The 144,179-nt window shown below is 38.8% G+C and overlaps 1 protein-coding gene across 1 annotated transcript; it reads right to left on the bottom strand.

Annotated features, from left to right (window-relative positions):
* Window positions 1–25,850: 25,850 nt before the first annotated feature.
* LOC127652262 (xylosyltransferase 1-like) lies at window positions 25,851–143,068 on the bottom strand. Its single transcript, XM_052138401.1, has 11 exons — window positions 142,746–143,068; window positions 91,188–91,710; window positions 83,201–83,373; window positions 81,342–81,544; window positions 64,024–64,104; window positions 61,052–61,268; window positions 60,313–60,489; window positions 53,559–53,824; window positions 41,975–42,170; window positions 34,941–35,274; window positions 25,851–29,790 (listed from the first exon to the last, which is right to left on the bottom strand). Exons 1-11 carry the CDS (start codon window positions 143,010–143,012, stop codon window positions 29,468–29,470), a joined length of 2,760 nt encoding a protein of 919 aa, XP_051994361.1. The 5' UTR covers window positions 143,013–143,068; the 3' UTR covers window positions 25,851–29,467.
* Window positions 143,069–144,179: the final 1,111 nt, after the last annotated feature.

Genomic DNA, 144,179 nt, shown 5'->3' with positions numbered 1-144,179 from the left:
TAAAAGTTGTCAATCACAAACACCTAAAAAATACCTATATTGTTATTCTTTCTGCCAAAAAAGGGAATGTAAATTACAATATGTGTACTACATTTTTCAATTGCAGCATCGAGTTTTTAATTCTAAATGGGCATAGCTTTCACAACTCAGTACTCAATACTCACTACTCATGAGTACTTTTAAATGAGCTACTCTTTTACTCTTACTTGATTATATTTTAGGACAGCTACTTTTACACATACTATTTTTTTTAAGATGTAACAGTACTTTTACTTGAGTATTATTTTCAGTACTCTTTCCACCCCTGCCTAGGACAACTGTCAATTATCAGTGTTGGGTGTAATCCAATTACAAAGTAATACGCTACTGTAATCAAATTACTTTAAAAAAATTGTATGCATTTAATTTTAAAAATGTTTAATCAGGTTACAGGTACTGACTTTCATTTAATTTAATTACTTTTAAGTACATTAAAGGGTTATGCTTATTTCTGATACATTATTAATGTATACATTAAATATTGCCCTGTAACGAGTCATTGTGAAGGAGAAATGTGAGTGTATGACTTGTGTGAAACAATGAACAAGAATGAAATATAGACACTCTTTTGTATTTGTTGAGCTTAAAAGTGTTTTAAAAAGTAACCTAAAATGAAAGTAATTAGTAATGTGATTACTTTCCCAATATAGTAATTAGTAGAGTAATCTGATTGCAATTTTAGAGAAATAATTAGTCATTTGTAGTGGATACCCAACACTGTCAATTATAGCTATATCGAATATATATAGTTATCGACCAATTATAGTATCAATAATTATATTTATAGGTCATGTGATTTTTTCATATCCTTGTTTATTGTTTGAAGAGCCCTTTCGAAATATTGTACTGACTGTACATTATATATTGTTTTCCAGTTTTGTTAGTGTGAGTGATGTCATAAAAGCTTTACGATTGAAGGGAATATCGTGTGTTTAGTCTCAGATGGATGTCCTGGGGACTGTTTGTGTTTTGATGTTTGCTCTCTCGGCAGCTGCTCTGACTTCCCTTATCTGCCCCCCTGTGTTCTAGACAGTTGACCGACCCTAAGCCCTTTAAGCATCCTATAGTTTTCTACTTACAAGTCAACAATTCTGTACAGCCGATACACTGGGGATCGCATTTCACTAATGCTGTCTAAGGCCTAAGTAATTAATGTAATTTAAACCCAAGCTGCCAAAGGAGAGCAGTCAGTAAATATTATCGCTGGGACAGAAAGACGTCGGGAATAAGACAAGACAAGCTTGCTTGTGTAGACCAGCAGGCTTCCCATTGATGGGTACCATATTGACTTGATTAGTTACTAATTAAAAAGCTGACTGGATGGCTGGGCCGAGGGAGATGACTTCATTAGCGTGGTCTCAGAGAGTGTTATTTTTCCCTGTTCATTCACATGTCTCCTTGGCAGCAGGCAAACTGGAGAGAGATGGATCCCTCTGACAGAATCAGCCAAGGTCACAATGACATACAAGCCTGAATGTTCAGTCAAGGAAGATTCATATATGATGAATTGATAAGCAACAAGATTTTTACATTTATTAAGAAAATGTGAGTGGTGCTTTCCCATAGAAACGTCACTGCAATGATGCTAGGGTGTTGCTTTGCGGTAGTTATTAGTAATAAGTTGTAGATTAACTAATAAGTTGTAGATTGTGATTTATGGATGATAGGGCATTATGAATGGTGGTTAGGTGGTCAAAAGATCCCATATTCTGACCCCTGCTTCAATGGGAATTTTTGGTGGTTTTATTATCTGCCATGTGAAAATCACAAGTTTGATTATTTTTTTAAAAGTACACCTTTCAATAGCAAGCCACATTATTTGAGGTACTCTTCATATCTGATGCACAAATGGTTATGCTTAATACTTAAGAGTTAGGGTTTGTTTAAATCCTTAAAGGAATATTTTACACAACAATGAAAATACTGCCTTCATTTACTCACATTAATGCCATGATTTTTAATTAATTACACCTTAAATTAAGATATTTTCAGAAGACTACTGTATAGAACACTAGGCTAGACTACATATGTAAGAATATAGCACGCATTTTGGTATTTTTGCATCCTATTTCAAGCTTGAAAGCTTTCAGGGATGTGTCCTCTTTCCACTACTCTTCTCCCTCTACACCAATGACTGCATCGCCAAGGACCCCTCTGTCAAGCTCCTGAAGTTTGCAGACGTTTACTGTCATCGGCGTCACCCGAGATGACGATGAGTCTGCATACAGAAGGGAGGTTGAACGGCTGGCTCACTGGTGCAATCATAACAACCTGAACATGCTCAAAACGGTGGAGGTGATAGTGGACTTAAGGAGGAACACCCCAACATTGCCCCCCTCACCATTCTAAACAGCACTGTGGCAGCAGTTGAGTCATTCAGGTTCCTGGGCACTATCATCTCACAGGACCTGAAGTGGGAGACTCACATTGACTCCATTGTGAAAAAGGCCCAGCAGAGGTTGTACTTCATTCACCAGCTGAGGAAGTTCAACCTGCTACAAGTGCTGCTGATACATTTCTTTTCAGATTATTGGTTCCCCCTGCCTCCCCTTCAAGAACTGTACACTTCCAAAGTGAGGAAAAAGGCTGGAAAATCACTCTGGACCCCACTCACCCTGCCCATTACCTTTTTGAACTGTTGCCTTCTAGCCGACGCTTCAGAGCACTAAGCACCAGAACTGTCAAACACAGGAACATTTATTTTCCCTCAGGCTATCCATCTCATGAACAGTTTAAATTGCCCCATTGAGCAATAATTATGTGCAATACACAGTTTAGTCTTTTTTATATTTATCTCACACATCCACCTCTTCTGCCATTTTATTGCTCTGGAAAAAAGAAAAGAAAGGAATTGCACTGTACATAACAGATTTGCATGTTGCACTGTACATAACAGATAACAGATTTGTATTAGAATTGCACTATGTATGTGTGTGTCTATGTGTGTATGTACGTGTGTATATAATTATTTTAATTATTATCTATGTCTTGCTGCTGTTTTTGTATTGTTTTTTTTGTTTTTTTTATTGTTGTGCACTAGAAGCTCCTGTCACCTAGACAAATTCCTTTTATGTGTAAGCATACTTGGCAATAAAGCTCATTCTGATTCAGTGCCCATTCCTTGTTATTGCAGCGATAATGACCAGAGCATTCTTTAGAATGTGTCCTTTCATATTCCACAGAAGAAAGAAAGTTGGACAGTATTGAAACAACATGAGGGTGAGTAAATAATGACAGAATTTTCAGTTTTGTGTGAACTGTTTGCTTAGGTCACTGATTTTGCAAAGAAGGACGTGTTCCTAGATCAACATCTTTTGTTGGTCCTAGAACAACATTTCTGTCGAAGAAACATTTGCTGTTTCCCAATCTCTCCAGAGATGTACATTCGCTGTTTCCCAAATTGGCTTGTTAACCAAACTAAGTTCATGACTTATATCTCAAATAATGTACATACGGTACTCACACAGCATGGGGGGATGGTAAATCATTCAACTCACATGAGTAAGGTCCTGTATTCAGAGATGATTCACTAGCTGCCACATTTACCATTAATTAAAACATTTTTAGGCCAGCATCGCAGATTAGCAGCTGGTCCCTGGAACTGTTAGTTTGTAATTTTACATGTATATTTTTGATAAATCTGTATACTAATTCTCAATAATGTCTCTGTACACAGTGATTGTGTTTCCTACCTTGTTTATTGGCTTTTAAAAATGACATTTAGTGATATTACAAAAAGACACATTGCTTTGACTTCAGATTTCCCAGTGGCCCCGCCGTATGCTGTAATGACTGTGTGTGTAGTTCTGTTAACATCTCTGTGCAGAGTCCATAGGCTTTCTGGCTGCACAGATCTGGCTTTTCTGAGAGAGATGAGCCCAACGTATACTATGTTTCAGCAGCTAGTTCTGTTATCTCTCCCTCAGTGCTGCCCCTGGCATCTCTACATCTCTGCAAAGGACACTGCTGGGAATTGCTATCAAACCTCCCAGATGCCAGCATGTTTATCATTAGCTTGAGTTTGGAAAGTGAGGCCTTTGTCGTGGAACTGTTCCACATGAGGAGGTAGAGAGCAGCTGCTGAAGGCACTGCCAGATGCACCAGCACACTCCAGTACCGCCCACACTTGCCTCCAGTCCATTTGTATCTATTCCACGGACTGAGTTTGCAGTTGTAACCAATGGCTTTAAAGTTTGTGTGTGTGTATTTGGAGGAAATATAGGCCTCCCTCAACAAACATGTGGAAGTGCTTTTGTGCTTGACTAAGCATCCTCACATATTTGACTTTGATGTTGAATTTCATTTAAACTGATGAAAATACAATGCATAGTGTTAGTAAAAGTTGAATTATAATATTTGGGTGAACTATCCCTTTAAGACATTCTGACAAACAGAAAGAACTACCACAAGCATGCTATTTATCAACGTACAGGTCATACTGGGTTCAGCAATAAGTTAGCCATTATGTGCAACATGTTGCCACCTTTATGATCAATATTTTAATGGTTTGCCCTTAATCATAAAAAAATATGACATCTAATCTTTTTAAATAGAATCCTGTTGACCCCAAAAGCGAGATCCCAATAAGCAGGGCTTCTGTTCCTGTTGTGTTATGCTGATGCGGTGTCTTCCCTGGACTGCTGTTCCCATATTTAATGCAGCTTTGTGATTGAGTCAGAGTGACAGTGGATTCATGGTTATCTCAACCACCTGTCTCATAACGACACTGAGGGGAATCTCATATGAGGCCCTGGCACAGCAGCAAGTAATTATGGTGCCATAACTGGTGACTTGTAGCAGATTGCCGCGGTGAAGTGCTGTGTGTGTGCATGCATGTGCAAATCAGATTTTGCAGGGCAGGGCAGGTGTTATAGTGGATCCTGACTATGCTTAGCAAGGGCTTTTCCTTATAAACTGAAATACAAAATAACAGGACAGTAAAATATTCCTTTTTGTAGCCCAGCTACATAGAGGAGACTGGCCTTTTACGCCAGTGAATATTTTTCAGGGTAAGTTTATTTTTGAAAGTTAAATTCTGTATAGGCACATACATTAGTCCATGTCCACACAAATACATTCTTGTTTGAAAACACATTTGCAATGTTACACATCTCATCCTCACTAGAACAAAGTTTTATTTAGCTGAAAGTGGAGTGTTTCGGAAACGCTCTCCATCAACGCATACTTTGAAAAACAATGAAGTTAGGAAACTGAAAATGTATGTCTAAGACTAATACGTATTTGTCATTTTAATCTAGATGTTTGAAAACAACATACAAACATAAGCATTTGCACAACAGAACATCTTACAAAAACATTTTAGTTTCTGTTATAGAGCCCTTCCCTGTGTAACATTTTGCCTTGTTGTACTCTGGAAACGTACCTGTGCTAGAAAAAAAACATGGTTACTACAGCTGTGGTTACAGGAGTGGCGGTGGCGTAGTGGGCTAAAGCACTAAACTGTTAAGCAGAAAGTTGTTGGTTCGATCCCCACAGGCCCCCATTGTGTCCTTGAGCAAGGCACTTAACTCCAGGTTGCTCTGGGAGGATTGTCCCTGTAATAAGGGCTCTGTAAGTCGCTTTGGATGAAAGCGTCTGCCAAATGCATAAATGTAAATGGTTACCAGTCATGGTAAATACAACATCACTACAGTAAATCCATGGGTAGTTTTCATTAGGGTATCATTTATTAATGAGAATTACAGATCATTATCAATGTTATAACAACTCTGAAATTAAATAAGCTTGTAAAAATGGTCACACAAGCCCATGATTATACATGCCACATCTAGGTTTGTCATTACTTCATGTGAATAACTCCAGATACTGTTTTTCTGTCACTACCTCAGGAAAGCACTGCTCCCTCTTTGAACGAGCACTGTGACTGAAAGGGTGAGCTCTGTCTGTGAATGCTGGTGTATTTTAGCATTTCTGCATGTCAAGATGAGCGGAATAAATCATTGTCCCGGTGTTTGCAACTATTTGCTAATATCATACTTTTTTCCACTTCGAAGCTTATGAGATGCATTAATATTCATGTTATCTAAATAATAAGATCACTAGTTAAAAAAAACTTCAGAAACTATATGTTTATGTGAGGATCGATTTTAAGTCTAGACTAGAAATTTGAATTGAAATTTAAAAAATACGTCCACGCACAAAAGCCAGAACCAAGGAGGTCTAATACCAAGAAAAAGCTCTCTAATAATATTTTCTATTTAAATTTAGCTTGCAATAAAAACAGATTTGTCAGGGTACACGGTTACTTTTCAAAACTTGATCCGACACTGAATACTGAAGCAGCCTACACTAAGTTTACACTTAGAAAACTCCTGATGTTGCTATAACAATGCAAAAAGCACTTACCAATTTACTTGATGTGAAAATCAGTCCTCCTTTCAATTGCATGATCATGCAGAATATCTTTTTCTCAATGGCAATACCAGCACTGATGACAACCGTTTCATCAGCAAGATCTCGCGCTCTTCGCTTTCAAATTACGTACATCACTTAAAGCGTGATTGTGTCACTCAAGGCCAGCTAGAATGCATGGACTGGAACATATGATAAAAACCACACCCACAAGAACAAATAAATCAATCTGATTGGCTGATGAATCTGACAGTCTGATTTTAGATGCCTATTCACTTACACTGTTTAGGGATTTTGTAGAAATTCTGAAGGCCTGACGGGATGGATCTCAGACTCACGTGCTGCTTTGGATATGGAGCATGGCTTCGGGCATGCGATTTGTGAAACAGTTGTCACACTTTGCTTGTAAGCATTGAGGAATAAATTCTGTGTAGATACATTTCTATTGTTTTTTTGCTATTCGTTTGTAGATTAATTAGGAGTGGAAAGCAATTGAAAATACAAAGGCGAAAAGGTCAATGAAAATGAAAGGATGAAAAAATATTTATTTATTAGGCATGTTATGCCAGCAGACAAGGTATCTTCTGCTGGCATAAGGTATCGCCACTGAAAGTATCGATTCTTTAATATTGATTCGACCCATCCCTACTCTCCGGCAGTATGGGAATACAGGGAAGCAAATCCCTTGACAGATTCCAGGCATGGGATCAGCTGCTGTGGCCTGTGTTGCATATTGATCATGGCTGTAATGGTTCTACATCTGCCAAGTGCTGATAGAGTTCCAGGACACAGCCAGCCACAATATGGTGCTATTCCGCTGGATCTCGGCCTGCTGAAATCCCTCTCTAACTACAAAGCAGCCATGTCTCAACATGCCCCCTTCCAAACACACTATGTGCTTTACAAGACCGATGGCCCTTGTTCTTAAATGGATAGTTCACCCAAAAATGAAAGTTCTGTTGTCATTCACTCACTCACATGCTGTTCTAAACCCATGTTGGCAGAATGACAGGCTCAGTCACCATCCACTTTTATTGTATGGAAAAAAAAGATGGATGCAACGGATAAAGAGGTCCAATAAGAGCGTGTTTACATAGGAAAACAATTGAAAAACAACACAGACGGACACAAAAACGCATTCGGTGTGAACTGACCCTAATATGCTTAAAATGAAAACTGCTTTAATACAATAACCAGGAAGAACCAAAAGTCTATTAATCTTCACTTTTAATAAACTTCACTTTTTAACTAATAAACACTACCTTTTGCCAAAAGAACAAAGCTGCAATTAATGGAGAAAGATAATATTTTTCTATCAAGCATTTTCTTCCCTCTTTCTGTCTTTAGAGCTCAACAAACTGGCTTTCCGTTTCAAATTGGGCTCATCAGTTTGTAGACAGTATGATTTATGTGTTAAAAATAGCAGGCTATATATCATTAAAAATAATCTGGCCTTCCAGGCTAAAGTCTAAAGTACAAATCTTAGTTCTGTTTTAAGTAACCATGCATTATAATGGATATTTATGGGAGAAAAAAACGCTTAACATGAAATATAATTTTTTTCTTCTTTGATTACGGTGTTGTTGTTTTGGCAGTAAATAATGTTTATTACAAAGGAAATATAGGAAAATTAAATTAAGTGTTTCATTAAACCTGTACTTTTTGTACCTTTTTTGTTATTTGTTATTTGTAATTTGTAATTTATAATTTTGTAATTTGTACAAATTGTACCTTTGTATTTAAAGTGCTTCCGTGAATCTCTTCGAAAGACTTATGCAATGCAATGTAATATCATGTCATGAATTAGTGTGTGTTTTTGGAATCACAATGTGGAGAAATAGTTATCATACACTTGAATGCTATATGATTATATACACCGCCCCATTTGCTGCATTGGGCAAACCATGCTCGATGTGTGCATTAAGTGTCCAACAAAGCTCACGCTGTATTTTTGGTTGAAGAATCGTCATCTGGTAAAAGCTTCTTTTTGTTGCTTTTTTAGAGTGAACATTGCACTATTTACAATACAAAATGCTGTAGAATGGTTCACAAATGTTTGATATGTAGAGTAAGCTGGAATCTTTTTTCTCCCAAGAACAATTGAGCCCATTAAAAAATAGATATACATTTTAATTAGCTGTAAATGTTCCAATAATAACAAATTATTTATTATTGTTCATGATCCAAGTTGTTTATACCATAGACTACACATCTATCAAATGACATAACCATGGTTGATAATTCACTGTGAACTACAAAGTGTTGCAGACTACAAATTTCATAATGTATCAATTATAAAAAATCAAGGATATAACAAAAGTTGTTTTCTCATGATCATGACTTAATTTTCTTGTGATCTTGGCATAACAAAAAGTTGTTTTCTCGTGATCATGATCACGATCGTGATCATGACATACTTTGTGATTCTACATTTTGGGATTTGCATTTAAATTATTTAGCATTTCATTTTCTCAAAAACTGTACAGTAAAATTACTTGAAATTGATACAGTAACAGTCAGGGTCACTCTAATCTATAATCCTATTACAAGGTATGAAGGTCAATGAGAGATCCTTGGCAGAAAAGTAAAATGTATTATATGTAATTTGTAAATGTAATTTTATGTTAATTCATTACACTTTGGTTATAAATGATTCGCCTGCCCTATCCAAGGGTCTTCTAAACCAGTCACCTTTCACATAAGCTAAATCAAATATATGAATAAACATCCGCATGTCACAAACACTTAATAAATGCTTTTTCATCAATATAGAAAGCCTCGCTTTCTTCTGCACTCAACAGGAGTCAAGAAGCACGTCTTTCTGTTCTTTCCACAAAGTACCGTCACTACTGCAATATGAGCGCACTTGGATCTAAATCGCGGCTGGCTTGACCGCAGTCATGCAGACATCCCCTCAAGTTGGCTGGCAATGAAATTGACCAAACATTCAGGGTCACTGTATTGTCTACGACAAAGCTGTAGATGTGATTGTCTTCTTATAAGGTGTCTGACACTAATCTGGAAGTTGTCAATGACTGAGAGACATACAGCTATTTCAGCTTGAGTGAGTCCTTGATCAAAGTAATGACTTATTCGGTCATCCATAATGCAACAGTGCGTTTGGCTGTTGCCTCCAGATAGCCTTATTGAAAACAACTTTTTGTTATGTTGAGATCACGGAAAAAATTAAATCATGATCACGAGAAAACAACTTTTTGTTATGTCGAGATCACGAGAAAACGAGACAATAACGCAAGGCCTCTTTGAGCTTTGATATTAGCTAGTGAAGTGGATTTACAGGTTGTAGAGTTGCTAAAAGTTGTCATGAGTATTTTAAAGTGTTCAGCAACTGGGAGATTTTAATTTAATTTAATTCATAAATCTACAAGATCTTATCTTCACGCTGTGGACATGCTAATATCCCTCTGTGCTCATGGAAAAACAAGAGACAACACAAAATCATTAAAAATATCTAAAAGCATCTAAACATCTACAATTAGACATAACAATTCAATTCTTGTATCATGAAAAAGTGCATTGTGTCATTGCTGTCTGAATGTGATCTGCCAGGTCCAATTTACTGTACCTCGGTAAGTGTTGGAAACACGAACATTTACAGACACAGCAAAATACCTCATTTGCATTTTTGAAGTAAAGGGATGGTGTAGATTTACACTATCAACTCTTGGTGAAAATTACGTTCAGTTCTCTCGCACATAATCCATTTTGATCAACTCTTCCCAAACCAGAGGTTAAGAGACAAAATACAGAAACACAGAGCTGAATGAGGTAAACAGTGCATTCCCAACTGTGCTTCAAACATTTTACATTGTTTTTCCTGCAGAAGTGCTTCATATGGGGTGAAAAGCTTGTGGGAAGACTTAGTTTGTGTTTGATTGTCTTGAAAAAATTAATGCTCTCCAATGTGACTGGTTGGACAGTTTCTTCATTTGATAAGAGCTCCATAATTTGGGTCTCATAATTTGATAAATTGCATTCAGTTGATAACATATGGTCAGTGCTAATGCTGTTAAACCTATAAATAAACACATTGCGGATGGGTGCATAAACAAAACTTGCCATGCGTAGCTTGCAAAAGCGTTCTGTCAAAGAACAGAACCAGAGAAGGATTTTTACACTATAGCTTCATGTCAAACCATTTTTATTGACCTCTTGGACTGTTTGATTCACAAAAGAGCCATAGATGACAGCAAAAACATGCGATGACAGTAAGTTCCTTACTTACTTTGAGACACTATTATGTTTGCTAAGTCAACACTTTACGATATAAATGCACTTCATTCATAAATGATTTCTTTACTTAGATGTTAAAAGTATTTACTAGCGAGTCTGGTGCCTTCCTTATATGAAGTTTTCATGGGCATGGATTATGATAATTGTGAATATGCTCTCGCACAATATTTTTGCATGTATAAAATTAACATACACGTTTTATTAACAAATCTGGGGTGTGCGTAGTGTTTGTGAATCTGGAGGAATTATTTAAAGAAGGGACACTTTTCGTGTAAATGACTCCCGATTTGCTCATATATTTACGAAAGTTTGTGAGCACTATTGTGATTCATTGGCTGTCTTTTGGACTCAATCAATTTGACCTGTACTTCCAGCCTAGGTGGTGTTGACCACAATGCCAATCTGGATCCAGGCACTTTTATTCTGTACACACAGGCTGAAATGCTGTCCTATACCAAAATGAATTTAAGCACCATCCTAATTGTGCCGGTGGATGCCCTTGTTTGCATCTCCCCGCCGTTTGGAGTAGCTGTGGAGCAGGCAGATGTCTGTACGTAAAGACGGTGTCCCCTCTGTCTCAGAGGCTGATGATGGAGTGAATCCAGGTTCTGTACGAGCCCCAGGGGCACCACAATAACCCTCTGAATAATGACTGCGGGCACACAGGGTTGACTGAGAGGAATTGGAACATTTGCTAGGACTAGTTATACAGAATTGGGGCTGCAAACTGCTACAAGGAGGGTTAATTACAAGCACACAGATAAAGGCTAATAAATCCTGCTACATAATCGTAGGAGCAGGGAACCAATCCCACCCCTCATTCATCTCCTGCCATTTAAAGAGAATTGGCTCAAAGCTGCCGCTTCTTACAGTGAGAGTGAGAGAATATATTGAAGCTTTATGAGTTCAAAGACTGGTCGGAAATAAACAGGACAGCATGCAAAACTTCAAAGAAATTTTCTGTCAACCAGCTGCAGCTTGAAAGGCAATATATATATATATATATATATATATATATATATATATATATATATATATATATATATACAAACAATGGACCAAAACTTGCATCAGCTTGAATTGATGAATCAAGTGTTTTCTAGTAAATACTTACGTGGCTGAATTAAGGGCCATAAGTTATGAATGCTTCTCATTGACCCAACTGATGGATCTGTACTTACAAGATGAGCATTGCCACAGTTTAGTAAAAATCTAATGTCATTACTTTTCACATTGCAAGAGACTGAGGTGCAGCTCACATTTGGGTCATGATTTATGACTCTGTTCTCCCAGCCACTGGTGTTTGCTATAAAAATGACTATGCTGCTGACTGCATTTGACAAAATATATCACACCAGAGAGAGGCATGTGGCAAGAAAGTCCCGCTGTCTTCATGTCTGAGTATCGTAGCTAGAGATAAATTGATTATCCATTTGACCCATATGTAAATATATTAGTTCAATTGATATAAGGTTACAAAGTAAAGTATGAAAATCATCAATATTGAAAAGTATGGATATCAACAGTATTTTCGATATATTACTTTTCTATGTGATCAGATCTTTAATATTGGGTCTAGCTAGAAATTAAACCGTTTGTTGGGTCTCTAAACAATAGTGTCAAACAAGGGCATTACAATGCTGTCCATTCTACAGGAACAATGGCATTCAAATAAAGTTATATATTAAATATAACTCTAATGTGTACATAAAATACTCAGATTTTCTTGTAATATCAATTCCTTCTTAAGTGAGCAAAATGTAACATTTTCAGCTTAACAGCCAAAAACAACGATGAAATAAAATTTTAAACTTTAAAGATTGCAAAACAGCTTAAATACAATGTCATAAATAATATAACAGCTAATATTATTAAAATATGTATACTGCATGAATTGTTATATTGTTGTATTCTTAAAATTATTTATTTATAGTTTTTTTTAAAAAGAAAATAAATAAAACTTCTAAAAAATGTAAAACCAGTTCCACATTATTTTACAACATATAATATTTAAATAATCATAAAACCCCTAAATCTTTAATCTTTTACAATAAAATTAATTATGCTGCTTCATAAGATACCTCTTGTTGGACAGATTATAAGGTAGCACTGTATGTATCCTTCCCCTGGGTAGGCGATCCCAGAATGCACCGTGATGAGCTCGGTGGAACATAAATCCAAGATGGCGGACAAAGTGAGAGAAATTTGGATTATAAATATACTTATAATACATTCTTTACTGAAAAGTATTGATGAATCTTTTTTTATATAAGTTTTGGAAGTTTATATATTATAACCACATCACATTTATTTTCAAATTTAAGATTGCAGTATTCTTAGTATTCAATTAAAGTATTCTTGCATCTCAACTAGAGCATGACACTGGCAACGTCAAGTTCTTGGGTTCAAGTACAAGGGAACACATTGGTAAAAAGTATAGCTTGAGTGCACTATGGATAAAAAGTTCTGCTAAATGCAATTTATCACAAAATTTAAGGATTTCAATAATAACTAATTGTTTTATTGTTTACACTATATATGTTATATATGGGTGTTTCGGACCCACTTTATATTATGTGGCAAAATTGTTTGGTGTGGTTGAAATAACGTCACAACTTTGGGTCATACTTTTTAAAAATCAATAGGAATAATTTTCCCACAATAAATATTGAAATTGTTTGTTTATAAACCATTAGTTTTAAACAATAATTTGTATAATGGATTTTTTTTTTTCATATTGAAAGTCTAGGTCTGGGACAAAGATGTGAAAGCTTTACTCTTACTGTGAAAGAGTAAAATCTACCAAAATAAAATTACTCCAATTGGTGCTGCCGTGTGAGGTCACATTTGCTATGTTGATAAATTGTTAAATAAGCAGGGCTATCCCTCACACCCACCCCCCTCATCTCATGCTTTGTTTGTGAGCCAAGTGAGCGCTCCACTCTGACAGGTATTCTGCTGGGGGATTTGAGTTTGTGCATGGCTGGACAACCTTATTTGCATTGTTTGTCACGTAGATACTGTTGTTCCAAGGCTCTGCTGGGAGTTTGCTCAGCCTATATCTCCTCGATGTGTTTTATCTCTCTATTCACACACTTCTACAGAGCACACAGCCAGAGCAGAGATACACTGGCAGTCTATGATGATATTCTTTGGGATTGTGGAATCACATCATAGAGCTGAGACTTTCAAATTCATCCAAAACCCTGAAATGGGACCAAGCCATGGAGACACTGAACATAGAGTGCTCTGTCTCTACTGGGGCAGATAAACTCTCTGTATCTTCTGTGGATTTTTGGTTGAGATGGAAAGAGCCTCACTGTCCTTCCCTTAAGCGTTGACTCAGTAAAGGGAATTATAGGGTTGCCCTGACATCCTGTTGGCCCCGGAATCCTCTTCCAGCTATTTCAGCGCTTGTACACTCCTACACCTGCATTGGAGTAACTGAAGCTAAACGTTCAGATGTGTTTGAAAAGAGATTAACCAAAATCCTGCTCTCCTTAATAGTCTCTCATTTAGAAGCAGCTCTTGCATCTTGATTGCAGATTTCACTGTGGTAGAGCCTCTGAACTTCACTTCAAAGTCAGCAGGCTACTCAGTGATCAGAGATGTCAGTACTTCAAAGCAACAGAATGTCTATGTAATAACATTGTCTTGATTGGAATGTCTTTTTTCAAATTTGAAATACTGCTTATAGTGACAAGGTCCTAAACTGCCTTTCCGTGTTACTTTTATTTGGCAGGTTTTGAAGTTTGCAAGGTAAATATATCAGTGAACAAGACAAGCTGATAACACACAAAAATATATAAATCCATTGAATTTCTTTTACTTTAAATAGACAATAATATATTTATATATACAGTACTATGCAAAACTATTATGCACATAAGATGTTTCACTAATTTATTTTTCTTAAGCTGATTACTTATATCTTTAGTGTGTAGATTGGAAAAATTACATTTGAGACTTTCAAAAATTCCTTTTGTGAATAAAATAGAAGAACAGATAGCCCTGCAACAGATGGCATGGTCCCCACAGAGCCCCCCACTGAACATCCGAGTCAGTCTGTGATTACATGAAGAGACAGAAGCAATTGAGACATCCTAAATATATAAAACTGTGGCAAATTCTCCAAGATGCTTGGAGAATCCAATCTGCAAACAACCAAGAAAAACTGTGTTCAGGTTAACCTAGGACAATTTTAGCTGTTTTGAATGCGCTAATTAAAAAATGAAACAAATTTATTTCATTATTTTTGAAGATATCCTCACTATGCAACATTTTTCACAAGTGCCTAAAACTTTTGCACAGCACTGTACAGGTATATACAGTATATACACACATACCATTAATAAATATCAATATTGTATAATTTTACAAAACACAAAATAACAATACACTGGTTCACAAGTTTTACTCATTTTAATTGTGACAAATTTCCATCAAACTAAATCTAGTTTTCTTTTATTAAACCACATATTATGAATTCATAATAACTGTGAAGTATTTAATAACATTTAGTGATGATTATAAACCTTGCGTTTCGCAGTTAACTGCTCAAATTTAAAAAATGGCATATCGTATGAAACTAGAGACTCTATTCTTTTGTCTCAAACAGGTTTCAATGTAAAAACTTAATTAGGTTGTCCAAAGACAAACGCTGACTTCAGAATTGCATATGACCATACGACCATGGAAGATCCAAGATGGCAGCGCAGTAGCACGCAGCGGCCACTGCAGATCCAAAATGGTGCTATTTGTGACTGTTTGTGTCCATGTGACTTTTACGGCACACAGACATCGGGGCAACCGGTGTTCGTGTCTACCATCGCCAGACACTGTTAAAATGTAAGATTCATGCAACAACCAAGCTGCATGATGATCTGCAGGAGTTGGTACGCGAACTCGGCTTGCTGCGGAGACCAGTCCTCCAGTCCTCGGCGTCGCCTGATGCCGGTGCCCGGGGGAGGGGGACGTCGTAAGCGGTGTGCGAGGAAGCGAAAGCACGGCAAGAGGGCAGGGGTCCATGCTAGGCTAAAAACAACCCTAGCCGGCTGGCTCTCCCGTCTATCCTGCTCTCAAATGTTTGCTCCCTGGACAATAAACTGGACTACATCCGACTCCAGCAGACTACGCAGCGTTAGCTTAGAGACTGCTGCGACTTAGTTTTCATAGAGACGTGGCTCAGCGACAGAGTTCCGGATGCCGCCATTCAGCTAGATGAGCTTGCCTCGTTTCGTGCCGACAGAAATGCAGCCCTGGCTTGTGTGTTTACATCAACACAGAATGGTGCAATAACTCTATGCTAGTCTCTAGTTACTGCTCATCGCTGGTGGAGCTTGTGACTGTTAGATGCAGACCTTTTTATTTACCATGGGAATTCACCACTGTTATTATAACCGGAGTTTACATTCCCCCCAGCAGTAACGCTAAGGAAGCACTGTGAACTGTATGGGGCTATGAGCGAACTGCAGAATGCTCACCCTGACAGACTGTTTATTGTCACCGGAGATTTCAACCTTGCGAATCTCAAAACAGTGCTCCCTAAATTCCATTAGTATGTGAACTTTGCAACGAGAGTGGCGAACACGCTTGATCTTCTTTACACAAACATGACCGCTCATCAGATGCAAAAAACTGCTCCAGAAGCATGTGAAAACCTGGCCAGCAGGAGCCATCTCTGCTCTTCAGGACTATTTTGAGTGTACTGACTGGCACATGTTCAGGGAGGCTGCAACATATGGCGACTCTACCAACTTGGAGGAATACACAGCATCAGTGACCAGCTACATCAGCAAGTGCATTGATGATGTCACCTTCTCCAAGACCATAACCACACGCTCCAACCAGAAGCCATGGTTGACTGTGGAGGTGCGTGCGCTGCTGAGGACCCGAGACTCCGCCTTCAGAGCAGGCGACAAGGCTGCCCTAAAAACAGCGAGGGCCAAACTGTCCCGGGCCATCAGAGAGGCAAAGCGTGCACACACCCCGAGAATCCACAGTTACTTCCAGGACAGCAGCGACATGCGGGGCATGTGGCAGGGCATCCAGGCCATCGCCAACTACAGGACAACATCAGTTGCCTGTGACAAAGATGCCTCCCTTCCAGATGCGCTGAACGACTTCTATGCTAGGCTTGAAGCACAGAACGACATGGTGGCGAGGTAGACCACCCCTCCTCCCAACGACCAGGTGCTCTGTCGTACCACGGCTGATGTGAGGAAAACTCTACGTAGAGTCAACCCACGGAAGGCTGCTGGACCAGACAACATTCCTGTCAGAGTGCTCAGAGGATGTGCTGACCAGCTGGTAGATGTTCTTACCGACATCTTCAACATCTCTCTGAGCAGCGCTGTCATTCTAACGTGCTTCAAGGCCACCACCATCGTCCCCATGCCAAAGAAGTCTTCAGTGTCCTGCCTCAACGACTACCGTCCCGTCGCACTCACACCCATCATCATGAAGTGCTTCGAGAGGCTCTTCATGAGGCACATTAAGACCCAGCTGCCCCCTCACTAGACCCACTGCAGTTTGCGTAATGCCACCACCCTCCATCTGGCCTTCACCCACCTAGATAAAAAGGACTCATAGGTTCGAATGCTGTTCATAGACTTCAGCTCAGCATTCAACACAATAATTCCTCAGCACCTGATTAGAAAGCTGAACCTGCTGGGCCTGGACACCTCCCTCTGCAACTGGATCCTGGACTTCCTGACTGGGAGACCTCAGTCAGTTCGGATCAGGAACAGCATCTCCACCACCACCTCATTGAGCACTGGGGCCCCCCAGGGCTGTGTGCTCAGTCCACTGCTGTTCACTCTGCTGACTCACGACTGTGCAGCAATGCAGAGCTCGAACCACAACATTAAGTTCACCGTGGTGGGTCTCATCTGCAAGAACGACGAGTCAGCATACAGAGAGGAGGTGTAGCGGCTAACGGACTGGTGTAGAGCCAACAACCTGTCTCTGAATGTGGACAAAACAAAAGAGATGGTTGTTGACTTTAGGAGAGCACAAGGTGAACACTCTCCACTGAACATCGACGGCTCCTCTGTGGAGATCGTCAAGAGCACCAAATTCCTTGGTGTTCACCTGGCGGAGAACCTCACTGGTCCCTCAACACCAGCTCTATTACCAAGAAAGCCCAGCAGCGTCTCTACTTTCTTCGAAGGCTGAGGATTGTGGGAGGAATATCATCTGTCGCTATCCTTTTCTGCATATCGTGGTGCTTTTTTTTGGTCCGTGCTGCATAATGTGGCGGCTCATTTTTGCTGATCGCAGCCCATTCTGCACGTTTCACAGATGCACCACGGCCCGCACAGTTCTCCCACTGGCCAGTCTGTCCATGATCGGCACCAAAGTGCGTCGGCCCACCGGGAAAATGCCCGGTATGCCAGATTGCCAATCCAGCCTTGCTTACAGTGCACTTATTACAGGGACATTCCCCCCTGGAGCAACCTGGAGTTAAGTGCCTTGCTCAAGGACACAATGGTGGTGGCTGTGGTGATCGAACCAGCGACCTTTTGATTATCAGTTATATGCTTTAGCCCACTACACCAACACCACTCCATGCATGTGTACAAAGCAGTTATTTAACCTTGATCAGAGTAAGATGATACAGATCACACTCAATAATACAAACTTTTGATAAAGCATGATAAAGAAGTTGCCATTACTACAGCAGTGTATTTAGACCCTACTTGGCCTAACAACTAGAGCTGCTCCAGATGCACCTCAAAACAACCATATGTTGTTTGTATCAGGTCAAATTTAGCAAGTGTAAAGTGGTGGTGTATACTCTGTTGTTTCTGGCAGGCTGAAAGCAATGTGCTCTCGGTTGAACTGCACCCCTGAGAGCTGGTGCATTAGTGTGCTGTGTTGAATTGCACTCAAATGACCAGGACCTAATGGTGGCCTGGGAATGTAGCGGAGTACACTATGACAGGGTGTCGAGAGACACATTCAGCTTAGCACACATCAGTGCTGTGAGGGAGATGTAAGGAAAAGCTTTGGCTTGTAAGGGACACACTGATGATATGTCATGCTAAGTGCCTGTGTCTTCTGCCTCCACCGCAGGATGGAGAATAACATTTTCTTGGACATGGCAAGCCAAGAGGAAGCAATAAAGATGCTTCAGTACTTGCTTTCTGAGAAAAATCAATTTAGCAAGTTCACTTTAGCCCAGCTTTAGTCAAATGGTAGTCAAACTTTTGAACACTAAAGAATTACAGCGACATAACTTGACAAGAAGATTTAGACATGTTACATGGTCTAGATAAGTGGCTCTCAAAATCGGTCCATGAAAAATTCCAAGTGGTCTGTGAGTGGCTGATTAAAAAATTTACCTAAATAAATAATTACAATTGACAAAACACACCATCATTTAAGTAATCGAAGTCCTAATTAATCCACTCATAACAATGAAATGACTTATATTATTCTCACTACAGTAACATAACAGGGCTATGAGTCAGTATAGCCAGTAGCCTAAATCTGTATATTAATTTGAAAAAGATGTTCTTTTGGCCCGTTCTGCATAATGCGGCGGCACATTTCAGCATATCGTGGCCCATTGGACCACGTTTCGTGCCCGACACACAAGGAAAAGTCCCGGTTCTCCCGATGGCCAGTCCGCCCCTGAACTGGAGTGTCAAGAAATGACAGGTATTTAGGTGGACTCGTGTAATAGTGCGTACAGTCATCCAAAATGAAATATGAATGCGCACTATACGTTGTGCAGCATTTCATATCCGCGACCACTGAAGCGCACCTGTGAAGTGGGCTTGATAAAGTCAGGTGAGGGAGCATTTCAATATAAACAACAGTTCCGTTCACTCCAAACACCGCACAACATTAGCCTACGACAAGCACTATAAGTGAACAGACCAGGATTCTCAAAAATCCCTTTTCTGCCCTGTCAGCTAGACAAAAACGGTAATGCAGTAAACTAATTCTTCATATTTCATCTTCTTATTCTGACTAAAACCCGTTTTGTGGTGTGATATCATCTGTGTGCATCATACTGTAATTCGTTTGTCAAACGTGAGGATATCTCGTGAGAATAAACAACAACAATACCCTACTTAATAGTATTACGTCATGCCATTGTGCCTTCTCTCCCAAACTCCACAAAATTATGAGGAGTTGCGCTGTTCTTAAAGAGACAGTAACCATGTTTTAAGAGATGCTTACATTTAGTCGTTTAGCAGACATTTTATCCAAAGTGACTCAAAAACAAGAAAGAGACAAACACAGGGTTGGAAAGGGTTACATTTAAAATGTATTCCACCACAGATTACAGAATACATACTGTAAAATGTAATTTGTAACATTCCGTTAGATTACTCAATGTCAGTAACATATTCTAAATACTTTGGATTACTTCTTCAGCACTGGCAGATTTTTTCACTTGTTTTGACTATAAAAACTATGCCAGTACAGTAAGACAAATTACAAAAGAGAAAAACCTAAATATTGAGTGCAGTATTGTTTCTAAAACAAGATCAATCAAATTGATCTTGTTTTAAGGACTTTTAGATATTTTTTTACAGAATAACAATAAGTTTCTTTCAAGAGTACGATTGTGTTCTAATGTGAATTTTCTCGATAAAGAAATATGATCGTGTCTGGTAACATGTGCATGTAAAATGGCATTTTAGCTTAGAGTAAAGTTGACAATTTATACAAGGTTTATTTCTATTTCTTCTGATCAAACTTACTTCTCTATCTGCTCGTATGAATGTAACACATCATAAGAAAGTGTTTCACCGCTGTTCAAATGCATTTTGTATCGCATCATTTATATGTATAAATGTTTTCCATCTGAAAGGACTAAATATTAAATGAAACAAATGAAATGACAATAAAAATGTGAAGTAATCTCTTCAGTAATCAAATTACTGACCCAGTCCCCGTCTTGTGGCCCCTTGGACTGACTGTCTGCCCCTTGTGACCCCCTTGGACTGCCTGTTTGCCCCTTGTGCCCCCCGTGGACTGCCTGTTTGCCCTCTGTGCCCCCCTTGGACTGCCTGTTTGCCCCTTGTGCCCTCCTTGGTCTGCCTGCCCCCCGAGCCCCCCCTTCACTCCTTGCACGATTTAGTTTTGTTGTTTGTGTTGTTGTATTATTTTTTAGGAGCATCTTGCATCCACTCCTTTGAGGGGGGATTATGTCTGTCACAATCCCCCGTTGTCTGCTCTATGTTTCTCCCCTCTCACCTGTCCCGAACTACACTTCCCATCATCCTCTGCCCTCATCACTGCCAGTGTCATTGTTCTCACCTCTTTGTAATTTAATCATCATCCCTGTGCATTTAAGCCCTGTTTTTTGTTCATTCGTTGTATGTTATGGTTGTCTTTGACGGTGTTCCTGCCGTGCCCTCCGTGGATGTTTCTAGTGTTTATATTTTGTTATCCCCTCATGGATGTTTTGTTTGTTTCCTGTGTTTTGATTTATTCTGTGTTTTCTTGTTTATTTAATAAAGAGCTGCATTTAGATCCTCACTCCTCATCTGCCCTCGTCTGAATCCTAACAATACCACAAATGCTATCAATTGATACCCTATTTTCAACAGTTTATTTCAATTTTATCATCAAAATGGAGTATAAATAAAATACTTCAAATAAATGAATTCATTAAATCTGGAATCAAATTAAACATGAAAAAGTACCTTTATACAGAACCTCACAGCACAATCCAAAGTACAACATTGCAGTTATTTTTGTCAAATAAAGTGCTGCTGAACAAAGCATCACAGATGTTAGATATTGCTTAAATACAGTATAAAATCTGTAAAATTTGTAATAATAAAATTATTATTAAAAGTAATAGTAGTATTACAGTGAATTTAAAACAATTATATACAGTAGTGATATATTTCAGTTTTACTTTTTTCCATTTAATGGAGCTTTTATTTTGGCGGAAGCTTTTAGTTTTTGGAGAGAAGCCCTTTCTATTTGTTTTTGACAGTAGCTTCTTATCTACGAAAAGCAGGTCACTACATGACCCAGAGTGATTATTAAACCGCAAAAGGCCGCTATTTCATTAAATAAATATGTAGTCCGAATGTGCTTTGCGATACATAGTGAATTAGTGCTCTGCTCACTGTCATCTGCTTCAAACAGCACGCAATGCTCATGATGGTATTTTAGAGCTCTTTTGTGTGAGCAGTCGACTTCACGTTAACATTCAAACATTCTTAAAACAAGATCTATTTACTGTTACACATGCAAACTATATATTTATCTCAATAAATTGCAGCCTTTGCAGTTTAATAATCACACTATGACATAACACAATTTAAATTTGTGTGCCATGTGTTTGCGCAATGACATTTATTCAACGTTTTTTGGTATCAGAGAGTTTTTACGAGCACGAGCACGAATACAAGTAAATGAGAGCAGTATTGGACCCGATTCCGATACCAGTAGCGGAATCAGGACATCACTAATATAGGATATAAACCAATGCCATGTCTACACTAATATGTTTTCATTGTAAAATCCATGACTTTGCTACGATTATACCTTTTTCTCCAAACTAAAGCGGCATTTGCTTCTCAGGGAAAAGGAGTGCTTAGAAAACTTAGATTACCCCTTAGCATAACAGTAGGTCTGCACTGCAATTCAGGAAGCCTGGGACATATGTCGCTCTCAGGGAGATGAGATGATGAGAGAGCTCCATAGGAGGAGGCGACGCATCTCAACAATGGCGGAAGAATGAATTCTGCCTTGGCAGTTTATATATGCCACAACTGTCATGTTGTCTGAACGAACCAGGACATGACATTTTGCTATTTCTGACTGAAAAGCCTTTAAGGCTAGAAATAGAGCCGATAGCTCTAGGCAGCTGTTGCGCCACACTTTCTTAGCCCCTGTCCAGGTGTCGAAACTGGACATTTATTTCTTCAGCTCGTGGAGTCGAGGTGGACTCCCAAAATGGAGATTTGTTGGCTGGGGGAGAGCGTGTTCTTTGCTCAGTTCACATTGAGGCCCAAGCTGTTTAGATGCTGAAGCAGTAATTCTCTGTGCTGGCATAACAGAGCCTCTTATTCCGGCAGTAACAGCCAGTCGGCGAGGACTGCATCGAGACAGTCCAGAGGGATGAAGAGACTTTAAAATGATACGAATCTCAACAACATTCTGTGATGTCGTAAATCTCGACGCAAATGTGTGGGGATACATGTGATTAGATCTGTTTCTGAGTAATCATTTTGAATAGGCTCTTTATACGTGCGTGATTTAAATGACTCAGATCCAGGATCGGCCGAAGCCCACCACCTTTCTTTGGGACAAGAAAATAATGGCTGTAAAACCCTTTTTTGGTCTTGACAATTTGGCACAATCTCTATCATGCTTTTCACAGTGAGACTGTGTATTTCGGCTTGTAACACTGGTGCGTCTTCGGATGGAACCGTGGAAGACAGAATGCCGTTGAAACGGGGTGGCCGGCATGCAAACTGAATCATATAACCATGTTCGAGCATTTTTTTGCACGATTCTGAAATAGGGCTCGCCACACATCCTTGTAATGCAATTTTGGTTTGTTTACCATATTATATAATGCGTCGCTCACTATAGGGACGCAGTTGTGCATAACGTGTGTGCTTTGAAGAGGAAAAGGGCTCTTTAGGGAGAATGTGTGAGAATCTCTTGCATTTGCAACAAATGCTGTATTCTTTTTTGCATTTTTTTATTGCATTCAAGATTGCAAGTCACAGAAACAACATATTGAACAACATTTAGAACAGCAATATTCCTTCCCCGACAAACAGTAGTGGGGAGATGGGGAACAGTGTTATGTGTGTCCAATCGAGCCTTTTTTGGAGCAGACCTGTAGGGAATCGTTGGCTCTGCTTTCCAATGTAAAGGGATGTGCCTTTCAGGGCAGTGCTTTTGCTGTGCCTCTTGCACAAGGAACACTTATGGAATGACATCTTCAAAAAGACACAAACACGTAAGTGACACTTTTATATATATATATATATATATATATATATATATATATATATATAAATAAATATATATTTATAACACACAATATACATACAATTGCTTTGCAAGGATACACAAACCCTGCCAAAGCTCTGCGGGGAATCAGAATTCTGAGGCCCGTTCACCGGCAAAGCGTCATGCGGCGAGGTGGTGTGATATTCGCCGGAGCACTGCAGGGGAGTGGAAAGTCTTCCCACAAAGATTGCGCCTGATGACTCGTGTATATCGACAGTGAAGTTAGAGGGTTACTAGATATGAGATGATCACGCTTTTGAAGGAAATGGTGTTTGTGCACTGCTTTTATAGCAGGCAGATTTGCGCCAAAACGGGCGTGGCTCAAACACCATAGTCAATATTAGAATATTGGTGTTATTGAAGCGAGGTTTCAACTAGGTTGTGTGGAAGGCACTCCCATATGTGTTAATAAATGCAACGTCAAGTGTACTGAACAGAAAAACATGTCACCCCTCAAGCGTTTTTTTGCTGAGCTTTCCTATGATGTCCGGGGCCCCACACAATTGCGTGGTTTGCGTGGTGGTTAAACTGCTACTGTATGATATAATCATGATCCTGCATGTGAATCTTCACAGAGCATCTTGTGAAAGTGCTTTAATGAAAGAAAACCTGCCTTTTTGTACAAAATGAGGTAACACAGTAAGTCACAAATTTGCTTATTTGATTACGGATCACAAAATTGTGTGGAATGTTAAATATTTAATATTATGGCATTGTAATCATGTATCACTAGCAGGCAAGCAAAAGCAAGAGAGTAGCAGACTATTTTATTTATATGATGTTTTTTGTAGATTGGAATGCTGGTGCGGGAATTTATATAAATAAAATAGTCTAATAGCCATTGCTGGCGTGCCAGTGATTACCCCTTCGTGTGCAAATGCTGGCAGGTGTGCCATAGTTTGCCAACCCCTGGTCTAGATGTTACTTCATGATTTAAAGTATAAAGCAATTTCCACTCATGGCATTATTTGCTTGAGATATGGTGATACTTCACTGGATTATCCCACTGCACTAATAATAGTAAGGATAGGTTAAGCATGTACATGTCATAAGGTATGAAAGGAAGGCTGTTAATGTGAGGTGGTGGCATGGCAACAATTAAATGCCCATATCAGTAACTATTTTGCCCTGCAGGATTATGTCAGTATAAATTGTCAGAGCAGTGACAAACAGATGTGACTCTGAAGAGAGCAGCTGTGTTTCCATGCTGCAGGTGAGACAGGTGCATGCCTCTGTAGCTGCTAATTATACAGTCTTTTCCTATTCAGTAAGTTGGTTGAAGCAGTACAAGATCGATGGGCTAAAAGTGGCTCTTTGATCCTGGATAGCGGGATGTGGAGTGTCCTGAAATCAGCCTGGGGGACCACACACAGCTTTAGGGACAGACAGAACAGATCCCACCGGCAGCACTAACATTCCCTCTGATTCTCATCTCCACCGGCGTGTCAAGAGGTTTGTGTAGGCATTAAAGAACAGCGCGCCACCTGTCAGCTGCTTTATCTACTACTAATGTGACTGTCCTCAGAGGTAGTTACCTCATAAAAGATTGTTTTCCTGCCTGTACTGCCATACAAATCCAAAACAGATCAACTACACCAACATTTAAACAGAGAAAATGGCTTCAAAGTTCTTGGAATGTCCAGCCAAATGCAGGATTATAAAATAGTCTCAATCCTTTAAATCTAAGCATATCTGAGCCAAACATGTGATTTGGCTTGAACATTCTGCATTCTTCAGCAGCATCCTCAACTCTACTGAATCTAGAGCGTAAAACACTGCACGTTCAGTGTAATTCGATTCCTAAATTAACGACTCTTATGAGCTAGTTCTTTTATGCAATTCCTACCAAATTAATTACTTTTATCAGCCTGTTCTTTTTAGTAAATCAAAAACGTACTGAACCGCAAGTAATTTTGTCATGTCCGACTTGAAATAAATAAAAAATTCAGAGTAATTACTGGATGGTTGTTAATATGAATAGGTTTAGTTAAAGATGTATATTACAAGTTTTGTTGTAATTAGAGGTATTTTATACAAAAGCATGAATAATGTATCTTAATTAATTTTTTGGCTTTGTAGGGCAGTACAATGTGTGTGGTGTGATATTCAAGTACCTTATCTGGTGAGGGAAATGAGATGACAAAGGAGTTTTGTTTTATTCAAAATTCAGTGGGAAGAAAAGCACAACAAAACCAAAAGAACACTGATACAGAAGGCATTTACAACAGCAGTTTTTTTGGTTTTGTGGAGAAATTAAAATATACAGAGATGGCATGTTTGATGTTTACAGACAAAAGTTTGGGAGATCCTTAGACAGGACAACAGCTAAGGCACAGAGGTCCTCTCTGACTGGAGATAGCAAGGGGGCTTTAAATAAATTGTGCAACAGTTGCTCAACAAAACATTCCAGCACAGAGAACGGCAATCTGTTATTAGATTCTCTGAAAGGTGAAAAAATGTCATTTAGAGCTGAAACCACACACTCAAACTAGTAAAGCCCTTCACAAATCCTCCTCATGCTCACGTGAGAATTTTACAGTCTACAGGGCCACTCAACACCACACCAAGACTTGACACACTTTGACAGTTTTTTTTTAAATGTAAGATTATTTACAATACTTTAAGAACCTCTTTGATCATTAAAAAATACTTTACATTACAATTCATACCAAAATAGCTATAATACATAAGACATGTCTGAATGATGGTGCAATAAATATCTTCTTAATGTGACATTTGAAATGGTAAGAATTGTGAAATAAAGAGGTATGTTCATCTACTTGTGACTGAGGTTTGATCCGCCCACTGCAATTATCATCTTAAAGATGACGTATATAATTTCTGTACCATAGTGGCTCCAAATGGAATTGACAAAATGATGATAGTTTCCAATCAGGTTTCAGCCATCTTCCATTGTTTGAATAAACATGTAGCCTAGAGCCAATCTTAAACCATCAGATGAGCCAGGAGATGACATGATCACAAATCCATATGTAAACTGACTGCACTGAGTTACATTTATACGAACAACTCAAATTAATTCGGCTCGCATCAACAAATAAGGCCCATTGGTAAGTCAACCTACGAATGGCTTATATTTGTTTCTGTACACTAAACATGGATAGTATGTATTATTTTAAATATTAAATTCTAAAGAAAAATTTTACACTAATAACTGATGTGTACAATTTTTCATAGTTTAAATGAAACTCCAGTAAGTCAGAAATCAATGAGACATACTGTATGTAAATAGATTATTTTATATAATTTATCTCTTTGAAGAAAATCAAATAATTTGCACTTTCACACATGAATAGTAATGATGTAACACCACTTAGACAAGCATTAAAAGCTTAAGAAATGTAAATAATGCATTCCCATTTTGCACCCCACTGGAAACATATGAATGACAAGAGCGCTTTATTGAAAATTTTAGGTCACAATCTCCTTTGGATCACATGATGACAATGCATTTACTGTTGGTGCACCCTGCGTGGGACACCACACCTCTGAGGACTGGCAGGGCCAGGATTACAGAGTCCCAGAGGAGATGTGCTCCTCAAATAAGAGAGTGCAATGAGCCACACCAGCCCAGTTTAAATATGGAGTCATACATTTAAAAAGGTTTGTTAAAATGGAGAACATGTTGGTCCAACACAAACTTTAGAGTCCAGCAAGCTTGCAATTCTCCCCACTAAAAATACATATCAAAAGTCAGATTCGAGAGGCTACCCTATCATTATCATGGATGCAAGTAATCCGGACAGCCCACTCTGGAAAATGTGATGCCCAAACATAATGCATTTGAGGCCTCTTCCAAGCTACTGAGCTCAGTAACTGTTGGAACCAATGTTGACATGGTGCAGATGCTGCCAACCAGTCCAGCTCATGTCCACAAATACAAATATTTAAGCGAAACATGGCAAAAGTACCAAACATGGTCTTGTATAAAAAGACTACAGAAATGGCAAGCAGCATGACTGGAATCTCATTTTTTTTAGGTTATTTAAGATCATTCATCCAGTTAGTTTCCCGATGAGCTCAACATTTATGAAGTGAACAGCTGGACCTCAGGTGAAGGGGTGGAAAAGTTCTTTACTAACACCCATACTAGTAGCGCATCTCATGTTTATAGTTAAATGGTTGGGATGATCGCCTTTGTAAATAAAGGCAGCTTGTTTACAAAAGGTATTGAATAAGCTGCAAAAAACAGCATATCGACATTAGTCATTGACTAAAAAATATCTATTTCATTTATATAAACACATGAATAAATAGCCAACTTGCAACTTTCAGACGTACCTCTGTTTAGGGGGAAAGGAAAAAATTATAAAACAATACAAAAGCGGAGTAATTTCCCTTTTTCCTCAGTGTGCCAGCACAACTGACACCTTCCATTTCAAGTTTCAGCAGCCTGCAGGGGAACAGCATACAGACAGAACTCAGTGTCAGCTCATATGGGAAAACATCAATAGTTTGCCACTTCAGAGAGTCTCTGACTCGAGAGCACATGCTACTCCAGACTCTCTTGCTTGAAGAAATGTGATCTCTGTTACTTGTCAAAAGCTCAATATTCTTTCAAAACAGATGTTTTTCAACCAGTGAGTATTTTGTTTTCAAAAAGGAAACTTTTTAGGGGAGTTTGAAGGCTTTTAAATGACTATTTAATGGCATTCAATCCAGCAAAATGCTGACAAAGCTTAGATTCCAATGCAATGTTGTGCTCATGACAACTATATTATATCTGAAACAATGGTTTAATAAGACAGTAGTTCTCAACTGGTGAGGTACGACCCATTACCCTGCTGAAAAGACCAGTATGTCACCAGTTTATTTTGTGATTTGCTTTTAAACTAGCCTCATCAGAAAGACCATGCTGGCCAAACAGCGAGACCAGCAGCGCTGACCAACATAAACCAGCATGGGAACTGCATGCTGGATAAGCTGGTCTTTTTATCAGGGTTAGTTTGTTCTGATAAGGTCAGGATAAAAAAAAAAGTTTTTAATGCAAATAATAAAATGTAACAAACCAAACATTTGAGCATAGTTATCATACCAAAATAAATAAACCTATCAAGTTTTAAAAAAGGGAGGAGAATATTTTTTGCATGTTTTTGTTAAGGCTGTGCTTCCAGTCAAACTGTCACTTTGTTAAAGCTAGCCAAATTGGCAGATGCCAACATGGACAGGTTGTACAACATTCTCGAAAACCATTAGCAAATGTGTGAGGTAAAAGATAATATGATCCAGACATTAAATACACATCCCTACTTGATTTCCAATGTAAAGTCTGAGATTTGAAGTGAAACCAGTTGAGAACCACTCACTTATAATAAGTTATAGGCTGAAAAACACTAATTCGAGAATTTAAAGAAAGTGTAAGTGATTGTGCTCTCAAATACAGAGGCTTTACTACACTAACATCCCTTTTGGTCTTACAACCAGTGTTTAGGTCCATTCTGTGCTTAATATCCCAATTCCAGCATTCAGCAGCATCATTCGCTGCATCCAGTTAACAAAGATTCAAATCACAGTAATCAAAATAAATAAAATAGAAAGAAGCGTGACAGCACTCACAGCACAAGAGCACTCAAGAGTTTAAAACAGCCGGAAGGTGCACATTTATAATCTGCAACAACTTCCCAGTGCACACTTGGCCCAGTGTGTCTTGTGTTTGAAAGTGGACAAGGGGGCATTTTGCTCATATTTGCATGAGCGATGCTGGAAAATAAATAAAAAAAATTACCTAAACATTTTTTTTGTAAAAGAAAGTGAGTCTTCAGGGCAGCAAATGCTGCTACCTGATTCGTCCGTTAGCTCTAGGTGGACCCAGTTGGGACTTTGGGTCAGGGCTTAGAGAGCTCCATACTGTTTCCCTGCAAGTCTGCACAACTGGACAGCCACTAGGGCCTTTGGAGCACACGTCCACAGCTGACCACACCTCGCCCACTAGACTGTCCACCCAGTGCTCCAGTTCATCCCCTGTGAGCCCTGCATTGTGAGCTGCGGCCTCCACCTGGCCCAGATGGACCGGGATGTTAAGAATGGGGTTTAGGCCATGGAAACTCTGCTCCATGTAGCTGTTCTTGGCTGGACCATTGTGCATTCTCAAAGCATCCTCTGTGAGAAAGAAGAAAAAGAATATAGTTTCATTCATAGGGATGCAAAAGGTTTTAAAAGTACACTTTTTTGTTTAACATTTCCTGGCTGATACAAAGAAGGTCTTTGACTTAATACTGACAACTATTGGTGTGAATACAGAATCACATAAGAGCAAAGCAGTTTTGATTACCAATAAAATTGTAGAAATACTCTATTTGCAACCTTATTTGTGCGTGCATGATTTATTCTGCACGCACAAATTTATTTAAAAAAAAAATTACTAATAACTTAATTAGGGCTGAACCTATTTATAAAGAATGTTCCGGGTTCAGTAGTCAAGCTCAATGGACTATATTTGTGGCAAAATGCTGATTACCACAAAAAATAACACTAAAAACATTTGATGCCTATAGTTAATAAAACATTTTTTTAAAAAGAAGCAAAAATCACAGTTAAAGTAAGGCACTTAAAATGGAAGTGAATGGGGACAGTCCATAAATGTTAAATTACACATGGTTTCAAAAGCACAGCCACAAGACATAAACATTATACATGTTAACATGATTTTAGTGTGATAAAAATGAGGGACGAGTCAAAATAATGTTTTGTCGTAAATAAACATTATGCTACAAATGCTGCTGATTGAACTTAACCTTTATTTAGGGCCCTATGATATCAGTTTTATTTTTCCCAAATTCAGCTGTACATGAGCATCAGGGGACCTCCCCTGTAGCTGCAGTAAGTAAATAATCTCAGTACATCAAATTCTTTAGGTTTTGACTAAACTCAAATTATGCTTTTAAATAAACACAATTATCTACAATTCCAAATTTACAGCCGTGAAGGTGCTAATACGCTACATAGATTTTCAGGTTATTCTGCTCAGGTTCTTCCGTCAATGGAAAAATTCGAAATAACAAAAATGCTTCAATTTGCAATATTTTGTCCATCATCCTGAAATCCATTATCATTAACAGATAGGCGAGGAAGAACAATATCGCCTCGCTGTAATTCTGTGATAATTTCTTCTCAAGTTTCTGTCATTTTTGATGCTGCATTAGTACATAACATAAAGACTGTTTATGCTTAACCGGAAGTTTCGCCCACATCGCCCGCAAGGTTTCATGGGAATATTGTAGATTTGGGCTAATAGTGCTTATTAAACTGCAAAAGGCTGTGATGTAATTATATAAATATATATAGTCTGCATGCACTACACGCTTCACAGTGAATAAAATGATCTGCTTTTTATCATTCACACACACACACACACACACACACACACACACACACACACACACACACACACACACACACACACACACACACACACACAGATGTGGTTAGTGTATGAGTGGCTGGCTTCTCACATTCACTTACTGTTGAAGCATTTAGCTCACTGCAGACCATATATCTGTTTAATTAAATCTCAGCCTTTTGTGGTTTAATCATCACACTAGGTAATTTAAATTTGATAAATTGTGCATTTATATATTAATATATCCCAAATATGTCAAATTCTGTGACATTCCGTATTTTATAGTTAATTCCATTTTTATGACTGAATTCTGTGAATCATTCATGTTTTCTGCATCGTGGAAATCATAAGGCCCTACCTTTATTATTGAAGCCTTATTATTCCTTTAATGAAGAAAAATTACTGAGAGCACTATTTAAATCAAATGTAGCAAAACTTTGATTATTACTGTATTCACTTAAATATTTTGTATATAAACAAAATACAACACTCTAACTGATTTCATATATTGAGATTAAAAATAATTCAAGGTCTCTCCAGAAAGACAATGCTTATGTTGTATCTTACCATCTTTATATTTATAGCCTAGTATAAATATCTTGAGGTTTTGAGGTGATGAAATAAAAATGTACAACTTTTTCACAAAGCCTTTTATGAAAATGGCATAAAATACCAATAACTGTTTGAATATATATATCTTCATATACAAATTCTCATACCACTCCTCCTGGCCTGCTTCACTTTTTCCATAGATATGGCAGCTACAGCAGTCAGCTAAAAACAGCACATTTAGCTGTGAGGAGTATGTGTCGACCCTGGAGCTAAAGCTGTGAATTTTTGAGGCTCCTCACACTTTCTCTTCAGTTTCCCTTCTCCGAATAGCCCTTGTGTCTCTTCCTGACCCCTCTCGCCATTTCTGCTCGCCCTGCCCAGTCCCTCTCCTCCCTTCCAGAAAATTCCATTTCAAGCTGTGGGCAGCCCACCAGGATGTGGGTGTCATGTGCGTGGACAGGTGAGCACCATGCTTACAGCGAGCCACCCGATCTGGGCCGCATAAACACTCATAAACTTTTATTAGCTCGGGGTGCAGATGCATGGCGAGCTAGAGGACTCTGCGCCTGCTTTCGTCCTTTAAACTGTTTTGTCAGCTGTCCATTTCCACAACACACTGAGACAGAATCATAAACTTTGTGTCATTAAGAGGGTTTTGGGCAGCAGAGAAGGAAGCCATTCTGGCCTACAAATCTTTCAGCCAAAAGCAGTAACTACACAAACACGCAGAGAAAAATGTCTTCAAATTTACGTCTAGATATTAGACATATTTTAGGGACCCCTAACAATTTGGAAGAAAAAAATAAAGTTATTTAGGTGGATATTTAACAGTGCTATATTATTTATAAGTAATTCACACATTTTTATATAAAAACAAAAACAAAACAATGCCTACAAAAAACATTTATTATATGAATATGTATGTATGAATTCATGAGTTTTCTTGATTGCGGTCACCATAATATCTCTGAAATGAGAGTGGCAGGTTGTTCAGTCTATCCTGTATTTTTGTCCCTATGACAGCGGATTTAACTTTTTTTCTGGCATATTATTGACAAACAACACAGGTCATTTATTGTGCCATTAAAGTGAAACTGCACCTCTCATAAAAAATAAGACACATTGTCATGTTTTTTCTTCTCTCATATATTCTTTTGGTGGTTTAAACTGAGGAATTTTCCACATGTATTTCATTGATTTCAGGGGAAAAAAAACTTTAAGCATCAAAGATAAATATCTAATTGTAAATTAAAAAAAATAGAAAGTTGAAAAATGATTATAGATGCCAAAGTAGTGGCAGATGTTAACAGACAGTTTGATTTGAATAGTGCATGTCGCTTTATTAAGCAAAGGACATATTATTGTTCTCCTCGTTCGCTGTAAAGCACATAATGATGCAGTTAGTAAAAATTTAACTGGTTCATATTTCAGTTTTGTTTATTTGCCAAAATGCAAATGTTTTACCCCAGATTTGGTGACAATTAAATTTGACAGTGTTTACACTGATCTCTGTCCAATATTTACCATAGTCGCTACATTCATACACATGGATGAATTTTCTTAGGTAAGGCTAAGTCCACATTAATCCGGATACATTTGAAAATGGCGTTTTCATTTTATAAATCCCCTTGTTGCGCATGTAAAACAATCGCTGTTCCTCGCACTCCTCGCTAAGGACAGAAGACAAGGTAGATTAGTGGAAATCTCTGAGTCACAGTCATACGAAGTTGTATTCCTACCAAGTTATTACTATATATAAAGTTTTCATGATAATATCATGGGAAATCAATATAGCCTCTCCAGTGAGGACCTCTGTTACACAGGCCCCCCATTACCCCCAGTCCGACAGCCTTGTCCCTGGGAATAAAATCCATGACCTTGCTGGAAATGCCATAATCTACCAGTTGAACTATAGGAACCCCTAATTGCTTTTTTGGTTTAATGTGGATTCTGTACATTTATAAAAAATAAAAAAAAAAAAAAGGAAAATTATCAAAACATCCTTAAAATAATTTACTTAAGCAAAATAACATAACATATATAGTACTGATTTCAGAGAAATCTAACAACACCTACCTCATTTTTTCCCAAATATTTATTTTGTTATAATGTCACAAATGTTGTTTTCAAAAAACGATACTTAATATCTTGCAATTTTTCTCCACAATTCACTATATCTTGTTTTTAGGATATTTGCATATTTTTACTGGAAAACAAGACAAAAATAAGAATAATAACAGTAAGATTTTATTTAATTTTTAAAAAAAAATTTCAGTGTGATTACTGCAATTTTCAATCAATTATCTCTGAACCTTGAACCTTGAGCAATTATCTCTTTAACATTTTGACAAATGTTAAGCTACTGCAGTTTGCATTGGCATGGCAGCATTGATGACCGCACACCACACTTACACTCTAAATGTCCTCTAATGGGCCAGAGATACCAATAACAGCCCCTTCTGTCCTGCACAGTAATCTTTAATAAAAGGTGAGCTAGGCTGGTGTATTACTCATTTGTGACTGAACAGGGGCTATATTTAGGCAATGAAGAGGCCCTGGTACAAAGCTTGACGTGAAGGCAGAAAGTGCCTTTGAAAGCAGGGGGTGCGGAGTGGAATGACCTGAAAGGTTGAGGCAGTTTAATACACAATGTGTCATAGTGTCAGACTATTGTGTGCAAAAACAGGACCCAAAATGCTAGAGGATTAGTCATTATATCTGGAGGAATGAGTGTTCCACACTGCTTTAAATATACAAGCTGGAGAGAACATTCTGCGTTTAGAGAACATCTAAACGCAGAATGCTTTGAACAGCATTTTTTCAAGTGATGTACAAAGGCTAAGATGGAACTCATAAATGTCTACATTTCTTCAGTTAAGAGAGACGTCAGAAAAGGCAGTGCTGTTGGTCGTGGAGTCATTTATATTTATGCAGTGAACTTTAAAGTACAGTGCGTAATTACTATGCAACTAGCCGCACTAAATGGATCTGAAACAGTAATGACTATTTCCTAAAAGATTTCCCAAACACTTCCCAGTTTCCCCAGGTAAAAAATTATTCATTGATAATTTGAGTCATCATGCAGAAATACCTGCATGGCAATTGTATGCATTCTTTTTTTTTTTAAATGCGTTCTTAATATTTTGTTAAATACTGCTTTTATTACCATGTTTTGATTAAGTTTCACAGATTGCATAAAATGTTGAATTATGATTCCAGAAAGTCGCCCATCTCTAATTTTCACTCTACATACAATGATCTAACAGGCAAGTAATTAACAAATACTGTGCAAAAGAACCAGTTCATAGAATGATTAATTTGTGAATTGCACCTGACCAGTGCACATTAAAACTCTCACCTTGGTGTACTGGCAGGTGCTTGTGGTGGGTCATTGGAGTGATCAGAAATCGCGTCTCTGCCACGGGACTCCAGTGGTGTAGCACACGTACAGTCCACATGCCTGGTCGCAGTGGCAGATTCAGAGGAGGCCTGTAGTGTGTGAATTCAGCACTTGCATCGATCAGTATGTCGTAGGTGGCAGCTATGACGTTGGTGGGGTCAATCCACACCACAGTCACAGTGACATTTGACCCTTTCCCCCACTTCTGCATTCCCACAGGTTCGTCCATGGGCCCCATTAGCTTCCCAAAGTTTCGGAATATCCTTTCCTTGGCATCCCAATCTGTTCCAATCTGATATTATAAGAGGGAAAAAACAGAGTGAAGAAACCGATACATTAGACAAGAGAGGGCTGAGGTATTAGGGCTCTTTAATTGTCTGAAATTTGAGGCAAGATTAGTGAGTACATCTGCTCTTTAAATTGACAACTGAGAAAGTCTAAAGTGAAGATTGAAGTGAGAGACAGAAACACTGACCATGTTTATATGCACAGATTTTCATCAGTCCAAATCAATTAAATCTAACTGCAGATTTTGAATGTACTATTTATACGTAACCAGAGACATTACAAAGTGGATGAGATGGTCCACTTGTACACAACTGAATGGGAGAAATCATAATGGCTGAAATCCTGCCTTGCAGTTAAAAGAACTAATGACCTTTTTGAAAGAGGCATCACCTGATTGTTTTCTCTAGAACGTTGTCCTTTGATGCACTATGCATGCATTTCTTTTCAATTGAGATGCTTATACTAATTTATCACACTACATAGTACTTATTTTTAACAGATAATTGGGCTGCATGTAAAAGGTAGCTAGGAAGAATGGAGTAGAATTAGTATTAGTATTAGACAAGGGAAGTAGCTGCGTCTGAATTCTTGTACTGTCAGTATGTACCACATCTGATTAAAAATATACTTCTTAGCCATTTAAAAAGGTATGTTCTTAAGGTATGCAGGTAAGTAGTATGAATACAATCCTGGACATAATGAATATTATGACATAATAATATAACAATAATATAATATAGTAACAACAACCGCGAAAATATTTCCCTCTGGTTTTGTGAAATAAACAAAATTTTGCCACAAGGAACAGCCTTCTTGGCATATACAGTGGCAAGAATAAGTATGTGAACCCTTTGGAATTACCTGCATTTATGTATACATTTAGCTTAAAATCTTGTTTGATCTTCATCTAAGTTACAATACTGAACAAACACAATCTGTTTTAACTAATGACACAAATTACTGTAATGTTATTGGACATATTTAAAACATCATTCAAACATTCACAGTGTAGGTTGGAAAAAGCATTGAATCACTAGGCTAATGATGTCAACAATAGCTAATTAGGAGTTGGCAAACCTGGCATCCAATTAATGAAAATAGATTGGGGGTGTGGGTTAGGGCTACTTTGACTTTTGACTACTACTTTGAACAAGCACTCAAACATTTTGAGTTTCCCATTCACAAGAAGCATCTGCTGACGTGTCTTGCAAAAAAAAAAAAAAGAGATCTCAAAAGACCTACAATCAAGAATTGTTGCTTTGCTGGAAAGGGTTACAAAGTTACCTCAAAGAGCTTAGATATTCATCTGTCTACAGTTAGACAAACTGTCTATAAATGGAAATGATTTAGTACTATGGCTACTCTCCCTAGAAGTGGTCGTCCAGCCAATGTCACTCAAAGAGCACACCGCAGAATGCTCAATGAGGTAAAAAATCCAAAGAGTGTCAGATAAAGGCTTGAAGGAATCATTGGAACTGGTTAAAAATATGAGGTCACATTAAATTACTCTTAATGCAGAAAGCCAGCTAATTTCAAAGGGTTCACATAATTTTTCTTGCCACTGTATATAGCACTTACAAATGGAGAGGAGTAGTCAGACTTGTAGTTCTCTGAATTTTTTATTTTAATTCAACATTTAAAGTAAAGTGAATAGTAAAGTGTCCAACTTATTAACACATTTCATAGTCTTGAGGATGTAGTAGGTCATCAGGGTTTTTTTTTTCACTTACTGTTTTACACCTACTGAGAGTTTGGACATAATACTCAATTGACACCGCATTTGGCATACTATATATTAAGGAAGAATGCATATTCGGATAGGGGGTGTGAGAGAGAAAGAGAACATAGTCCTGGGGGCTTTGAGACAGACTATGTCATTCTTGATGCAGAGATGTGTCAGTTTACTCCCTTAAGACACTCTCTGCACTGCTATGAAAGCTAATAAAACTTTCAGTGTCCTTGGAATTTGCCCCCAAAGAAACCACAGTGAAAGGATGCCTCAGTTCTGTACATACAGATATCTCCCTAAGAGAGGCACAAAGAGGCAAATACTGCAGATGAATGCACAAGACCCCGTGGAAAAGAAACACATGGCACCAACTGGGAGTGCCAGTACCAGATGAGATGAGCATAATTGCATTAAATGATCAGCAGTGCCCGGTGTAATGTTTCAGGCTCCCACAGTGAGATAATTTGACTTGTGGGAAGGAGGGGGTGGCTGTGGCTTGGAGCAGTCAAACGCCAGCGCCCTGTGGCCACTCTCAGAGACTACAACGTTTTCTATCGATGCCATGTGACCGACAGCAGGGCTCTCTTTATGGCTGACCTGTCCCATATCCCTCCCCAGCCTTGCCCGCACCTCAGTAAAACACAGCAAATCAATTTGATAATTCTGTTGGAAGACATTTGAGACCCAGATGGTGTTGGTTAAAGCACTTTACAGCCCTGCTGTCTTGTCCATTGGTGTCCCCCAAGGACGGGTGCTCAGTCCTCCAATGCTTTTGGGAAATGCTGCATAGGCACGGTTCAAAATTGTATTAATGTTTCTTACTGGCTATGAAACTTTATTTTGCATTATTTATTAAAATATTTTTGACTATGTTAATGGCATTATATTACAATACAACAGTTTTTTCTTAGAATATAACTTGCAGCATCATATACGAGATGAGCTAATCTCTCGCTAAAACTGCACCTGTCACCAAAACGTGAAGACCTATTGTAATGTTGTTATTTTGGTGGTTTAATGGTTAAATTAGCAAGAATAGTCCACAAATGTATTTCCACATGGAGTTTTGGAGGAAAAAAAAACTTTTGACAATTTTAAATAAACTTCTGACGGCAAATTTTCTACTGAGGTAAAAGTCGTTGAGAGAGACAGAGGGAATGATGCCATGTAAACATGGTTAAAATCAAAACTGATGCCATAGGTTGAATGGTTTCCTTGTTTTTAATCTGTCAGAACTGTAGGGTTGAGCAAAGTGGTAGTCTCTTTGGATTATGCATCTGATGCATTTGAACTAGATATCTCTATCACATCACAAAGTAGCGCCAAACTGGCGTAAAAGTCTCTTATGCATTTAAATTAGATATCTCTCTGGTGTCACATAGTAGGACCAGACTGGAGCACAATACTAATTGGCATGTATATTAAGGATTGTGGCACCTGCTATTGTCAACATAGGGTGGCTCATCCTGGAGGAACAGACAGGATCGGTCCCCTGCCAAACACCAGTGAAAGTTGTGACCATTCAAATACAGGACTAAAACTTTGATACTGTACTCACTGTAATGCAACTTCTGTGTCTCCATTGATTATCTTATCATGTTTGGTCTCAGGACTAGTCAACTGGCCAAATCCAGCCTGCCAGTCATCTTTGTCTGGCAACCCGACTGATTTTTGATACAATTGTCTCACCATCTGAAATATCAGAGTGCTTTGCTAAACATGGATCAAACAGTTTAGGTGAGCATTTTATAGCGTTTTTTTTTGTCAGCTGTGTCAGGATTGGTGGTGGCATAGTGGTCTAAAGCACATAACTGGTAATCAGAAGGTTGCCAGTTCGATCCCCACAGCCACATTGTGTCCTTGAAGGCGGCTGTGGCTCAGTTGGTAGAGCGGGTCAGCCATTAATCGCAGGGTTTGTGGTTCAAATCCCGGCCCACATGTGTCCTTGGGCAAGACACTGAACCCTAAGTTGCTAGCACCTTGCATGGCAGATCTGCGGCCATTGGTGTATGAATGTGTGTGTGTGTATGGGTGAATGAGACGCAGTGTAAAGCGCTTTGAATACTGTTAAGGTTAAAAAGGCACTATATAAGTGCAGACATTTACCATTTACTCCAAGTTGCTCCGGGGGTATTGTCACTGTAATTCGCATAGTCTGCCAAATACATAAATGTAAAATGTTGTCAGCACATATGCATATTAGGATTATGAAAACTGAACGTTCAAATATAATGCGCTGAAAAGTTTTAATTTATTCACTATTCTTGTAGTGTCAAATGATCATGTCAGGTCTGTAGAGCTTGGAAAAAAATTATAAAATGAAACTGAACCTGCAAATCTCCTGATTATTTTTGGTTCTCACCTTATGCACCAGAGAAACTAGCTTCTTGAAAATGTTGTGTTTGATCTTCATAAAATCAAGCAGATACGGGTCAGGAGCTTCAGTTATTGTTCAAATCAACCATCAGAACGGGGGAAAAATGTGATCTCAGTGATTTGGAGCATGGCATGATTGTGGCATTTGGCTGATAGGATGATACTTTATAGAGAAAATGGAAGAATAGATATTTTGTCTATTTTTTCCCCAAAAAGAAAATTTAATTTAAATGCATTAAGTAAACATGACACTTTATAATGTGATATTGTGAGAGGGCTTTAGCGGGTCTAAATGTTTTTCTTCAGATTTATTAATTTTCAACCCAAAAATGTTAAAATGATTGTTATTTTTTTGTTTTTTCAAAGTAAAGTTGATAAAAAATTTATTTGCAGGTCATGTTTGTTCTTCAGACAGATCTTTAAAGGAATTAATGGCCAGAACATAAAAAAGTATAATTTAATATACATTATACCCCGCAACTATTTTAATATGAATAAATGCACCGTACTAAGGGTGTTTTTTAAGTAGCATGTTACTTGCAATGAAAATGTTAGCTAAGATAATACGGCCCTCGCAAGAAAGTAGTTGAAGAGCCCTGTTGTACAGCCTACAAAATGAATAGAGATGTGGTGAAGTTTATGGAAATTTTACAACATTCTGTGATGCCATTTGAAGACTTTTAATGATCATAAGTTTAGGAGAGCATGGTGGTGTGCTTCTCCCCCTCCAGACCTGTGACCATTTGCCTCTGTATAATGTTAACTTGCTGCTCAACTCTGAACCTCTGAGTTCCACGTTCAAACCCGCTATGTTCTGTACCACTGAACTGCTAAGGTAGATAGGCTCTCCTCCTCTCCCTGGCTAACCACAGAGGCTCTGGCTCGCTACATTTATACATTAATGCTAATCTGAAAAATCAAGTACGACTTATGTTTTATAACAGTTTCTTAAAAAGTATTTATCCTTGGACAAATATACTTTATTAACAATGATCACTAATGGAGTCAGATTTATCTTAATGGAGTCAGATAAATAACTAAATTAAAACATGTCATGCTTCAACTACTTTTTGTTCTGTGATGTTCCAAAATGACAGACACAATTAGGAATTATCTGTCCACGTTATAATATTCTGTAAATTATAGGAAATGTTAAGTTAATACAACCATGCAAAGTCCACCACAGCGCAAAATAAACTTTGCAATGAGATGACCAGATTTTTTCTCATTTTTGCAGCAAAATTGATAATTACTGGTACAGGACACATAGACCATTTGATATTTGATGACAGATTGGTGTTTCTTTTAAACTATTTGCATGTCTTTGATTAGAATTATGCACGTCAATAACACAAGTAAGGAGCAGACTATCATTCTTACAAGTCAACTTAAGCAAAGTCATATTGGAGTTCTTAATAAAATGACCAGTCAGCTGGAGAGTAATTTAGATTTTACTCACCAAAGCCAATTTTTTTGTACATTTAGTGGTTGGTAAGTATTAATTTTAAAACAGTGTTGGGTGGAAAGTGGACCCACTTTTTATTTTTTTAATAAAAAAAATAAAAAAATATATACTGTATATATTGTTAGGAGGTAGTTGGGATGGTACTGACGAACACAGGAGGAGGAGCGTGGATGAAGTCACCTCACTCTACCTCTACGGTGAATTTTACCGGTTGAGGAGTATCCCTTTTATCTTAAAATCACCATCATTTTAAAACTGAACTTTACCGACTGATGCCTGGGCTGGGCCGGGAAACCTGATCTCCAAGCCGCACGCAACCGAGCCAGAGTGAAGCCAAGCCAACAGATGAGTGGCCTCTCTCTGGGCGACTCCTAGCTGACACGTTAACACACACATCCATCCATTCATTCATTTTGGTAGGACTGACTTTATTTAATTAACATTTTTTATTTTATGTGATGTATTTAATTGTAATGCATCACGCAGATACAGTTGAGTTTGCATTCGGAAACCTGTTCAGCGTATTCCCTAGACATAAACTTTTGTAGTGCGTTTACGGGCAGGGTTCAGTGCCGTAACTATATATATATATATAAAAAAATCAAAATATCTTTATATACTGATCAAAGTCATTTACCCGCATCTATCTAGTGTCTGAAAGCTAACACATACCCTTGGCTCCCAACAGATAAACTGAGGGAAGTTCAGCATGAAGTCATTATTTTATCCCCCATACTTGTGGCAGACAAATTACTGATTACGCCAAAGGGCAAGAAGACAGGTATGGCGCTGCCTGACAGCTAAATCAATGAAGAACATCTGAATTATTGGTTGTTTAAAGGAGTATGTCAAGCACAATGTGCAGCAGTGTAAGATTGCCAATAATATTCTGAGTCAATTTTCTTAGCAATGCATACATTCTGAAGGCACTGCAGGGGAGATTTTGCATCCATGTAATGCCAAGATGTTTTACTGCAGTGGGACAGAACAAAATAATCACCATCCTAAAATTTTTATTTATGAAAAACTGTGGGTTGACAGTTTCTTTTAATAAAAATTACCAACAGAGGACACATACATTTTACGCAAATCAGCTATGAACTACACGAAAAAAGAAAAAAAGGGTTTTCATACCTCTGCAAACTGTAGTCGGTTGAAGGTATTGGGTGGATTGGTGAACTTGAAAAACTGCTTGGGCATGACCCAGGTCTCCAGGGTTTCCAGCTTGCTGGTTGCCAGGTTGGTGGCGTGATGCCTGACCAGGTAACCCTGGAACTCATCAGACAGGAAGTAGATGTGGACTGACACAGGATTCCCCATGGCAAAGTACCTACAGGCAGAAACAAGGCATTCTGAAAAGAACGACCCAAAAGAATGATTCTCCCACACATCAGACATCACTTTGGCTTACAAGAAAATTTTACTCTAACCAAGAGCAATATTTCAGTCATGAAATATTTTAGAGTAGACCACAATTAGACAAATGTAATGTCATTGAAGTCTTCAAAACATTTCCCTGATGTTCAAGATTTAAAATGACCTTCTCCAGGTTTTTCACGACTATGGGAACCCTGTCTTTAACACCTCACAATTTTTTTTATATTTGACTGAATTCTGGGATATTTATCCATGATTTCTCAAAGTTTTTTTTGTGTTTTAACACTACTTTTTTAGCCCTAAAAAAAAACCCTCATGAAAACTTTAAAACTTCCTCCGAACAACAACTCAATCCTTTACCATTCTCAGTGAAGTGTATTTTTACTGGATGTGGAGTTGTGGAGAGGTGACTGAAGCGCTGTGCTGTGAAACATTGACACAGACAGACAGAAGGAGGAGCAGCAGGACCCGATAGAGATGCAGGAGAGCATGTGGAGTGGATGGCAGCACTCTCTGCGATCTACACCCTGGGCTCATCAGTATTCCAGCACAGGCTGGAGGTGCTCCATTCCAACACGGCTTGCCTGACAAGCAGAACAGCAAATATTTACACCGGTGCGGCTGGCCCCCCTCCCTCGTCCTCTGTCACCGCAGGAGGTGGGCAACACACGGGGACTAACAGAGCAGCTATTCAAGCACCCCACCTCTGCCTTTCGACGCTGATGTCACAGAGGCCTGCGAAAAACAGAGCACTCTCTCACTCGTGGACCTCGACCACCCCCACCCCACCCCCGCCAACAAGCAACAACCACCTCCTTGTGCCTAGCAAATCACCCCGCAGGGTCCTAGTACTGTGGCTCGTTTATCTGAATACATCAGCGCTCTCCATATACAGAGACAGGAGTGATGGCAAGCATTTCAGCACTAATAGACACAAACACGGTAGCCACAATGGCAAACTCTCGATTGCTCATCCTCTTTCGGCCCTTCTCGATCTCCTTAATGACAGATGTTTGGGCAGCTGAGGAGCTTCAGATCTGTTAAGCGAGTGAGATCAAATAGAGCTGCGCTTCCCTCGGCAGTCTCTATTGGCTATTTCTTCAGATATTTTCACATCAAATGAGTGTGTGCACTTCTTAAGCTTAGAATATCCAGAATGCCAACAGACATATTAATACAAACACACCATAATTCCAATAACACAAAACTAGTTTTCTTTATTCATTCCTGGAATACAAAATGAGTGATTTAGCAGAATGTCCAAGCAGCTCTTTTCCAAAAAATGAAAGCGGATGGTGACCCCTATTATCAAGTTCCAAACAGTACTAAATGTATATACAACTTCTACAGTATGTGCTATAATCCAGGTTTTAGATCACACTAAGGATGCACCAATACAAATTTTGTGTGCCGATACAATATCTGAATATTTAGAACAAGATCTGCCAATCCCGAAAGTTTGGTGGCTCTGCTTTTTTTAAGCTACCTTGTTTCAAATCTCGGACAGTTAATTACACAACTTCGAAACAAATATAAATAAAAACGTTATTCTCTTTGTCTCTACATGCCTTTCGTTAGGGTTGAACAAAATCGAAATTGCAATATGACATTGTGTGATTAACAAACCACAAAGGCCACAATTGAATTAAATAAATTAGTGTGCAAGCTCTGCTCGCTGCGCTTACATAATGAATGTGCTCATCTCCGTTCTCTTTACACATATTCAAAGCACGCATGAGGCTAATGAGCAGAGCATGTTAAATTGACAGAACTACACTAATTGTAAGTTTTTGTAATACCAAATATGCTTGGCTGCTAATTATACTACACAAATTCAAAGTAACCTCATAACACCGGGTTTTTGTGGACAGAAGAGTGAATGAGAGCATTTCCCTGCATTAAAATGCCATTGTCAATGTCTTCCTTCAGTGTAGCGCCAAAACAAAGACCAACAAATCTATGCCGCATACAGGTTAAAGGTGCACTCAGTAACTATTGTCTTTGTATCATCTTGGATTTACAATGACACCTAGCAGCTTGAAAGCAGCATCATGAAATATCAATAGTTTTCAGTTTCAGATGCCATCGTACAAATTTTATATTCACAGTCAGCCATAATTCCTTTTTTTATTTCTTCACTCCAATTTGGAATGCCTCAATCCAGGTGGCGGAGGATGAATCTCAATTGCCTCTGCGTCCGAGACCGTCAATCCGCGCATCTTATCACGTGGCTTGTTGAGCGCATTACCACAGAGATGGAGCACGCATTGAGGCTTCACACTATTCATTTACATTTACATTTATGCATTTGGCAGACACTTCTATCCAAATCGACTTACAGTGCACTTATAACAGGGACAATCTCACCGGAGCAACCTGGAGTTAAGTGCCTTGCTCAAGGACACAATGGTGGTGGCTGCGGGGATCGAACCAGTGACCTTCTGCTTACCAGTTATGTGCCTTAGCCCACTACGCCACCACCACTCCTATTCTCCACGGCATCCACACACAACTAACCACATGCTCCACGAGAGCGAGAACCACATTATAGCGACCACAAGAAATTTACCCCATATGTGTCTACCCTCCCTAGCATCTGGGCCAATTTGGTTGCTTAGGAGACCTGGCCTGAGTCACTCAGCACACCCTGGATTCGAAATCGCGACTCCAGGGGTGGTAGTCTACGTCAATACTCGCTGAACTACCCAGGCCCCAGCCATTGTCAGATAACAGGATGGTTACTGAGATTAAGCAAGTAATATTCAGGAGTCGCATGGCGCCATGCAAGGTTTGGTCGTGTGAATGACAAGCTCGGCGCACATTGCTAGTTTTAATACTTTGTGTGTTATGAACCAGTAAGATTCGATACACCCCGATTCTTAACTGTTGTAGGAAGACAGCATGTCAAAGAATTCAAAATCCTTGGTCTCTGGAGATATTAAAAGACACTTATGTGCTCAAGCTGAAGCCCCTGAACAACACCTCGAAAGCCCGGGAATTAATTTGGACAGTAAAGAAAATTCTGCGTCAAGTGATGAACACGTCAGCAATGTGGACGAAGGTCGTTGCCAACTTGGAGGATATTGCTGTAATACGTCGATCAATCACTTCCATGGGAGACGAAATGGTTACAAGAGAGGCGGATGTTGAGAAACAGAATGATTATCTGGAGTCATCGGAGAGGGAAATAGCTGCAAACCCACTAGCAACTAAGGCAGACTTAGAGCGCATCTGAGAAAAGTTGCAAGACTTGGAGAATCCTAACAGCGAAACGACGCCCCCGGCAGGGTTACCCACATTCCCCATTATTGTTCTGTCTTGCCCTGGAACCATTATCTGCTGCTCTAAGAAAGGAAGATGATTTTCCAGGGGTGGTGGCAGGAGGTATAGTGCATAAGCTTTTGCTTGATGTGGATGCTAGTTTATTATTCATCTCTGACCCCACTAGATCTATGCCTGGCCTCCACAGAATTATTAATACATTTTCTAAGTTCTCCGGATACAGAGTCAATTGGTCTAAATCTAAAGCTTTGGCTCTGTCAATGTACAGCAGCGACAGCTTTTCAGCTGGGCACCTTCCAGTGGCCCAAACAGGGCATTAAGTATTTGGCCATTTTATTCCCAGCACATTTGTGTGATGTAGTTAGAGTTCATTTTGAACCCTTAATAAAAAGGTTTTCGAGTGATGTGGGCAGGTGGGCTTCATTACATTTACCTATGTTTGGGAAGTTTAATGTTATTAAAATGACAATATTTTATGTATTTACAGCTGCGCCACCTGCTCTGTACTATTTTTGAGAGTATCATACCCCCGTAAAGCAGCAGATATTCTGGGAGTGGTGATTACTGCTTTTGGAAAAGGTCATGAGGCCCATGTTTTTTGGTGGTGTGCTGAGATCCAGGAATTTAAGTTTTGTGTGTGATGTGTTGGGCACTCAGGTTTTGTTTCCCCCAGACTCTGTGTTTTGGGCAATGGGGCGGTCATCGATATAGGAGATAAATACATAAGAAATTGGGTCCTGACCAGTGTTATGACAGGCAGGCAGATCGTTCTAAGGGGATGGAAGTCAGCTGGAGTGCCCTCAATTCCGGAGTGGTGCGAGGAGATGGGGCGGGTGGCAGCTTTCGAGGTGTCGTCGTGTAGAAGGCTGTGGATCTGGAATTCATTTGATCGGAAATGGGGTAGTTATTTAACATTTTTGGAGGACTCTCGGGTAGGGACTGTGGATAGTTTTAGAGGTGTATGATTATTACATATATATATATATATATATATATATATATATATATATATTATGTGTGTGTGTGTGTGCGGCTTGGCCAACAGCCTGGTGAAGTTGGTCAAAGAAGGCATCCTTTGCTTCCTCGTCAGCAACATCGGTAGGGGCATAAGCAGCGATTACTGTCATCTTGCCGTGTTGATGGAGAAAGCGGGCCGACAGTAATCTGTCAGCTCAGGGGTGTCCAGTTGATGAGGGACTTGCGGAGGGTTTTTGGGATGGCAAGTGCCACGCCATAAAGGCCTGTCCGTCTCTCAGGGCCACTCCAGAAATAGCAATGGTACGCCTGCTGTTGTTTACGCCATTACCGTGCCATCGAACTTCACAGAGCCCTGCCAAGGAGATGTTATAGCGGCAGAGCTCTCGGGACAGCAGGGTGGCAGCTCCGGAGCGAAGGAGTGTCTGAACATTCCATGTGGCGACCCGGGTCTTGTGATGAAGGTTGATCCGTACTCGTTGGTCGAGGTCAGGCTGGGGTCCCTTGTCGTGTTGGGCTGTCCGGCTACTTTCTCTGATCGGTTTCGTAACAAAAAAGTTTTTTTTTCCTGGTGGGTTGTTAGCCCTCCGCAGGATAGTCGGTTGGTGGGGCTGCCACCTTACAGCATACCGACATGCTGGGGTCTTTGTTTGTCTGGTACCTATCCTGGAGACCGGCCCGTCTAGGGAGACCCTACTGAACTGAACCGTCAGCGCAATGTGGCTATAGCTGAGGATAGGGAGAAGTTCTGGCAGGCAGAAGCTAAACACCTAGAGTCCGCGGCCAATAATAATAATATGAGCCATGTCTTCAGTCTGCTGCGCCAAGCCCGTAATGGTCCACGTATCAAGACAGCCCTGGTGAAAGAGTCCGATGGCAATCTTATAGCAACTGAAGCAAACTGCCTTGAACGCTGGAAAGAGCACTTCAGCCTCCTTCTGCAGCACGGTACCTCCCCTGCTGATACCGCCACCTTATCGACCGTTAATGCTACAGCCCTAAGTGCTGTCTGCAATACAGACCCTGTCACACCTGAGGAAGTCAGAGCCGCTCTGGAAAAACTAAACAACAGGAAAGCCCCCGGCATCTGTGCAATAACCGCTGAGATGCTAAATTCTGGGGGTGAAACCATTGTCGAGTGGCTTACCCACATATTCAATGAGGTGTGGGAGACAGAAAGGCTTCCCAGCGACTGGACCAGAGGAGTCATCCTGCCCTTCTGGAAACATAAAGGTGACAGGCTAGTCTGCGGCAACCACAGAGGCATTACCCTGCTCTCCATCCCAGGCAAACTCTTTACCAAGATTTTGCTCACTCGTGCTCTCCCAGCCATCAGAAGCAGCCGCCGCCCCCAGCAGGCTGGCTTCATGCCTAACCACTCCACGATAGACCAAATCTCTGCCGTTAAGCTGATGATAGAGAAGACCTATGAATTCCGTAAAGATCGCCATCTTTACATTGGGTTCATAGATCTGAAGGCTGCCTTTGACACCGTTTGCCATACTTCACTGTGGAGTATCCTACAGCCCTTGGAGCACCACCCAAGATCGTTGCACTATTCAAGCTGTTTTATAGCAACGCTCAGAGCTGTGTCCGTGATTAACGGCAGAGACTCAGACTGGTTTCCCATCTCCAGTGGCGTTACGCCAGGGCTGCGTGGCTGCTCCTGACCTCTTCAACTGCATCATTGACCATCTGATGTCTAGGGTTTGTGAGCGGGTCCCGGAGTGTCGCTTCGGCAGTTACCACCTGACTGACCTGGAGTACGCTGATGACACAATCCTGCTCAGCATGTCCTACAGCCAGTTGAGAGACGCTCTGGGCATATACAGCTGAAGAGGCTGAGAAGCTTGGCCTTCAGGTGAACTGGACAAAAACCAAGTTTATGTATGTCGGTGATGGACCGCATCCAACCTCCCTGCAGTTTAGCAATGATATTGTAGAGCCTGTCAACAACTTTGTGTATCTGGGATCCTTAGTGACAGACAACGGGGACCTAAAACCAGAGATTACCCGCAGAAGAGCCCTGGCTAGCGTCAGCTCTGCAGTCTCTCTGGAAACCACTTTGGAGGCACCAGTCCATCTCACGCCAAGACGAAGCTCTGGATTTACAACTCAGCAGTACTCTCCATCCTGCTTTATGGCTCGGAGACTTGGCCCTTAAATAAGACACTGATTACAAGATTAGATGGCTTTGATAGCAGGGCCCTCAGGACCATTGAGAAGATCAGGTGGCCCCAGCGGATTTCCAATCAAGTGCTTAGAGCCCGCGCGTGCCAGCCCAGAGCATCTTGCCTGGCTGCGCAACGTCGCACCCGCTGGCTTGGCCATGTCCTCCGTTTGCCTCCTGACCACCCGACAAGAGCCATTCTCCAGTTTGATCCGAGAGTCGCAGGCTGGAGACGACCACGAGGTAAACCCCGCACCCGATGGCTTGACGTCCTTGCGGGCGACCTCCAACAACATGGAGTTGCTGTGGAGGATGCAGAGCAGATGGCACAAGACCGTCAGCAATGGAAACAACTGGTTCATCTGGTCGGCTCAACGCACAGGGATGGGACGCCCCCATACCCATTGCAGGAGCCAAAATAATAATAAATAATAATAAATGTGTGTGTGCACTTATGTGAGACCACGGTATGTTCATTGGGGGTTGGGGTGGGGTTGTTGATTGGGAGGGGTAGTAGTGGAAGTTAAATGTTGATTCATTGTGTATACGAAAATCAGACATCAGAAGACTACAAAGGACAGTTCGGTCTGCTGAGAGGATTATTGGTTGCCCCCTGCCCCCTCTTCAAGAACTATACACTTCCAGATTGAGGAAAAAGGCTGGTAAAATCTCTCTGGACACCACTCACCCAGCCCACTAACTTTTTGAACTGTTGCCTTCTGGCCGGCGCTTCAGAGCTCTGAACACCAGAACCGTCAGACACAGGAACAGTTTTTTCCCTCAGGCCATCCATCTAATGAACAATTAAATTGCCCCATTGAGCAATAATGATGTGCAATACACAGTTTAATTTTAATTTATATTATCCAACATATCCACTTCTGCCATTACTTACATTGCTCTGTACATAATATACTGTTTTTTGTTCTTTATATAACAGATTGTATTAGATTTGCACTACATGTGTGTATGTGGGTGTGTATGAAGGTGAGTATGTACGTATATGTATAATTATTATTTTGTGTTCTTTTTTGTTTTTAATTACCTATGTCTTGCTGCTGTTTTTGGTATTGTTTGTATTGTTGTGCACTGGAAGCTCCTATCACTAAGACAAATTCCTTGTATGTGCAAGCATACTTGGCAATAAAGCTGATTCTGATTCTGATACGTTTTGTTTTTCTTTGTCATTTTTATGAATCCATAAAAAATGATATCTTAAAAATGTTAATCTTAAAAGCAAGTACTATTCGGCTGTTCATGTGAACCCTAACATGGCAGCCCCCATGTGTGGACCCTATCCATGTAGAATAAACAGCTTTATAAGGTTACTGATATGACTAGAGTCTTCCTTTTAATGCGAGTGGTCATGATTTCTAACATATACTGGGAAATTACAATTCATGTCTTTAGGAGTTAATGAGGAAGAAATTACTGAGTGCACCTTTAAGTAAATGTAACACAGATATGGTACTTTTTTTATAATAATTAAAAATAGTTTTTGTTGTTGTTAATATTATAAAAAATTATATACTTAATTGTAACTTATTATTGGTAAAAAAGAATTATGATGAAAAGTGAGCTAAGACCCCATCACAAAGTGGACAAAAACAGGCACACAGCAAACAGATACAATGTGAAGATGTGAATCTCTTTTTTCCATCTGTACGTTTCATATATTTTTGTTTGTTTTTAAGAGGACTCAAGTGTTAACTGAACACTCTTTCTTGTTCAGTATTTCTATTGGCAGTAAAGCGTGTTTGAAAATGACTTATTTTTGGTCAAAAGGAAACACTTTCTACAATTACATCACAGTTCAAATCGCAATATTTTTCAAAACAATAGTAATTAGATTTCTTGAAATCATTCAGCTCTACCTTCCATGTTTTCAGAGTTAATGGTCTTAGTTAAAAACAAAACAATGAGACAAAACACATGATTAACTCACATTAACATTCTTAAATTAAATTGGCAAGATTAATTTTTTTTTTTTGAATGTTCTTAAATCACATTTACTGGATTCTGAATGATGAAGTCTGTCCCTTTGTACTGAACTAGCCTTCGCATTAGCTTTAACAAACTCATCATATTCCTTGATGTGTCAAGCTTTAAGCAAATTGCAACTCTGCTGTCATTGTCACACAATTCAACTTAATTCCACACAAGAGACATTTTCTCATCCACAGCATGTGTTCTATGCTAATAGTCTAACACATTTCCTGACAGGAAATAATCAGCCCTGATCATAGTTAACATTTATTTATTCATTTAGCAGAGGCTTTTATTTATATTAACTTACGAATGAGGAATACCATAACAATGTTGCAAGTAAATTCTGCTATATCTTATTTTGTGTTCCATGGGAGAAAAATATATACTGGTTTTAAGCAACATGAGGGTTAAAAATCTACAGAATTTCATTTTGGCATAACTACTCCTTTTTTAGAAGAATATCTGAGCTCTGTAGGTCCATACAATGCAAGTGAATATTGACCAAATGTGCTTTTCGAGCTTCAAAGTTTAAGGCAGCAAAAAATGTCATCCATAAGACTCCAATGTTTTAAGTCATGTCTTCTGAAGAGATACAATTTTGGGTGAAAACAGACCAAAATGCAATTCTCTTTTCACTATAAATCTTGATATCAGCAGTTTCCTTGGCAATCATGATTTCAAGCTTGATTGCACTTCCTAGCACCATCTAGCGCTCTGTGCATGAACCAAGCATTAGGATGTGTAATTTAGCTTGAAATCATGATCGTGCCTTGAGACTGCAATGGCAAAATGTACAGTGAAAAGGGGGTTCAATTTTGGTCTGTTCTTACCCAAAACCAATTGGATCTCTTCAGAAGTCATGGATTTATCCACTGGAGACCTGTGGATTACCTTTCTGTGCATTTTTGAGTTTCAAAGTTTTGGTCACCATTCGGCTACTCAGACCACATCTCTGTTATGTTAACTCCAGCATACAGACCGCTCGTCAGACGCACAAAACCGCTTCAGAAGCAGGTGAAAACCTGGCCAGCAGGAGCCATCTCTGCTCTTCAGGACTGTTTTGAGTGTACTGACTGGCACATGTTCAGGGAGGCTGCAACATATGGCGATTCTACCAACTTGGAGGAATACACAGCATCAGTGACCAGCTACAGCAGCAAGTGCATTGATGATGTCACTTTCTCCAAGACCATCACCTCACGGTCCAACCAGAAGCCGTGGATGACTGTGGAGGTGCGCACGCTGCTGAGGTCCCAAGACTCCGCCTTCAGAGCAGGCGATAAGGCAGCCCTAAGAACAGCCAGGGCCAAACTGTCACGGGCAATCAGAGAGGCAAAGCGTGCACACGCCCAGAGAATCCACAGTCACTTCCAGGACAGCGGTGACACGCGGCGCATGTGGCAGGGCATCCAGGCCATCACCAACTACAGGACAACATCAGTTGCCTGTGAGAAAGATGCCTCCCTTCCAGATGCGCTGAACGACTTCTACGCTTGGTTTGAAGTGCAGAACGACGTGGTGGCGAGGAAGACCACCCCTCCTCCCAATGACCAGGTGCTCTGTCTTACCACGGCAGATGTGAGGAAAACTCTACATAGAGTCAACCCACAGAAGGCTGCTGGACCAGACAACATTCCTGGCAGAGTGCTCAGAGGATGTGCAGACCAGCTAGCAGATGTTCTTACCGACATCTTCAACATCTCTCTGAGCAGCGCAGTCATTCCAACGTGCTTCAAGGCCACTACCATCATCCCCATGCCAAAGAAGTCTTCAGTGTCCTGCCTCAACGACTACAGTCCCGTCGCACTTACACCCATCATCATGAAGTGCTTCGAGAGGCTCGTCATGAGGCACATTAAGACCCAGCTGCCCCCCTCACTAGACCCACTGCAGTTTGCGTATCGTCCAAACCGTTCAACGGACGATGCCATCGCCACAACCCTCCATCTGGCCCTCACCCACCTAGACAATAAGGACTCATACGTTCGAATGCTCTTCATAGATTTCAGCTCAGCTCATTGGGGTCTCTCTTCCCTCCATCAAAGACATTTACAAAAAACACTGTATCCGCAAAGCAACCAGCATTGTGGACGACCCCACACACCCCTCACAAAAACTCTTTATCCTCCTGCCGTCTGGCAAGAGGTACCGAAGCATTCGGGCCCTCACGGCCAGACTGTGTAACAGCTTCTTCCCCCAAGCCATCAGACTCCTCAATACTCAGAGTCTGGTTTGACACACACACACACACACACACACACACACACACACACACACACACACACACACACACACACACACACACACACACACACACACACACACATACACACACACACACACACACACGTGTCCTGAGTTGCACTTTAATTACTGTCACTTTGTAACTGTCTGCTACCTAAATAACTGCTATGTGCATAGAACAGTATCTTATAGTATGTTATGTTTACGTTTTTAGAAACTGGTCGGCGCTGCGCTGTATCTATTGTCCTGTTCATTGTCAGAAATTTGTTGTACTGTCCCTACTTTTTGCACATGTTTGCACGTGCACTTTATATAGGTATATATAGGTATTTTATTTCGTTGTGTAGTCTCATGTGGTCCTGTGTTGGTCCTTTGTTGTTTATATGTAGCATCATGGTCCTGGAGGAACGTTGTCTCATTTTGCTGTGTACTGTACTAACTGTATATGGTTGAAACGACAATAAAAACCACTTGACTTGACTTGACTTGCAAGTTTTGGTCACCATTCACTTGCATGGTTGTATGGTCCTACAGAGCTGAGATATTCTTCTAAAAATCTTTGTGCTCTGAAGAAGAAAGAGAAGTCTCACACATCTAGGATGGAATGAGGGTGAGTAAATGATGAGAGAATTTTCATATTCCTTTAAGCATGATGACAATTCAAGGCACAACAGTACTGACCTGCATCTGCTGTCACTATTGTCACCCTGAAGCGAGCTGGCAGTTCGTGCCAGGCCTAATCGGGCAAAGGCATGATAATGGGTTAGCTGTGCATCGGACAGGGTGTGAATCCCATCAGCTTCCTCAAAAACATTCTCCCAGTAGGCCTTGAGACCCGGCGTGCCCTGGGGCATACTCCCAAACAAGAAGACGTCCAGGTGGTTCACTATCTCTTGATTTACGCTGGCTTCAAACTTCCTTGCAAAGAATGTGGGCCTGGTGGTTTGCTGATGGAGACAAAGAGAGACAGAGAAACAGAGCGTGAGTGCGAAGACAAAAGACTGATAGACAGACAGCCTGCTGAGACTGTGAGATACAGAAAGAGACAGAGAGAGTGACAGAGCGAAAGAGAAAGATAGAAAATTGAAAAGCATGGCACACCATTGAGTATGATGTGCTAGAGGGGAGAAAAAAAGATAATAAAATCAGAGACGGAAATTCTCAAGAGATAATTGGCAGTAAAAATAAAAACCAAAGTGGTGCTATCTCTGGTACAGCGTGTGGCTTAGCTTTTTATTCACTACAGGTGGCACACATCCACCTCGCATCCCCCGCTGTATAACAAGGGTAACTTGAAACTTTAGAAGATCAAAAATCTTCATGTTTGAAATAGTTTTGAGGTGACAGCAGACTCCAAAAAGACATCTTTCAGGAGACTGTTCTAGAAGATGGAAAATATCAAAACAATGGAAAGTTTAAAAGAACAGTTCACCAAAAATTATAATTCTGTCATCATTTGCTTACTCCTATCATGTTCTGAAACCTTCGTCCACACAACACAAAAAGTTAATAAAAAAAAATATCCTGATCATATATTGAAAGTAAATGAGTACTGGGGCTGTCGAGCTCCAAAATGACAAAATCCACTCAATAAAAATATCTTAATATTGCTCCAAAGGATTTGTGTGTTATATTTCAAAGTCTTTTGAAGTCATGTGATAACTTTGTGTCTTTATGTCATTTACCACTCCAATAATTTGAGTCTGAGACTACATTTACATGGACACCAGAATGCAGTTTATTACTAGAAAGCGGTGTATTGCAAGAAAGAATAGGTTCCCATTTACATGCATGGTATAAGTGTCATACTCGTCACTCACGTGTACATGCGGCTCCTTCAGTACCCAGTTTTCTCTGCAGCAATGTAATTTGCCTGCAACACTTGTGTAAATTTGTTTCCTTAACTTTCTATTGCGATCTGCTGAGGAATTGCACATTAATAGTGTAGTTTCCCCTCTTACGTAAAAATCTGGGATTACCCCAGTGTACTATCACATACACACAAATGTGAGGGACCGTAGATATTTCACATTGGTGTGTATAAATGGGTGAGTTATTGAGAATCATTCAGGTCAGTTTTGCGAACTGGATTCTAATTCATGAACATGTCAAGGAATGATGTCAAGTGGAATGACAAATCAAATAGCGCACTTTTATGTTACTGTTTTTCTTTTTTTACTTTTATTCATTTTAGGGCTTTACAGCATCAGTCTTCATTTGCTTATATTGTATTAAAAACATTGGAAAGGATATTCTTAAAAACCTTTTGTATTTCACAGAAGAAGTCATAAGGCTGAGCACAAGACAATACCATTTTTTAGGTAAACTATCCCTTTAAAAAGTATCAGAAAGAGACAGAAACATAATAAAGTGATTTGGAGAGGCATGTCCAGGAAGCTCTATAGGGTGAGGGGCGAGAAAAGCCTGGATGGAAACTGAACTGCCACAACACATTTTAAGCCTCCCTTCCTCTCCCATTGTCCTCTTTTGTCAGAGCTGTCTGTGAGAATGGAGGTATTGTCAGAGGATAATTACTCAATACATCTATGGGTATGCCTTCAGTGATAATGACCTGCTAAACGCTTACAGGGCCTTCCCCCAGCGCAGGTCTGAAATAGTTAACCACAAACTCTGTAAAAGGACTCCTTTATCTAGATGAGACATGGCTGTAAACATTTAGCGATGCTCTAAATGTGGCAACGATTTCAAGGTGTTTTCAGCCCTGTGCTTGGGCTTATTCAGAACAGGAAGTACTTCAGAACTGATAAAATGGGGGACAGGGACTCATGCATTTTATTCAAAGCCACTTGAAGACGTGCGATAGCTCTGTGAATCACAAAAGGCTGTGCTTAATAAGTAAATATATAGTATGCGCAGTACCAGCGCGTTAGTGAATGGTTCTGCTCTGTTGACACGTACAGGATGGTTATGCACTCGCAGCTATTTTTAGCCTTCACAGCAGAGCGCAATATTTGAGCACTATTCAAGAACAGCATCTCAGATGTAGATACTCAATAGTTCGGTTCACATACAATATGCATTAACACTCTGGGGTCGACAGACATGCCAGCTCATCCTGCTGGATTTTTCCGTCATTACAGCGGAAATAACATAAAATTCTCTGTCATTTTGGGGCATACAGATAAGTGTAAGACATCATTAGAGACTACAAAGGGTCTACTTTTATTTGTGTACACTCACAATAACAACAAAACCTTGTGCTTTTGTAAAATAAAGAAAACAATAAGGGTGCGCTTTCAGCAGTCTCTGTGGTCAACTGAAACTCAACGAATACTTATCAATCAAACATGAAACATGTGTCTAAAGAAAGCTTAAAATGTCTACTTTTAAATAAAACAATTCAAATTTAAAACAAATATTCTCCTGCAGTGTAATCTGTATGAAACAAAGCTTCTCCTTTCACAGCTAGTTATCCCTAATGTGATCACACCCACGGGCTGAGGGCGCTATTCATACGGTAATGTGCTGTATTTTACTGTATTTTGGATCAAATAAATGCAGTCTTGGTGAGCAGAAGAGACTTATTTTAAATAGTAGTGTAGGTCTAAAATAAGCAGTAGGTCTAGCAATAAGTCTTTATGTAAAGAAAATGTATAGTCCAATTACCTCTTTTAACTTAAAACTTGATTTTGATCATTAAGTCTCCTCACATTCATTCTCTTTCGGTCACATTCCTCATTGATGGGCCCAGGAGAGGGGTCTTTTGTATCCTCAGGTGTGAATTACAATCAATATTCATGATAGTTCACGCCTCCTCGCATATGACATTTCTAACACTAAAAGTGTCTTACAAAAGTTAAATTACTATATTGTTTTGTATGAATGTAGGATGGTTTTCACATTTTGTAGCAAAAACTCTAGGCTACAAGATCCAGTTCTCAAAAGTCTTGTGGACAAATGTTTAGTATGTGTTATATGACCTTATTTCAATGACTTAAAATTGTGATTTTTCAAAAACCATGCATAATCATTATTTTCTCAAAAATACAAACCTGTACATGCATGTTGTTCACATATTATTGTAGCCCAGTTTGTGCTGAATACAGTGTTATCAGTCTTTAGCCATTTATATGTTTTTAAGGAACTGAATAAAGCACAAATGTCAAGGCATGTCAAAACTTCTCCAGGGCCCAAAACACCCTCAGACCCCAGAGGGTTAAGAACGGCATATTAACAAATATTTTATCCAAATTTGAATAAGAAGCAAATTAAACTACTCTGAACTTGCCTACAAACAGACACATACTGGACTTTTAGAATGGAGAGTTTAGAATGTCAAAATAAAAGCGTGAGGGTTTAAAAAGTGCACGATTTAAATATATTACTGTTGCATTTAAAATTAAAAGTCAATAATATTAATAATATTATTATTATTGTCACCATTAATATATATATTTTTTTAACAATTTATTACAATATTTAAGTTGAATGGGTTCCAAAAAATAACTGTGAGAATGAAAAATGGACTGATGTCTTACAACTAAATTGAACTGAAGATCTGAATCCTGTAAAATCCAGATGCAAGTTGAAAAAAAAAAAAAAAAAAAAAGGCAAAAATAAACACTGGTTTATTTCCTACTGAAGACATGAAGACTGGAATTACTGTTAATTTTGCTGCTACATTATCCAGTATACTAGTTCTTAATAAAGCATTTCTTAATAAACTATATGTTTATATTGAAATAATGTGTAGTTGGAGGTTTGAGTTTCTTTACATATTAAAGAGTACTCCCAATTAGTTCCACACAATAATGTAAAGATATTCTAAACTGATTAAGCAAAAAAATAACGCTGTTATCGGCATTGACCGATATTGGGATTTCCCATATCGGAATCGGTGCAACCCTAGTCAAATAAACTTTCAAATGCTGCGTTTAGTGTCAGTGTCTAAACAAAAGTCAATGAAAACAATGACTGCAAACACATTAACTGGAGTGATGAAGAGACCGTGTTTTTGTATTAGATTTCAGAAGATCTATGACAGCCAAAGTGAATTTATGTGCCGACATTTCCACAGATGTACAAGCAGTTATTAAAACAGGCTGCATGCTCTTTCAAATGTTGTACTTCTCCAACCAATGTCATTAACCTCATAAATATGCAAATAAAAGCATTAAAGGGATAGTTAGTTCACCCAAAAATGTCATATTTTAAATCACCATCAAATGTTGTTTCAAACCCATTTGGACTTTCTATCTTTTGTGGAACAAACAGAAAATGTTAGACAAAATGTTAGCCTCAGTAACCATTCAGTTCCATTGCAACCTTCTTGCATACAAAGACAGTGATCGGTGACAAAAATTTTTCCTAACATCTCCTTTTGTGTTTTCTGGGTGAATTACTAACTATTAATTACATATCCCAAGTCATAGGAGTTATCATTGTTATCACGCTAACAAACTGTGGCCTGATTAGCTGGGTGGCTCTGGAAAGTGTCACTTTTACACTTTCCAGAGCCATCCAGCTGATGTGGCACACAGTGATGATATCATGGTTTGGCACACGGGTGCGCAGTAGGGAGTTTATGAGGAAATGGCCTAGTGAACAGACCACTGCATCATTTATGTGAAACCATACCAGCAACGTGATAAGGTGGAAAAGAGAAGTAGAGAAAACCAGCAAGACAGAAAATGGTAAATTGCAGTTCTATTGCAGCAGAATAGAAAAATAATACACAGCCAGCTCCGTGATAGGACTAGAGCAGTGTTAACAAAAGTAAAACATTTGCTTTAACTGAAATAAAAACTGAAAAAAGAAAAGAAAGAAATGCAACTATACTAAGAACGGCACCAAAGTTTGTGGTGAAGTTTTGGATTTTAGCGGAGGAAAATGCCATTCCAGTGTGGATGAGAGGCGTAAATGCAGCAAAATCAATACGTTTTCATCCAAAAATATATTGGTGTAAACATGGCTTAAAACACATTTTCATAATTCCAAACTAACAAAAATCAAATAGGCGATCACAAATTAATTTTAGTTTTCACTAAGTAGTATAAACCTTTAAAACCTGCCTTTATTAATCATGAAAATTCCACTAGATAGTGATAACACTAGACATCCCTGAGAAATGTTATGCTGTTAAACATATCTGAATGACCTCTGTTAACATATTAAATTTGTTGGCCCTAAAATGTTAAAACTAAAGATTCTGAAAAACTAAAACTAAGTTGAAAAGACAAATTGAGAATAAATTAGAAAGAAAAACGACATAAAAATTCTAGACTAGGAATGACAAGCTTCAAACTCATTTCAGCTGGGCCTGTAGATCCATTTACAGTAGAGAGTGAGTCACTGAGGTCAGGCATGACCACATTAGGATTGACTCTATACTGGAGGCTAATGAGAGACTTCCAGAGCAGACAGGGGAGAGGAGCTCTTGGCTGCTGTGGTCAAGCTCCATGGCTTCATTCCACTATGCACTCCACACTACTAGGATCCTTTTGATGAGACCGCCTTGCAATTGATCCCTCATCTTCCTTTTCTGCTGAGTTAATTACAGATCCCCCGTGTAAGCATGAGTTAGCAGGGCTTTCCTTTAGTTAAGTCTCATTGGATTTCTAATCACAATCAGAATCGCTACTGACTGGAGAGCTTGTCTCACCCTATTAGCTGTTTGTTTAAGGTAAATTAAAGGCCTATTGTGCTTACACAGGCTAAACAGGACACGCCGTACTGAAGGTCTCCTTCAGACTTGAGGTCGGCACTGTATCTGAAAAAGCTTTAAAGAGTTTAACTAATGATCCGAGTCATTGAACTGTTCCGGTTACTTTTGACTGCACCGATACAGTCAGGCTCCCTTTATTTGTATCCAGATAGTATCTGGATATTCTTTAGCTTAGATTCAATTGCATTTCCGGAGTGATTCGACAGAGATTGCCCTACCTGCTCAAAATGGAACTACATACGGAATCTTTTGATTACAGGGAAAAATCTGAAGAATTCTGCAGAATAGTTTTTTTTATATACCTTATGTCGTCATGGCAACAAAGTTGTAAAATTGGCTAAAATTTTTACACAGAAAAGGTTAGTAAGCAATTTTATCACTCTGCATTTATGTTAACACGCATACTGTTTATGTTTTGTGGCTATATTTTTGAAACAGTGAGAATTTTTACGTTTACAGATTGACTTCCATTGTAAGTGCCTCACTGGAACCCAGATTTTTGTTATTTTTTAAAGAAAAGGAGGGGCAAGCTAAAATAATTTTTTGTGGCAATCAACATTATGCCACAAATGCTGTCGACTGAGATTTATTTCTATTGAACCCGGAATATTCCTTTAATGTGGTCAGTTCCTCTCTAAATGTGATCTGATTACCAAAAACGCATGCTAATGCCTGATGAAAAGTGGGGATCAGACATTGAGAGGGCCAAGGGCACTTTGGAGAGGCAGGAGGGCTTTGAGAAATGCTCACCTGGAAACGAGGCAGATCGGATGGCTTGAAGTCATTGGGCGAGCAGCCGCACCAATCCACAATGTGCTTGTACTGACACTTGCAGCCCAGTTTTCGATTCCAGTTAGTGATACGGAGGTTGTTGTCCAACATGCTCTCACAATGAGGACTGTTCTCCAACACTGTGTGGAAGAACGACTGGAGACAAAGAGAGAGAGTGAGAATTGGGGAGGAGGATGATAAATAGGGAGGGAGAGACAGAGGCGAAGAGAAAGAGAAGAATATAGATGACTAAGAGGTTGAAACAGGATAATGACATCTGATAAAATGAAGATGGATGTCTAACAGAATGGCCCTGTCAGGAGGTCTACAGTGTTAAATGTGTACATCAGTAAAAAAAGAAAAAATAAGAAGAAGAAAAAAGAAAAAGACAATTGCATTCTCAAGCCACAATATCCAGTTTTTCAGCTGTGAATAACTAGGACCCAGACAAGATGAAGAATACAATTTACCATAGTCAAAAAAAAATAAACAACCTTTATTAAAACTAACACACTGACACATTCATTTCAAATGAGGAAATACACAATGCATAAGAGCAAATAAAACTATGTAAGTTCATCCAGTTTTTTGAAAATATACAAAATTTCTCATCGTAAATTTTAAACTTGTGCAAATAAGCAAGAAATATTAATGAAATGGCAAACCAGGAAATTATTTAATATCATAATCTTCTTAATATTGTGTTTTGGTGTCTCACCTCTGCAGGTAAGAGCGTATACTTGTAGAAACGCATCATGCTGGTCACCATGTCATCTTGAGAGTTGATGACGTACTCCACAAACATCCGATTAAGCAGAAACCAGTCAGAGCCTCCATCCACGGAAATGCCTTCTGGAATTTTTCTGTCTCCAAGTCGCCACATGTGGGTGTCACACTCAAAGAAAAGCCGATCCAAGCCCTGTTTTCTGATGAAGCTGTTGGTGATATTTAACAACGCTAATTTAAGGTTGGGTGATATATAGTACATTAACATTATATTCACTTTTCAATTATTTTGCTAGCAACATTGTGAATATTGCAATTGCCATTTTCTAAAGAGCTTTACATTAGACTAGTTTCACAATCCTTCTTTGTCTCACAACTTGTATGAGAGTTAAGACTGAGATGTTTTAATAGCATCTCTGTTTTAAATATAAGTAGCAAAAATGAAATAAGAGTTGGCATACAGTATTACCATTAAAAAGTCCGCTTTATAGAATAGACAAATTTTGCCGTTACTGTATTTTCCAGAAATAAAGTTGCACCTGACTAGAAGTCACACTTGGTCAAAATCACATTGTTGAGAGAAAAACCCCCCAGATAAGTTGCATCTCTGTATAAGTCGCACTGACAGATGTTGCATACAGCATGACAGTATGACCCGGGAGCTGCCGCCCTACTTCCCTTCACCGGTTCAGATGTCAAACACGCTCCGTGAAGATCTTAGTACCTCAGAATCTTCACATCGTATCACTGTATTTTTGGGCTTGTTTAAAACAGGAGAATTTGCTTTAAGTAATCGTGTGTACAGTTTCTCATATTCTGTTTATGTTTCATGAAAGAACAATGACAAGTAAGCCACATCTGTTTAGAACATCAGTAACTATGCTGTGCACAAATAAACCGATTTAGTCTGTAAGTATAACAAAATGCCTGTTGTATTCTATTCATTCATTAATGTTAGCGACTGTCAATCTGGATATTTCTGATATTTGCAACCTTCTTTGCAATGAATTAGTTATCCTGTTCACTGACTGAATGTTTTTACCACGAGTGTGATGAAACCTCATGTGAGGAGTTGCGTTTGTCAGCGGTCTAGAGTTTGTTAGAACAATAATGCTATGAGGACAAAAAATATTTAACTGGTTGCTTTAAATACTACGGCAAAGTATTTTGAACTAGCAACTTTAAAACGCTTCTACTGTCATTATGACTGATGTTTTCATCTGTTTTGGTGTGCGTGTGTTTAAACGGCCGACATCAGTTCCACATAAACTACTACAGACTACAAGCTGCAGGACCTTTAGGTGATAAAAAAAGAAAAGAAATATGGCAACAATTTACAATAAGTTTCTATTTGTTAACATGAATTAATGCATTAGGTATGAACGAAAAATTAACAATGCTTTTTTACAACATTTATTAATCTTGGTTAATAAATGTTAATTTATCAAAATACTACTGTTCATGTATGCATTAATGTTATCATATGCAACTCTTAATGTAAAATGTTTTAGTATGTGTAGAAAATAGCATAAGCAAAGATAATAAATGCTGTAAAATTGTAGTTCATTGTTAGTTTATGTTATCTACAGCTTAAACTAATGTTAACAAATACAACCTTATAGAGCCGTTCAGCCGTGATGTCAATTTAAAGGCAAACCCGGAAGGCTATTTCACCATGGGTTATCTTAGAAAATTTCCCATAGGATTTTATTATGGGGTTCTACAGTTTATGAGTAAAATAAGGTCTGTGGTAAACATTACTTGAAGAAACTTGGACGTTTTGTTCTACAACCTAAATTACACACTGCCAGATGACAAACGTGAATTTTGAAGCCACCATGTTTAAAAAAAAAAAAAAACTATGTAGCTAAACAGTTGCTAGATAAGGAATACAAATACCACAAGAATGAAAGTCAAGGTGCCTAACAAAAATGGAAAACCATAGTAGTTCTTATCTAGCAACTTGTTAGCAATATATTTTTTTAAAAACCATTTTGGGTGGGCTCAGTGAGCTCAGCGAGTATTGACACTGACTACCCCCCCTGGAGTTACGAGTTCAAATCCAAGGTGTGCGGAGTGACTCAAGCCAGGTGTCCTAAGCAACCAAATTGGCCTGGTTGCTGGGGAGGGCAGAGTCACATGGGGTAACCTCCGTGCGGTCAAGGTTAGTGGTTCTCGCTCTCAATGGGGCACGTGGAAATTTGTGCGTGGATCGCGGAGAATAGCATGAGCCTCCACATGCTGGGAGTCTCTCCGCGGTGTCATGCACAAAGAGCCACGTGATAAGATGTGCAGATTGGTGCAAATTTGGGAGAAAAGGGGAGAAAAAAAACAAACATTTTGTGGTATGGCTATGTGTAATTTATGTTGTAGAACAAAACATCCAAGTATCTTAGTGTAATGTTTACCACAGACCTTATTTTACAAATCTCAAGGGAACTCATGGCTCGAAAATGCTAATTCTCTTCATGGACCACAGCATAAACAGCTCTATTGTAAAGTATTACCAAAAATATGTACAGTAAGTAAATACTGTTGTTCATTGTTATGTGTTATTATATTGGTTGCATATAAATTAAAATTATATAAAAAAAATCTTCTTTATATTAATTTAGTGTGGACAACATTTAATTACTTTTCAACTAAATGTTCACTGTATTTTATGGATTGCTTAGTACATTTTCAGTCTACTTGGCAGCAGTTACTGTTTGGTTGAAATGATAAAAAAGCAATTTCTTTTTAAGCCATTTCAAAGCAAATACATAAATATTGAGACATATATTTAATATTGTACAAAATATGGCTGAAAAATACAAAGAAATACTGTGGATCCATATCACCCACCCCTTTGCAAATGACAAACTTCATAAGATGCACCATTCAAGTTCCGTTCTGTCTGACCACCATGTGTTTTAGTGTCTTGAACATTGCAAATGATTAGCAAAAATGCACTTCAGCACTCACCGAGCATTGTCTCTCCCATGGGACTTGATGAAATTCATGTCTCTGTATTTGGACAGAAAGGCCACCAGCTGATCATTGGTCCTAAATAGAGAATTAAAGAGCATTGGAAGGGAAGACAGAAAATGAGTGAAAGAGAGAGAGTAACAGAGAGCCTGCTAATCAGGCTAGTGAGTCACTGTTTAAATGAGTGCAGAACACAGAGGCTTCTGGGAGAGTCCAAGCTCACATACAGAGCCAGATTCAGCCCCTAATGCAGCTGCCCTGTTTCACTGCCTTTCTCAATGCATTGAACGTCTGTGGTTATTTTCCCCAAAAGAGACACTGCTCTCACACTGTTTGTTTTAATGCAGGCTTCTGCATAACTTCCTTAAGATAAGAGGACTCCTCACCTGAGAGTAAGGGGCATTTACAAAGGATGCATTCTTAAGTTATGTTTGCCTTATTTTTTTAAAGGCGAAGTGTGTAATTTGCCACTAGCATCACCGTTTCCTGGACTCTCATACAGTCTCCTATTAGTTGGACAAATAGTTAGTCCTGTCCCAAACTTAAGCAATTGAACCTTTTCTCATTTCTAGGTTTGGAATGCGGAAGTAAATGATTGCAGGGTAAACTTCAATAGCGGTGAATGGAAGAACACAGCAAACTTTTGATTACCCGCTTGCTCCAACAGCAAAAGAAAAAATCCACTATTCCATTTCCAGGACTTTCCACAAAAAGACCCAAATAAAGAGTGCTGGATTACGATACTCAGGAGAGTGAAGATGCCAAATTTACTGTCACTCCCTCTGAAGCTATATTAGAAACCTCCTCGCAGCTGTGGAAACTAGTATTTTTTAACTAATTCCAGGGTAATATGCCACAAAACTTGTTGTTATAAATTTACACTAAATGAAAGTAAAATATAAAAAAGTTTGCTAGATTTACACTGTTAAGTATGGCGGAAATGGTCCATTGTTGCAATGTTGCTATATTAGGCTGGTCAGGATGCTCAATCAATCAACAAATAACTCACTTCACCTTTGATTGTTGGTCTGTAAACATGCACATATTTGGCTGTTACGACACATCTCTTTGTTTTTTCAGTGTCTCCAACACAACAAAGTTTTTCATGTCTCTGTAAGGTTACAGGAAGCACCCACATCAACACTCAAATTTATATTACTGACATTCCATTACTGGTAAGTTCACTAAATTATATACCATTTATTATTATAATTTAAATGACTACAGTAATGTTAATTCTAAAGTGGCTTTAAAGTCCTTTTAAAAAAACTGGGACAATTCGAAGACTGTCAAGAGTGTCAAGAGAAATCAATTTACAACCAAATGGTTATATGTAGGTGAGCTGAATTTGTTGATGTTTGCATGTGATTTTAAGCCCCATAGTAACCGCTCCGTTGCCCAATTATCACTTTTATGATGTCATCTCCATACCTACAGCTGCACATTTCAGTCACACACAAACCCCATCTCCCTTACAAAAATTTTATCTTACCTTCTATTCGCTATTGGCTTTAAAGGGATAGTTCACCCCAAAATTAAAATTCTGCTATCATTTATTTCCTCATGTTGTTCCAAACCCATATGACTTACCCATATGTCTTCTGTGGCAGTGTCAGTATCAGTTACCATTCAATAAGTGAAAGTGAATGGTGACTCACCCACAGTGTGTTATAAGACCACATTAATGTTTATCAGCTGTGTGAAAATTATCAATGCACACAAATGTCAGTGCACTCTGACCTGCAGTGTCTTTCTGTAGCTTCCTCTAGTTTGCCAATGATCAGTATGAGAAACCCTGCATGGCATTTGAAATGAAACCCTGCTCCAGTTTTCGGTGCATGTAGCTGCCAGTCACTCTCTGCGCTGGTGATACCCAGACCTCAGGCTATTAGTTGTGGTGTATTCTATAACTGAGCTACCAGTGAGAATTGATTTGAAATCTGACGATTGTGTTGCAGTCGAAATTGTGCAATAATAATGAGCATCAGTCAGCATGGGAGAGAGCAGAAAACAAGACAAGTTGTTTCAAATGACGTAGTACCATACTACTCACACTATTTCTGCAGTACACAGTATACTGTACACTGCATGAAATACCCAATTGACCAGTATAATTTGTCAAAATATGAAGGGCTAAGTACAATTCATAACAGCAGACTACTCTTACTATTTCTGCAGTATATGGATATGGCAGAAGTAGTAATAGTCTGTACAGAAGTATGCCATTTCGAACATAAAAAAGTACACAAACAGAGCACACTGCGAGGAATAATTTATGCCACACTGCATTACACCCTTCGTCCCCTTACGAAAATCAAGAGTTCATGGCAAATTTGCAGCGAACTTGCCACAAATTCGCCACTGATCGGCAAAGTAGCGGCAAATTGTCCATTGTTGCCAAAGGTTTGCCAGAGGTTCATCACTACCAGCGAAGAGCTGCAAACATATGGCAAACATTTATAGTGAATCAAAAGCTAATTTGCATGTGAAAATAAGGAGTGGCAAATGTGCGGTTAGTTTAGATTTTTTGTTCCTCCTATATTTTCTGTTTCTTGACTCATCGTTATTAGGGATATCCCGATACTGGTATCAGACTCGGGTTGGATACGACACTCATGTACTCATAAAAATGCTCCCTTTACCAAAAACCAATACCATCTGACTGAATGTCATTACGTAAACAATAAAGCCCAAATTCTAATCACATTATGATCTATTGAGATAATTTAACTGCAAAAGCTGCAATTTAATTAGATAAATATATAGATTACTTTGCATGTGGAGTGAGCTTCAAATGTGAGTTGTAAGAAAAAAGATTTTGTGGTTTCAGAAGGAAATTGGTACTTTATTTCATCAAAGCGTCATTCAAGTGATCACAAAGTATAGTCAGGACATTACTGATGTAAAAAACAGCACCATCACTATTTGAAAAGTCTTTTTTTTTCTCCCCAATTTGGCTTTCCACATTCCCAATGCGCTCTAGGTCCTCATGGTAGCTTAGTGACTCAGGAGCTTAATCCGGGTGGCAGAGGACGAATCTCAGTTGCCTCCGCATCTGAGACAGCCAATCCGAGCATCTTATCACGTGGCTTGTTGAGCGTGTTACCACGGAAACCTAGCGCATGTGGAGGCTTCATGCTATTCTCAACAGCACACGCACAACTCACCACGCACCCCACCGAGAGTGAGAACCACATTATAATGACCACGAGGATGTTATTCCAACATGATTCTACCCACCTTAACAACCGGGCCAATTGGTTGATTAGGAAGCCTGACTGGACTCACTCAGCATGCCCTGGATTCGAACTTGCAAGTGGGCAAAGAATCACAGACATTGGACAACAGATAGTTGGTGTTATGAATAGAACCCCATTGAGCTTTTGTGGGATCAGCTAGACTGTAATGTGCATGAGAAGTGCCCGATAAGACAGCCACATCTATGGCAAGTGCTACAGGAAGTGTGGGGTGAAATGTCACCCGAGTATCTGGACAAACTGACAGCTAGAATGCCAATGAATCTGCAAAGCTGTCATTGCTGTATGTGGAGTATTTTTGATGAGAACTGTTTCTGATAGTTCTGATTTTTTTTTTCAAATTGTAATAGTCATTTTTCATGTTATTAATGTCCTGACTATACATTGTGATCAGTTGAATGGCACATTGATGAATAATGTACATTATTCCAAACTTTTGGAAGTTTGGGATGTGCAAGGCCGCAACATGATGGATCTCTGACTGTCGACAGAGGATCTTCTTCTTAAGTTAAAAGAACTTGGAAGTCACCGAAGAATCACATACAGAGGTACATTTTAATTTAAGTGCAGTTATAATTGGTATTTCGTGTTTTTTAAGTGTTTGTAGGTAGTAATTTTCAATGACAGGGCCGTTGACATGTTCGCATGTTAACCATATTTGCTCTTAACCATATTTGCTTGAGAAAGCCAACATATTGTTTTCCTACTTCAGTTTAGTATGGAATAATTGACGAGAGGTCATCAAATTATTGATGATTATTGCAGACCCCGTATTGATGATCACGTTGCGGCCGGGACACCTCAGGCTTGCATACATTTTCAATAATTCGATGTTCGAGACAATCATTCAGCTTATACCAAAGCTACTAGACATCAAGACAGTTTATGTCATGTTTTCTTCATTTAAACACTTTAGTCTGTCAAGCTGCTTTCTTGCACCATGTAATGAGCATTTAATGGTACGTGTCCACTGACGCAGAAGAGATCCGCTCAACGTCGCTCACCACGCCAGAGAGCTGTTGCTTTGGCCCGGTGTACAGCAAGTGAGTATCGGCTATGATTGTTTTCCATCCACGAGCAATAACATAATTTTTACTATGCACGATTACAGTTGGAAAGATGCCAGCATTAATTCCGAATGCCCAAAGTAATTTGGGCACAGTCATACAGTCTGAATAAACTGCAAAGAGTCTGTCACAGGTCTGTGTCAAGGGTGAGTGGATTGCTGTAATATAACACATTAGCTAGCCAAGTTCACAATAATGTTTTACAGGACATATATTTTAAGTCTTCATTTTTAATTGTATAGTGCTTCACATATAGCTTCTCATAATTTATAGTATTTAAACTCTTTATAACTGAAGAGTAACAGAGTATCTTTGACGGGTTACAAAAGTTCAGATGGGAAAAAGTTTTACTTTTATTTTTGTACATTTAAGATTGAACAAATATTTTGCTCTACACTTTTTATTTGGCTCAAACAGGAGTTTGCTGTAATGGATGAGGATGCACCTTTGAGGGACATGTAAATATTTTGGATTTACTGTAGGGCTGGGCGATATGGCAAAAAACATTATCACAATATACTTTTTCATATCATTCAATATCAATATTTATCACAATATTGAATCATATTTTCACATTGCACATTTTTTTGAATTTCCAAAAAAAGAAGAGAAAATAAAATCCTAAAAAGTCAAAATAGTCTTTACAAAACTGCATTGGGGTCCCAGACACGCCAATGCTGTGGTGTTTGAGGGATCTTATATGAAAATATTACAATATTTTATAGAGTTTATCAATTGAGTGCAGTTGGATATGAATGTTATAAGATTATCTGTTAATTTGTAATCATAATGACAGTATATATATATATATATATATATATATATATATATATATATATATATATATATATATATATATATATATATATATATATATATACACACAGTGGGTACGGAAAGTATTCAGACCCCTTAAATTTTTCACTCTTTGTTATATTGCAGCCATTTGCTAAAATCATTTAAGTTCATTTTTTTCCCTCATTATTGTACACACAGCACCCCATATTGACAGAAAAACACAGAATTGTTGACATTTTTGCACATTTATTAAAAAAGAAAAACTGAAAAATCACTTGGTCCTAAGTATTCAGACCCTTTGCTGTGACACTCATATATTTAACTCAGGTGCTGTCCATTTCTTCTGATCATCCTTGAGATGGTTCTACACCTTCAATTGAGTCCAGCTGTGTTTGATTATACTGATTGGACTTGATTAGGAAAGCCACACACCTGTCTATATAAGACCTTACAGCTCACAGTGCATGTCAGAGCAAATGAGAATCATGAGGTCAAAGGAACTGCCTGAAGAGCTCAGAGACAGAATTGTGGCAAGGCACAGATCTGGCCAAGGTTACAAAAAACTGAGCTATCGGGGGAGAAGAGCCTTGGTGAGAGAGGTAAAGAAGAACCCAAAGATCACTGTGGCTGAGCTCCAGAGATGCAGTCGGGAGATGGGAGAAAGTTGTAGTAAGTCAACCATCATTGCAGCAATCCACCAGTCGGGGCTTTATGGCAGAGTGGCCCGACGGAAGCCTCTCCTCAGTGCAAAACACATGAAAGCCTGCATGGAGTTTGCTAAAAAACACCTGAAGGACTCCAAGATGGTGATAAATAAGATTCTCTGGTCTGATGAGACCAAGATAGAACTTTTTGGCCTTAAATCTAAGCGGTATGTGTGGAGAAAACCAGGCACTGCTCATCACCTGTCCAATACAGTCTCAACAGTGAAGCATGGTGGTGGCAGCATCATGCTGTGGGGGTGTTTTTCAGCTGCAGGGACAGGACGACTGGTTGCAATCGAGGGAAAGATGAATGCGGCCAAGTACAGGGATATCCTGGACGAAAACCTTCTCCAGAGTGCTCTGGACCTCAGACTGGGCCGAAGGTTCACCTTCCAACAAGACAATGACCCTAAGCACACCGCTAAAATAACGAAGGAGTGGCTTCACAACAACTCCGTGGACGGTTCTTGAATGGCCCAGCCAGAGCCCTGACTTAAACCCAATTGAGCATCTCTGGAGAGACCTGAAAATGGCTGTCCACCAACGTTTACCATCCAACCTGACAGAACTGGAGAGGATCTGCAAGGAGGAATGGCAGAGGATACCCAAATCCAGATGTGAAAAACTTGTTGCATCTTTCCCAAAAAGACTCATGGCTGTATTAGATCAAAAGGGTGCTTCTACTAAATACTGAACAAAGGGTCTGAATACTTAGGACCATGTGATATTTCAGTTTTTCTTTTTTAATAAATGTGCAAAAATGTCAACAATTCTGTGTTTTTATGTCAATATGGGGTGCTGTGTTTACAATAATGAGGAAAAAATATGAACTTAAATGATTTTAGCAAATGGCTGCAATATAACAAAGAGTGAAAAATTTAAGGGGGTCTGAATACTTTCCGTACCCACTGTAAATATATATATATATATACATACATACATACATATATATTTCTTTTAAAATTTTTTTTATTTTAAATATTACAATTATTTTCATATTTCTTTCCATACAGATATCCAAGTATGGGGGCATAGAAGCCCTTGTGACTGAGGAATGATACTGTATGGGGGTTCAGGGGTATCTCCAGAGAGAAACATTTGAAAATACAATAATTTTCATTAAAGTGAGAAACTAGGCTACAAACTAGTAATTGTTTTGTCTTTCATCCTTGTCAGAGATGATGACATCTGAATAATTTCACAAAATTAGAACAGAAATCTATTTGTTTATTATTAAATGCTTGGAACATGTTGATTAATAAAACAAAATTTAGAAAGAAAAACATTATGGTCTGAAGGCGCTCTGGAAACACGCACCTCATGTTTATGCACATGTGGGGAAAAGAGGATGCGGGTGCAGCCTGGGACAGGGCATCAGTGAAGCGTGTTTCAGTGCTAGAGAAAAATATTCAAGAATACAGCGCAGAAAGATCAGATATGATGTAACCGGAACTGTTGCTTTGTCGCGCTGCTCACTAAAGACGATGAGAAGGCGTAACCGTCGTCATGATGTCTTGCAGTCAAGATGGAATCAATCTGGGGTCCAGATCCGGAACGTGGTGACCTGCATAGCGGGGGCAATTGCATCTTCATACAGTCTGAGGCTGTGTTTCCACTGAAGCAGAAGAAATCCGCACAAAGCCACTCCCAACGCTAGGGAACTGCTTGCGCCGCGCTGCTGTCAATTTTACAATCCAACTCGCGAGCTTGACACTCGGCTTCCATAGGAAGGAATTGAAAGCGCTCGCTCACATTTGCTCAGCACGCGCCAGTGGGAAAATACGACAAGAAAGCCAAACTGCTAGTGTTTTTAGCAACACGCATGTCTAGATGTAGAACACAGGCTAAATATCGAAAATGATTCAAAAGCTTATTGTGGAGTTTTTTTATTGCGATAAATATTGATATCGTTTCATCGACCAGCCCTCATGTACTGTATGACAAGATGCTACCAGATACCTTTGTCTTTTTTTTGTTCAAGACCAGATGCAACAAACTATTTCATGCAGAGAAGGGAGACTGAAGATGTGGAACATCTGAGGTTGTTACCCATCCTACCAACCACCAGGAAAGCCCTCTCCCAAATTCTGATCTTCACCCATTTCTTCACTGCTCATTTCCTGTGTACCACATCTATATATAGCCATGCAGTTCCATTGTTCTGTGCAAAGTATTGCCAGTTTACCCTGCCTTACTGAGCATTTTTCCATTGCCATTGTTTCTTGATTCATGTTATGACCATTGCCTGTTTTTTTTTGGATTTACTACTTTTTGGTTAACCCCTTTGTTTTGTTTGCCTGATTGGCCTTTGGTTTATTGGATTTATCTGCCTGCTTTATGACTACGTCTCTCTCTGCCTGCTGTTTTGGATTGTTTGCTTGTGTCTCTTTTAATAAACTTCCTGCACTTGGATCCTTACATGGTCTCCATGGCCAGTTTGTTATAGAATACTTCGCCTACCATGGATCCAGTGGAAGTCTCACAGCTCCAGGCTGCATTTGCACACCATTGCAAGGTTTTAAAGGGTTATCAAGACCAGCTGAACAACCTATGAGCCGCCAACGAATGTTTGACTCACTACATACACTCACTGCCAGCTCCCCATGCTAAACCAGTAAGATTTGCTCTTCACGATGTCTTTGAGTATGCAGCGGGTGGTCAAGATATATCTGTTCGGCTGCTTCATTTATGCCAGGGCCATCGATCTGCAGCAGACAACTCTGTTCTGTTCAGGACGCTAGCAGCTCAAAGTGGGTAGAATGTCGCTCTGAAAACTGTTTTCTGTGAGGGGCTTCACCAAGAACTCAAGGCTGAACTGACTGAATTCATTATCATTGTTATCAAGTTGGATAACATGCTTCGTAATGCTCCACGGCCCCAGTTTCACTCCGCTTCTAAGTCTACAGTCTCAGTACAGACACCGGCATCCACTGAATCACCCGAACTTATGCAAGTTGTTTACACCTGTGTTTCTATGGAGGAATGCCAACGTCGATGTAACGAAAAACTTTGCTATTACTGTGGTGAACCAGGTCATCTCAATGCTGCATGCCCACACAAGAAATCAAGTTCCTCTGAATCAAGGCTGACAGTGAGTCTGACGAAATTGTATCTCCTGTCCTTCACAGTTTTCTGTTAACTGTACAGATCTCCATCGGTGATCTTATAAAATATGTTACAGCTTTAGTGGATTCTGGGGCTGCTGTGAATCTCATAAATCAAGAGATCGTACAAGAACTCAATATACCCACCATTCAATGCATTCCAATGATTAATATCACCACAGTTTACAACGCTGCCATTGGCACTGGTATAACCCAACAGAATGTTCCCATAACCATCAAGATTGGACTATTTCATGAGGAGAATATTTCACTGTATGTCATAAACTCACCCAATCATGTTCTTATCCAGGATCATCCTTGGCTGCCATCCACATTCCTTCTATTTCCTGGAACCAGGGTGAGCTGATGAATTATTAATGTTTCTGTCATGAACATTGTCTCAATGAACATTGCCTTTTCTTACCACCAGCATTGAAAGCCCTGAATTCCAAACAGTAACAATGATTTCTGAGGAGTATGCAGAATTTAATTAAGTTTTTAGTAAAGTCAAAGTTACTCAACTTCCTCCTCAACGTCCATGGAACTGCGGCATTGAACTTCTGCCGAATACAGCTCCACCGAGAAGCAAGGCTTATCCATTGTCACGCCCAGAGTACCTAGCTATGGAAACTTACCTCGACCTTCCACAATCAAAGAACTACAGCGATTTCTGGGCTTTGACAATTTCTACCGCAGCTTCATCAGATTGCAACTCATTGCAGCACCCCTCATGTCATTGCTCAAGGGAAAACCCAACAAGTTGCCATGGAACGATGCCGCATACCAAGCCTTCATCTCCCTCAATTCAAGCTTCACGAGCACTCATATACTGAAACACCCCAACCCCAATCTTCCTTTCGTTGTTGAAGTAGATGCTTCTGATTGTGGGATTGGAGTGGTCCTGTCACAAGGAATTACTTTCCATGAAGGCAGCACTCGAAGAGTGGCGTCACTGGTTAGAGGGGGCAGTCCACCCATTCCAAGTTATCCCTGATCACAAGAACCTTGATTACATCAAGGCAGCCAAGAGACTGAATCCACATCAAGCCCGATGGTCATTGTTCTTCACCAGGTTCAATTTTACAGTCACTTACTGCCCTGGCAGCAAGAATAGCAAAGCAGATGCACTTTTACACAGGCCTGATCCACCCTACATCCAACCTCATCCTGAATCAATCTTACCACCATCTGTCATCATTGCACCAATTAGTTGGGATATCATGGAAGAAATACAACAAGCACAACAGCACGAACCGTCACCACCTGACTGCCCCAACCAAGCACTTTGTATCACATGCTCTACATATAAGAATTACCCAATTGGTCCACACATCATTGAGCACAGGACACCCTGGTATCCAAAGAACAATCACACATGTATGTAATCCCTTCTGGTGGCCATCTGTGATTTGTGATGTTACTAAGTGAAGTCTTGTCAATTGTGTGCACAATCTAACACCCCCAGGGAACTGCCCACAGGATTACTGCCAACCACTGCTAATACCCCAAAGACCATGGTCCCACCTGTCCATCCATTTCGTCACCGACATGCCAAACTCCATCGGGCTACACCACCATACTGGTAATTATTGACTGATTCTCAAAATAATGTAGACTTGTACCTCTCAAGGGTTTACCCACGGCTATGGAACAGCTTCTGGATTCCCAGAAGACATTGTGTCCGATCGAGGTTCACAGTTCACGTCCCGAGTTTGGCGGGCATTCTGTAAGCAACTGGATCAATGTGAGTCACACCTCAGGCTATTACCCCCAAACCAACGGACAGGTGGAATTTAAACCAGGAGATTGGCAGATATCTGCCAGATATATGACGGACCTTAGTAACATATATATATATATATATATATATATATATATATATATATATATATATATATATTATCAGGTGGAAACAGAGTCTTCAATGTTTATTCCATCAATAGTATATATATATATATATATATATATATATATATAGATATATATATATATATATATATATATATATATTAGTAATACATGCTATATCTATATATGCATGTATATATATTAGTAATAACATGCTATTGGCAAAAATGGAGAGTTCCCCTATAATCTGCCTGGTCTCCTCCCATGTTAACAACAACTGGTATAATAAATTGTGCTTCTTCACCACAGTTAACTCTAAAAATGCAATTATATCATCTGGTAAAGCTAATCCGCATGCATGTACTCGAGTTGACTGACTATTTGGCTATTTTACCTGTAAGGCGGGAATTCCTTTCCACATCTGTTGACCGTTGGCTGCCATTGGGCATTCCAATTTCATTTTAATAGAAGTGGCCCATCTTTGCTATATAGTCTCTGTTTTGACAAATAGGAAATGTTCATGGAACAATGACGTCACTTGAATTCACCAATGAACAGTCCTTGAAATGGTCAATAGGTGAATATTTGATTGATATTCATGTAACTGTGGTCCAAAATTATAACTTGGCATGCACTATAATTACTTTTGGCAAAAAATATAATAGAAATATTCACCAGATGGTTGGAAACATTATTACCGCATCATTACACGATTGTCGGTGAACGGTGAACAACAATCAGATGCTTGCTTAATAAAGTGTCGTGCAAAATTCAAATCAAACTGCCAACATGAGCCTCATGCATCTACTGTATAAACATTTTACCTTAATTTATCATCAGATGTAATTTTTTTTCCAGAACTTCATAAAGTCACCAAAATAATATGGGAGGAACAAATTTACCTGCCGTTGTGCTGAGATGCTATTGTCTAAATAGAGAGACGGTACCAATTTATCTTTTGTTCTGAGAGTCAATGTAAATCATAGTAAATAGAATTTTTTTTTTTCATATAAACTATAAACATGTAACAAATATATATGCAAAATAATACACGTTTTAATGTTTTAAAGATATCTGTTGATGGAATAATGAATTTTCAAAATTTGCAAAAGCTAAAATGCAACCAATATGATGAAAAATTACAAAAGTATAATTTTCAAATTAACATGTTCAAATTGTATCAAGTAGGGTTACCAAGAAGGTTAGAAGTTCCCTTCATAATTATCAACGTGAGCTAAGAAATTATTTATTAAGTTAAATGGACAAGCCTACCAGAGAGCAGAACTACCTGAGAGCAGAAATAAAGAAGAACTAGGCTGAACAACCTGACACTCTTCTCATTTCAGAAAAGTTATGGTGACTTTGCCAACAAGAAAACTCATAAATGTAGTCATCTATAATTTATTTTGTTAGTAGGCTTAGTATATCTTTTTAATAACGTATTGCTTGATCCAAATAATATTTGCATTTGAACAGAGTTATGAATTAGCACTGTTAAATATCCATCTAAAATGTTTATACTGGATATTATTGGTGCTATGCCCGTGGTTGGGACATCCCCAATTATTAGATCAAACTGACAAAAGGCATTTCTACACAAAATTTGATCAAAATGCTAAATGATCATATTTATTTTCTAGATATCTGAATGTAGCATACTAGAGATTTGAAAAACTTGCATACTGATTCACATTCTATTTTTTTAATAGTACCCTGCATATAGTATGAACTGTGTAGTATGCAGTAGGCAGTACGCTATTCCATTCCGAACAGTCAAGTGACAACTATGTAGCACACTACAGTTATGAAAGCTCATTGTTGCATACTGCATGCTGTTTCACAAGCTATTTTTTAAGTAGCTTAAATACAGTATATATTGGAGTATGTAGTAAGCATTTCACAATTAAATTCCAAACAGCCATGTGATAGCATTGTAGCATACTAAAGTTTGAAATGTTCATTGCTGCATACTAGTATAACATTCAGAACACAATCAGATAGCATAATACCATTATAATCTTAATATTTCTGCCATATACTGCAGAAACAGAAAGAGCAGAAAGGAAGTATGCAATTCAGAACTCAGATTGTTATCTGTCTGTAGAGGTGCTCCATTCCAGAAGAGGGCACCTCAGAGCCCCAGTGATCACATGGCAAAGGAGAAAAACAGAGTGCAGACTTATTGTTTTTCCTCTTTTTCTCTCTTTATGAAAAGGCTATAAAACAGCTGTTCTAACATACAAACAGGGTGAGAGAAAAAGAGCAAGATGGTGTGGATAAATGGATGAAAAGAGCCTGCCGCTCCCTGACAAAGCCAGCGTGTAAACAGAGCCTCCGCCCATGGCATCTAGGCTCCCCATAGAAGAGCAGGCTTTTTGTCAGCCCCTTTCACAAGCATCCATGCAGAAGGATGGACATCAGGAGGGAATTAGAGGGGAAAATAAGCAGCAAAGTCACAGGCATCCACCAGGCACAGGTACCGCACATCCCTTGCCAACACAGTCATGACATACGGACAAAGCATTGTGAGAAGTGGTCTGTGCAGTGGTCTTTGGAAAAGACAAGAATAAAGACTTAACTCCCAGGACCTCTAAAAGTAGGCCTTCTGTCATACACAATTAGACAGTAATGGGAGCAGAGCTATGAAGCTGAGTGCAGTTTGCAGTGTCACTGAAATGGACCTGCAGAGCACAGACTGTGACTTGACACTGGAAGTCATGCTTGTGGTTGAACATGGTCTGTGGCTTTGTCTCTGCATCTCTTTAGCTTTCATTTCCTTTCTCACACTTTGTTAATATGTCATACGCCATTGGTGGTAGGAGTGAGAGGGCTGTCCCCCTCTGTTACGATTGCCATCCGGGGAGGGTTGCCGCAGGGCCCCCTAAGGGGGGATTTCACCAGTTGCACCACCCTAATGACGGCCCTGGGCGTAAACATGGCAAAATTAATACTTTTCAAAACCCTATAGTAATACACATTTTGAATGTTGTCTTCAACATGTGTTTTGATAGTCTGTTTTCCTAACAGTTTCTGTCTGTGAGATCACAACACACTGCAATGTGTTTCAGCCATGATATCGGACTGAGAAAACTTTCTATCACACCAACCAAACAAGCCAGATCGCACCCCTTAATGGACCGATTTGTCCTTATGTTTTAGAGAAATTGTATTTCTGCACAGTATAATACAAATGATAGCAACTACATCACTGAACCCCCCTCCACACACACTGACAGGCTACTTATAGCTTGCACCTGAACCCGACTCAGAGATGAAAGAATCATTTTATTTTTCTTTGTTGTTCTGCTTTTAAGGGGCTTTGGCTCTCAGCAAACATCCCTCTCCGGTCTGGAGGTGTGGCATGCGACGGAGTGATAGAGAGGCAGGATTAACCTTGAATGGCAACATGGGACAGGCCAGAATTCATCACACAGCTTTATCGATCCCAAACACCCTGATTTGTGAAGGCTGCAGAAAATGACATGGCTGTAATATTGATTGTTGCCAGGGGAGCAGTGGGGTTACTCAACCACTCATCCTGCTCTCATTATAGACTCCAGAGTTATGCACACTAATGGCATTTATCATGATGATAATTCAAATATGCACACACGGCTTGGCTTAGAGACAGAAAAAACACATTGAGTTAAAGAAAATGTGATACTGGATATCTTGAGCAGAGCGTTTCTTTTTTGGTGAAAGACTGTTTGGCGAAGAGTCCTTTAAGAAATTAAGAGAAATAAAAATACTGGGCTAAGGTCATGTCCACACTAATACGTTTTCATTTGAAACGTTTACACCTCTAATCCACACTGGAACGGCGTTTTCCTTCACGGAAACTTTCGAAAATGCTTTCTAGTACTGGATAATTTGTCGAAGTTAGGAAACTGAAAACAGTTGTCATATGAAAATGAATTAGTGTGGACGTGGTCTATGGAAACAAAAATATCAGACTTCTATTCATGATTAAAAAAATTCTACCTGGCTAAATACTATTCATATTTAGATTCCTCCGGTAGGAGGAAATCTATTGTTATTGATGGTTTTATTATTATTATTATTATTCTCCTTGCGCCCCAATATCTCAAAAAGTTACTGGTCAAACATTTTCTAAATTGGCACATTGTTACTACTGGCCAACGGGTACCCCCCACACCAAGAATGACCCACATTCGTCCATAGGGGACGCTACAGGCATTTCCACCCTATTTGTCAAGTTCTTCTGAGACTTTGTGTACATGCCTCATTTCTCATTGGGAATAAAAAAGCCTCAAGGACCCATAAGGTCCTGCATGATGGTTTTCCTGTACAGTGAAAATTTGGGAAAACCTACAATCCAATTGACTTGAAATTTTTTACCCATGTGTAGAATTGATGTCTTTCAATTTGTTACTTAGAAAAACGATTACAAAACATAGTGGCTGAAAAGGGAATGTTTATGCAAATGTCCACATTGCCTCAATATATGTGTCAATAAATCAAATGTCATTTTGACTGATGGTTTTTCAAACCTATCTTGCTTCAACATGACATCACTTTAAAGTACCGTGCAAAATTTGACCTTGAGATGTCAAAAGTTGACTGAATTACAGCTGTTTGAACTTGGGCCATATCTGACAAGGCTGGCCAATAGTTATTTTTTTATACTGAAACTGAAAGCAGAAATACTTAGCAATGTGAATAGCTAACTTGGCTAAGATGTTGTGCTGGTAAGTTAAGGGTCAGAGGTTCAAATCGAGCCACAGCCATAATCTTTAGTTTAGGATTCAGACAGAAAAAAATGTTTTTTAGGATTCCTTCATCAGGAGGGTTTAACCCCAACACTCTACTGATCAATTTATAAATGATTTTCCATTTTGAGGAGGAATCCACATTGCTGCTTGCAGCTATATTTTTCATTTATTTTACTCATGCAAATTTATCAATAATTACTAATTAATTTACTCATAAATACTCAAACTCATCTATCAGTAAAACTATTAAATATTTTAAAATATGTGATTAGTTATTAATTATTATACAACAGTTCATTCTGGTCTTCTAATCTGATAGGACAAGCGGCGTTCCAAGAGTGCTAATATTTAATATAACAGCACTGGGGCACTTTACTGTTTGTCTCACTCCGCTTGCCTGTGTTTGCAGCATCCAGGCTGCCAGTCTGTGTGCTGTGCAGCAAAAAGCGACAGTTGATCCTGCTTTGGTTTCCCGGAACAAAAATATCTGGCTATATTTTGTCTAAAAGTTATCTACAGCCAAATCAAAGCTGTGCTGATTTTCAAAACAACAGCATTCTTGCTTGTGTGATATTGCTAAAATATGATTATTATTATATAAGTGATAATTATTAAATGATGTTAATACAATTGGTCATATTATATATACAATATTGGTCATTTATATTTATCAGCAAATTATTGACCAAAGTAAAACCATTGGTATATCGATCATAAAAACATGAAATTGCAGATATGAAAAAACAATGTTTAATTTTATAATTAATTTGGTAAATTTATTGCATTGTATTAAGTTTATAATACAATTTTCTGCATGTGATATAATCAATAACTACAAAAATAAATTGGATATCTGAAAAAAAGCACGTTTATGCAAAGTTAATTTGTAATGTTCTATCATTATATGTAAAATGTGATTTCCATTGTTTAGAACTGCAAAAACAGAAGTGCAAAATAACCTTTTGCCCATATATCAATCGTCATGTTATAATATTTATATTTTAATATAATCTTTTTATCTTGTATGTATCTTTCATTGTGGCCCCCTTAGAAATTTGTCCTGTAATTTGTTCAACAGATCCAATCCATGTTGGAAATTATTCATTGTTAGAAATGTACCTCTTTGTACATTTTAAAAGCATAATTCTTAAGCAAAACAGTAATCTGATGACAAAATAAGGCAAGTGGCAAAATATCGGTATTGGACCATTGTTTTTGACTGTAATGAGGATTCTGCTGTGAATATCCAAATTTAACATGTTCTTATTTTTCATGTTATTTTGGGGAAATGTGCCTCATCTTCTGCCACAATACTAGATTATCTAGTTAATTTCTCATATTCAGAATGTCTTTAGTTTACATCAATGCAGTCATCCAGCTCCCATGTAAATTCACAGCCTCTCGGAGTCAATATCTTCAAGGTCCATGGTTTGCTGTGGTGCTGTGACTTTTGTCAATATTAAAGGGAGTTAATTCTGCATAAACAATACTAAAATCTCCACAAGATGCTTAAATGTAATCCCTAAACAGTTCTATGAACCGTTAAACTTGTTGACATCAGATCAAACAGCCAATGGTGATCTCAATTACCCATAATCCCCTGCTCAACTAAATAGTTACATTGCTTGGAACTAATCTCCCAGCCCCCCACAGCAAGATGCCAGTCAGGTGTTAACTCGATTGTTCTTACAGGCAACAAATAAACTTGAATCACTCCTGAGAGAAAACAAAAACAAACCAAGCAATGCAAATTACTTCCGCTAATCAATCGAAAGAAGGGCAGAGGGAGCCAATGATAACTCACCTGATTGGATAATCAGCAGCACTAAGGTTGATGAAAAAGTCCCAGGGCCAATCACGCATGGCCAACAAGTCCTTCATGCTCTGCAGGTACATGGTGAGGAGGCTGGCCCCGCCCCATATCGTAGACATACGCCACGGTGTGACTCGGACGTTGGGGTATTGGTTAGCCAAAGCCACCATCTGCCTGTGCAGGTAGTTGGATCGCTGTGAGATAAAAAAATAAAAAAAAGAGAGAGAGAGGCTCTGGTTAATTTGGAGCTTGAGAACTTTATCTGGGATCAGTCACTCAAACGTGACCAGCATTATTATGAGATAAACAACATTTGACCGTCCACTCAGGGCACCTTGGGAGGGAAAACAGATTGAGTAAAGTGAGTGAAGGCTTTTCAAACAGGTAGTTACTTGCAGCGAGGCGGCAGTTTCACGTAACGTATGGCTTTTGCATGCAAGTGCTAAGTACTATGCTCTTCCTGAGATATTCTTTTCAGTGTCTTGATTCCCCCTGCATTTTCTGTGTGAGGGCACCTTCACACAAGATTTTTGGTTCCAGATGTGTTTTTCCCCATTCAGTTTTTCCATAGAAATTTTTGAAAATACTTAATAAAAGAGTTTTAATGAAGGAATAAACCGAAATCCCATGAAGCATTGCGGATTAGGCAATTTTAAGTTATTGATCTTAAGTATAGAGCAAAATATTCAGATATATGAAAATAGAAACATACAAATAGTTTGAGAGAGTAGGGAGATGTCATGGGAGTGGACATACGCTGCAGAGCTTTTTTGCCGCTATTCTCTGACTGGTGTATCGTTTCCCTTCGGTATCATGGACAGAGTAGTTCTTCTTCAGAAATTCCACTATTAAACACATTTTTTAAAAGTAAAATAAAAAAACACAGACTGATGGCTTCAAAAGAAGCATATATTATCGATTAACAACCCCGGAGCTCATAGTACGTCTGTTTGAAAATGTTGAAAAGTTATCATTAAAAATCAATTCTCCTATAGAGAAGGAATTAAAGGAATTTTTACTTCCGGAACCAGATTGTTGTGCTTTTTTCTGTTTGGTGACTCTGCTGGCACAGAAATGACACATTTCAGCTTTAACTATGCTGCAACGCACTCTGACGTAGGCAACCATTGCTAGTGAGAATTTCAAAGAGGCTGGTACAGATTTTTTCATAAATTCAGTTCACCATATTTTCCGCTTTATTTCAAACTGTCCCAGCTCTTTCCACATCCTCAAAACAGACCTTACACATTCCTGAGCAGTCCAAGCTTTCTCTAGTGTGTAGGCGCCATTCCATTCCCGCACCTTTAACTCCTCTGCTCTTTTTATGGAGTCATAAAACTTGTCTCCACGATGATGGACTGATTGAAAAGCAGCTCTTTATCCTGCTCTTTTGAAATTACAAGACAGCATACTCACCCTATTAATTCCTGCCATAAATTCAAGTGGCTCATTAAGTGTATTTTTGAATGTATGTAATTAAGGGGGGGGTTGCATCGTTGTGTTTGTGCGTCTGTGTGTGCGAACAAACAGCCTTTCATGTTCGCACTCTATCACTTGCCAAGCTGTGTGAGAAAATGGTGTGAAAGACACTGAAGTATGGCTCTGTAATAATCCTCCATCAAGCTTTTGAAACAGCTTACTGAATGATTGGAGGGGTTTGGAGCCACTGTTTAACCAGCATCCTCCGGTCTTCTCTCTTGCCCTCACATCCCCCCACTGCTCCTCTTATCCATTCTAACTATTTCTCTTCTGCTGTCCACTATTTTCAGAAGTCGTACAATGGCATATATGGGAGCATAATGAATTCATTGATGTCTTTTCATATTTGTGTGTGGTGATGACATACATACCTGGTCCACATGGATGTAATAGAAATGGGATGTGTGGTATATAGCCTTGAAGAGTCGCTGCACCTGTCGAGAGGCCCGTCCATGCACCACCAACATGAAGGCTATTCGCACTGGTACAGCAGGCACGGTCTCCATTGAGTCCTCCTCCCATTGTACATTCATATTCACTTTGCCTGCACAAACAACAAACATATTTCCGCTTGTTTCCAATTCTACTTATACAAACTTTTGTAAAGTGTTAATCAAATACATATTAACATTAGTTGATGCATTAGGAATACTGACATTTTTTTTATTTATAAATTTTTTTGTACAACAATTCTGCCATACACAACCTTATTGTAAAGGTTTATCAGTATTTAAAAGTAAACTATTGTCTTAGGTTTTGAAATTAGCCAATATAAATCAAAAGATTTCCTCATTTAACTAGAATTTTCTCAATGTATTATTTTAATATTTTCACATGCTGAAACATATATCCTAAAACTGCTAGTTTTATAGTTTTTTTTTTACACTCATATAATTATAGTTTATAGATTGACCATATTCACACTAAAGCAATATATTTTAGTAATGACCACAGAATATTGTTGTGGTAACTGAAGAAACATCTCTTCGCAAGGACAAATAACCATAGCTGTAGTAGCCCAATTACACCTAACATTAAGGTTGTATATTTTAACAATAGTTGATACATAAGGTATTCTGAAATAATGAATATATTACAACAATTATAACATATACAACCTTATTGTAAACTGATAGCAGTATTTAAAATATAATTTCTTCTTTTAGCTTTTGAAACTGACCGATATAAAATGAAAGACTTTCTCATTTAAGTAACTTCTTTGCGATGCAATCTGTTAAATCACACTTTTCCTCACTATAAGGCTCTAAGACACAATATTATACTGAAAACTATATCCTGAAACATTGCGTTACCTGAAATTGTTAAACTATTGGACATTCAGCTCATTTTATAGTGTTTCTTTAGACTTATATTGTTATAATAGACACTAAATAAACACTGCCCATGTTCAAACTTGAGTCAAGTTCGTCTTTAAGAATGGTCATAACGTAGCCTAACTAACAAACTAAAATGCATTGCTTTAGGTCAAAGACTATTGTTGTGGTTTCGACCATGGCATGATTGTTGTTGCCAGACGGGCTGGTTTGAGTATTTCTGTAACTGCTGAATTTACTCCGAATGATGCCCAAAACAAAAAACATCCAGTGAGTGGCAGTTCTGCAGATGGAAAGGTCTTGTTAATGAGAGAGGTCAATGGAGAATGGCCAGACTGGTTCAAGCTGACAGAAAGGCTACGGTATCTCAGATAAACACTCTGTACAATTCTAGTGAGCAGAATAGCATCTCAGAATGCACAACATGTCAAAACTTGAGGCGGATGGGTCACAACAGCAGAAGACCATGTCAGGCACTTTACAATATTAGAACCACAGTGTTCTTAATAAAGTGCTCAGTGAGTGTATATCACGATCTAGAAATTTTTCTACGCACACCCGTCCCCCAATCAGGCTAATCAGCTGAAGAGAGGGATAAATGCAGCTGGACGCTGCAGTGTGTGTGTGTGTGTGTGTTTATGTTTGTGTCTTTTTGTTGAAGTTCTTATTAAAATATTACTTTTGACTGTTCAGCTGGTTCTTGCCTCCTCCTTGTCCATTTTAAACCCTTTTACAACAAATTTTAGTAAGGGTGATGATGTTTAGATAAAAACCCCTTTATTTTGATACATGACACAAGTGTTGTAGCTTTTTTCCTCATCAGTGGTTGTTAGAATGTCGGGCTGTCTACATTTACATTTATGCATTTGGCAGACGCTTTTATCCAAAGTGACTTACAGTGCACTTATTACAGGGACATTCCCCGGAGCAACCTGGAGTAAAGTGCCTTGCTCAAGGACACAATGGTGGTGGCTGTGGGGATCGAACCAGCGACCTTCTGATTAACAGTTTAGTGCTTTAGCCCACTACACCACCACCACTCTGACTAGATGTTTAGATGTTCAACTTCATAGCGCTTTAAGGTAAAAAACTCTGTATAATTAAAGTAGGTCACTTACGTTTTATGGTCTGCTCTGCAATATCGAGAGAAGCCTGATTTCTTGGATGAATGAGTTTCGCTCTACGCTCTCCTGTCTCTGGAGCACAATTTTCGGGAATTCTACTGGACTTGTGCACCCTTGCATGCTCCAGAGAAAGTGTACGCAACACTAAAGCATGTATAGTGCTTATAAAAGCATTGAACGGAAGATGAATATCATAGAATTTGCTGAAATTTTAAATGTCGAAAAACCCTGTCCAGTCCATCCAATTCTCTCGGTCTCACACGAAGCCCTGCCCACTACGAACACATTGCACACATAGATATCGAAGTTTTGCGATATACACAATATAGCAAAATCTCTATCAATGGACACTTTATATCATATATATATATATATATATATTAGTCATATTGACCAGCCCAAGGCTTTTTTTTTTTAAATACAAGTTTTGTAAAAATCCCAGATAAGACAGACCAAATATTTATTTTAATTAAGAAGATAGATTTACATCATGATGACCAGTGAAATATGTACTTTGTACATTGAAGGTCTAACTGAAATTGTAAGGAGAAAAAACACGATTTATCCGCATAGAAAAGTAATTTAAGCAAACGTACAAGTAATCAGTTTCAATAGTTTTGGAGTACAAAGTACAAATGCCCAAAAATAATACTTCAGACATAAAGTCAGTTACTCAATACCATTACACCCCTGCACACACACACACACTAGACGCACTGGTTAAATGGACTCGAGCCTAAATTAGCATGTGTAGACATAAAACACATTTAGGCTACAGTGTCAGTTTGGTTCTTTAAGCACTTCACTGTGTTCTGACCCCTTCCTTTCTAAACCTCAGAAAGGTGCATTACAGCCAAAACAATAAACACTATCGGGACAGATTGAGACCAAGTGTGTTCTCAGTGGTCTCAGATGAAACTGAAGAGCCTTTGCAACACTTAAAGTGAGCTGAGGGCATCTAGATCCATCTGAGACACTGCTATATTGCCAGCACCCAGAACCGCAGCGGTCCACTACTTGATCACCTATTGGCATATAAGTGATATCATCTCCACAATGGCTGATATAAGACACCATTCCAACCTTTTTTCAGACATACATTCAGTGCTCGCAAATAGCTCTGAGTCGACCACAAGGGCTGAGCCTTGGTCATTTGTGGCTTTCTAAAAACACTCACAGAAAACATATGTGGTGGTCTGCCTCTCTCTCGATGTCATGGTATAGCCTGCCACTTCTAAAGAAGGGCAAGCTGAATTACTCATTACAGGCCACAAGGTTAATTTTAAGAGCTCGTATGAAATTACACTGTAGGCACTATGTTTTGGCACAAGGCCAGGCTGACTGAAGACATGGGCCAAGAAGGGGGTAATGACTATAATCTGAGAACCGAGCCTGTTGCTACTGTCTCACACTGCACCGGTCTCCCAGACCCTGTGATGGAGACTGGACACTCCTGGCCCCAAATGAGGACCTGGATGACTTTGGTTAGGCGGAGGCAGGGAATGGCATAAGGGTCCTTTAATAAGTGCAATTACAGCACCTTAACCTCGCAGTGTCCTCTGTCTTTATGGGGTAGACTAACCTGCCCTTCAACTATTCCTGTGTTTCCCGGAGTTCTCAATGAATTTCATTCACCATTCACTGGGTTGTTAATTACATTTATTGGCTAATTTTACAATGCTTTCAGCTTCAGACAAGGGTGTAATATTCTAAAGGGACTTCAACATGAATCGCATCAGTGTTGGTGAATATATTTAACTCTATGGAGGAAAGCATTAGTGTTGTTCCTGGTGCATATTGCACTTGTCATGTGTTTAGTGTCATGTCAACATTTACTTCATTGTTTCTGAGCATCCAGAGACCTTAAAACTTATCAAGAACGTTACCATAAACAAGTCCTCTTAATACTTTCTGCAGTGAATCTATCAAAGTCATTGTCAGGATTTTGTTTCTCTTCTCCAAATACAAGGCTGCAATGTTAACATCTCTCTTTTCTTGCCCGGCACTTTTCATGGAGGTCAAAGCAGCACTTGAGGCTGTTGTTGACGCCCCAAAAATTACTCCAAAGTTTATCATCGATATACTTTTTTTTTTCCTGATTAATATCGAGATTGTTTCATCTCCCAGCCTTATTGCTAACATTACATACATTTCTCACAGCAATCCAATAATCTCACTGATTGATAGCTAATTTACAGGTTACATTAAAGATACAGAGAGTCTAGAAAGCAGAAATATGAAATTTATCTCAATATTTTTGTTCATATTAGAGGCAGAATTAACTCTGACATCTCAACTGGCTTGAGCAAGATAAACTCAAGACATGATCAAGCATTTGGCCTTCTTCACAGTGAAGGTGCGGCCATGGATGTTCAGGTATTGATGTTGAATTGCTGTTTGAGGCAGTTCCTCCACATCCAAAGCAGTTGGTGGCAGATCTACAGCTACCGTTTAAGTTTTCTATGCGTGATTTGATTTTCTCATTATTTGTCATTCATTACTATACACCCCTGCTGACTTCCCAGATCCATGGTTTTGCCATTTAACCAATATTGTGGATCATCATCTGTCAATGAGTGTCAAAAAAAGCATCGGAAGATTTATAAGAGATTGTTGATATCCGATTACATAGTCCTTTCACCCAGCCCTAGTGGGCTTAGAGCAGTGCTACTCAACACGCAGCCCTCGAGCAACCATTTGCAGCCCGCGTTATGATATCTTCATCGGATATATATTTATCAGCGACCTGTACATTTTTATGAGGATTTACACTAGTTCTCTACATTGCTGAATAACGTTAGAGAGGGATTTCAACTGCAAGAGGATGTTGCAAATTAATAGTAAAACAAAAACAAATAATATCAAGCATGGCTGATGTTATGAGAGCGGTGGTCGGAGTTACTCAACACGGCGCAAGTGATCTATCCGATCACTTGAATAGCTCATCAGAGGTATGTACTCGTCATGACATATTTACAAGAAAAAAATAACAACAGTTTTTTCGGCAGTGACGGTGCAAAACACTAAAGGGGTGAACAAATCTTTATAACTTGTCACTGAAGGACATTTGGTGCTAATTTTGGATATATCGCTCTTGCTTTTGAACACATCTCTGGTGTGTGATGTTAAACACCCATGGTGTTTGTTAGTTGTCAATCAACAGAACTGATCTATAGGCCTATCAGAAAATCAAACTGTTACACCCCTTATGTTTAAAATTATTACTAAAACTTTCACCCCAATATGAAAATTGTAATTTCATAATTTACTCGCCCTCATGCAATCCCAAATGTGTATGACTTTTTCTTCTGCAGAACCGAAATGAAGATTTTTAGAGGAATATTTCAGCTCTGTAGGTCAGTACAATGCAAGTGAATGATGACCAGAAAGTTGAAGTGCCAAAAAGCACATAAAAGCAGCATAAAATAAATCATATAAGACTCTAGTGGTTAAATGTGTCTTCAGAAGTGATATGATAAGTGTGGGTGATAAACAGATCAATATTGAAGTCCTTTTTACTATAAATCTCCACTTTAACATCTGTAAGTCACGTGTTGCGTCTATTTAGTTTTACTTTCACACTTGAAAGTGGAGATTTATAGTAAAAAAGCCAAGACTTAAATATTGATCTGTCTTTCATCCACAGAGCTGAGATATTTGTTCTAAATAATCATAATTTGTCTTCAGCAGAAACCGTAAGACAGTAAGTCATATACATCTGGGATGGCATGAAGGTGAGTAAATGATGAGATAATTAAAAGTTTTAGATGAACTATCCCATTAACTAACATTCCAACATTCTTACTTCAAAAATGTTACTTATAAAGCTTATCATTTTATATATATATTATATATAAAATCATACAAATTTATAAAAAATTAAGAGTGTAGCCCTCAAGGGTACAAGGATCCAGCTTTGCAGCCCCTGACCTTTCCGAAGTTGAGCAGCTCTGGCTTAGAGGGCGAATCAATTATGGCAGAATTTTTATTTTATTTCTTTAATACATTTTAAAATGTTTTCAAATCCTTTACGCAGTATACAACAGATTCGCCCCCCCACAATCAGCAGAGAAAAAGTGCAAAAAAATATGCAGTTTCCTACCTACACATGACCGACAGCCTGGACCACAATTCAAAACTCATTCATCCAAGAAAGTTCCATTAAAAACCTGCTGTTTGCTTCAAACGTATGTTGCTGCTCTGCTAATTGGCATCATTGTGGCAAACCACTCACATGTTTGCCATCAAAGACTTCGTCGGTTACCGCATAATGCGTTTAAAGGTTATAAATATATACAAATGCCATCCATGTGGCTTGGTCAGTCTACTGTATTTGTCGAAAATAGAAGCATTCTGCACCACCCCACCCCCCCACACCCTCCGCATATTCCCAGACTCATGTCTCTGTGGTGATGTCCCTGTCATATCTGTCAAAACCCATTTTAGTTTCTGGAAGCTTCTCTGGGCAGCAGCTCGGAGCCCTGAGCAGATCTGTCACTGTTCTATTTGAACGCATCCATAGTCCTGATTCGTGTGCAGATGACTAAGCACTGCATAATTGCATGAATACAGTATGTTTTCTATAGTCAGCTTTGGGAGATGGAAAGAGATAAAAAAAGACACCGCATAGCAATTACAAGCATTTAACCTTGTGTAAAAAATCTAGAATCTAATTTCCAGCCTGTCTCTGATTGTTTTTACAAGCCCTGTGACTATTAATGCACTACTTCTATAAATCTCCAAAGACAGAATGGCAATTAATCCATAAAAATCATAATTACTTTGAGCATTATTTATCTTAAATTCCAATAAACCCCAGCTAATGTTCCCCTCCATGCCAGTTATGGCTGGGTGATACACTGAATATTCACCATATATTTGTATTGATTTTGCTAAAATTGAGCAACATTGTGAATATCTCAATGATTTTAATGCGCTTTTTGTGTCAGACTATTTTTGCGATCCTTTATTGCTTCGTGACTTACAAATATGAGAGCATTGAGATAAATGTTTTAGTAGCATATCAGAGTTAAACTAAGTAGCACAAATGCTGCAAGGCTGATTCAATTTCATATCTGTTTCAATTAATCGATTCATAACTCTCAAAGATTCAATGATTTGCTTGTGTGTGTGTTTATTTTTTTTTTTTTACATTAGTGGCATTTTTTATGTATTAAATTGTTAAAGTGAAAATATATGAATATATTAATTTCTTTTTGTATTTAGATGTACTTTTTTATTTTTAATTTTCCGCTTTGGAACAACACATATTGTAAAAGTTTTGATACAAATAAACTGAATTGAACTGTAAATACATTTGAAAATGCTAATAATTAAATATTCGGTTATACTTTATTTGAGTGTCCTTGTTACAGTGTAATTACACAAGAAAGAACTGAGTAATATTAATTAACAACATGTACTTACTATAGGTTTAGGGTTAGGGCTTGGATTAGGGTTAGTTACATGTAATTATGCATACTTTACTGTTATTACTATAGTCTATAAATGTAATATGTAAAACAAGGACACTGTAAAATAAAGAGATTTACCAAATATTCTTAATATATTGTTTATTTAGTGAAAAACAGCGGGAAACGATACTTTGATTATTTCTAACTATATTTTTACTATATTTTAGCTACAATGGTTACAATGGCTGTTTGATTAAAATGACGGTTCCTCTTCTTTCAAAATACATAAATATCAAGATATATATCAAATATTGTTAAAAATCAATAAATTGAGAGATATATAGCTATAATCACCTAGCACCTAACTTGCACCCAGTGCAAGTTGATGATTATTATCTGTCCTTATCCGTATTGAAACTGCTTTGCTCCAATAGCAAATTACATCACGTTGACACTGTATATGTTGTTTAAAGGGAGTGTACTCACCCTCTAAGGGGCAGTAACGAGTGACCTTCTCAGGCATGAGCTGCCGTTCTTTGTGACGGCAATAAACTTCAGCTATCTGCTGCCGGCATTCCTTGGTCTTGGCACGAGAAAGTGCGGAGATGGCCTCTTTGCCGCTGATCTCGCATTTGGGCGGCTGGTCGTACTTGATGTCTGCGGTGGGCATGGCTGATCTCTTGGTCTGCTGGAAGTGGTGCCTGTGCTGCTGGGACTGCTGTGGGCGGAGTGTCGGATTGACCCTCTGGTGAAGCTCTGTCCGTGTCTGATTGTAGATGCCTTTGTTGTGAGCATACTGAATAACTTCATTGGAGCTCTTGCTCAGGATTGGCTGTGCGTGGGCCTTCTCAAGCAGGCTTTGTTTGTGCTTGCCGGGCACTTGTCTTTGCGTCTGGGATCGCACCCCAAAATTACTGTTGTCTATATTCTCAAAGTCTTTAGGAACAGAATTCTCATTGTTGCTGTCCACACGGACTTTCTCCTTGGGCCGGTGCGAGTAGTAGCCATCCTGGAAGATAAAGACAAAACATCAGTGGCTGCTACCATGACAACACCAATATCATACCAGTTCAGATAACACACAGCACATTGTTTAAACAGGACAAAATGTATTTTTTTGTTTGCTGCATCATGTTCGGTAAGATAAAAACTTGTGTACAATTACGTAAATAATATTATTCACGTGGAAAACAAAGCGTTTTTATTAAGTGTATGTGATTGGGTGGTGTATAATTTGTAAGTTTTAATGCAAATTCACCACTTCATAGTATTGTGACAAATTGTTTAGAAAGTAAAATAAAAGTAATGAGTAATGTGATTACTTTTTCCATGAAGTAAAGTTCTCAGTAGTGGTATCATGATGGATCATGATGTATTGAATCATGACATATGAATTGTGATGTGTATCATATAGAGGTAGAGTATAGGACTATACCCAGCCCTAGACTAGAGCTCAGTGTTGAAGTATAAACCTTTTCAGATGAGTACGTAACTTTATCAGACTGCATCCACACAGTAATTCATGGTGCACATGATCTCGTATGGGCCATTTCACATACTTTTGCAGTTTCCATTACAGATTTATTCCAAGTGTCACTGTTGATGAAATATACCACAAATGACAACGGTGTGCAACAGAAAGGGAAGTTGAGCTGACTGCAGGAGACATGATTCTTGAACTGTAAAAGTTTTAGGAGGGGAACTACCCAAAGACCTCTGACATAAGACAGCACAACTGCTCACTTTTACCAACTCTTTCTTACCACCAGTTACTGTGTTGGTGTTGAAAGCAGGGCTCAACAATAAGGATGGTGTGTAAGAACATTCCTTGCCAGTTGACAGAACTGCATTACTTGCCCTATCAGGCCATTGCTACCTTGCCTTACGTCCACTGATCATGTACATATGTTTTTATGCCTAGCATACATAACCATTTGATTTTCTGTAATGTACTATACATTGTTGTTGTGATATAAATACACTCACTGAGCACTTTATTAGTAACACTATGGTCCTCAAAGTTCCCGACTATTCTCAGTTGACCTCTCTCATCAACAAGGCGTTTTCATCCACAGAACTGCCCATCACTGGATGTTTTTTGTTTTTGGCACCATTCTGAGTAAACACTAGAGATTGTTGTGCGTGAAAATCCCAGAAGATCAGCAGTTACAGAAATACTCAAACCAGCCCATCTGGCACCAACAATCATGCCAGTGTCAAAATCACTAAGATCACATTTTTCCCCCATTCTGATGGTTGGTGTGAACATTAACTCATGCTGCTGACTCATATCTGCATGATTTTATGGATTGCTGCCACACGACTGGCTGATTATATAATTGCATGAATAAGGTGTACAGGTCTTCCTAATAAAGTGCTCAGCGAGTGCTCAGTGTCACCAAAGAAACGTCATCTAGCTGTCAAGCATAGAAGAATGACTCTGGTCTTGAAAGCATCAAACAAATCAGTATTGTTTTGCACCATACAACAATTTCTCATAGTAATTAATATCTCAAGTATACAAATTCATTTTCATGGAGTTACATATTTGTTGTATTGTTTCCAGCTATTATTGCAAATTAAAATCTTAATCAATTATATAGAAAAACATTTGGGGGTTAAAGAAAATGTAAGGTTAAAAATATAAATATATTTTTTGAAAGATAAAAAATACATAGTTTAAAAAAACATAATAATGTTTTTGCAGTGGGGCCCTGCCAATATTTTCACACATTGGACCAGCACAAAATATCTTGGAATCATCAATATTGTTGAGCAAAGGATGCGTAACAGTAGATGGCAAGAGAAACATCAATAGAAGGAAACGAGACAAAACAGAGAAAATCAGAGAGAAGGAGACGAGGACAGGAAGCAAGAGGTGCAACTCTCATTTCCTCGCTGTTATGGTGCAATTTGTCTACAGCACATTCATTAAAGCTTGTTTGTGAGCTCGCAGAGTGCATTATTTGTGAGGGAAAACTTTAGAAGACAAATCCCTCTCATGTCAGCTGCACTTTGGCCTCTAAAGGCTCCCGTTTAGAGCTCACTCCACTCACGTCTGCTCCTCTAGGAGCTTTCAGGAGGAAATTACAGTGCCTGGGATTAATAGCCTGAGCAACCACAGGAGGTAAGTTAGGCTGCCGGAGAGAAGACTATCGATTGCTTGCAAAAATATGTCATTTCCCAAGGTGCTCCGGGAGCCCTGCTCTGAACCACCGAGCACCCTGGCAGTCACAGGCCTTCTCTCGTCTCTCTCCAGAGGAGAAGGATCTCCTCTCTCTTGCATCATCCATCACAGAAATGTGGGAGCTGCACACTTGTTTATCAGGCACACTTTTATCTGGCTCTTTTTCAGTCTCTCTGATTAGGAGGAACGTCCAGGGCCACACGGACACTGAAACACATAGGTGCGTATTCACTACACGGTTGCACTACATTTGTTCACATTATTTCAGCGCAAAAACCCGTCTTAATGAATAGTCATTCTTTTCAGAGCGAAAACACATCCTTTCTATGTAAATTAGACTAAGTACAGATTGCGCCTTATTCACAAAACTCAAAGCTATTGATTAATGCAAGGAAAGGGTCGGTCACACTACACGCGTATTAGAATTTTGTACTATGCTACGTATCGAAAGTTCAAGTTTGGTTAACTCTGAACCACGAATCCATATGATTAGAGGACACGTGACCAATAGAAGATCTTATACGTTGACCTATTGGCTCAATACATATTTTAAAACTGTGTGATTTATTGTTGCAAGAAAGTGAGCAGACAATATATTTAAACATTTTTAATAAAATATTATGTTATTTGTGATGTATTATTAACTTACACCAGAAGCCCTCCCCACGTGATATCTTATCCTATTCCATTGCGTTGTGCCAAAAAAATTCACATGCTTTAAGCCTAGTGTGACCGCCCTTTAACGTGTGCATTCTGAATGTTTTATGGGCTTTTGTGCATTACCTGATTTGCATGATTCCTTTAACAAACTGGGCACTAAAACAACACAGACAGTGTGTGCAAATAAACTGTGCTATCAGCGGGCAAATATCATTCTTAGTGAAGTTCCCCCATATAGTCGTGCTCTTTCTCCCAATCAAACCTGAACACACTCACTTCCTTTCACCAGGCTTCAGTCCAATAGACATCTCTCTGCACCATTCATGTGGACAGGTACAGATATCTCTCAAAACCTCATGTGAGAGACTGTTTGACAACTAGCATATGTAACTGTACATCTTAATGGTTAAAATGAAAGAATAAGGGTTCGGTTGGGGAGGACACACATGAAATTTAAAACCAATAACACACCCTAATCTGACCTGATTTTCCACTGGCTTCATAGTCCAGAAGCTAGTAAGTGAGCACTACATGGAAATAATAAAGTGCTATTTTCAAGACACGTTTTTATCCTGTCAGAGCGTATCTTTGATCCTTCCCGTGAACAGTGAAATACATACAGTACAGGGGGTTCAAAAGTCAGTTTGTGAACATTTTCTATTTTGCATATTTCTAAAACAGTTTCCCCCAATACAAATGATATTAGCATCACAAGCATTTCCCCTTTTACTTCGATGACAGCATGCACTCTTGAACCCCAATTCAAACCCCAGTATAAAAAAGATAAAGACAAAGATGATAAAAATAAAGACAGTAGAGAGGAGACAGGTAATTATTGGGGTGGGAGACAGGACACTGACAAATGCCTTTCCCGCATGAGCACTAAAGCACAACATGTCCAGAGCATGTGTGCCACACACAAGACCGCACTTTAATCAGTGTTGGATTTGCCACTTGAGTTTATGAATTTGAATTCAGGAAGCAAATTCCATGTGTTCAAATGTTGTTCCTAGATGTCATGTAGTAGTAATAGCAGCAGTAGCAGCATACCAACAGAAGCTTGAGAAACTACTGGGACTAAATAGAAAAAACTGTAAGTCAACTATTAGGAGTGTCATAAAATACTTTAGTTCTAATAAATACTTTTTATAATTCTTACAATCAACATTTTTAATCTAATTGGCTACATTGGCTCTTTGGTTGAAATTATAGTTCGTCTTATGGAAAAACAAAACAAAAAGATCACCCTTTGATTGAGCTTCTAGTCCACTCAGAGGACGAGAGATTCGATGAAATAATGGGGGTAGTGGGTGAACCGAAAATTTGACTGACTGTTTATAGGCGAGTACATCTGTGAGTACAATTTCTGGCTTTTGAAAAGTGCAGGCAAAAGCCCAAAAATGCTCCAGAGTTGAAGAGGTTAAGTCATTTTAAACCAGATACAGATATATACAAGCTTTAAATAGAGATATAAATACATTTAATCCAAATATACTCTATATACTAAATAACTGCAAAAAGCTTAAAAATATTGATATATTCTAGTTTTAGCTTTACTCTCTGCCCTAGTTCAGGCAACCCACACAACTAGTCTAAAATGTAGTTTAGCACACCCCTAAAATGTAACACCACACAGTTTGCTTCAACAAAATGTATAATTGATCATTATCTAATAAACTTGATAATGCTAAAAAAAACAAAAAAAAAAACAAACGTAATTATAAGGTGAAAGTCTATTTCTTGTTGTCCTGTGTTCATAAACTTGAACAGGCTTCAAACACAGACATCAATTTCAATCTATCTCTAACCATATGTAACACCTAACAACTTGCTTCTCCCAGCAGAAGGTCAGCAAATTTTACTTCACCCTTTGCTCCAGGGTTGCAGGGGTCACCTTCCTAGGTGCTGACCTTTACCTGACGTCACTCCCTGGGTAGCTGAGCAGGGTCACTTTGGGATGATTCACATAGAGCTCCTACAGGATGTGGGTGGGAGGAGGGACAGGAGGGATGGTCCCATGTGCAGAGTAGACACAGAAGATGAGCTCGTGAGCTGGTTAAGGTATGCAGCATGGACACTGAAACCCAACTCTGACCTTTCCCAAACGACAGAGAGCAGCTCCATCAATCACTGTGACTGTCTACAGGCTACTCAATCAAACTGAACCAATGCCAGTGATCCATATCGAATCCTCATATACAGCGTGTGCATGCACTCCTGAATCTTAAAAACAGTCTGAGCAGAAAGTAAACATGTAACGGCTTTAAGGAAATGGGGGGAAATGCGATTCAGTCATAAAAATAATGTCACATTGGAAAAAATATGAAGGGTCCTAAAAATAGGCTCCCTTTTCTTTGCAAAGTAAAATTATTTTTTATTTTGGGGTGAAACAGGGCTTTTTTATATTTAAAATATAAAATATATTTTTGTGAGATGCAACACATTATGTAATAATAAATGTTTCAAACAGTAGTATGCTTCGTTGCTATGACCTCATCACGCATTCAGAGAGTGACAGCAGTTATCATTTTGGAATTATGGTTATTTAGCATATTATACCATTTTTACAATTCAATTTTGTGTAAAATGTGTTCACTTTTGGAAGTCAGATCAAATAACGAGTCAAGAAAGATATCTAAAAAGTCACGGCTGATATTAGGTCCAACTCCCATCCATTCGTCACACTGGAAATTGAGTCAACTTGAGTGCACTGCATTAGGATACATTACTCAGAGCAGTGGGCTCTGAGTACTGTACAAGTGCATTCTGCGCTTTATACGCGTTAAATATTTCTCTCATCTTATCTTCTCTACTGAATCTTTGTAGCGCAGACACGTCATCCAGGCTTCCCTCTATTATAATCGAATAGACCTCATTTTTATTGCAACAGTGGCAGTTGTAGTTAAAAATTATAATTGTGTTTAGGCTACTAATTTTTCATAAAAATACTATAATTGATTAATATTTTTAGAAAGACAAGCTACATTGACCTTATATATGGCATTGTTCTGTAAATATAAGGGGAAGTACATTATGGGCTTTAAAGTCTGGAGCTCGAAGACTTATGGAAAAATGATGGACAATTTGTCCTCCTATGTTCTGTTAAAGAAAATAAACTAGATAATAAATATAATTTGCTTATAATAATAAATGGGCTCACCACCTTTTAAAAGGGGGGAGAGAAAGCTTCCTGTATGTTACTTGATTCATGCCCTTAGACTTGAAAACCATGAACAAATCTATGCAAGATAAATGAAAATGCAACCCAGGCTAGATTAAATACAGGTTATGTTTTTTACTACGTTGAGTCCCACTTGATGTCCAATGTAAAATCTGGGTCCCGAAGCAAAACCAGTTGAGAACCACTGCTCAATTGCATACTATCCATTTTAGTAAACACAGTAGGTTATCTGTGTATTTCATACCAATTACAGAAATTTTGTAAAGTATGCATGCACTCTATATTCTACAGAATAGTAGGGTAAAATGGTATTATAAAGAGCTATCTCAATCACCAAGCCATGCGCTAAATGTTGAACAATTTGTGACAGAACAAGAATTTATGATATGGCAACCAAATCATCAATAGGGAAAAGTCTAGAACGAGACTTTTTCAAGATGCATAAATCACATGTATCCACAATTCAAAGGTCTTAATAGAAAGTTTCTTTAAGCCATGGTATCTCCAAAGATTTCTACCTTACTGTCAGGGTGTTTTTATCTGGTTTCTGTCACCTTGTGCTGTCTTGCTTGAGGTGGAGGCTGAGCTGAACCAAACTGAATTAAAATTGATTTGGATATTAGGCAGATTGAGTGAAAACTGCCTCTGGGCTTTGATCACCTCTGCAAAGTGAATAGTTATTCTTGACACTGGAAACTGAGGACAGGCAGACAGACAGAACAAAAGAAAGAACTTGTATTTTCCTTTGTTGCATAATCTGGCCTTTTCTTTTAACAGAACTGTGTAATTTTTTCTCTGTTAAAATACTTACAGTTGTATCTGCATAGTAAGCTGGTATAGCAGTAAGTACGTCATTCGTAGGTTGATTTCCCAGAAAAATGTAAACAATGTGACTCTGTGGCACAACCAAAACATTGCTCTGTTTGTTTGAGCATCCCAAAATAGCAACACTGGCTAAACCAATGGTGTGGTTGGGCCGTGACTATAATTGAAGTGTTCTTGATACCGGTTTGAAAAAGTGGCTATGTACGGAATGGGATGCTAGCTTATTACTAACTTAAAACGGTATAATATCCACTGTATACTGCATATTTTTTTAAAAATAGACAGTGAAACAATAGGAATTATTCCACTATAAACGTTTTTAAAAAGTAGTTTGCTACATAGTTGTCACACAACATTTTTCAAGTTTGTCACATCGAGTGCATTGCATTGTTAGATACAGTATTCCACACAGTGTCCTCTGTTGTTTAATGCAAATGTAGTTCTGTAGGTCATCCGGGTATCCTATGCATTGCATACATAAAATACACTGCATAATTAAAAAGAGTAGCTAGTGTATGTTATTCCAAACATAGGCAGTAACTATTATCGCAATTACATTTAGTGAAGCTAGTGGCACAGAAATTACATACTTCACCTTTAAATAGCATAACCACACAGAAGCCTTGTACTGTCTTTCAAACAAAGCATGCATTCCTACACACATGCTTATGAAAATATAACCTTGCCATACTGGATCCGCATATCTAGAGTCATCTCCCAGGAAATACGCTCTGTCTCTCTGAGCAGTGTTCTGTACTGTGTGATTCATTGTAATGAAGGGGCCGGTCCTGTAGCCATTCTGCTCACAGCTCTGAGTAGGCTGCTGGGAAAAATAGTGAAAAGCGCTTCCACTGGAGATGACAAATAAGCCTGGCTCTGCGCCCCAGGCGGAGAGGAGTAGGTCTGCATGAGACACTCAGAGCAGACTGTCAGAGCTACGACACCTTCTTCTGCATGGCCAACATGAGTCAAAGAAGCCGCCGCAAAACCAGAACAAGGATATTACATTAGAGAAGACAGTGTCAGAGAGGGAGGACACAAGGCAGAAAGTGAGAAAGAGAGAACAGGCAAGAGGAGAGAGACCATGTATGCAATAGCAAGCTAAAAAGAGTTTCTTCAGTGATTCCAGGTCAATTCAGCATTAGAGCAGCATGTTAAGGCTAATCAAAGCACTACATCTTTCATAGGTGACACAAAGTTAATTGTCTCCCTGACAGAACCATGGGGGTTTGAACCATTTTTGAACGGTCACTAAATACTTACTTTCCACTATGGGTTGTGAAAAAATTTAAAATGGTACAACGCGAATATTTAAGAATTAAGCATGAAAGCAAAGTTAACATTTAATTGCTTATTTAATGCAGTGAATACAAAATTGAATAATCTATTATCATAACTATAATAATACCCAATGTATTATTTGTACACAGATGTAGCACCAATTTATCTTACTATATACAGAAAAAAGTCCCAGAAGAACACCCTGGCCTCTTCAAATTAACAAAAATGTACCTTACTTAAGGTTTATTCTGATACATAACTCAGCAGTATAACCTAAATGCCCATTCCAATAACGGTCCATCTCAGCCAAACCAGTCAGAAGGAGTGTGAGTGTGTGTGTGTGTGCGCGCAAAGGACTACTGAATAGAAACTCTTCTTGAATGTCCATGTTTTTCACATATGGCCACATCAGTGGATTTGTCGATCTCGAGTGCAAAAAATGGGCTGTGCCGGATCCTGTCTAACACTTGCTACTTCACATCCTGTGCAATGTCAGAGACTCGTTGACCCACTGTGTTGTCAGAGAGTGGAATAGGATCAAGCTTAGAAGCCGCTGCCTCTCCTACCATCAAGGAACACATATCTTTGGCTGACGGCAGAATCAATGTCTCTCTGATGTTATGTGCTTTGCCCGCCTTGGCAATGTGATATGAAGCTCCAGTGGCCTTTACGTTTAATTTGACAAATTCTCAGACAACTTTTTTCTGAACTTGAAAGGCTTGAAGTTTTCTTTGGAAAAACTCAGGAGGTTTTCCCGCTACCTCAACAGGCTTGGCGTCAAGGTGTCTGCGTTTAGCAGGTCGCATACAAAATCTCCTGAGAAATGACACAAAGGTCGTGGTGCATCAACTGATCCTGTAGACTAAATCCTAAACTAAAATACTGCTCAGTAGGGATGCACCGATACCACTTTTTCTCTTCCGGTCTGATTCCGATATCGGAAATCTCAGTATCGGCCGATACAGATCCTGATCTGATACCAGTGTTGTTTTTTTGCTTAATCAGTTTAGAATATCTTAACATTATTGTGTGGAACTAATTGGGAGTACTCTTTAATATGTAAAGAAACACAAACCTCTAACTACACATTATGTTAATATAAACATATAGTTTATTAAGAAACAAATTATTATTAACTAGTATACTGCATAATGTAGCTGCAAAATTAACAGTAATTCCAGTCTTCAGTAGAAAATAAACCAGTGTTTTATTTTTGCCCTTTTTTTCTTCCAAAAATGTTTCAACTTGCATCTTTTTTGTTCAATTTAGTTGTAAGACATCAGTCCACTTTTCATTCTCACAGTTATTTTTTGGAACCCATTCAACTTAACTATTGTAAACAAATACTTATGATGACAATAATAATAATGATTTGTTTTTATTATTATTATTATTATTATTCTTATTATTATTATTATTATTGACTTTTAATTTTAAACACAACAATAAAATATTTAAATCGTGCACTTTTTAAACCCTCACGCTTTTATTTTGACATTCTAAACTCTCCAGGACGTTCTGTATGTGTCCATTTGTAGGCAAGTTGACAGTTGTTTAATTCGCTCCTTATTCAAATTGTGGTAAAATGTACCTCTAAATGCAGATTATAAGTGAACCAAACTTTTGAGCATCTACATCTGAGATGTGGTTCGTTAGTAGCGCTCAAATATTGCACACCGCTGTGAAGGCTAAAAATAGGCACGAGTGTGTGTGTAAACAGAGCAGCGGCATTCACTGACGCTATATATTTACTTATTAAACACAGCTTTTTGTGATTCACAGAGCTATCACACGTCTTCAATTGGCTTTGAATAAAATCCACGAGTCATATAAACTGCTTTAATGGTGTTTTAATGGTTCTTTTATACAATTTTTGGAGCTTGACAGTAAAGAACATGCCTATCACAGAGTATCAGATTTAGATCGGGCTCGTCAGACTGATACCCGATCCGTCTAAAAGCTTCAGTATCGGAGCCGATACTGATCCAGGTCTCAGATCGGTGCATCCCTACTGCTCATCCTATCGTCGTCTTTTGGGTTTGAACCTGAAGGATTCAAATTTGGTGGTCTCAGAAACCGCTCCATTATAATTTCAGACTACTACATCACGTCTGCTTTATTGGCGGGCTTGACAAATATCAGAGAATCTTCACAAAGATTCTTGATAAACATTTATTTTTTTTGCCTGTTATTTTCAGACTGTTTCAGACAGATTTAAACACTGTTTAAATAATGTTTTAAATATAATATAATGGTTAAGCTCATATATATATATATATATATATATATATATATATATATAAATAATTTAATACTTTATTTTACCACTCTCCAGGCCTCCCCTGACATGCTCTAGTGCCCCCCTAGGGAGGCGTGCCCCACACTTTGAGAATGTCTGTCCTAGTGTGATGATTAAACCAAAAAAGGCTGTGATTTATTTAAATAAATATACAGTCTGCATGTGCTGTGTGCTTCAAAATCAATGTTAGAAGCCAGGATCTTATACACGGATAACACTGCACTGGTCCCTTTCAAGGCTAAATGGTGTCTGATCGTTATCATCACGCACACACTGTGTTGCAGATGACAGAAAAAACACATTAAACTACATAGAGAACTGTTTATCCGGAAGTGAGAAGTTACCATAAAAAACAAATCAAAAACTATAAAAGCTTCCATCAAAATTAAAGCTCAGTTTAACTAGATTGAATCTAGAAATTGTCACATAAATATATCACTACTATACAGTAAACTGTAATATTCAAAGTTGTAGTAGCAGTAATAATAATAATAATAATATTATATGACTAACTATAACATTATATTTAAGCAATAGCCTAACTCACAAGCAACAGTGCTTCTGTTCTGAATAAAAGTTTAGCAATGATTTCATCAATACTATTATTCTATGCAGCACTGTTTTTGACAAAAATAACTTGCATGTATTTTGGATTGTGCTGTGAATATCTGTATAGAAGCACTTCATTTGATAAAAAAATTATGTAATGGTATGTTATAAAAAGCAATTGATTCTGATTTCATTTTATTAAAGTTCTAAAAATTAATTTAATCAGAATTGTTTGATGATAAAATTGTATTAAACTTTAAAACACAGAATTTGGGAAAACATAAAATGCAAAACTAAATTTGAAAAATTTAATAAAATGGAATTTGTAATAAAATAAAACAGATTTCATAGGACATATTACTGACAACAAGCTTTTGTGTTTTGTTCAGCAATCAAAGTGTGTACTAGGTACATTTTATTTTGCTCATGAAAAAGAGAAAAGTCAGTTAACTTTAACTGTATTTGAGAGCTTTGCATACTGTATATATTTAGCTGCAATTCACTCTTACAAACATCACCATTAACCATTGTAATAGATTTGCACTACATGTGTGTATGTGGGTATGTATGAAGGTGAGTGTATGAACGTATATGTATAACTATTTATTTTTTATTCTCTTTTTTGTTTTAATTATCAATGTCTTGCTGCTGTTTTTAGTATTGTTTGTATTGTTGTACACTGGAAGCTCCTGTCACCAAGACACATTCCTTGTATGTGTAAGCATACTTGGCAATAAAGCTGAAAATTGTAATTTAATGTATTTATTTGTAACTTATTCCAACTAATACGAGGACAAGAGCTTTAATTGTTTGGGAATTAACAACAGCGCCTCAAGCGTAAAAAGATTTAAATTTCAGCTGCTAACTGGTTAGAGATTTTTGCACTAAGCTGCCTCTTCCACAGCTGGTAAACTAAGCTCAAACTCATCAGTTTGGGATTCTCTATGAAGAGTGCAGAGATTCCCCATAAGTATCTGCTAGAGGCGCTTTTCCTATTGAATGCAGCCCTGAGCTCTCTGAGTACCTGTTGGCATGAGGCCTGATTGGCATCATCCTCTTCCCTCTCAGAAGCACTGGTCCCACAGCTCTCACCAGTACAAATGAGCAAACATTAAGCCTGGCTTAGCCGGCTGCTTTAAGGTTTAAGGCCTCAGCATTTGTATCAAGTGGTCAACAGTAATCCATTATGGTAGGGATTTCTGGCACTGTCTCAAATGCTTTCATAGGTCTGAGAGATAGGAGGTCTGTCCAAAACCCACTGATCTGCCTTGCTCCCTACACTGGCAGCTGCCCTCTAAGGCAGAGTGCTAATTGAACTGGAACCTCACAAGTGACTAATTTGGAACGCTCTACATAAGCAGGAACTCTGTTGGGCGAATTCACCAAACACTTTTGCCAGTGGCATTTCAGTGCAAAAACATGCATTTTATTTACTAACATCCTGCAATATAGTTTAAGCAGCTGAAATCAGCACTGAAATAGCTCTGCATCTTGAGAATTTAAATTGAGTCATTGCCAAATGTTTCCCCACAAACACCCTTCCTTTCTATGTAAATTAGGCTCATTATAGATCGCACTTCATTCAAAACATTTTCTATGTGCCCGGCGCAATTAACATTAAGATATTAACTGAATTTTATTCAAAAAATATATTTGTCGATGGATCATCACAGCTGTAATGCAAAAAATGATCAAATGATGGAGAAGAGCTTCATAACCTGCCAATGCCAAATTAATTCTAAAAGGCTTTCTCTCGATTCTTCAGCCATCTTGGATTTATTTTTACTTGTCGCATATCATTCTAGTATTGACTTCTCTGCAAAAGTATACATGCGATGCTGCCTTAGAATTTGCCTAAAATGAAGTACAGTTGAAGTCAGAAGTTTACATACACTTAGGTTGAAATCATTAAAACAAATTTTTTAACCACTCCACAGATTTTATATTAGCAAACTATAGTTATGGCAAGTCGATTAGGACAGCTACTTTGTGCATGACACAAGTAATTTCTCCAACAATTGTTTACAGATAGATTGTTTCACTTTAATTGAATATATCACAGTTCCAGTGGGACAGAAGTTTACATACACCAAGCCTTTAGGCAATTAGCTTCTGAAAGGAGGTGTACTGAATTGGAGGTGTGGATGTATTTTAATGCATACCTTAAAACTCAGTGCCACTTTGCTTGGCATCATGGGAAAATCAAAAGAAACCAGCCAAGTGGACCTCCACAAGTCTGGTTCACCCTTGGGAGCAATTTCCAAATGCCTGAAGGTACCACGTTCATCTGTACAAACAACAGTACGCAAGTATATACACCATGGGACCATGGAACCATCGCAGCACTCAAGAAGAATACGTAATCTGTATACTAGAGATGAATGATAGTTTGGTGCGAAAAGTGCAAATCAATCCCAGAACAACAGCAAAGGACCTTGTGAAGATGCTGGAGGAAACAAGTATCTATATCTACAATAAAACATGCTTATATTGACATAACCTGAAAGGCTGCTCAGCGAGGAAGAAACCACTGCTCCAAAACCACCATAAAAAAGCCAGACTACAGTTTGCAAGTGCACATGGGGACAAAGATCTTACTTTATGCAGAAATGTCCTCTGATCTGATGAAGTTTGGCCATAATGACCATAGTTATGTATAGAGGAAAAAGGGTGAAGAACACCATCCCAACCGTGAAGAATGGGGGTGGCAGCATCATGTTGTGGGGTGCTTTGCTTCAGGAGGGACTGGTACACTTCACAAAATAGATGCCATCATGAGGAAGGAAAATGAATGGGGATATATTGAAGCAACATCTAAAAACATCAGCCAGGAAGTTAAAGCTTGGTCGCAAATGGGTCTTCCAAATGGACAATGACCTCAAGCATACCTCCAAAGTTGTGGCAAAATGGCTTAAGGACAACAAAGTCAATGTATTGGAGTGGCCATCACAAAACCCTGACTTCAATCTGACACACCAGTTCTGTCTGGAGGAATGGGCCAAAATTCCAGCAACGTCTTGTGAGAAGCTTGATGAAGGTTAACCAAAATATTTGACACAAATTAAACAATTAAAAGCAATGCTGTCAAATACTAACAAAGTGTATGTAAACTTCTGACCCACTGGGAATGTGATGAAAGTAATAAAAGCTGAAATAAACAATTCTCTCTACTATTATTCTGACATTTCACATTCTTAAAATAAAGTAGTGATCCTAACTGACCTAAGTTTAAATGTATTTAACTAAGGTGTATGTAAACTTCTGACTTCAACTGTATCTTATGAGGCAGCTAAGAGTGCGTTGAGAATGCACATATCATAATGCCTACAAAATGCTGCCTACAGAGCTAGCTCATTAGTTTTTGAAACAGTGATAAAGTCAAACAGCTCACTAGTAAAAGTCAGTCTGTTTAAGAGGGTTTTTCTGTAACCACCCCAGCATCTCATTAATTTGTCATGTTCTGTTTATCTGTAACAGTGAACCAGTCTATGTGCCCACCTCAGAAACCTACTTCTTCAAAATAAAAATAAAAATCAACCACATTTCCTTTGGTGAGAAAACATCTTTTATGAGGGAGGAAAAGCCTTGTAGGCAGTGTTTAAAGAGGCATACAAATGAGGCCGTGCAGCAATTAGAGAGAATCCACAATGGATGCGGCCATACTCGACTAAAGATTTCTTAATGAATGCTCAAGATACTGCTTGTGAAACAGACTGTTTGACATGTTGTGGTTCCACCGGCCTCCTTGCATATGAAATGGACTGGGATGAGGGCCCCACCACCTTTATATAACCGCCTCTTTCAGCTGGGAAGCGTGGGAGAACCACAGCTTTGTGTGGGCGACAGGACCGCCAGGCCTACGTGTAAAAAGCATGTCTGTGTAGGAAGACTTGCTCTTTCATTCTGCTTGTATAAGCATGCAGAAACTTATCATGGTTGGTGGATGCTCAGAAATACATTTCAGCAATGCAGGATTGAAGTTATGGCCATGAGGAACCCCACCTTGGCTGGGTTCCTTCGATTCTCTGAGCCACATACACCACCAATGGCACATTTGCACAGGGGATTTGGTGACTGTTGGGCTAATCTCTTTTCTGATTGCTAATGCCAAGGTATATGCATGGAACAAGCTGTTTTGGACATAATGACTGCAGCAAGGTCAAGGCAGGTGGTTATCCAGCCCTGTTATTTGGGAGTAGCTGAGGAGACATTACCCAATGTAGAACAACAGCTAAAATTTCCAAGCTGCTGTCTGTGGCCCATGTGGTAGAATGAGAGCATCAAACAGACTCCCAGAAGTGGGTTGAGTCAAGCCAAGTGGATTTGGGTCAGTCTCCCCCACCATGCTTTTACAGTACATCCTGGTCCCATGCAAATGTCCCTAAACTCTGCAGATGTGGAGCTTGGCTCAATCAAGTTATACACACATGGGACTTGGTGGATGGCTTCTCTGCCAGGATAGTCACACATACATAGTATCAATACACCGTCTGTAATAGAAAACCCAAGAAGCACTGGACCATTAATTGGCATACCGTTCCATCCTTGCCATCTTGATTTCAAAGGTGCTGGCCAAAGGCACAACTCAGCAGGTCTCAATAAAATCTTTGGTAATGCATTAGCACGAGGACCCACAATGAAATGGTGCTTTGTCTGAATGCAATGTTCAAACTGCATTAATTTACATAGTTAGCAAATGAGTAAAATAAATGGCAGCTGATAATAGCGCTACACCCGTTTTACAATAATAGTTATTGTTCTGTTTTCAGAAAACAGCATGAGGGAAACTACCTTGTAAAATCTAATTACACAAGTCATTTGATTACGTAAAATGTAAGTTTCTATCCAATTCGCACAAACAAATTATTTCCTAATTATCCTGTTAAGAGCTCCTCTAAAACAAATGGTGGGCTGACACAAAGGAAGCAAGCAAACAAACAACAAAAAATAACCAAACTAAAAGGCATAGTATAATAAAGCCTTTGCAGTCATGCAGAAAAGAATAGTAGGTGCATCCAAGTAAAAAAAGAACCCCAATGGAGTGATATCTTTCTCAGCTCCTCTGTGACAAGTCTCTGTACGCCTATATCTAAAAATATTTAATGACAATTATAGACTAGATGTGTGAGGTGGGAACCAATTTAGACCAGCATTGGCAGCAAGCGTGCTATATCATTTATCTACGAGGTGCGATGCAAAGTGGATGTCAATACGAGAAATCAATGTTGTGAATAGTGATGCATCTGTCATGTTCAGTTTGAAATAAGACTATGACAGCACTGAGATGCCCTTTTACAGGCAGCAGACCGCTGCAAGTGCACTCTGTGCCAACATACACAATTCAAAATGCTTCCTTTAAGTTTATTACTTTTTTTTTATTTTCTCTGCTCTGTCGAAACTGCAAAACAAGCTGTTGTCCATGCAATAATGTGCCACTCTGGTTAGATCACAAATATAATTATTATAGACATCTAATGTCCCAGTTCTGCATTTAATCCAAGCTCACCTAGCATTCTCCAAATTCATCTCTTTCAGGTCTCTGCATTTTAATTCCCAGTATTCCCTCAAGAGGCCAAAAACCTCTTGCCAATCATACTTGTGAGTAAGAATATGTTATTAAGTAAAGTACCAGGTAAAATAACTTTTATATTTTTTTTTATTGTAAATGTTGGGAATGAGCTATGTATAGAAGAACATCTGTATCCACATGTCTTTTGCACTATTCTTTTGGATCTAAGTGTAAATGGGTGTCGTCATTAATCTGATTCTGCCACACCACAAGTTTTATGATCTTAATGACCAGTACCAACTTTCACTCAGTCATTTACACACTGTGTGAAACCAAATCATACATACAGCCAAGCATTGTACCCCCAAAGGACCCTTTTCTCAGACTCTGATGGCACGCTTTCACCTTAATTTAGCAGTGTAAATCTAGAAAAAAAAATGTATACCTTTTGTTTAATTATTATTAATTATTTTATGTTAATTGATAACATTATTCTTTGTGTTATATTATCCTGAACATAATAAAAAAAAGTTCAAAATCAAAACATAATAGTTGATTTTGCTGTTGGAACATATGGAATCACAAAAAATAACATATGATGGTCTCCCATTCACTGCTATAGTTTACTTCCATGTACTAAACCTGAAAAGTTTAAAAAGGGACCATAGATTGGTGATCAACTGTTATGTTTTTTCAAAAATTGACTCTTGAATTATTACTAGGGCTGTCAATTGGTCAAAATGTTTAATCGACTTACATGGTATGCAGATTATTTCAATCAAATTAAAATCACAATTAATCGCATACATAAATATTTGCTGAGAAAGACCCTCAAATAACAATAATTCAATATACAGTATAATGATTAAATCATTATAAATAGTTACATTTAATAATATATACACACACACACACACACACACACACACACACACACACACACACACACACACACACACACTTTAATAATAATACAGAAAATTTAAATTCATTATATTATTTAGGTGCACCATTTACGTATTAAATAAGACAATATGAAAAGTAAAATGCAATATATAAGTATATTGTTTAATTCATCAATCAGTCTGAGATCTATTATAAGGGCTTGTCTAAGGACGCATCGTACACCTGCATCAGAGTCTTGGTTGCATTGTGTCATAAATGGAAATTGTTTTGGTCACCCGTGTCATGTTAAACGAAGTTTGAAACAAAAAAAAACACATCTTGAGATCCCTGCCTTCAGATTTGCGCTTCATCAAGCTGTTTTTATGCAAGAATGTGTTTTCATCTTGTGTTGTCTGCTCTCCGTAAGTGTGGTTTGATCTCTGTCTGTATAAGCTGGGCATTACCTATACAGCGAGTTTTGCTTACTACCCCCTGAAGAAAACGGGTGGTACTCCATGCTTGAATTGCTTATATTGAAGGAATATTCCTTATTACGCTCCGGGGACATGATTAATTGCGTTTTTTAACACGTTGTTCGCACTGAATTAACACGTTAAATCTACAGCCCTAATTATTATATTTGGTCCCTCTCAATCCTGATTTGTGGTTACATCCTTCAATATAGCACACTTAAGTTCATTCTTTCAGTGTTTCCCCTAATATCTTTTCCAGTTTTGGTATCAAAGAACCTTAAGTTGTGACATCCCTACTTTCCTTCATATCTGTACTTCCTATATGAACATGCCTACCATTGGCATCCAACTTTTCAGATTAACCTGTGAATAGCACTCTCAACCTGAGACCTAATTCACCAGGCACAGTTCATATCACCTAGTCACACCACCACACTCTTCAGACACATATATTTGAATGCGCCACCTCAACTGTTTACAGAGAACCCTTCAATTTGACTGTGCATTAAAAAACAGAGACATAAGGAGAAATAGGGAATGGTAATTATTATCTTTAAGCACTTAATTTAAAACAATGATGAGACATGAAGTGTAGAACCCCACTTCAAAGACACAATGTGCCCATATGCCTATTAAAACTTTAAATTAATCTCATAATAGGAAGGAAAGGCCTCACAGAACTTGGAAGAGTGAAGAACTCTTCACATAACACAGCCAGGCCACAAGAAAAAAAGCCACAACACAGTCAGTGTTTGGGGTTGACAACTGTATTTTCTAAAAGGTGACTCTTGAACTGTCCTGTTCATATAAGCAATTTAAATAATGGATGACCAAAAAGTCAATCCTCTTTTCTATTCTGATGATAGCACATGCAAAAGATAGCCAAATCTTAATTGACTTGATAGACTTCTGCTAAAGTCTATTAGACCACATCAATCTCACGTGTCTCAGCTAGTTTCAGAAGAGATCTCAGATATGTCTAAAAAAAAATTTTTAACTATGCAATCCACCTTAATTTCACAGCTCTATATTCTAGACTTATTTGCATCTATCTGTTTTTCTCTGGAGGAATTTTAGCAGAATAATCTGAGACAAAGTTTATATCTAAAAGTAACATAACTGAGAAATGTAAGGGTATACGAAGCTCTAGTGAGAGACTCGCAGCTGTAGTTTTGCCAAAAATACCGGTACTCCGGTACCAAGTCTACCAAAAAAATTTTACGTTACCAGAATTTCTGAAGGTACCGGAGTAACGGAGAACCCTCACAACAAGCAAAAGATGGCGACAAGCAAAGTAGCTGCTGCTGTGGAGTCTCAACTGAATCTTGCCGAAAAGTGGAAAAAGCCAGGTTTGGAAATTCTTTGGATTTAAGGCTGATGAAAAGGGAAACATCATAGATCAGCAAAAACCTATTTGTAAGCGCTGCTTTCACAATTTTCTGACGAAAGGAGGAAACACATCAAACTTAATAAGCACCTGAAAGACAGACACCCAAATTTATTCAAGCAACTAAAAGCAGGTGAGTTTAAAAGCATATTATCATTTGCATTAGGGCTGAAACGTTTAGACAACATTATCGACAATGTCGAAAAGAAAAAATTGTCGAGAAACATTTTCGTTGTCGAATAATCGTTTGATCTCATTTAACTTAACATGAAATCAAATTAAACTGTAATGAAGCGTGAGAGCAGCACTGCAGTTCATGCCTGACGGAGAGGAAGAATTACACAGATCACAGTCCAGAAGCACTCTAAACATTCACAGCTTCATCTTATGTAGATCCCAAAGTATTAGGGAATTATAAAAAAAAACTAAATTATAATAAATTCAGAAGCACTCTCGTTGTGGAATAAGGAGAGCCGGAGCTCTTTAAAGGAAACATGCGTTACATCTTAAATGCAGTTATTTTAATGTGTTATAGCTTTATTAAAGTTCAAATAATACAGAAGCAAATCATGTTAATAACTATAAACTCAGAAACTGGCATTTCTCTGTGTGGTCTGTGCCTCTTCTATGAGTTGCGCGAATGTTCCGATCTAAGGGGGAGAGATTGAAACTGCACCCGGCTGAGAGAGACTCTGCCTCAGTACGCTCATCCCTCGAGTGCGGACACTTAATGCAGCTAGATTAGAATGTGATGGATTGCGACTTATTTAATCATAATTTATGTCACTGTGCATTTCTTATCGTGAAGAAAATTGGCAATATGCAGCTTTTTTAATATGAGAGCAATTTCGTTTGGAAATTGTTTTTATTCATTCTATTGTATGCTTGTTTATTTAAGTGTTTAAGTTTTATAAGTGTTCAAAAATACTTTAAGCATACATTGTACAGTTTTGTTATAATTCAAAAATAATATGTAATAATACAAAAAAGATATATATTTTTGTTCTTAGTTCTGCTGCTAATGTTTTGTTAACTTTGTTAATAAAAGAGTGTTGTTTAGTAACCTGTTTTTGTGTTTTGCTTTGGTACCGAAAATGGTAGCGAGTACCATGAAATTTCACTGGTATTGGTACCGACTACCGAAATTTTGGTACCGTGACAACACTACACAGCTGTACATCATCACGCCATTATCTAGTTAGCTCCTTGCCAATCATACATCAGCCATTGCATTAAAAGCCTGCTTTCAATCTACCTCTTTGCTGTTTCAGTGTGCCAACATGATGACTGCCACCAGATGATTCCCGCCCTGCACTTCTCCTCGCCCCCTGCCTCCTATTTCCGGCTGGATCTGACTGTTCGAGTAGCAATATCATCGGATCGCCAGAAGGGGCTTACGCCAAAAGGGAAAATATATTCTGTGATTCAATATCATTTCATCAAATAAATGTCAACTTTACCAAGCCTGCAAGTTTTTCTGATAGAACTCAATTACGCACCCGCTGAGCATAATGGGCTTATACTTCTCACAGTAAGCAAAGGAGGTTGTAAATTCAGAGGTGATGAAAGACTGAAGAATTCGAGCAGAAAATAGATCCTCAGATTGGGGCTAAGCCTGACCCCCTTGGCCCTCATAACAGAATTTTCCTGAGCTCTTCAGACTGCTCTTTCACATTCTGCCAGTTGACTTCCACCAGAACACAAGCCAGCATTACATTAGCATCGTATCAGGACAGCCATCTGTGTGTGTGTGTGTGTGTGTGTGTGTTCGTTCCTGTCCTTGATCTTGCTGCTACACCTGAAGTTGCTCTCTCTGGTTCTCCCTACAACGTGTACACACTGATGCAGGATCCCCTGCCTGCCTGTAAGCTGTTATGAAGTATTGATTTCCTTTACTGTATGTGACTGCGGTCGGGGCTATGTGCAGAATGTGGCTCCATTGTACATCACTGCTCTTGTGAGCGAAAGGAAGCGGGGAAAAAACAACAACACTGAGTATCAAACTCTGAGTACAGATGCAATCCAACAAAGCACTTTCCTGCTAGTGTGCGGGATTTGTCACTAACAAAAAAGTATCAAACATACTGCAGTATTACCATGGTTCTTGGGACATATACCTTGTTAATTCCATTTCATTCTTTGTAAATACTATTGGTTGTGAGCATGGTAATCAAATCAGTGTTATCAATACTGTGGTATTATCTGCTACCATGAATGTAGCATGGTACCAGCAAAATACTTCATTGTAAGGCATTCCAAATACTGTACTTAGTATTAAGTATCACACAACTGGGGGCCTTAGCAAGTAAAGACGACAACTACCACACCTGGCGTCGCAAGCTCGAATCCAGGGCGTGCTGAGTGACTCCAGTCAGGCTTCCTAAGCAACCAATTCACCCGGTTGCTAGGGTGGGTAGGGTCACCTTGGGTTAACCTCCTCAGGGTCACTATTATGTGGTTCTCGCTCTCGGTGGGGCACGTGGCGAGTTGTGCGTGGACACCACAGAGAATAGTGTGAAGCCTCCACATGAGCAAGGTCTTTGCAGTAATGCGCTCAACAAGCCATGTGATAAGATGCGCTGATTGACTGTCTCCGATGCGGAGGCCAAAAAAAAGGATCATACAACTGTATATATTGAGTGCATCATGTAGTTTCTAGTTAAAATGACAAGAGTGTCAGTGGAGGCAATCTCTTCATCCAATGTGCCTCTAGGAAAAAATTATCTAAATTGTAAACAAGTAAATAAATAGTTGTTTTTTTAGTGCATCACATATGCTTTTTGCATTTCTTGAAGATGGTGAAGACGGTACCTCTTGGCCATTCTAGTAGATCATGGCACTAATAATGTTTAGGCCATGGGTTAGATTCTCAGGAACATATACACTCACTGAGCACCTTATTATGAACACTATGGTCCTATTAAAGTGCCTCATGTGGTCACGTTCAGCCTAAAGGTTCAACGTGTTGTGCATTCTGAGATGCTATTCTGCTCACTACAATTGTACAGAGTGTTTATCTGAGTTACTGTAGCCTTTCTGTCAGCTTGAACCAGTCTGACCATACTCGGTTGACCTTTCTCATAAAAGAGGCGTTTTAGTCTGCAAATCTGCCACTCACTGAATGTTTTTAGTTTTTGGCACCATTCTGAGTAAACTCTAGAGACTGTTGTGTGTGAAAATCCCAGAAGATCAGCAGTTATAAAAAAAATTAAATCAGCCCGTTTGGCACCAACAATCATGCCACGGTCGAAATCACGGAGATCAGATTTTTCCCAATTCTGATGGTTTATGTGAACATTAACTGACCCATATCTTCATGATTTTATACATTTCACTGCTGACACAGGATTGGCTGATTAGATAATCGCATGAATAAGTAGGTTTACAGATGTTCCTAATAAAGTGCTTGGTAAGTATATAGTAATAAAATTCCTTATCCTTTTTTAATACTCTACGATTCGATTTAGATTCATTTGTCATCCAAATGGATAAGCAAAAGTACTGTTCAATGTCAGAAATGAATACATCTTTATAGGTGACAATAATTGCAATCTGGAATTGATTATAAGGGTTATTTTTTTATACTGCTATTATACAGAAATAGTTTTTTTTTTTCTTCTTCTTCTTCTTCAAAATCCCTAAACCCTACATCCACCAAGCTAGGTACAGACCTTGAGATTGTTTCAACTTAAGGGCTTTGTCTTTTCTAACTGATCAGATTTATGGTTTTCTTGAACTGGGCGATCAAATATTGGCAAAATCTCAGACTTACACTGACACAATTTTCAGATGGGCCAAAACTATTCAAACTCCATCCATACATCCATCTAACATTCTGTCTGATTATATATTTAATGGGCAGTTTGAATAGCTAGCTAAATAGCTAGCTGTTTGTCTTACTGTAATATCGGTTTAACCAGTCTTTGTCAAGCCAACATCACATCACGCTTGTCTTGACAAACTTTACCTATCTAGTTTACCATTATGAGAGCATATTTAATTCTTGAACACATAAACACACACAATGTGTCAAATACTTCAGCTGAATCAATTAACCTAAATAAAACCTAATTCTAAACAACTATAAATGTTGTTACCTATACAATCAAATCAACATCAAATACAAAAGTAACTGTAAAAATGCACCATATTAAGACATAACAACATGAATGCTCTTCAAGAATACACAGTAAAAAGTCAATATGTTAGATGGATTCACCAAAATATCTGGGACATTTTCTAACTTTCAGTGACATTTTCTGACCCTGTAAGCATTTTGAATGATAGAACCTCAACGGGCAATATAGTTGAGCTGTATCAGTGAGGAAAAGCATCCCATCTCTCAGGCAGTGCTGGTCTGGGATGGGCGGAAGTGCCCTGAAGTGGTGCAGCTGGAGGAGTATGTGTAATCATAATCAGATCTCTAGGGTTGTGGCCTTTTTTCTTGGCCAGAATCAGCATCCCTTCATACCCTATGGGAACAGTTTGCCAGTGTAGTGCTATTCATCAGACAACTAAATCCTTCCCATTAAAAAAAGAGAAAGGAAGAGAGACATAGAGACACAGAATTAGAGAGGAAGAGAGAGATAGAAAGCACACAAAGGGGGAAGAATGATTGGAGAACTTTGAAGAAGCCATTTACACTACACTATACATAGACTTTAATTACACTAACTATGCTGAATTGGAGGGGAAGTGTTTTAATACCTTTATAAACTGCTCTAAATGTGTTGCAGACATTTTTGACAGTTTTGACAGTCAGGCAGCAGACCATTGGCAGCCTGGCCAGATCCTTCCATTTCACTTCAGTTTTGAAGAGCAATAACATCAACCAAAGTTAGATTAGCAGCAAGACTTACACACTCGGTGGTGTCTTTTATGAGCTGTGCTGCCATAATGTCATAGAGGCTGTAGCCAACGCGCATACTAAATCAACCTAAATATAACTTAAATGGCAAATCGATTGCAAAATAATGTCAGAGAGAAAGGAGGCAAAGATATGTAAATAACCGCTCACTGGATAATTATGGTCATTTATTTGCCCCCTCCTATTGGCTTAAGGGTGGAGCAGAGCTCAACTCAAAGATCCAGTGCTATGGCAGCCTTTCAGTCACCATTATTGGTAGTGTGACTCAATTTAATATTTTCAGCGAACTCAAGATCATCTGGGAGGCTCTTGCTTTCACTCATTGACTGTGCATGTACATGTACGGGGGGGGGGGGGCATTTTCTTCAAAATTAAACCGTTGTCTTAAAAATTCACTTGACGGGTATACCCCATTGAATATTTTAAAATGAGTTTCCTTAAACAATCAACTTTATATACCTGAGATCCACCTGCATGCCTGTGCTCAGCCATGATGTTTGATCCGCGTCTCAAGCTAATGACGTAACTTCCAGAGCGGCGTCACTGAGCCCGTTGTACACGCCCCAATCCCCTGACTCCACCCCCACGTCAAAACAGTGCCATAAAGTGAAACGCAGAGAAAAGTGAAGCGCAAAGGCAAAACGGTATCACGAGCTCACACGTGATGGAAATGCAGATTAAAAGGAGCATTGCAAAATAATTAGTAGGCATTGCAAAGAAAAGATGTGTGGCAAAATCATTGCTGCCTAAAAATCTGTTGCAGAGATAAAAAAGGATAAAAGATCTTTAGATTATTTTACAACAGTCATTGATTTTTGCAATTAATTACATCTTGATTTTTGCTATATTTTATTTATATTTTGCAATTCTTTATTTTTGTTTGCAAAACTTTCTTTTTTTCTCTCGATACTTTATTTTACGTTTGTGATACTTAATTTTTGTTTTAAAATTTTTTTTTTTGTTTGCTCAATACTTTTTTTGTTTTGCAAAACTTTATTTTATTTTGCAATACTTTATATTTTTGCAAATATATGTGGCATGGAATTGATCCCATAATATTCTAGGAATGTCCAAACACTGCCGCCATCATTCAACGTCCATCAAGAGCAACAAGCTATGAATTAAGAGGCTGTTCAAAATTCTGCCTTGCCACTGTTCACCACTCATGTTTGTCTGTTTGGTGTTCATTGCCATATACGCTACAATGGCTATGTCGTGGTAAATAAATCACTGTTCACTACTTTTCCATAAAATTGCATTAAATTCTACCCAAAAGATATCAAGGGACATACTTTATTGACTTTAGCCAATAAAAGACACATAGTGTTCATGTCTTGATAGCTTGAATAATGCCTAGATTACAGAGGAATTGCAAAATAAATGCCACCCTTTAATCTTTCAGTTATTTTAATGTAATAACTGACATCACTTTGTTCTTTCATGAAGAAGTGCATACCTTTGTATGTAATATAAGTAGTGATCAGATTCACGGTTTTGTACTGCAACATATATCCGCCGCAACTAAACTTTCTATGTGCAATACCTGTACCTTGCCCTACCTGTAACGGAACACAGTTTGGCACCTAAGTATTTAAATTTGGTGGGTAACTTGTCCTGCTCCATTTGTGCTACGGACAACAATGATACCTCATAATGTGCAGCTTGTTGAGGAGAGGTGTGCTATTAATAACTTTAATAAGGCATTGGACTTACAATTTTAACCTGCAAAATGATAAAATGGGCAGAAATATCCATTATATGTACATTGGGACTTGTGATTTTCACCTGCCAGACAATTAAGGGTTATATTGAGTGTGGGACTCGAGCCAAAACTATGAAAATAGGGGGTGTTCTATTGAGTTGGGCAAGTGAGCAACCAACCAAACACCCTAGAATTCACCCAGAACTCCCCATCACCCATACTCAACACCCTAGGAACAACCCCAAATACCCTAACAACCACATACCAACATGCCAATCTGCTCTCAATTATCAAGAGAGGACACAAAGAAAGTCAGAATAAGCCAATTTCCTCTGTGTTCATTAGTATTATTTTCATTCGACTATTCAACATTTTCAGGTTATGAATTTGGCCTTAAATATATACCACATTTCTCTTTTCTAAAATTTCTAAAAGGGCACCCCAAAGTGAATAAGTCGAACTGAGAGCCTTGCTTCAGACTGCCGCCACGCTCTGGTCCGTCCCCTTACACCAGGCACTTGACATCAAGTCATTCTTTCTCCACAACTTAAAACAAAGAAGTACAGACCATGTGGGAGGCTGATTCATAAGTAGATGATTCACCGGTCCACCGAATCCTGCTAATTTCAAAAGGACTATCTCTCGTGAGGTGGGCACTTTACCAAGCTACCAACTAGAGATGGACATTTTGGTAGTTTCTTTCTGATCAACCTTCTTAAAAGGAAGATATGTCCTGTGCAAACCCTAATTCTCTCAAAATTCATAATTCTTAGGTATTGAGGGCTGCCCTGGACTGAATGTCGCGATGTAGTGTTGACACAAATTACTGTCTGATTAATTGGACCACATTGTACCACTGAAAATTACACCTCTTTTTAACATGTTTGTATATTGTTACTGAATTTATTTTGGTGTGGAATGTTTTCAAGAAGACAAAAATAAATTGATGATGAAATTTTCACAATCACACAGTACTTTCACTTCCGAGTACTCACTCTTACCCATCCCTACTACCAACCACTCATTACACCACTCATATTTAAAGCTCTAGTATCATTGATAAGGGTGTAAAAATAGTTAATAAAGACACACTAGCAACACATAAGAGTATTGTCAAACACTCTGGGATTGCAAAGGATTACACCAGGGATTTGAGTAGATGCTTGATTAAGGGATTTTAAAAAAGGAGAAAATACACACAAATTGCACCGTTTTCTCCTTTAACATCAGCCTGCACTTAATCACTGCACGAAATCATGTCTCAGCCTGGATACTCAGGTGCTTTTCTGATTGGCCCCTGACTCCCTCTGTGTGAGTGCTTCAACTTGCTCTTCAGCCAGTGGGCTTGGAGGTCTCCAGATTTCTCTCTAACAAGGGCAATCGGAGCTCAGTGAGATATGCAGGTCGAAATCTATCACAAAGGGGGAGGGGGGAATGCACGTACATCTAACACTTCTACAACAGGTGCTGGATCAAGGCAAAAGCATTTAAATAAAACTGAAGTGGATCCGCACATTGTTAAATTATTCCCTTTTATTAATTTAAAAGCCACAGCAACATTTTGATCAGAATGATCTTTGTCAGGCAGATCTATCACAGAAATCTATTACAGCCTTTTCATTTTCACCAACTGCGTGCTCAACCAGAGTAATCATCAGAGAGGTACGGCCACCTGTTTGGAAGTGCTGGGCGATACAGTTAAATTATATAACTTTTACAACCTTTTGATAATATTCCATATCTTGATATTTATGTATTTGATCTGAAGTGGCTTAAAATATTATCAATAATTTTGTTTCAGAAGAACCATAATATCGGTCAAGCAGCCATTACTGCATAGTAGAATCAAAATGTATAATATAAGAACTGGAACATTAAAATCTAGTGAATCTAAGGACGATTTTAGTTAATCATTTTAAATCATATGCACCAATATCACAATAGAAATAAATAACAGTATTTGCCCATAAACGCTACCAAAACACATGAATAAATGAAACACTTCATGTGGAGACTTCCATTTTTGAATGAGGATGCAATCAAATGGTTAAAACAGATTTTTTAAATGATTCACTAATACACAGAGAAAAAGAATTGCCAACTTGAGTGTGTTTTTAGCTAATTAAAATCATCATAATATTCACAATGATCCTTAATTTTATATATTGTTTAATGTGTTTAAATTGGGATGCTTTTACGTTAAAGTTTGTCTTGTCATGTGACATCAAATTGAGGCAGTGTTCCCTGGTATTTAAGGTTGGTTTTTCTTCATCTATTCTGGTCTGATGAGGAGCCATGTAGCTTGAAACGCTACCAAGTTTGGATTGTATTAACGTATTTATTCTTATATCTAAAGCGGTGATGTGCCTTTCCATTTTTGGTCGAGCAAATACAGTGAGCTCTTTTGCGATTGGATATGTGTGCGATTACTTAATTTTACATCGCTAACAAATTCATTGTGACAATAGCGTAAATATTCACTATATCACTCAGCCCTACTGTTCAGAGGGAATCACAGGGGGAGGGGACCCTCTCCACTGCCGTGGTAGGTTGGGGGGTATAACAGGGAATAAGCAGAGGGAGTTTATTTTTTATTTTTCTCCACAATTTGGAATGCCCAATTCCCAATTCCCTCTAGGTCCGCTTGGTGGTGTTGTCAATCCGGGTGGCGGAGGATGAATCTCAGTTGCCTCCGCGTCCGAGACATCAATCTGCATATATTATCACGCGTGTGGAGGCTTCACGCTATTCTCTGCAGCATCCAAGTACAACTCACCACGTGCCCCATGAGAGCGAGAAATATAATTCTAGCCACATTATAGCAACCACGAGGAGGTTAACCCAGCATGACTCTACCCACCCTAGCAACAAGGCCAATTGGTTGCTTAGGAAGCCTGACTGTATTCAATCCTGGATTCGAACTTGCGACTCCAGGTGTGGTAGTCAGCGTCTTTACTTGCTGAGCTACCCAGGCCCCAGAGGGAGTTTATTAGCATAACCTAGCCCACAGACAAAAGGACATTCAGAGGCTCTGTGGGAATTCACATCAGCTTGTGATATACTCACATTCTCTCACTTGCCAGTTAAAAAAAAAGAGAATGAAAGAGTCCCATGATCGGGGCTGTTAAAGAGCTTGCATCTTGGTCACATGTAGCCGACATGATTCACAAGCCCCAGCAGGCATTGCCTAGAATTATGCCCTTCCAGCACACTTTAATTAGGTCTCGATTGCAGGACAAACATTGCATAATGGAATGGGTGAAATGGCATTTGTGGTTTGAAAAATGTGGTGATATAGAAGCACTCAATCACTTATGGGCAAAGCTACTGTATGTGTGATTACAACATTTTCAGACTCCATCCTCCTAATTTAGCAAGTAAAATTCATTGTCTACATTCTCAGACATCTACAAATGATTCTCCTTCATAACAGAAATGACAAGAAGATTTTTAGATTTCAGGATTTGAAGCGTCTATACAAAGTAAAAATGTAATATGAGAGGTATTGGAGAATAGAATACGGTTGCAAACAAGGCCTTGAAAATCACAGCGTAGTTTAAATTCTCAGAATTTTCCACGCATACACAAAACACCAGACTTTATTCTCAGGACCTCTCTTGCTATCTGCATTAGACAAAACAACTTTTAAGATGCTTACCAATGGGATTTTTGTCTCCTCTTGGGATTATGGATTTGAAGTATTTGTTATTGCATCCACGGCTGATATTAGGCAATGTGTAATGAGGCTGCTGTAGAATAGCATGATTATCTGATGCTGGGTGGATTATGACGGCAGTTTGCTGGAGTGGAATACATGGATGAGATTGTTTGGCCAACGTTCAGTGCAGGAATGTAGAGGACACAATTTACAGTGGGGAAACCAGACTGTGAGACCCACTTAGATAGGACACAGGAAGTGAGAGACAGACAGTCAGACAGAACAGTGTGTTTGTACGACAAATGTTTGAATGCAGGATTTGTGCATATGTTGAATGTGTGTGATTGAAGGGTGTTGGGTAAACATGAAACAGAAAGACAATGAGTGAAAGACAGACAGACAGACAGACAGACAGACAGACAGAGACAGCAAGAGAGACAAAAAGAGAGTGAGACAGACAGAAAAAGAGACAGTAGTAATGTTTCCATCCAAGTTCCGAATTTCAATTTATGTGAAAATTCGGAGTATCGCAAAAGCTATTAGTGAAAAAAGCAGCGCTTCCATCTCATGCATTTAAAGGGATAGTTCCTCCAAAAACAAAAGTTCTCTCATCATTTAATCACCTTCACGCCTCATTTTAACATAAATCTGCACTTCACATTCAATGTGAAAGTGGAGATTTTATGGTAAAAAGGAATTATAGTGAAGTCCCTCTTGCAGCAAAGCACCCCCACAACAAGATACTGCCACCCCATGCTTCATTTTTCCTCAAAACACAACAATGCTCATTCTGACCAAACAGACACATTTTTGTTTCATCAGACCAGAAGACATTTCTCCAAAAAGATCTTTGTCGTCTGGCTTTTTTATGGCAGTTTTGGAGCAGTGGCTTCTTCCTTGCTGAGCAGCCTTTCAGGTAATGTAGATATAGGACTTATTTAACTGTGGATATAAATACTTGTCTACCTGTTTCCACCAGCATCTACACAAGGTCTTTTGGTGTTGTTCTGGAATTGATTTGCACTTTTTGCACCAAACTACGTTCATCTCTAGGAGACAGAATGCGTCTCCTTCCTGAGCGGTATGATGGCTGCGTGGTTCCATGGTATTTATTATTGCATACTATTGTTTGTACAGATGAACGTGGTACCTTCAGGCATTTGGAAATTGCTCCCAAGGATGAACCAGAATTGCGGAGGTCCATCATTTTTTGTTTTTCCCCATCATGTCAAGCAAAGGCCTTAAAATACACCCACAGGTACACCTCCAGTTGACTCCAATTAGCCTATCAGAAGCTAATTGCCTAAAGGCTTGACATCCTTTTCTGGAATTTTCCAAACTTCTTATAGGCACAGTTATCTAAGTGTATGTAAACTTCTGACCCACTAGAATTGTGATGTCAATTAAAAGTAAAACAATCTGTCTGCAAAAAATTGTTGGAAAAATTACTAGTGTCGTGCACAAAGTAGTTTGCTAATATGAAATCTGTGGAGTGGTTAAAAGTGTATGTAAACGTCTGAATTGAACTGTAAATATTGATCTGTTTCTCACCCACACCTATCACATCAGTTATGAAGATATAGATTAAACCACTTGAGTTTTATGGATTACTTTTATGCGGCCTTTATGTGATTTTTGGAGCTTCAAAAGGTATTGTCACTATTCACTTGCATTGTAAGGACCAACATTGTTGAGATATTCTTCTAAAAATATTAGTGTTCTGCAGAAAAAAGTCATTCACATATGGGATGGTATGCGGGTGAGTAAATGATGAGAGAATTTACTCTTTTTTTTTTTTTTTTTTTTGGTGAAATATCCCTTTAAGACTATTCTCTACTTCTGGGGAAATTGGCTTAAAACAGAAATGAAATTGGAAGCCACTGTGGCTCTTTTATTGAATGTAATATATTCCTACTTGCAGACAAAATGCTCTGACAAACTTAATGTTTGCTAGAGTTCAACGGCAGATGAATTTGTGATCTAGGAGATGATATTGATAATATTGTCTGAGCCAAATCAAACTTTTAAAGTGCATGTAAATGTCCTGAGTGAGACAGAAAGACAGTGAGAGAGAAAGAGAGACACAGACAGACAGACAGACATAAAGAGATAGTGAAAATGACAGACAGAGACAGAAAGAGGAAGGGGTGGATGTGGAAGGGGCACTACCTGTCTGGTTGGTGGTTGTAAAAAGCAGCCAGTGAATACCAGTTTATTTAGCTTTGGCCATCACTTTCTGAGCTGTAACACAAGCCTCATTCATGGTCTCATGCTCCCACATGTGACCAACACACTGCTACACAGTCATACTAGCACACCTCTACACTCAAGGTGTCACACCCTGACCAGTGCTTTCCACATGAATCCACAACACTTCTTTTCATTAGCTGCGTTAACCACTCGCCTCCATGACTCCTACTCAACCACTTATTTAAAATCCATGTTCAACTGTAAAATACAACACTCATATTCATAAAACGTGCTTATTGAGCAGTATATTTAAGCGGTACGTGTGTGTGTGGTTTTACTTAGATATACTTTGGGGACAAAACTGACCCTAAAAGTGAGATTAATCTGTCCGAGGACATCCTCAGAAGCAAAAATGAGTCTGTGTAAATAATGGTTTTGGTTAGTCTGTAGTAATTATAATTAGCTTTATGTATAAGCAATAGAAGTCTATGTCCTCATTTAGATATATTTGGGGACAAATCTGTTCCAAAATGTGAGCTAAATCTGACAAAACCTCCCTTTGGATTCATTTTGGGACGTCCTCATTTGGTAAAACAATTTATAAATAAAAAATAAAAAAAGTCAATATTAATTATAATTAGCCTTATATAAAAATTTTAGGAGCCTATGGTATGTTTAGACAGCCAAGTGTACAGTATATGTGTGATATGCAACCATGATGCGGTCTAGGGCTGTGTGATATGATGATATATATCATGGCAAGAGATTTAGCTATATTGTGTATATCACGATATGTAAATATCCATGTGCCCAGTGTGGGCTTATCTATCAGTGGCCAGGGCTTCACATGAGACTGAGAGAATTGAAAAAACATGGACAGAGTTTTTCCAGCATTGAAAATTTTTCTGCGGCCTAAGAAAATGAAATGCTATTCATCGTGCATTTGGCACTTTAAAAGCTCTAAATATTCTTCTCATCAGACACGCAAATGTTTCAAGTGACTGTGGCATGCACTGTCTCTGGAGCTCTGAAATGTGTGCAAATCCAGCAGGCTTTCCGATATTTGTGCTCCAGAGACAGGAGAGCTCAGAGCTGAAATATCTTACGCTTGTCAATAATTTTTTAACCAGGAAAACCCCAAATGGAGAAATAAATATGCACAGAATGGGACAACTCCCAAACAGGTCAAGAAAATATAGAGGAGATTGTTATTAAAACAGGTATGACATGGTGTACAGAGCAGAAACATTTTATCTGCAAAGTCTTTAGCAAGACGATAATCACTCGTAATACAAGCAATCTGTTTTAAAACCTCAAAATGAAACACACAATGAATATTATGTGAGCCAAAAGATGAATTTAGCATTAATTTGGTTTGCAAGAAGTGATATTTATTTTATATTTATTTTCTTCAAGAATTAATTTTATTTACTTATGTTTTCTATGTCGCATTGCTTTTAGAAGATCTTTGTTTCTTGAGCAAAGTTTATAATAAGAATATGTTGGGCCTCCTGTATTCATATGAGACAAAGGCAGAACCTACATGCAGTCCTAAAGCCTGACTGAGGCCTACTTTCAGTCATAAAGCCTAACCATGCCAAAATCATACAAAGTGAGTCCAAAACTGACTACAAATCCCATGAAACCTTGCTCACTTTACACCTATGTGTGAAATTCTGAAGGATCGAACTCTCAACTCCTATTGGATGAAGCGCACGATAGAACGCGCCCTAAACCATGACGGCATCAGGAGTAGAAAAACCTCTGAGATCTTTCTGGGCATTGCTTCAAGCAACATTTCGTGCCATGCCTAGATGTAGCTCTGCTGCTCTCAGGTGTAGCCTCGTTGCACAAGGAAGTGATGTACGACTTGAAACTTTGGCCATACAATCTCACTGGACGAGTTAAGATTTCTCCGTGTTCCAACGAACACACTAACGGATTCGAATGAGACCGCCGAGCAATCTGCATCTTCACCCGTTTGCCTGCAGAAGTGAAGAAAGAAGATTTCTCGTCCCTCTTCAACCAAGTCAACATCACTGATTTTTTTCCACTGAGAATCAGCAGTCATACCGTCTGCCGACAGAGCAAGGAAACGGCCTCCGGTCATCACCCGAGCTTCGAGGAACCGAGTCGGAGTCAAACGATGGACGAACACACATTCTACGACTGAAGTCACGAGGTTTACGTATGGGCAGAGTTAGATTATAATATCCATTCCCGCAAACACATTTGGCTAGTAGATAACACACACACACACACACATTCACACACATACCTTCATCTAATGTATCATAGGCTTATTTTGTTACCATATGTAATCATGTTACGGTTTAGTTTGTAGTTGGAAGTTTATTGACTGTATTGAATTGATTATTAATAGATATTACTTCATCAATAAACTTTGTTACACTTTACAGAGAAGTGTTTTGGTTTGTTTTGCATACACTTGTGTCAAGGGCTGGTAGGGGATGTCAGTGCTCGGATTCAAAGCCTTCATTGTTTTCTTTTTGAATGTCGATGTTCTCCAGACATTGACTTTCCTAAGAGAACAATCCTACATTGAGACTGCTATACTGTCTGGTTATTAATCCCTGATTGCAGGGTGGTGCCCGGGTGATATTAATCCTTATTAATATTCTATTAAATTTGATAATTGATGGTAAACTGTAGGATTAAAAAGCTAGCATTGATTCTAATCAATGTTCTATTTATTTTAATAATTATATTTAATAATTACTAATAACCAAACCCGCTCCTGAAAGAAACGCCCAACAAATAATAATATCAGTCAACAACATTTTAAACTGAATTTTGGTAAGGTTGATGAAAACAAGTCGATTTTTGTCTATTTATTTATTTACTTAGACATTGTTTGTCTTGTTCCAAATAAAGAGGAAGTAGTTTTAATTTATAAAGTATTTAATTCACTGACTGCAGTTCCAAAAATAGGCATTACAATATGGTTGTTTAATATAGAAACCAATTTTTATTGATTTTTCAGAAAATAGGTCTGTATTGTGATATATATCGTTATCATGATATAAATTTACTCCTATCATGATATAAGATTTTGGTCTTATCGCCCATCCTAATGCTGTTGTTTAAAAAGGCGGCTTCAACACCCTGCCTGCACTGTACCAAAGTGCCAACCACTGTTATCCCCAACTAGATCACTAACCAACACGAATCAAACAAGACAGTCAATATTGACTTCAAAACAAACGACACCCCATCACCCTGCCCCCTACTCCCCAAGCATCCTTTGTCCCCGCCCCATCTCCACACAATGAGTGATAAAGAATGGGTGCCAACAATGACAGGAGTGAGACGGAATTAAGAGCTAATAACAGCACACTTAGTCACATATGAATATAAACGGACCAGTTATGTTAATGGTAGCATTATGGTGCACCAATTAGTTGTTTTTCCAATATCTGTGAAAGGCCACTATTGTGTTGTCAAGCTTGCATAACAATTAGCTCACTTTATGGACATGTTTACAATGGAAATAAAGCAGTGTTAGCAAAATATTCTCCCCTAACACAATAGACAATCATCCACTTGAAAGCATTTTAACGATGGTGCCTGCACCAGAAAGTCTTTATCAATAGGCCCAATATAAACTACAAAATTGGCCCAAAAACTCAGTGAGCTGCCTTACAACTTACCGCCTTCATAGACAACTGCCTTCTAAGGTGGTTTTCTAACAGAGATGGAACCCCATAAATGACTGATTTGGAACATTCCTACAAACTCTTTGTGATACAGAGGTGCGGGAGGTTCGACTTACAATTGATTCCAATAGAGTTTGCAGTTAGCATGTTGCTAAACTAGCCTAATCATCAGCCTGTCAGTTACAAAGAGAAATGAAACAGATTAAATGACATTAAACATTGCAAAAGTTAGTTATCTCTTATTTGAGCATTTTGAGTATGACAAATTACATTAACTATGTGATATTTGTTAACTACAATAATGTTTGGCATTAACATATTTCTAATCTAATTAGTCATAAACAAAATGGGGCACCTTTCCAGAATTACCATGAAATAGTACATTTTTAATTACATTGAACAATTTTTTATCAATAGATTTCTGTATTGTATTGAATTAAAGTATATTTATAATCTCATTTAGTCAGCCATATTGAATGAATTATATATATATATATATATATATATATATATATATATATATAAAATACATATTTCTGGGATTGAAGGATACATTGCGTACGGGGGGACTATTATGCCTTAAAATGCTGCCTCCATATGCAGCTCACTACAGATCTTTTGGAAAACAGATTTTCTTTCTGTTTACTAGATGAAGTCGTCACTGAGGCGATGGAACAGAGCTCCACTCATTAGGAGAGTACATCATGTTATTGTTTCTGATAACCATCAGCTCAACACAGAGAAACAAAATCAATAGGTGTTGGGTTGGTTCATTATATAACAGTCAGATAGAGATGAAAGTGCTCTCTTCTGCCTTCTCTGGTCTTCTGGAAAAGAAAAACATGCTTGCTTGTAAAAATTAGACTTCACCTTGGGCCGCCAGGCCTTGCAAAACCCATGCAAAAAAAACCTGGTTCAACTTTCATGACTCGCCGTCATCAATCTTTACAAGGCCTGAGATCTACTTCCCTCACTGTTTAAGAGCTAATGGAGAGCAGGAAATGCTAACAGGGCAGCTGTCCAACTGAAACAGGGGCAAACGAGCACCCTGGGGCAGCTTCTGATGATCAAGCAAAACAACGACCAGCCTGGATCAAATGATGGTGGGGAGATACAAAGAGACATAGTGAGAGAGAGGGTGCAAGAGCAATAGAGACAGAGAGATCATCTGTAAGCACTCAGGCATTCTGACAGTGTGTGAGTCAGCACTGCACTGCAAGAAGAGAATGGAACTCAATAGCAGAAAAAAGACAGAGAGAAAGACAATGTATCCACACCTAAAGAATATTGACCATTCCTGTGGAACATTGTTTCAGTGCTACACTGCTTCAGTGAGTGAGCAAGAGCCACACTGGTGTTAGGAGTACGTTCAAACTACCCAATATTGCCCAGCAAATTGGACTTCACATGGTTTTCGGCCATCTTAAAGGGATAGTTCACCCAAAAAATTTTATTCAGTCAACAAATACTGTCACATCTTTAATGTCATTTCAAACCTGTATGACTTACTTTCTTCTGTGTAGCAAAAAATTGATTTGTTAAAGACCGATGGCCTTAGTCACCATTGAATAGAAAAAAGATGCAATGAAAGTGAATGGTGACTGAGTCTGTCAGTCCTTAACATAATACCCTAACATATTTTGTGTTTCATGGGATCTTCATTTTAGGGTGAACTATCTCTTTATGGCAATTACATGTGCGCTTTGCAGGTTTTGGGGTCCTTGTGCTGCTATAATCAGACATTTTATTTTTGGGTGACACATCTTTAAGTTAGATTCCAAATCATAGGGAGTGTATACATTCAGTCTGAAGGGCACTGCATAGGGAACAAGTGTACATTGATAATATTACTGCACTGGAGGCAAATGTACCCACCAGTCATTATGCACCACTAAGTTCTTCATTACCAAAACATGAATAAAACTCCATTTTGATTCTGGTATAAAGTGCATGAGATGCAATCATTACAATGCCATTATCATAACCATGGGACAAATAACAATTAAAGACATATTTACAACAAATTAACCAAATCACATTTATATTCATACTAAACATATCAGAACAGTCACTAAATCTGGGTTTTTCTATGTCAAATTAATATTAATTTAAATATACTGTGTAATAATAATTAATACAAATGCAGATGGATATATTATTTACTGTGCATCCGGAAAGTATTCACAGCGCTCCACTTTTTCCACTTTTTGTTATGTTACAGCCTTATTTCAAAATTGATTAAATGTATTATTTTCCTCAATTCTACAAACAATACCCCATAATGACAACGTGAAAGAAGTTTGTTTGAAATCTTTGCACATTTATAAACAAACAAACAAACATGTACATAAGTATTCACAGCCTTTGCTCAATGAAGCATCTTTGGCACCAATTACAGCCTCAAGTCTTTTTGTGTATGATGCTACAAGCTTGGCACACCTATTTTTGGGCAGTTTCTCCCATTCTTCTTTGCAGGACCTCTCAAGCTCCATCAGGTGGAATCGGCGCACAGACATTTTCAGATCTCTCCAGAAATGTTCAATCAGGTTCAAGTCGGGGCTCTGGCTGGGCCACTCAAAGACATTCACAGAGTTGTCCCATAGCTACTCCTTTGTTATCTTGGCTGTGTGCTTAGGGTCATTGTCCTGTTGGAAGATGAACCTTCGCCCCAGTCTGAGGTCCAGAGCGCTCTGAAGTAGGTTTTCATCAAGGATGTCTCTGTACATTGCTGCATTCATCTTTCCCTTGATCCTGACAAGTCTCCCAGTTCCTGCCGCTGAAAAACAAATCGCCATAGCATGATGCTGCCACCACCATGCTTCACTGTAGGGATGGTATTGGCCAGGTGATGACCAGTGCCTAGTTTCCTCCAGACATGACGCTTGCCATTCAGGCCAAAGATTTCAATCTTTGTTTCATCAGACCAGAGAATGTTGTTTCTCATGATCTTAGAGTCCTTCAGGTGCCTTTTGGCAAACACTGAGGAGTGGCTTCCGTCTGGCCACTCTACCATACAGGCCTGATTGGTGGAGTGCTGCAGAGATGGTTGTTCTTCTGGAACGTTCACCTCTCTCCACAGAGAAATGCTGGAGCTCTGTCAGAGTGGTCACCTCCCTGACAAAGGCCTTTCTCCTCCGATCGCTCAGTTAGGCCGGGCGGACAGCTCTAGGAAGAGTCCTGGTGGTTCCAAACTTCTTCCATTTATGGATGTTGGAGGCCACTGTGCTCTTTGGACCTTCAATACTGCAGACATTTTTCTGCACCCTTCCCCAGATCTGTGCCTCATTACAATCCTGTCTCAGAGGTCTACAGACAATTCCTGGGACTTCATGGCTTGGTTTGTGCTCTGACATGCACTTTTAACTGTGGGACCTTATATAGACACGTGTGTGTGTGTGTGTGCCTTTCCAAATCATGTCCAATCAACTGAATTTACCACAGGTGGACTCGAATCAAGTTGTAGAAACATTTCAAGGATGATCAGTGGAAACAGGATGCACCTGAGATCAATTTTGAGTGTCATGGCAAAGGCTGTGAATACTTATGTACATGTGATTTGTTTTTATTTTTAATAAATTTGCAAAGATTTCAAACAAACTTATTTCATGTTGTCATTATGGGGTATTGTTTTTAGAATTTTGAGGAAAACAATGAATTTAATCCATTTTGGAATAAGGCTGTAACATAACAAAATGTGGAAAAAGAGAAGTGCTGTGAATACTTTCCGGATACACTGCACACGCACTAGTCAAATATGGTATTTACACAAGTATAAATGTAATTATACTGAAAACACTTTCTGTAAAGTTGTTCTGAAACAACTTGTATTGTGAAAACCGCTATACAAATAAAAATTAAATGACTTCTTAATCAACTTAGTTTATGATGGCTTTGCAGGGCATTCCAAATTAACAAATTTTGTCAAGTGAACTGATCTGCTAAACATGGGCAGACATGGGTGTGTGGGCAAAATAGGGACCCTATGAATCGGAACGCAGCTTGCGTTTATGTGACCAAATATGTCACTCTCATTTCCCCAAACCCCCTCCCTCAGGGAGCCCACCGCTACTTCAGGTGCTAATTCAGCATATAACAAGCACATTCATATTCAGCACACATGCACGCTAAGCACGACTTATGAGATTGATCACCATCAAACCAGACTCCCTTCGCATCAGGAACGTCCTGTGGCGACAGGGCCTGAGCAATGTTGGAGCATGTGGGACCGGCTGACCTGAGGAGAATCAGAACATGCAATAACAAGACAAATGTGCCATTCCGATCACCTGGTGCACAGCAGCATCTGGCTAATGAGAGCAAGTTAAATCCAATAAAGGAGGTGCAGTTTATTGCCGCATTAACACAGGCCCCAAAACATGCACACCACATGTAGGATTGCCTTAAAGAGATAGTTCATCCTAAAATGAAAATTCTGTCATCATTTAATCAACCTCATGCTGTTTGGTCATCCATGGAACACAAAAGGAGATTTTAGGCAATGGTCTAAGTCACCATTTATTTTGATTGTATGGAAAAAAGATGCAATAAAGGCTCAGGTATAATTCAGCAACAAACAGAATTGTAACTTTTTTTTTAAATGGCTCAACCAATGGCGTGATTTTGGGTTGGGACTACCAGTTTGTCCAAACTATAGTGGACAAGGAAGGGTGTTTGGGAAACCAGTTTGAGACCAGTTTTTGGTATAGATATTATTGTTGTCACGGTACCAAAATTTCAGTAGTCAGTACCAATACCAGTGAAATTTCACGGTACTTGGTACCATTTTCGGTACCAAAGCAAAACACAAAAACAGGTTACTAAACAACACTCTTTTATTAACAAAGTTAACAAAACATTAGCAGCAGAACTAAGAACAAAAAAATGCCATTGAGCAACACTTTAATTTAAATATATTATTTTTTAATTATAACAAAACTGAACAATGTATGCTTAAAGTATTTTTGATCACTTATATAAGATTTGCTTCAACTTTTGCAACTTTTAAATTTAAATGTTTACCAAGTACTAAAAATCAAAGCCTAAATAAACAAGCATAAATTAGAATGAATAAAAAACAATTTCCAAACTAATGTGCAAAGTGCTCTTGTGTTAATAAAGCTGCATATTGCCAATTTTCTTCATGATAAGAAATGCATATGGGCATATATAGATATTATGATTAAATAAGTTGTAATCTGCATGAAGCGTCCGCGCTCGAGGGACGAGTGTCCCCGAGGCAGAGTCTCTCTCATCCGGGTGCAGTTTCAATCTCTCCCCCTTAGATCGGAACATTCGCGCAACTCATTGAAGAGGCAAAGACCACACAGGAAATGTCAGTTTCTGAGTTTATATTTATTAACATGAGCTGCTTCTGTATTATTTGAACTTTAATAAAGCTATAACGCATTCAATTGTACTGCATTTAAGATATAACGCCGGGTTGTTTCCTTTAAAGAGCTCCGCCTCCGCTTATTCCACAGCGGTACATGCTCCTGAATGTACTTTTTTTTTTTTTATAATTCCCTAATACTTTGGGATCTACATAAAATAAACTGTGAAAGTTTCGAGTGCATCTGGACTGATCTGTGTAATTCTTCCTCCATCAGGCGTGAACTGCTGCTCACACGCGTCATTGTTACAGTTTAATGTGATTTCATGTTACGTTAAATGAGATCAAACGACTATTCTACAACAAACATTTTTCTCGATAGTCGATAATGTCGACTAAACGTTTCAGCCCTAATGCAAACGATAATATGCTTTAGTTGCTTCAATAAAACCGGGTGTCTGTCTTTCGTGTGCGTTATTCAATTTTACGTGTTTCCTCCTTTCGTCAGAAAATTGCGAAAACAGCGTTTACAAATAGGTTTTTGCTGATATATGATGTTTCCCTAACATGTGAATTTCCAAACATGGCTTTTTCCACTTTTCTTTTCGACAAGATTTAGTTGAGACTCCGCAGCATCAGCAGCTTTGCTTGTAGTCATCTTTTTTTCTTGTTGTGAGCGTTCGAAAGTTCCCGACTCTGCATGGGTACCGGGTAGACCCGGTATTCGGTACCCCGGTACCTCCAGAAATTCTGGTATCGTAAAAAAAATTTGGTTTGAGTACCGACTTGGTACCAGGGTACCGGTATTTTTGACAACACTAAGAGATATTACACACTGCACCTTCAATATCAGTCTGGAGTATGTCTGCAGTCTAATGCTTACATCTAGTTTTCAGTTTGTGCTTGGAAATTCTTTGCTTAGATGGTACAAAAGCATTTATTCACATATGAAATGCATCGCCAAAACTTTCACCTAAAAATGGACTCTTAAAAACTCAGAGCCAATTTAGCCATTTATAGAAAAGGCAGCGTTTATCTGGGGCTTAATCCACTTCCCATTATTTACGCCAACATCTCAATTTCATCAAGCAATGGAACTTCCAGTTTCAGGTTGGAAGTACACACACACAGAAAAAATCCAGCACAGAATATCCAAATAGCTTGCAAACACTGAGGTTAGTGCTAGGTTTACAGTATGTAGGTGTATAAATGGACCAATAGGAGGTGAGAGGCCATTTGTGTCTCACATATATTTAATGAAAATGGCTTAAGTACAGGCAATGTGTGCTGGAAGAGCTGTGACTGTGATATTAAAGATCAGACACCAGTTACACAAAGTGCAGCACAAAATGGGAAGTGTCATGCCCCTATCTATTTGGCTTTCTTGAAGTCAACAGAGGCCAGGTACAGTGCACCACCATAACTAAGAAACATCCATACAACAAAGGCTCACACTGCTTTTAGACAGAATGTGGACACTCACACAAATATGCCACACTCTCAAAAGCCTAACTATCAAGTCCACTTGGAATCTGGATAATAATTGGCAGATTTCCGCCCAACTGCAATGCCCATCATTCAAAATGTGTTGCACAAACCCCGCCACCTTGAGTGTTTATTTATTCCATATTTTGGCTAGGATTACGCTTTCAGCTACCAATAAGAATGTAGTATACACTGTAAATAAATTCATTTAAATGTACGGTAAATTTCAGCAGCTGTGGTTGCCAGAATTAAACTGTAAAAAATATGGTGACCATGTTTCTGGCTTTACGGGATGTAATTTTGATGCCTGTATATTGTACGGTTCACAACCATTTATATTATTAAATTATATAAACTTGATACACTAACCTACTGGAACAATAAAAGTTAGTTTTTCACTTTAAAATGTATTGTTAAACACAGTAGTAACTACAAAAGATTGACCTCCTGTAAAGTCCTTCAAGAGTGGCCCTTCCAGGAGAATTTATTTTATTATATACTGTATGTAACATTACATTCTTCTACTGTTATTTATTTTAAAAAAATTACTCTGTTCACTTTAACACATTATACCATTTTACAGTTCCATTCTGCAGAGTTTCCACCAATATCTGTTCAGAAATTGCAGTGGAAAAAAAGTCTGCAGATTCCATCTGTGTCTGCAGACAATTTTCTACATTACAAAGAGCATGGAAGCCAATAAGAGCCAAATTGACAATTTACCTGAAGCACAACAAATTAGCCATATGGAAATCCAACAATAGGCTCCAGCCCCCCGCGACCCTGTACACAGGATAAGCGGTTGACGATGGATGGATGGAAATCCAACAAAAAAAAGTATGTGGCTTTCGAAAAAAAAAAAAAAGACTCATTTTGGAGATTAGCAGACTAAAAACCCTATTGTAACAGTGCATTTTGTGTTTTTTGCGTGTACTGGTCTGCTAGTAAACAGCATAGCTATGCTGGTATACCAGCTAGACCAGCAATAAACTGCATAAATCATCCTGGATCAGCACCAATTCATACTGTTCTAAGCTGGTCTTTTCAGCCGGGAGGGCTCTCTGTGGGTCTCAGCAGGTCTCAGAGCCTTTAGAGAATTGAGATGTATCTTCTGAAACTCTCTCAACCTCTCCTCGCTGATTCCATGGCGACTCAGAAGCAAGGATTGAGATAAACAGCAGAAACAATTGCATGGCTACGGGTGCCCACTTTAATCCTCTGCCAATCCTGTTTGCCAGCATAAACAGCCCACAGAGGCAACAAAAACATCTGAGAGACACAAAGAGAGAGACTGAAGAGGAAAACAGATACGGATGAGCAGAGTGTGTTCACAATAGCACCTCATCAACCCGGCACTGACAATGGTCACTGGTCATGAGGTCACACCAAACTCAATGATTATACCAGCGTTGTTTGAAGGAATCGAGCGGTAGTAGAGCTGAATCTACGTTATTATCGTTGTCCAAAACTAAAATGAACACTAAAAACTTTTTTTTTTTAAATAAACTACAATTTCAAGACTCTAAATCTTATTTAAATAAAATACAAATGACCACAAATTAATTTTTGTATTTGTTAAGCAGTTTATTATAACATTTGAAACATTTACAACATTTAATCTTTAACAAATCTTTAATATGAAAAGGCCAGTAGATGGTAATAATACTAGATGACTGTGAAAAAGTTTACGGCGTTAAGCATATTTAAATAAGTTAACTATGGAGCGGAGGGGGGCGAGGCCGGTCGGAATATCGCGCCGAGAGAATTACGGCCATGTCCGTCGTGTGTGTTTTGGTTGTGCTTTTGGTTTAAGTTCTTCTTTAAGTATAATTTATGTTGACAAGCCGGTTCTCGCCTCCTCCTTGCCCATCCTTTAACTGTTTTACATTGGTGCTGAAACCCGGGAAGGAGGAGGGATGCCCGTCGCAGAGTCCTCGACACTGCCGTCCACCCAGGGGAGCGCCGCTGCCATCTGCCGTGTGATGGAGTAGCCCGACCGCCCGGATGCGGGGTACGGCCGTCGTCCGCGGGGCATGCAGGGACTGGATACCCCGACCGCCTGGAGCGAGGGAGCCGCTGCCGGGGGCGGAGGAGTGCCCTGCCGTCCCCAGAGACGCGGAGGGGTCGAGGGAAGACTGCCATCCGCGAGGGGAGGAGGGAAGAAACTCTCCGACTGCCCGGAGCGGTAGAGCCGCTGCCAGGGGCGGAGGAGTGTCCCCATTTGCCGCCAGAAAAGCGGAGGCGCATTCTACCCACTGGGGGTCGACGGTTTCACTCCGGTTTGCCCGGGGGTGGAGCGGCTGTCGTCCACCTGAGTGTGGAGGGGTGTTCGGGGACCGCATGACGGTGCATCGGAGAGCCGGTGAGTGGGCTTTTTCTCTCTCTCCTCTCTCTCTCCCTTTCACACCGTGTTGGCCTTTTCCCTCGCCTATTTTGTTGTTGTTTTTTCCCCTTCTGTCTCCTCCCAGGGCGAGGAAGACGGGGATGACCACGCGGGACGCAAGATACACCCCCGCCCTGGGGGGGGGGGTGTACGTCATGCCGGTGGCACCCCGGCCTGAGATAACGCCGGGAGGAATGTGGAGCGGAGGGGGGCGGGGCCGGGTCGGAATATCGCGCGCCCGGTCCCAATCGGCCTGATGAGGTGCGCGAGGGATAAAGGCGGCCGGTGACGATTGTTCGAGAGAGAGAGAATTACGGCCATGTCCGTCATGTGTGTGTTTTGGTTGTGCTTTTGGTTTAAGTTCTTCTTTAAGTATAATTTATGTTGACAAGCCGGTTCTCAACTCCTCCTTGCCCATCCTTTAACTGTTTTACATTGGTGCTGAAACCCAAGAAGGAGGAGGGATGCCCGTCGCAGAGTCCTCGACACTGCCGTCCACCCAGGGGAGCGCCGCTGCCATCTGCCGGGTGACGGAGTAGCCCGACCGCCCGGATGCGGGGTACGGCCGTCGTCCGCGGGGCAAGTGGGGACTGGATACTCCGACCGCCTGGAGCGAGGGAGCTGCTGCCAGGGGCGGAGGAGTGCCCTGCCATCCCCAGAGACGCGGAGGGGTCGAGGGAAGACCGCCGTCCGCGAGGGGAGGAGGGAAGAAACTCTCCGACCGCCCGGAGCGGTAGAGCCGCTGCCAGGGGCGGAGGAGTGTCCCCATTTGCCGCCAGAAAAGCGGAGGCGCGTTCTACCCACTGGGGGTCGACGGTTTCACTCTGGTTTGCCCGGGGGTGGAGCGGCTGTCGTCCGCCTGAGTGTGGAGGAGTGTTCGAGGACCACGCGACGGTACATCAGAGAACCGGTGAGTGAGCTTTTTCTCTCTCTCTCCACTCTCTCTCCGTCGCACCGTGTTGGCCTTTTCCCTCGCCTATTTTGTTTTGTTGTTGTTGTCTTCCCCTCCTGTCTCCTCCCAGGGCGAGGAAGGCGGGGATGACCACGAGGGACGCAAGATACACCCCGCCCCAGGGACAGGGGGGGGTGTACGTCATGCCGGTGGCACCCCGGCCTGAGATAACGCCGGGAGGAGTGTGGAGCGGAGGGGGGCGGGGCCGGTCAGAATATCACGCGCCCGGTCCCCAATCGGACTGATGAGGCGCGCGAGGGATAAAGGCGGCCGGTGACGATGGTTCGAGAGAGAGAGAATTACGGGCATGTCCGCATGTGTGTTTGTTTATGGTTTTGGTTTGAGTTTTCATTAAATTATGATTTATATTGACAAGCCGGTTCTCGCCTCCTCCTTGCCCATCCTTTAACTGTTTTACATTAACACATTAACTTTTGAAGGCCCAAAATATTAAACATAAGACTACATCCAAACTAATCAGTTTTCATTTGAAAACTGAATTTTTACTTTCCAAACATCATCTTTTTCAGAAGTATGTAGCAATGATGAGCGTTCTCGAAACACAGCATTTTTCTAGAGTGGATGAGAGGTGTAGACATATCAGAATTAACATGCTTTCAAATTAAAATGTATTAGTTTGGTCATGGCCTAAAATAAAATTACTGAATAGTAAAAAGAACACAGAAACTGGAAAATACTGAAAAACTTCAATACCAATACCGAGAGTTCAATCAACAGCATTTGTGGCATAATGTTGATTGCCACAATTTTATTTTTGACTTATCCCTCCTTTTTTAAAAAAATAAAAAATAAAAGCAAAAATCGGGTTCACAATGAGGCACTTACAATGGAAGTGAATGGGGCAAATTTTTGGAGGGTTTAAAAGGCAGAAATGTGAATCTTATAATTTTATAAAAGCAGTTATATTAATTATTCTGTTTAATCTCATGTATTATTCGAGCTGTAAAGTTGTTTAAATCACCATTTTAGGGATTGTTGACATTACATCGTCATTTCATGAAGTTGTAAAATTGGCTATAACTTAACACTGAAAAGGTTAACAAGATTTTAGTGTGATAAAATCACTTGCTAATGCACATAATGTTTACGTCTGGTGGCTATCCTTTTGAACTAGTGAGTATTTTAACATTTATGGATTGGCCCCATTCACTTCCATTGTAAGTGCCTCACTGTAACCCAGAATTTTGCTTTTTTCAAGCAAAAGGAGGGACAAGTCAAAATAACTTTTGTGGCAATCAATATTATACCAATAATGCTGTCTATTGAGCTTGTATTGAACCCGGAATATTCCTTTAAACTTAAAGTCATAGAGTAAAAAAATATCAAAACTAAACTAAATTGAAAAAGACAAATATAAATAAATCACACACACAAAAAAACACAAAAGTTCAATGCTATAATAAACCTGGCTAGATCTAAACAGGATGAATGCCCTAAAGGGAGCATTTCAGAGCAGACGAAACCAAGAGACTGACACACTTCACACCACCAAGGCAGGGTGGCACCAAGCAATTCTGCTGACATGTGCACCTTCACTGGACATTAACACTCCTGCCCAACTGCGACAACTTGAAGGCAAAACTGCCTGAAATCCAAGTGCTGCTTCGAATTCAGAGTCCAAAGGCTCTGACGATTAGTGCTGGAGGGATTATGCCATACACTTTAGACTTCAGGCTTAAATTCGACCACAGAAGAAAGGAATTATAACATTAGACACAGATAGAGCAACAAGGATATTAGCGAGAGTCTAAATGAGATGGAACATTGTTCCAGGCTCACTGTAATTTACATTACACCTGGATTAGAAAGCTAAATGAACACATCTGCAATTAAAAGGAACAATACCACATGGAACCCAAATGGTGATGTTAGTATTAGCCTGCAGTGAAAATCTGTTTCAACCCTTTTATTTACAGGATTTACAGTTTCAACATGCACACAATCAGTCTTCACTGTGAATTTTTTTTTTTTAACACAGCTATTGATGACTGAAAGATTCCTAATTAGATTAGGCAAACCTATCCAAGGGAGCATTATGTTAATGTGAAACTACATGATAATTACCATCAATTAATTTTTAAACATCCAGAGAGCTGATGAGGGAGTGTTGTGCTTTCAGTACATCACTGATGTGGGGTGTTCAAGGTATTCAGAGTAAATGAATTAGAAACAGTTTAAATGTGCATTCAGTAATTTGGGGCCAATTTAAAAAGTTTTTGTGAAGAGTGATCTGATGGTTTACATTCACATGAGATGAAGACTGTACTCATAAGAGCTTTCTATAAAAAGTGTTTTTATTATACATGGTGCGGGTCACCCCATTCAATGTGTTTCGCCATGTTGAAATTACATGACTCACCGTGTTTCACTAAACGTTGAAGAAGAAAATCTAAACATTCACTGGCTGCCACCTATGTAGATATGCTATGCTTAGCGCAGTGTTGTTTGGTGATGCAAAGAGCAAAAAGAATACAATGAAACACTTATTATCATGCTTTAGAAGCAGAGACAACAGGAGATTCAGTAGCTGTGCTGCCGAAGAAGCGAAAAAGGACTAAAGCAAGAAGACAGAAAGACTGGCAAAGGCAAAAAACAAGAGTAAACATTTGTACGGCATACACAAGTTGGAAAGATTTGATGACAGAGAAAAACACGAGTAGCGATGCCGATGTTGCTTCTTTTTTGTTGGACAGGTAAGACATTATTAATTGTTAGTTTGAATTCAGATGTAATTCAAATAACTTATTTTATAGTAATAATAAATAACTTTAGAAATTACCTCAAACTCTGACATTTTCCAAATGCAAATTATATTCCAAAGCTGGCAGGAGCAGTAGAGACGATCATGTTTATCCACATCGATAGATGGCAGTACAGCATCTAACACAACTGTCGTATCGGTATTTAAAGTACACGAAGAAAAGCAATGCTAACTCTAGCTAGAGAACGATGCCCCTTTAATGATTTATACATTTTGGCTGGGTCTCAAAACCAAACAAGCTACCTACCGAGAGAGCACAACATGAAAGTAAATGCTTAAATGCCCAAAAATGCTGCCTACTTGGTCAGCTCATTACATTTGGCCGTAGTGATGGAAGCAAACAGTCAAGCTTGACACTTGATATGTAAAGACAATCTCAGTAGGATGTGAAATGACCAACTGTTTATGCAATAAGGGTTGATTCTGTTTTTTATTTTGATTTAATATTTTTTAACTTGAATAAAACCAGTTAATTTAGACTTTACTATTTCGAAAAAAAACATACAAACATACTATATATCATTATACTTCATATATGCTTTCAGTTTTCATAAATGTCATGATAATAATGCTCCAGGCAGAGCATATCACAAGCAGCATGACATGAACATGAACACAATGCATGAGAACTGATGACACACACACACACACCAGTACACTAAACGACGGCGATCTTAATTTCAACGTTTAATAAGATGCTCTAATACACTAATGTCAGTCATTGTTGTCTAAACACCATTCTGCAACATTTATGAAAAATAATGAAAATATGACCATGAAAAATTATGAAAATGATGATCATATCATAAATAATAAATAATGGAAAAACATGATTCTGCATAATAAAACCTAATATATATATATATATATATATATATATATATATATATATATATATATATATATATATATATATATATATATATATATATATATATATATATATATATATATATACACACACATACACACACACAGTATATTCACTGATCAGCAAACATTAAAACCAACTCTCTAATATTGTTGTTGTCAGATGGGCAGGTTGGACTATTTCTGTAACTGCTGATCTCCTGGGATTTTAACGCACAATAGTCTCTAGGACAGAGGTGCCCAACATGTCGATCGCGATCTACCAGTCGATCGCAAAGGCAATGCTGGTAGATCGCACAAAATTTAAATGTACTTTCGTTAAAATAAATATAATGTCTTTCCTTCTTTTAGTTTCTGTCTGACTTGCACTTGACGAGTAAATATTGACCAGGCGAGGTTTTGTTTATTCAGTCGTCATGACAACTAGGTTTGCGCATAAGCGCCTTCCAAGGACTGAGAACAGAGCGCGAAATTGCGATGCTACTGCCCGGATTAGGCGAAACTGTCTGATTCCATTCAGTGCAAGCCAACAGAATAAGGTAATTGCCCTGGCTATTGTAATCTATTGTGCTGTAGGTGTTTTGGGTTTAGTTTTAAAACTGAATGATATCAAAATTGAACATTATTATATATTTTTTTATTAATTAGAAGATTAATTCCATGTAGGGATACATGCAGTAGTCCCAACAAGCATTTAGTTATTTTAAATGAAACTGTGTTTTCTTTAGTTGGTAGATCTTATTGAGTTGGTCATTTAAAAGTAGATCATCACACAAAAAAGTGTGGGCACCCCTGCTCTAGAATTTACTCAGAATGGTGCCAGAAACAAAAAAAACTCCAGTGAGTGGCAGTTCTGAGGACTGAAATGGCTTGTTGATGAGAAAGGTCAACAGAGAATGGCCAGACTGGTTCGAACTGACAAAGTCTACAGTAACTCAGATAAACACTCTGTACAATTGTGGTGAGAAGAATAGCATCTCAGGATGCTATTCTGAGACGCCGGGTTGGTGCTGTTTTGGCAGCACGAGGGGGACCTACTCAATATTAGGCAGGTGGTTTTAATAATTGTTGCTGTATTGTTGTACACTGGAAGCACTGTCACCAAGACAAATTCCTTGTATGTGTAAGCTTACCTGGCAATAAAGCTGATCCTGATGTTGTGGCTGATCGGTGTGTGTGTGAGATATATATATATATATATATATATATGTGTGTGTGTGTGTGTGTGTGTGTGTGTTATTATTATACTGTCACAAAAAAGAACTATACTAGAACGTTCGAAGTTGCTTCCCAAAAATTAACCCATGGGAACAATATATACTACCGTTACAGTATACTAACGTTTTTTTTTTGTGCTGGGAACACCTTAATGTGGGAGTTTTAATCAGAGCAAAAATGTAGACAAGACGTTGAAAAATAAACATAAAATTGACCTTTAGATAACGTTCTTTATAAGGTCTTATTAGGTTGTTAAACAAAACAAAAAAATAGCAAATTTATGTATTTTGTAATCTAAAAATAACGTTCCGATAACGTTAGTGTTTGCTTCCCAAAAATAACCAAATGGGAATCATGCAAGAACGTTCCGTGTTTACTGGGAGAGTTAGTGGGCAGCGATCAGTCAGAAGAGATGCTACAAAGTATCCAACACAACTGCATCTTATGCACCGTGAGAGCATTGCTTTGCACCCGCGTGATGTACTGAGAGCAAACGAGGGCATAATAAATCCAGCCTCCGTTTTTAATCGCAAAACCACCGGGGAAGATAAAGACCCCGAAACAGTGTTTTTAGGGATCAGGCATCCTTCCATAATGAGAACGGGCCCGTTATGAAGGACTCATACAGAGGCGTACCGTGCGGAATGAATGGGGCGCTATGAACGGGAGATGGCGTGGAGGAAATTACGCCTTACCGGTTGTTGTTTGTGTCGAATTGATGCTTTGCCCAGCGGCGGCTGGTGATGTCTCCTCTGGAAGCCGCTCTTCGGGTTCTCGCTGTATTCTTTGTTGATGCCGATTCGGTCCCTCTTCTCTCTGCCGTTGTCTTTGCGCTCTTCCCCCGTGTCCAGACTGCTGAAGTTCCACACGATGAGCGTTTGGACCAGCAGCACTGTCAGCGCGGCTATTAACGCGGACCGCGATCGGCGAGCCAACTTACGGGCGCACAGACTGCCGAACATCTTCACCCTGAAGCGTCGAGGTGTCACTGCCGTCCGCCGACAGTCCGCTTTTTGGATCAGCGTCGCGAGAGGAGCGTAGAGAGTGAGAGAGGGGGTGTTGGCAAGGGTTCCGCTGGAGGAGATAGAGAGAGAGAGCTGTTAAAATACAGTCCTATGCCTCCGTGTGGTGACGCCTGTGAACTGAATATTGGATTTAAAATATATATAAATGCATATCTACATTAACCCTTAAATGCATGGGAGTTTCGCCAAACTTGATTACATACTTTCTTCTTTAATGACAAAATGCCCAGTTTGTGTCAAGATTTCAATTTTTTTTCAAGACAATAAAAAAATTATGGAATAGAAAATATACTGATTTACTTTTATGTTTTATTTTTCATATATCACAGAGATATGCAACAAATCCAGGATTAATTATTTCCATGCTGAAATGTCATGATTTTCTCAGACGTTTTGAGTCTAAATAGATGCACAACATATCATTTCATAAGTACACCCAAATTACAACAGCCATATCATACTGTTTATGCGTTGTACTTGCTATAGTTTACTGCGATATTGTTTCTTCATCAAATAGCAATGTCAAATGTAAATCACGCCAATCACTGACACATCAGCGCCACCTTGATAAGTAACCGTTGTTACACAGAAACCAACGTGATATAGTATTTATTTGTATGAATATAGTAGTTTGTCTTGTAATAAATAAATAAATATTTATCCTGTGATGGTAAACTTGTATAGATATGAAATAAAACATATTTTTTACAGAAGCACACCAAAAACAAAAAACAAACAGACACTATTATCTAAGGTCCTTAATGACCATATACACTTTTGGCAATCAAGCAGTTATAAATTATTATTTTTTTGTAATTTTTCCATTTATTTTTATTCATTTTATTTTATTGTTACACAATTCAGAAGATAAAGGTTGAAGAGTACAAAAGAGGTGTGGTTATAAATCCAAACAATGGATGAGGTACAGGGGGTAGAATGAGGTCTCAGGTCACTAAAGACCCAAGGTATGTATTAAAAAACCCCATAGTTCTCCTTTTTAGTCCAACAATTTACTCATTATTTACTCACATTCATGTCATTCCAAAGCCATGCGCTGTTATTTTTTCCCTACCATGGAACACAAAAGGAGAAATTTGGAAGAAT

The sequence above is a fragment of the Xyrauchen texanus genome, chromosome 12 (genome assembly GCF_025860055.1).
Source record: "Xyrauchen texanus isolate HMW12.3.18 chromosome 12, RBS_HiC_50CHRs, whole genome shotgun sequence".
Lineage (NCBI taxonomy): Eukaryota > Metazoa > Chordata > Actinopteri > Cypriniformes > Catostomidae > Xyrauchen > Xyrauchen texanus.
This window is presented reverse-complemented; position numbering and strand designations above follow the sequence as displayed.

Bases quoted from the DNA above. Each gene is read 5' to 3' on its own strand.
- LOC127652262 (XM_052138401.1), bottom strand. From the start codon at position 143,012: ATGTTCGGCAGTCTGTGCGCCCGTAAGTTGGCTCGCCGATCGCGGTCC. The intron at 61,269-64,023 runs GTGAGTGCTGAA...TATCACCAACAG, and splicing joins CATGGGAGAGACAATGCTCG to CTTCATCAGAAAACAGGGCT. The intron at 60,490-61,051 runs GTGAGACACCAA...CTTTGTCTCCAG, and splicing joins ATACGCTCTTACCTGCAGAG to TCGTTCTTCCACACAGTGTT.